This window comes from Balaenoptera physalus (genome assembly GCF_965194825.1).
Source record: "Balaenoptera physalus genome assembly, chromosome: 1".
NCBI classification, from domain to species: domain Eukaryota; kingdom Metazoa; phylum Chordata; class Mammalia; order Artiodactyla; family Balaenopteridae; genus Balaenoptera; species Balaenoptera physalus.
In genome coordinates this window covers 10,701,224-10,845,402 of record NC_138882.1, presented here as the reverse complement: position 1 = coordinate 10,845,402, position 144,179 = coordinate 10,701,224, and the positions used below count along the sequence as shown (strand labels likewise).

The 144,179-nt window shown below is 36.3% G+C and overlaps 1 protein-coding gene and 1 pseudogene across 2 annotated transcripts; both read left to right on the top strand.

Annotated features, from left to right (window-relative positions):
• Positions 1–27,633: 27,633 nt before the first annotated feature.
• On the top strand, positions 27,634–32,991 carry LOC309647265 (BCL2/adenovirus E1B 19 kDa protein-interacting protein 3 pseudogene; annotated as a pseudogene). Its single transcript has one exon. The product of its transcript is annotated as a BCL2/adenovirus E1B 19 kDa protein-interacting protein 3 pseudogene (transcript).
• A 2,925-nt stretch (positions 32,992–35,916) lies between these two features.
• Positions 35,917–82,178, top strand: RGS18 (regulator of G protein signaling 18). Its single transcript, XM_082428019.1, has 5 exons — positions 35,917–44,560; positions 45,053–45,154; positions 46,198–46,259; positions 67,458–67,624; positions 69,604–82,178. The coding sequence occupies exons 1-5, from the start codon at positions 44,442–44,444 to the stop codon at positions 69,859–69,861; spliced, it is 708 nt and encodes a 235-aa protein (XP_082284145.1). The 5' UTR covers positions 35,917–44,441; the 3' UTR covers positions 69,862–82,178.
• Positions 82,179–144,179: the final 62,001 nt, after the last annotated feature.

Genomic DNA, 144,179 nt, shown 5'->3' with positions numbered 1-144,179 from the left:
TCATATCACACCACCTGATAAACAATAAACTGAAATTCAGACACTGAATCAAACTATGGAGGTTAATATCTATGCCTGTAAAATATATATGGCACTACTTTACTCCTCATGAGTGAAATGCTGCTAGTTGAGTCTTTACTTCTGGATTTAACTAGGATTTTGTAGAGAAAGCATTCCACAACAGGCCTGAAATGTCCTGGTGCTTGATTTTTTACATCCTCATCCATGGGTTCATCCTCACTTCATTTACTTCAACAGAAAGCTGACATTTGTCTAATATTATTTCTAGGTTATCCCTCCCAGGCTTTTGACCTTTATCCTCCAATCAGAAATGTCCTTTTCATAGGTCATCCTGCATAATACAGAAAACCTCTGTTCAGTAAAACACTCCATTCCTCATAGTTTCTTCATATGGGCAGTGAAACTTGAAAGTTTCCTATTCTGTCAACTTATCAACTTACTTCATCATCTGTCTTCTTTAATTTAATGAAAAAGTATTATACAATAAAAGAGTTGTATATATATTAAAGAAAAATTTTTTCTGATGCTTGTTAAAATAGTAAGGAAGATTTTATTCACAACTATTGCAATGGGTGTCAGTACTATTAAAATAGAGGAGAGAGATGGGGCTCAATTCCAAATACAAGGATAAGTGGGGATTTATAGCCAGTGAACAGGATAAAGAGGATAATGAAAATGGAAAACAATTAAGACAAGATGTCAAGTGTAGGCGAATTCTTGCTAAACCAACTTAACAGGATTCCTGCTGAAGGCCAGCCAGAGTGATCAAGGGTGGGAGATGAAAAATCTGATCAGGTATCAAGGGTGATCAGATATCAAAAGTGAAGGTGATTCTCACTAAACTGACATAGGATTTTTGCTAAAACTGGGGTAGGCAGGCTGAAGAGAAGGCCCAAAGACAAGGCCTAGTTGAAAAGAGGGCTCAGAGGAGGCTGACTAAAGTTTGGTCAAGGAGAGAGTCTTTGTCAGTAACCTATAGTCAGTCTTCCTTTTTATAGGAAATATAAGTTATCTCACATTAAGCTTTTTTTTTTTGCCCCTAGTCCATAGGCTAATCAAAGGGATTTGTTAGTTAAATAATCAATGCTTTCTCTGGAAACTACTCTTCAACTGTTGCAAAATAAAGTTAGGAACAGTAAATGTATGATATCTTATCCAGGATTCTGGTGAAAACTTCCCAACTCAATCTCTGCATATCATCTTGTAGTGTTTGTTTCCCACTTTAAAAAATACATTATTCTTTGCCAAAATGTGTGTAAAAGTTTTTATGACTCAAAATACTATGCTTACTCCCTCCATGTTCTTGAATTTTAATTTTTCTCCCATTTAAACGTTCTTTTTTTAACTCTTTCCAGATTCTCTGACACATACATATATATCTGAACTACTCAGATGTGTCTGAAATTCACTGCTGAACCATTTTTATCTTCAACTAATACTGTATACACAGTGTTAGATCTTTGTGAGGAGAGGCTTTTGGCACTAGGCACTGTAAAGAATTATGTTGACATCCCATCTTTATCTATCTCACTATTTTAAGTTCTTTCCTCATTCCCCTTTCTAAACCTGTGAATAGTACTTTAAGCACAATATATTGCCTTTTTCCCAGCACTTTATTTTTGGAAATGCCTACTTTTGCATAATTTTAAGAAAAACAATTTTGACTTACATGACCAACAATACATTCTTCCTTCAAAAATCAGAAAAATTATTCTAAACTTCCTTCATATTTTTACTTATTTCCCCAAAGTTCAACAAATCGTCTGCCATTTTCTGGCTCTTTGTGATATACCACTGTGCTTAGTGCATCTTGACCTCTGACATTCTTGTCAACCTGCGTAGCGGTACTTTTGTAAAAATTTCCTAAATCAATGTTGAATAATGTCAGAGGCTGCAGTCTGGATGGCCTCCCTCTCATCCTGTAAATGCCACCGTTAACACGCTTTGTATCACTGTGCTGGTCATTTCATCTTCTCATACATCACTAAAATCAGCAGGGAAATTTCTTTCCCAAAAGCCCTAAAAGTCTTTATTCGTAAACAAGACCATCAGATGAAGATGCATTTTTACTCATTTAAGAGCTTGAGTTAAGCTTCAGTTCTTCTCTACTAATAAATGTGTTTCTTTATTCCTTGTTGCCTGACATTCACCTGCATAATTCCCCCTTCAGCTATTATGACATGAAACTCCTTCACAAACAACATGAAAAGGTTGTCTTCTCTTTCATTTCCATTACTATAGTGACTATGTACTGGACCATCATCCCAATGAAAACAACAAAAAATATTAAATAAAATTTTAAATTCTTCGTATCATATGTGAGACCTAGAAGACATAAATGGTTACTGGGGCCAAAAACTATATGAAGACAGGAACACATTAAGCAAAGTGCTAATGTCACCTTTTCACCTTAAGGAAATTCAGTATGTAGGAATCTACCTGCTTGCTAAGTAACTTCTACAGAGTATGTGCTTAGTTGCTCTTGGTCAGGGCTGTCTATTTTGTTGTAATCCTGACACTGTCTGAGGATAATCATAAGCTTTTCCACTGTCCCTGCTGCTGAAACCTCACATCTGCAGCTTTCTTGTCCCAGCACCAGGTTTTTCCATTCCATTAATTGCCTTGGTATTTATGAAGAATTCCCAGCTGGCTTCTCCATATCATCTAACAGAGGTACAGGAATCTGTGAAGTTGGGCCCAGTCACCTTTCTCAACAACTGCTACTCTACTAATCCCATGTCATTTGAACTTGGTACCATGCCAAACATGAGAATTTTCTGAGAAGCTTGCAGGAAGAAAGAAGGAACAGAGGGAGGGAGGGAGGAAGGAAAGAAGGAAGGAAAAGGGGAAAAAATTGCTCACAATTTTTATATTTCCTCAAATCTATCTGGATCCTTCCAGCCACCCTGTACCTCAGGTTTAGATTTCAAGATGGGAATGAGAGGACTGTGTCTCAAAATTTCTCTTTCTGGTTCTCTCTCTTCTGATGTTGCCCACCTTGTTCTTATCTTCATGCTCTCTCTTAAGCATCCCTCAGTACAACCCTGAATTTCTTTCTGTCATGAGCTTCTGTGAAACGTTCCTTGTTCTCTGATTGGATGTAGCCAACCCTACAAGTCATCATTCCACTCATTTATCAAAAATATATTAAGCATCTACCATCAGCCAGGACTATTTTAGACCCTAAGGACTGAAGGACTGAGTGATAAATGAGATAGACAAAATCCTTGCTCTGATATAGCTTACTTGCTAGAGGGTGAAGACAGATAATATACAATTTTAATATAATATAAATTAAGAAAATATCACAGATTACTAAGTGCTCTGCACATATTTAAACCAGGGTGAAAACATATAGAGTAATGGAGTGTTAAATACATATACAGTAATTATACTGAGGAATCAGGGAAGATTTCTTATAATGGTGACATTAACCTGTGATTTTAATCATAAGGAGTTAATCATGTAAAGATAATGAAGAGGAACAATCCAGGCAGAAAACAAGACCAAGATGGCTGAAGTGCAATCAGTAAAGAGGAAAGTTTATTGAAATTTTGCAGCAGTCAGAACATATAAGACTGCTAAGGAAAAGTGCCTGACCTCATTCTAAGTGCAATGGGAAATTGGTGGGACTGACATCTTAAAATACCCATCTGGCTAGTGCCTAGAGGAGTGATTCTTTAACATTTTAGTCTCAGTATTCTTTTAAATTGCTGAAAGTTTTAAGGACCACAAAGAGCTTTTGTTTATGTAGGGTGTATCCATTGATATTTATGGTATTAGAAATTAAAGCTAAGAAATATGATAATGTTTTTAATTAATTCACTTAAAAACAATAAACTCATTACATGTCAACAAAAATAACAGATTTTTGTTGAAAGTAACTATTTTTCAAAACATAAAAAGAATGAGAATATTGGCATTGCTTTATATTCTTGCAAATCACTTTAATGTCTGTCTGAATAAAAGAGAGCTATATTCTTATATCTGGTTCTGCATTAAATCTACTGCAATATGCTCTTGGGTTGAAATATCTGAAACAATTTGGCCTCCCACAGATATACAGTTGGAAGAAGGAGGAGAATGTTAATAATCTTTTCGATAACTGTGGATACTCTTCTATGATACTACACCAAAACTTTACAAGTGATAGTTTCTTAAAAATTAGTTGCAATGTGTAATTTGAAACTATTGGTGAGTTTTTTACACTTTGTTACTGTAAAATCTCTTGCTGAATCTCACATTTAGGAGGAAGTACTTTACCCCTATGTGATTTGGTAAAACAAACATTATTCATTAGAAAAATATTAGTTGCATGAGTTATGCATCTCTTCCTCATGTTAACAAATTTCATTAAACAATTTTTTTAAATCACATTTCTTATTATCACCAGTGACCTCACCAGTCAAGTGTTTAAGTTTTGGAAACTTGTCAATCTCACAGTAGCAAATCCAGTTTTCCAAACTTCTGATTTTTCTCTCAGTAGCTCAAATTTTATCGTTGGCAATAAACACTGTCAGTTGTTCTCCTTGACGTGACAATGTTGCTTCATTCATTTTAGACAATGTCCGAATACCTTCCTATGTCTGAATAACTTCAGTTTTTCTGTCTGTAAATCTTTCAAGTAAAAAATGGTGTTCCATGAATAAGAAGCTGCTAATTCACCCCACAACACAAACAACTGAACAGTGTTTTGCCTTACACAAACATCATACCTTTGTATGCAGCAGAAGTGCTTCGTGTGTACTTCCCATTTGGTCACACAAAATACTGGAAAGACATATGCTTATTAGTTGGAGGTCAATAAATTTAATATTGTTTTCAGTTTATCAAGGACATTCATAAATTAAACTTACTTCTTTTCAACTGTGAGTGTGTGGGGGTGACAAATATAATGACTAGTAGTGGTTTTGTGTCACTGCTTCATTTGTACTAAGGCACCAGCTGTTTACCCAGCATAACTTTTGCATCATCTGTGCAAATGTTCACACAGTCAAAAAGGCAACTAACATATTAGTATTACTATAAAAATACTTTTGACCTTAAGGACTCTCTGAGTCTAACAGTCCCGGGGATCCCCTGAAATCTGTGGACCTGACTTTAAGAACCACTGGTCTAGAGAACAACTGGGGAGGAGGGTGAAAGCGGAAGCAGCTGGCAAGTTTTTTGCAGTTTTGGAAGAAAAAAATATGGAGTTTACATTCAACATGCAAGTAATGAAACTATAAAGTAAACAAATTCAGGATATGTTTTGGTGACAGAATCAACAGAACTTACTGTTGGATGTGTTATGAGAATGAAGGAAAGAGAAGAATCAATGACAACTCCAAGATCTTGCCCTCAGCAAACAGAGAATCTCCATTATTAAGATGAAGAAGATGGGCAGGAGCAGATTTGGAGAGAGAAGATGAAAAGCTTAACTACGGGAGTTCCACAGACCCCCTTTCCATATCCTGGAAAACTTGTCTTTTCTTCTCTAGATCTAAAAAGTCTAGTGTCTAATTTAAAACCAGAAACTGAACAAAATTTTTGTTCTAGGCATTTTCTCCTACCTCCTTCATCTTTCCTGTTTACTTAGTTTGTCATGGGGAAATAACCAGGTAAATAAAACACCTCCTAACTTCATGATCCCCCCAAAAAAACCTTAATGAAGAAGGGTAACATTAGAGAACAGTCCTCATATCACCCTCACTTCTGGTATCAATTGCAAGTTTGGGGTTTCCCAAGACCACCCTCACTTCCGAAACCAATTGCGAATTCAGTAGGTCCCAAGACCATGTTTACTTTGACACCAATTACAAGTTTGGGGGTCCTTAAGACCCCTTACCCCCTCTGATAACCCATTAGACTCACAGAACTCACTGAAAGCTGTTATGTGTATACTCATAGTTACAGTTTACTACAGTGAAGACATACAGATTAAAATCAACCAAGGGAAGAAACACATGGGACAGAGTCCAGGAAAGTCCAAGCATGGAGTTTCCAGTTGTCCTCTCCCAGTGGAGTCACAGACAGCACTAACTTTTCCAGCAGTGATGTGTGATGATACACACTGCCAACCAGGGAAGTTCACCCAAGCCATGGTGTTCAGAGTCTATACTAGGGTTTGGTCATATAGAATTGTCAACTGCTCACATAGCTGACCTCACTTCCTAGGCAACTCTGGAGTTTGAGCTGACAACAGATAACACCAAGTTCCCACCATAAATCACATCTTTGTACTATGTGGCAAGACTCAAGATCCCCCGGTAAACACTTTTATCAGATAAGACATCCCCAGGGCTTTGACATAATCTTCCCCAATCCAAGGGCAAAGGCCAGACCTCTCATTGAACAAGGGTAAATTCTTTACTGCACTGACCAAGGATTTTGTTCTAGGTAGTTTCTTCTATCTCTTTCATCTTTCCGTTTGGCTTAGCCTTAATGCTTAAATGGCCAAATAACTAAAATACTCCTCACCTCTCTAACCCAACCCCCCACACCAAAAAAAAAAAAAAAAACTTAATGAGAAAGGAAAACACAGTGGGTGGGTATTTCAAAAAATTTTTTTAGATCTATGTAAAGATTTTGCTATAGTACTTGACTAACATATTTTGAGAATTTTCTATGTGGTAGGTACTGCAATTTTAAGTTTCATGATCTTATAAGTAGTATTCACGTCCTAATTTTATAGGTGAGGAAACTGAGGCTCAAAGATGTTAAACAATTTGACAAGTCATACTCAGAGAGTATGTGGCACAGCCAAGGTACAAATCCAAGTGTGACTCTGGACAGTCTTCCCCTGACTGCTAAGCTGTACACCTCAATAAAAGGGAGGTATGTATCTGTCTTACAAGTATTACTATCATAATCATTTTCAGTCCCTTCTACACACCTGAATTTATTGGGAATGAAATTCATTCATCTAGGTAAAATTTACTTTTTAAAGATTTTTATTTTATCTAATTCTGGGCACTGGACTTTCTTAGCAGTGTCTTCCATATTTTATGGCAAAGTCTTCTACAATTTGCATGGCTATGAGAGCTTCCTTCTCACAAAAATACAAGGTTATACACCATTACTCCTCCTTTAAGTACAAAACCTAAGGTACTCTTAATTTTTATTCTCCTTGCTTAGTATACTCTACCCACTGCACACTATACTCAATACTATATATATCCTCCATAATATACCTTTGGCTATTTCCTGCATCACCAACAGTTTCTCTTTCTATGTGTAAAGCATCTTTTAGGTGGTTTTCCCCATTTTCCCTTGTCACAGTTTATATCACCGTATTTCCTTATCCAAATATATCTTTCACTGAAAGACTTTTACTGAAAGCATAAAAATAATCACAGGAGTCTTTGAAGCAATTCTTTCACCTTTCCCCTACTCCACAGTTATTTTCAATGATAATCAACTTTCAGAGACAAAACACCATGAAATACTTTTAATAGTCATGTTCTCCTTCTCCTTTTTATATAATCTCCAAAACAAATCCATCCTTTCAGTAGATCTTAAGTACTAACAGATCTCCTTATTTCCAGCGATTTCAAACACAATACGTTGTCACTGGCTCTACACTAAAGGAAATAAAAAGTGGAAAGAACCATCTGGCAGCATGAGTACTCACAATAAATCTCCCCTCAAAAGGGCTCCAAAATTATCTGTCTAGGCACCTTCCCTACCTCCTGTTCAACTGCATTCTCTTCCTTGCCCTTTCCCTGTTTTATTTTTTCCTTTATCATTTCCATTCTGTTATGGCCACCCACATTCTTTTAACCCTCTCTATTATCTCTCCACTTAGAGGTTCCCAAATGTATCTGAGAAGACACATTCTTGGTGTTTTTATCTGCAGCTGTAGGTATGGTTAGAGTTCAGAATGTGAGTCTCCCCATTTTGGCGGATTTGCTTCTGTTGCTGTCTGTCACTTTACATTTATTTCTTCAACCTGGTTCTGCATCACTTATAAAAGCAGCCATTATTATTCTTTACTGTAAATCCACTTCTTTGAACTAATGTAACATCTAGTTTAACTGGTTCTTCTTCCTTTTTTCTTTAAGGAAATTCTATTACATACCTAGGTAAAAATTTTAATTTTTAACTCAGTAAGTTATTATCCCATTTACAAAGGTTTAAAGAAGAAAAAGAGGTTAACTTCTCAAGGTCACTAAGCCAGAAAATGACAGACAGTTCTTGCAAATAAAGTCCCTTATTTAGGGAACCACATTATTTGTAAGTTGCAATATAATAAATGTTATATTATATTAACTTAATATTATATCAATATTAGTATAAAACTTATTATATTAATTATAACAAAGCCAATACATTGCATTAATATATAGTACATCATATTAATATAGTATATACTAACACACTATATTAATATATCATAATAAATGTTATATGTAGTTTTAAAATATACAACACTTATTTAAAAATCAAATCACCAAAATATGATTTTTGTAAGGATTTAACTGAGGAAAATGCTATTTTTTGCAAAATGCTTTATTTCAACTCAATTATCATGATCTTTCCTTTATATATTCTAAAATTTATTTTTGCCCTGGAACTTCTTGATGAGACAAACATAGGTTTTTTCTGGTGACAAATAAAAAGATGCTATGTTGGTTCTCCATCACAATTATATCATCATAAAAGTGTTGGCACAATTAAGGTTTTTAGTAGAAGTAAACTTACAATGAATATTCATGTGATTTTTGATAAATTACTGAAACATTTCCTATGAGTAGTAGACTTAATTCACAGGTAAATTCCTTCAAAACATGTAATTTTAACTTTCAGCAGTTCAACTTACATTGCAGGTAAAATGGAATATTTAAGCTAATCTTTCTTAACATTATAAATAGAATCACTTACATCAACAAGCAGTTTCTATGTTAATTCCAGCACTACCAACTTCCCCTTCATTTAAATGTAATATTTAAAAGGTATTTCACTGTAGAACTTTTAACAGGATGATAATAATTTCTTGTGAAAACAAATTTAAAATTAAATATCAAAATTCCATTCTGAATTTTGAAGGATTCTAACTAAGGGCCAGATCCCCTGATATCTTTCCCTATAAGATGTATTTGAACAAGTAATTGGGGCTTCCTTTTTGTGTCATTCAGGATAGGTAAGGTTAGGTTGTGGTAATAAGTTAACTCCCAAATCTCAGTGATTGAAGCCTAAAATGATACATTTTTTAGCTTCCATTACATGTTTATCAAGGGGCACAATATGGGACTCAGCTCATCACAGTCCCTCTAGGTCCCATACCAACAGAGCCACCCTCATCACAACTGGTCCTAGTATCTGGAAATACTGCCTGACCACTGCCCACCTGTCCTCCCCCACCACCATGTGAATTCAATATTTTTTTCACGATTTTCTGTTTTATTTTCTTTGTTGTTTCTCATTCCCAATCTCTCTCCCTATCTCTAAATTCATAGTCCATCATCTCCAATTTAGAATTTGTTGGTTTATTTGTGATCTCTCCTTTTAGAAGTTTCCAATTGCTATTGAGAATAGAAGTACACCATAATTATGTCTAAATCTGGGAGGATACAGAGAGTTCTGAAGTTGTTGCACCATCAATTAAACGCTCAGTCCTAGCTCACTGGCCCATAGCTCACTGGCCATAACTAGTCATCTGACTGCATCCAACAACAGTGACTTAGTAAATATAATACTATTATAAGCCTGGAATGAATGCAGAGAGTCAGAAATATTTAGTGAATGTAATTAATATTAGACAGTCTACTCTGTGATCACCTACTTTCACTTCCAAGTCCACAGACATCTTCCCCACTCCCAAAAGGAAATAACTCCAAAGTCCCATAAAGTCAAGACCCAAACTTCAAAGTCCATGATCTCTAAGTGATGAGCAGTAGGCACTACAGCAGGTCTAGATAGGACCCTTTCTTGATGCATAGATATATCAGAAAATTGTGTGCTCAACCTCCAAAAACTCTGCAGTGGTTGAACAAAAACAGGACAATCAAAATAAGCATTCCCATTCACAAATGGGAAGAAAGGAAAGTACACAGATGTCATTGGTCCACAGCAATTCTGAAATCCCATGGGCATTTCAGCTACAAGAAGACCCCATACTGGCTGTGGTAAATGTATCTCAATTAGGCCCTGATTCCATGCTCAGAGGTCTTTGACCTCTTTGATCCTTAGCTCTGCCTCCAAAGATATGTTCTCTCTTCTGTTATCCTGTTATCCTATAACCTTAACTCATCAAGAGGTTTTAACAATGGCCAAACCCCTGACTGCATTCTTGCTGCATGGCTGAATTTTAATCAACCTTTGTTCAAGAAATTTCCCCAAATTATCTCCTACTGGTCAGGACTGAGAAGAAATTGCTTTTTCCAATTGTACAATTTCTCACATTTTTGGAGTCTCTCTAGGCTCTTTCATTTCTGCTTATAAGCTGGCCAATTATTTCTGGATCCATCTCTTCATCTATTCATCTTTTCATTTTCCAAACTCAGCCAACAGTAACCAACACACATTACTAACATTCTATTTCCCAAACACTTTCCTTAAGGTTACAAGGTCAGAAGATAAATTAACCGCATTGCAAATGATGACATTTGACAGTTTTATCATGCGTTTCTCCACTACCTAACAAGGATGACTCTCCTTCTAGTCTCTAATAATAGTTTACTCCTAAGAAAACTTCTTGAAGCAATGTAAAATACATTGTTTGGTTATTATTGCATTTAGCTTCTGGTGCCAAATTTGTATCAGTGAGGATAGGCTAGTTTAGGCTATGGAAGAAAAAGGAAGGGAAGGGAGGGGAAGGGAAGGGAACTCCTAAATCTCAATACTTTTTTTTAAAAAAAGAGTTTTAGTTTTTGCTCTCCTTATACATACATGGTAATTTGGCAACAGACCTCTGCACATAATCTTCATGCAGGGAACTAATTTGCCAGGGAAACCTCTTAAATATTGATGCTTATGTATCATTCCTTATGTATTGGTTTTCTATTCCTTTGTAAAAAAAACTACCACAAACTCAGTGGTGTAAAGCATCACTTAAAACAATGCATGTTTATTATTGCATAGTTATTGTGGGTCAGGGCCTCGGTACAATTTAGCTTGGTCTTTTGCTTGGGGTATCACAAGATGGCAATCTTGGTGTTAGCTGGCCTACATTGCTTACAGAACTCACGGTACTCTTCCAAAATCACATGGTTGTCTGCAGAATTCAGCTCTTTGTGGATGTATGACAGAGGTCTCCTTTTGCCTGGTGACTGCTAGCCAGGGTCTGATCTCAGGTCTTAAGCACCACTCATAGTCCTTTGCCACATGCCCCTCTTAGAGACAGCTTGGCAGCTCACTTCAGTAGGTCAGCAGGAGAATTCCTCTTTTAAGGAATCAAATGATTATCAAACCCATGCAGAATAATTTGAGTAATTCAAAACTAACTGATTAGGGACCTTAATTACATCTGCAAAATCCTTTCAACTTTGACATATAATGTAACCTAATGACAGGAATGATATCTTGTTCACAGATTTTGTCCACTTCAAGGGAGAGTGGGTTATATATGGAAGGTACACTAGGGAGAAATTTTGAGGGCCATCTGAGATTTCTGTCACATATTATAAGAAGAAAAAACAAATTCTCAATAGAGAATTTTTGAGGGTCTTACCCTGCCACTCAATACCCAGCCCATAGCTGACTTCTGATAAGCCACTGACTAGAACTAGCCTCATGGCTCTGCTGAACCACAGAAGGCAATGAACTGCAATCCTGCCATATTTCTGAGAATATTAAGTCATCCAATTGTTGGCCTCCACATAGCCTACAGCTAGAAAAATGTGTAGAAATCACTATCCACTACCTTGAAGGAAACAAATATTTGAGATATCTATAACACAGCTTCAAAACCAGTGATGGGAGAAGGCAACATTTTAGGTTTTTTATTGATCTTACATATTAGTTTGGGTGTAAAGCACGGAACTGGAATATGGAAGGAAAGGAAACTCAACCTCTCTGCGGTTGAAGAACATCCCTTTGGTCATACAGGGGGTTAGTAACAGAGTTAGCATTTAACCTAGTTTGTCTATGCTCTGTCCACTGCACCAAGCTATCTTCTGTGTATGTGGACTGTGTAGAAACACTGTAATATGAATTGCCAGAGTACTGGAAGTTTGAAGTAAAGATTTTTTTATGCTTCACAGCCTAAATGTCCATCAACAGAGGAATGGATAAAGATGTGGTACATATACACAGTGGAATATTACTCAGCCATAAAAAGGAATGAAACTGTGTCATTTGCAGAGACATGGATGGACCTAGAGACTGTCATACAAAGTAAAGTAAGTCAGAAAGAGAAAACCAAATATCGTACATTAACGCATATATGTGGAATCTAGAAAAATGGTATAGATGGTCTTATTTGCAAAGCAGAAATAGAAACACAGTCATAGAGAACAAACATATGGATACCAAGGGGGAAAGGGGGTGGTGCTTGACACAGCAGTGTAAAGCAACTATACTCCAATAAAAAATTTTTTTAAAAAAGAAAGAAAGAAAGAAAAAGAAAGGGAACCCTTGTACACTTTTAGTATGGAATGTAAACTGGTACAACCACTATAGAAAACAGTATGCAGGTTCCTGAAAAATTTTTAAATAGAACTATCATATAATCCAGCACTCCCACTTCTAGATATTTGGGTTTCCAAAGGAAATAAAACCATTATCTTGAAAAAACAAACAAACAACAAAAAAAAAGATTTTTTATGCTTGATAAGTAATAATTATCAGTTATTTTTTCATGGATTCATTTTTTTATCAAACAGGTATTGTGCCATTTACCACATTTCAGTCATTAGCTCTGAAGCTGAAAGAAAACTATATTAAGACACAAACCAGTACTTTTTTTTCCTTAGGCCTAAAGATAAATGTGTAGAAGACTCTTCTGAAGTTTCATACTTAATAGTAAAGACAATGAGACAAGGACTTATCATAACCTCCCAAACACTGTGCTCTCCATCCTTCTTAGTACAAGAACTCCGTTGTTCTGTACTGCAGCAACACGACTATGTTCTGCCTGTGAGATGTAAGTGGAAGCCTTGGGATCTCTAGTTTAACAGTCATATATAATTCTGATACATCTCTCTACCAATGCCCTTGTCACCATTCTTACAGAATACAGTATCCATGAAGATGATGTGCCCAATATCCTGGTTTCTCAATTTCTTAGCCTTATCAACCCCAAAGATCTCTGTTTTCTACTTGACCCCACCCTGTCATCCACATCTCTATCTTGATTCATAGCATGAGTTTATTTCTTAAGCTTTTTTTCACTTAGTGTTAAAATGTCACATTACTTCCTCCCTGTACCTTACTCTCAGCTAATGACCTGCCATGCTCACTAGGCCTTTACACTTGCTGTCCCCTCTGCCTAGGTGCTTTTCTCTAGACATGTGCATGGCTGGTTTCTTCTGGGCTTAAGTATCACTTTTTACGAAATACATTCCCTGCCTATCTGAGATCAAGTGCCCCATCTCCCTGATTAAATTCCTTAACAGTTTTCATTACCTAAAATTATTTACATGTTTACTTCCCATTTCTCTTCTTCTTTAACATAAGGAGGGGTTTTTGGTCTGTCATTTTTTCCACTGATATATACCAAGGACAGAGGATGGTGCCTTATAAGTAGAAATTGAATACTTATCAAACAAATACATTATTGTATGGTTTTATAATGTATCTATAGAAAAGAGCCCTGCTGGAAAGTTGTTAAATGAATTAATGAATGAATTAGTAGTGAAATGATTTGGACCAATGAGGTGAGGAAGTGGGAGGCACTCCTTTTTGATATACTATAGCAAAATTTTGTAAATATTTAAGGACGAAACTTTTACTAATGTTAAAAAAAAATTTTAAGCATTACATGTAAGGTATTTATTAAAGAAGAATGTCTTTATCAACATGAGTTTTTTACTTATTACATAACAATTTCTGTTTGTAGTTTTATCAAATTTGAGAGTGTATTTTGCATGGTATACTTTGCTGCATATACAAAATTCATTTTGCACAGACCTGAGAAATACCTCAAAGTGACAGAAAATTGATAGGCAATCATCTGCCATATAAAAATAACAGTGAGTTTGGCTTTTTCATCAAATAATGAGGGTATGTTGGGGTGGAATACCATGAAATATAGACCACATAGCATACATACAAATCACGATAGGGCTTACTGAGGGCTTTGCAAAGAGATCATCCAGAGCAGCTGACTTGGAGCCACAAAGAGAGACTTTGTGACTGATGGTTAGGATAGATGAACTGGACAAGTTCAGAAGCTGTGGACAAAATAGGAAACAGTGGTTTTGAGCAGAAACTCCAAATCTGAAGGCATGGGGCAAATTCTCCTCATAGCAGGCAGCAATGTCAATTGAACTCATCTACACTGACAATCTACATAGAAGTCCACAAATAAGAAGCAGCAGGGATGTATGTAATGACAGCTACTGATGGGCTAGAGCATGAAAGAATAGGTAACACTAAATAAAAAATGATTGTGTATTTAGATTTTCATAAAAATACTAATATTATGTGCAGCAATATGACCCCTTAGGTAAAAAGACCCCCTTCACGAAGTCAGCATACACCAGATTGGAACCTGCCCACAGGGCCAGTGACAAAGAACAGGAGTCCGGGCAGGACTGAGTCACAGTTGAGCCAAGAGCCACGAGGGAGAAATGGCATTATATCCAAAAAGAAAATGAAGTTAAAAAACAATACGACCGCTTTCTTACAAACTAAATGATGGTTGAAAAGGCCATGCTAGAGCGGGATGATAAGATATAATGGCACCCTGATCAGAAAGGCTGAGAAAAAAAGACTTGGAAAAGGATCACGGTCCCTACTCTCCAGCAAAAGAGGTGAGGTGTATGAATTCTACTACAATTACATAACAGACTGTAATACAAATTTTTTAAATGATATAAAACTATATTTATTGGCCTAAAAAGATGTCTCTGGTACATTGTTAATAGAAAACATTTACAGAAACATATATCGTATACTCTCCTGTTTTAAATGCGAGAGAAAAAAAATGGAGCATATTCCATTATTAAAACTTGGTAACTAGAAGTGGAAAAAATATGTGTAATTTATTCACTTTTCATGTCTGAATTTTCTATTTTGCTTTAGATTAAATTTATTAATTATGTAATAGAAGTAATCACATACCAAGAACCACTAGTTTGGAATAAATTATTCAAATGATCTAGTCATATGATTTTTGCATATGAAAAATATACACTGAGACACACCAGATAAGACGGGCAATTCAAGATAAAGAGTAATAACCCTCATTGCAGGCATCAGGTATACTCTGATAGAAAAGAATATCCATGTGGCCAGCCTGAGCTATAAGAAAGTGAGATACTCATTTTGTAGAGAATCCTAGAAAGATTCGTTAGTATAACGACAAAAAAGAAGACATTTTCCTAAAGGCATTCAGCACCTAGTCATTTCTTTCAAGTATTAAAGCTCAAAATAAGTTTGACAGATCATAATGTTTGTTTTAGTTCTTCATACTACCAATTCTGAGAGAGTTTACTTACTGTGAGGTATGTTTCATAGATGTCCTCAAAATCCAAAACAAAGATATTAAAATCCTGTTTTTATCTACTTAATCTTTACCTGTAGGCAGAAATAGTATATCCACCTTTTTTTTTTTTTTTCAATATGACTATCTATAGGGTACCTGGAATCTAGACTATTACCAGGAAAGAGCATGGTGACAATTAGATGAAATTTCACAGCCGGAACTGGTTCCCTGGGTGTGTGACTTGTGTAGTCACACAGGGTCCAGTGCTGAGAAGGTCCTCACACTTGGTTTAATAGTCTGATGTTGCCGCCTTGAAATTCTTAATAATTTTTTAACACAAAGCACTTAATTTTATTTTGCACTGGGCTCCACTAATTTCATAGCTGATCCTGCTTATAGTATGTTATAACTTGGAATCTTTATTGTTCTGGGATGAGTTGGAAAAAGTCACACCACCAACCCCAAAAGACTAATTCATTTGATGTCAAATATACACATGTTACAAATAGAGCAAAATGCCTATTTGGGTACTGACTAAAGTGAGTATTAGTTTGAAAGAGACTGGGAAGTTTAGTTTGAAAAAGGAAAGTTCGGTTGTCTAGGAAAGTAAATGTTATTGCTTAAGATCTGTATACAGCCAAGTATCAAAGCTGTGCACACATTTATGATTAACTATGTTTTGAATTAGCTTTGTTTTGATTAACTTTGTTTAATTAATTCCTGCTATAAAAAAAACTCTTTTACGTAAGATTTAAATAACAAATCAGGAAATCAAGTAGAATTTCTTGAATTGGATGGGTTACTTGAGCATGACTTTTTCTATGTCAGGATTTGTGACCATCAGAAGATGGCAATTAGAAGCAGCCCTTGGATCTTGTGGGTAAAAAGCAACTGAACAATTTTACACTTATTCATCACATATAAGATTTGCCCAAGTATCAATCTTGCTTTCTTCAGCATTTTTCACAAAATCTTTGTAAAGGCAGGACACAACCTGAGAACGGTAGTCTTTAAGGAGTGCTGCCTCTTTTTTTTTTTTTTTTAATGTGAGCAGAAGGTGAAAGGGAAGAGATTTTTGTTTTCCTAAAACAGCACAGCTTGATGAATATGATACCTTCTCACAAATCCATAAAGAACTAAAAGTTTATGCAATTTTAAAATACCTCAGGAAATGTTCATGAATATCTTTTAATTCCAAGTCATTTAACTTGCATTTAAACATGCTAGTCTAGCAAAATCATACTGGTAATTTCATTGGTACAAATAAAACAGATCTGAATGGAGTGGGATTTGGGGAAAAGGAAGAAAATTAAAATCATTGCCTTTAGGAAAATAACACTTTTATAACATAAGAAAATTTTAATAACTTTAAGTTTATCTACCAAAAAATTTCTTTCTAAGAGTTTGAATTCAAGCAATTAGTTAAGCTGGAGAGAGTGGTGTGGGAATTCTCACTCCTTTAGTGAGGAGCCCACATAGGGTGCGTTACATAACCTCTCTCAGCCCACACTGCTCATCTGCAAACTGGAGCTGACTGTAGTGCTTTTCTTTCAAATTTATTCGAAGATTAAATGTGAAAATATATGCAAAATGACTGGCATATCATTGATGCACAACAGATGCAACATCTCCTTGATCTCTATTTTTTTTAATAAAATAATATACACATATGCCACATGTATAAATGTTTGCCTATCAGTTTTTTTATCTGTCTTTTCAACTGATGTAAAAGAGAACCCAGGGTATGTCTCTCCCTCTCTCAACTTTCCACTTTCTTCAGGATACCCTAAGTCTCTTAACTCCTCTCACCTTCCCCCAGGATCTGACTTGTTCTGTTTCTCAGCCTCAGGCCTAGGTCAGTTAGGTTCCATCAGGTACTGGAAGGGTACAAAGAGCTTTAAAAATTCCAGGTGGGAGAGGAAGGAACAAAGATGATCTCTTCCCTGTGCAACCTTGAAATTTAACAACTACAAGGTAAACACATCTCAACACATCCAAGATGGTCTATCATTTAGTGTTAACTTTGGTATGTGAATATGCTAACAAGAGTCCCTGTTTTCCTTTTCCAACCATCCCAGGTGCTCCCTTCTGCTCTCCCAGATGGATTGGGCCATGGCTAGAAGGTAACATGGTGGCACCCTGCTCTGAGAAAAAGATAATCCTGGGTGTCAGGAATTATAGAAAAAAAGTATATGGATAAAGGTGTATATATAGAGTATATTTCATATAATCAATTAGAAGATAGGTGAGATACATCTTGAACATTTAATGGATAAAAGGACTTTTCTGAACGGTTTGGATGGTTTTACTGCAGGAAGATGAACAGAACAAAGCAAGCTCTATAAATATTGATCGGAGTGAAAGTAGACACAGAATACACACAAGTGAAATCTTCATAGGCTCCCAACTTCCCACTAAAAGTACAAATTACTTCTACTAGAATATCAAACTAAAACCAACAAGGCCTCTTGCAAAAATAATTAAGAAAGCCTGAACGAGTCAGAGAAAACCGAGTGGAATAGAATCATTGGTTGTGCAGTAGTTTTCCTCTTTGAATCTAAGTGTAAACACTAAGGAATATATTATAGAAAAATTCTGCTCCATATCAAGTTTTAACTTGTTCAACAATGACAAAGTATAGACAAGCAGTTGTATTGTTTAAAAAAACAATACTTGAACAATTACTCGAACAATTTAAGGTAGGTAAGATGCTTTTGTTTGTCATCAGGGTAGCACTGTTCAGATGATAAATTACATGGCTCGGAAACACTACAGCTTAGTGAGATTCCTTTTTTTTAAATGTCACATAACACACTGCCATTGCAATCTGTACTTGTATCTGTGTGCTGTTTGTGTAACAAAGGCCTTTACATTATTTTATATGTGTAAAGAAACTATACTTGAACTTTGCCTATGTGGTTAATTGCCCTGAGATTCCTGAAAAAGGAATCTTTATAAGGAAGCTCCTTTTCCTTCCTGTAAAAACTACATCCGAGACCACGCTAAGCTACCTGGGTCCTGACATTTTGGCAGTTCTCCATTCTACACCTTAGCAACATGGAGTGTCTCTGCGTTGGCAGACTCAGATAGCAGCTTCTTCCTCCACATTATGGGAATTTAGAAAATGTATGTCTTTCCTGCACAAAGTCTAATATTAAGTTGGCTCTCAAGAATTAATCAGTGAAAATAATATCTACTTGGAATTTTTTAAAACTATGAGAAGTAGCCAAAAAGTGAAGTATCTTCCAAAGTAATAATAGTGTGTATCTCTCTGTAGATATACAACTTAACAAGTACTCCAAAAGCATACGTGTACACACATCACACATGCACATTTAAGTGTACTAACATTTTTTCTAGGAAGTCAACAGCAGCTATTTTAGATATTAAACATAATATAATCAAATAGATAACCATTCTGATATAGCTAAACATATTTTAGCAAACATGTTCAGCCTCAGTCTAATTGATTTATGTATGAATTCCCCATGGAAATTATCTCCACCCTACAAAATTATTCAATGTGGTTAATGTGCATGTTAAAAAATGCTGATGGGAAATACAGAGAAAGTGATCTCTGTCAAAGGATATGCATTTAAGATCACAAAGCATTATCAGAACTTTCATGAAATAGTCACAATATAATGTTGTTAAAGGGATTGTCAACAGAAGTTCAGAATACTGAATTAAAGTAACTTGGTCATATTCTACAAATTATTCCTTTGTTTAAAAATCATTTTCAAAGCAATTATTCATTAATTCTACGAAATTGTTAGCATAACTCAATATTAAATTCTGTAACTGATGCTATACTATCTAGAAATAAGGAATTTATATTCTCTCACTCATTTCTCTGGAGTGTGCCCACTGAGTGGAGACAAACAGTAATACACCTAGAATGAATATTATGGAACTGTCTGATCCTAATACTTAAACCTAAAATAGCATATGGTTATGATCCAGTAATCCCACTTCTGGGTATATAGCCAAAGAAAACAAAATCAGTATCTTGAAGAAATAGCTGTGCTCCTATGTTCACTGCAGCGTTACTCACAATAGCAAAGATATGGAAACAACAGCAGTGTCTGTCAATGGATGAATGGAGAAAGAAGACACAGCGTATATATACAATGGAATATTATTCAACCACGAGAAAGAAGGAAATCCTGCTGTTTGCAACAACATGGATGGACCCTGAAGGCTATGCTAAGTGAGATAAGTTACACAGAGAAAGACAAATACTGTATGATATCACTTATATGTGGAATCTAAAAAAAGCTAAACTCATAGAAACAGAGTAGAATGGTTAGCAAGGGCTAGGGGGTTGGGGAAATGGAGAGATGTTGGTCAAATGGTACAAACATTCAGTTATAAGATGAATAAGTTGTGGGTATCTAACGTACAACAGGGTGATTATAGTTAACAATACTCTATTATATACTTGAAAGTTGCCAAGACAGTAGATCTTAAATGTTCTTACCACAGAAAAGAAATGGTAATTTTATGAGGTGATGGAAATATTAGTTAATGCAACAGTGGTATTCATTTCACGGTATATAAGTGTGTTACATCAATACATTGTACATCTTACACTTACACAATGTTGTATGTCAATTTTATTTCAATAAAGCTGGAAAAACATAAATAAAATCGCATATGATCATAATAAAATTTAAAAGGTAAATTGCTTGCATTCATCAGTTATTATGTATAACATTCCTTAATATGGTGATGCATCTTTACATTTTATCCAGTATGTGACATCATTATAGAGACTGATAAAATTCTGTAAATATGTAAAAATACATACATTTTACTCTATACTTGTACTATAAAAAATACTGTGATTTACTTAGTCTTTCACCAATTTAAAACATGTTCAAAAGTAAGTTTAGTTTGAATTAAATTATACTACAGAATCTAATTGATTTTTCTTTTGCTAAATCCCAGATCTCCATGTGTGGGCCAAGACCCGTTTTTAAACCATGTTCAACAAACTAGCTAAATTTATGTTATTTTCCAGTTACGGATAAAGTTTACAGTCTAAGACAATGATCCAAAATGCAAACTGAAATATTTCACATTCTATGAAGACCATTTTAAAGGACTTAATAATAAAAGATAAATTACCAGCATTACATGGTCTGTGAGATGCTGAATGATTTTTCCTCTCCCTATTTCTCCAGCCTTATCTCAAGTCTCCAGTCAGCCCCTGCCTCATTCTTCTTACCAGGGGCCACAGAATCAAGTCTTTGGAGGCCTGACAGCTCACCTGAATCTGTGCCCTCAGTCGCTCTCTCTCCTCCCTAACTTCTAAGTCTCCCTCTGAACGCACCTGCAGCTGTAGAAGACAGTTTTTGGTATGTTGATAGCATTGTACTCTAAGCATTGCATCTCTCTCCTTCACTGTATGAGAGCTAATTCTAGCCCCACAAGAGCTTGCTGACTAAAGGCAGGAGCAACTGAAGATCAGGGGAGTGACTGCTTCAAGGTGAAACCTTCAACCAATGGTATGTGTGCAGGGGTGAAAGTGGGTGAATAAACACCCCAGTCTCTCCATCTTCCCCTGACACAATTCAGAAATATGTTCTACGTGTTTTCTCAGAGGATCACCAGTAGGACTGAGGCCCAGTTGCCCAAAATAGAAACCCACTTATTAACACATATCTCATTTGCATTCCTTTCTTTCTGTTTCTTTTTCAGCACTTTTTCATTTGTGCTTCCTGGAATCATTTCTCAAGTAAAATACTTGTTCCCAAGTCCTTGTTCCCAGGTCTGCTTAACTTAAAAGGAGTGGTAAGCACTGTGCTGATCTGCAGAATCTATGACCAACGTAAAAACATTTGATTCCTTTTGAATAAACCGAAGCAGGGGGAGAGGGACATCCAGAGGCGTAGGCCCCTGTGATTTAAGCTTTCTGATACTGAATTACTAGAAGCTCCCTGCATATTTGTTTTATTTCACCATTCTGTGTCTGCTTTCATGCTATTTTCTAAACGAAATGCCCTTCCCCAGCTTCTTCACTTGCACAATTTATCTTCAAGAAGCAGCTCAGATATTCTGTTTGAAAAAGCCAGAGTCAAGCTTCTGCCATAGCAACCGACATGTATTTCACATATAAACCCGAACACATTACATGGAGATGATCTGTGTAAGACTCATAAGCTCTTTGAGAACAGGGCCCACAACTTACTTCCCTTCGAGACTCCAGCACAGGGCCTGGTATGTACAGGCACTTATAATAATAAATGAGTAAATACTTTTTTTTCAAAAAACACTTAGAAGATGTCAGGAAATGTTTTAAGTGCTTTACCTGTATGAACCCATTTAATCCTCAAGACAACCTCTTGAGGTATGTACTATTATTACCGTCATTTATAAAATGAGCAAACTGAAGCAGAGTGAGGCAAACTGACTGACCTGCAGGTGACACAGCTAGCAATGAGTGAGCCCAGAACAGATTTAGACTATAATCTATGTTCTTTACAGCTACCCATCATTGCTTCTTTTGAATTAAATATCAAACAGTAACATCTAACCAATAGAAAACATGATTTGTTATCATTTTGTTACAGACCTTGATATCTAATCTACGCTAACTCATGTTCTTCTCTATACCTAGTTTTCGAAGGAAGAGCTTAAAAGTCTCTCTCCAACAATATCATTTACAAAAGCAACAGTAAAAAAAAAAATATTTCCATCACAGCATTCCTAAATATCATATGATTTCTAACTTACCAATGTAGATTTCCTTATGTACCAGAAATATACTTTAAAAATTTATTTAACACCCCATGGAAAATAATATGCTCAGCCTAGGTAGTACCAGTTTTTAGAAATTAATACTCTTTTGAGAAAAGAGTCAAAGATTATTTATAAAAAGTGAATGATAAATGATCAATTCTTAATACATTCTTTAGCTATGTAAATAAAACCAAAATACACTGTCTAGGGTCCTACTTACACAGGCTGTTAATGGCAGTAGACTTGGTAAATTTCAGAGAACCAGCCTCAAGTGACTCTGCAAGTCACATTTCACACTGTGTTCATCCTGTTTCCTGTCAACAGTGGCTATAATGGGCACATAAACTAAAATTTATGCCCTTTTGAATCTGTAAATGTTCTGTGTCTTTAGCCTTTAGCAGTGGAAATATGCCAGTAACTTTCTCTTATATAATCCCTCTTCTCCATCAGATTTGAGGAAATTTTAACTAGCATGGAATTATAAATTGCTAATGTCATTTGTGTATTGCTAGGCTCCTGATAATCTTAAATCCATATCAAGAATTATTTTAGAGTAAATTCATATCCCAGTCATTTGAAAAGACTGCAGTAAACATCCAATATATAGCCCATAAAAAACAACTTTAAATGCATCACCTAAGTAAACTTGGGGAACTATTTAAAAATTTAGGAGTCCTTGGCCAAAACTTAACTGAGAGATAATACTTCTAAAAACATTATCTAATAAAATGAATGGGACAAGATGAAGAGATTTATTTTGTTAGCCAAACCATATAATTTAACACTGACCTTTTCATTTTACTAATCTAAATTTTCCACAATCTCATTTAAGCCATTATTTTAGGTACGTGATTTATTCTCCACATTATTCTAATAATTCTCAATAAGCAAACAGGGAATTCTTTTTAATGTAATGATTGTTTAAAATTTTAAACTTCTTTTTTTTCTAATAAATATTCTAGTAAATAGTATTTATGTATCTCATCAAATGTTTTCTTTTTATTTTTCTAAAAGTTATTTTCCAATTATGTTTCCATAAAACACAGTGATCTCTCCAGCACAGACAACTACTCAATGAAACAATGTACTTCAGGTTTTAGGTAGAGAGCTTAATATTACTATAAATGCCTACAAAATATTCTTCACTTGTATGAAACTGGGTTTATCATATACAGGCATCCTATTTCTTAAAGTCTTAAATCAGAAGTAAAATTTGAATATGCATTTGGCTCAAGAGTTCTTAGAATGTGTTCTGAGAGACTGTGGGTTAAATTATCAAGTAGTATTTAACGAGCATATCAATTCTGTAAATTAAATGACTTTAAATTACATGTTTTATACTACACAACTACTAGAGACAGGGATAAAAAATCTATTTATTTGCACATTTCTGTTTCAGAATTTTCAACACGTCTCCTTGTAGACTCTAGGTTCTTTTTTTTTTTTAAGTTGTTTGTTCAAAAGTGAGGTAACTGCATTTTGCAGTGCTCTGAAATATTTGAAAAAAAATTGTGTTCTTGATGGAGATTAAGAAGATAGATTTGAGAGGTTCTATGACTTTTAGGAAATAGTTTGCAATCTGGGTTTACCATAGATTTCTGAAGTGCAGAGTTACTACAAGGGGCCTGTGAACTGATTATCTATGTGTACAAAGCCGTATATATAAAATAAACATGTAGAATATCATACACTTATATGTGCCATTGTCAGAAACATATCTGTGTGTCATAAAGAATAATGTGCATACTTATTTTAAACATTAGTAGAGTCACAGTAGTTTTTGTTATATTTCTCAATCCACAGATGCTGAAAGTATCATAACTAGCTTGTGTCAGATTATATTGATATTATAAAAAAATCTTTGTGTTCAAAATGCTTGGAAAACACTGTTTGGAAGGCTTGCTACTAAAGGGAAAATTATTTGTATTTTCAATTTCAGAGTATTTACTGTTAATTTTAACTGTGACTTAGAAAATAATATGTCATTATATTGAAAGAACCACTTTTTTTTTTTTTTTACCAGTAGTGAGGAGGTGAAGGACATGAATGGATTGTAGAGGCCAAAAAATCCACTTCTTTCCACATTTACATTTTTATTAAAGATCTGAACTCTAAAATTTAGGCATCAGAGAGACCTAGAAGAAAACTATTTGAACAATAAATACACGTGAACTCAAATCACATTTACCTTCAAAATTACGTATTGTCATTGAACCAAACTCTCAACTATCAGGGTGATTTAATTTTCCCCTCATCCTGTTTTCTGGACTTTAATTGTTATGAATGTATATGTGGTAGGCAGAACAATGGCCTTTCAAAGATATCCAGGCCCTGTTCTCCAGAACTTGTGAGTATACTATGTTACATAGCAAAGAGGAATGAAGGTAACAGAAGGAATTAAAATTACTAGGCAACTGATCTCAAAATAGGGAGATTAATATGGATTATCCAGGTGGGACCAATGTAATCACAAGGGTCCTTAAACATGAAAGAGGAAGGCAGAAAAGTCAGTGTTAAAGTGATACCATGGGAGAAAAACTCAACCGGACATTGCAGGCTTTGGAGGGGGACCATGAGCAGCTTCTAGAAGCTGAAAAAAGCAAGAAAATGTATTTATCCCTAGAGCTTCCAGAAAGGAAGCTGTTGACACTAATTTTAACCAGTGAGACATATCCTGGACTTCTGACCTCCAGAACTGTAAGAGAATAAATTTGTGTTGATTTAAGCCACTAAGTTTGTGGTAATTTGGTATAGCAGCAATAGGAAACTGAGTTTGCTAAGGTGTATGCACTTGATGACTATGTAAATTTTCGTGAACTCCGAAAGAATTCAAGTGAAGTAACGATGAATTAGGTTAGCCCTTTCCCAACATAACTGCTGAAGCAAAACGACTTTTGCTGTGGAGCTAAACATGATATAATGGGAAGAGATTCCTGCTTTTCCTCAGGAAAGAACATTTGCGCCAGTAGGAATGAGGCAGAAATCTGGACAGGTGCGTCAGACTGACGGTGGTGAGCAAAGCACTGGGCCAAGAGGGTTCAGTCCAGGCCATTTCAGGACCACCTGGTCTCTGACTTGCTCAATGCAGCGCTGATTATGCAGAGGTGGGCAGAGCAACTAATGAGACCACATGACTCATGAGCAAGTGTGAGTAACCCATAGGAGATTTTGGGACTCTGTGGGAGAAGAAATCCCTGGGGGATGGTGTAACGTTAGAAAGGAAATGAAGAATTTATTCTGGGAAAGGCAGTACAAGCTCTAAGCAAACATAATTTTGCTATTAAAAAGACCCAGTCACAGATATAGAAAACAAACTTATGGTTACCGGGGGATAAGGGGAGGAGGGATAAATTGGGAGATTGGGAATGACATGTACACACCACTATACATAAAATAGTTAACTTATAAGAACCTGCTGTATAGCACAGGGAACTCTACTCAATACTCTGTAATGGCCTATATGGGAAAAGAATCTAAAAAAAGAGTAGATATATGTATATGTATAACTGATTCACTTTGCTGTACACCTGAAAGTAACACAACATTGTACATCAACTATACGCCAATAAAAATTTTAAAAATAATTTAAAAAAAAAAAAAAGGATCCACACACTCAAGCTTAGAAAGGGCTAGTCATGTGATATACATTTGAATTTGTCTCTCTTAATGGATTAATCAAGGAGGACAAAAACACAAAAGAAACCCCTGTTGTGAAAAAAAGAGCCAGCTCAGAGTGAGGTTAGCTGGTCACTCTGAAAGAGAGCCTTTCAAGGTGACAGGGAAACTTTAGTCTCAAGTCTGATACCCATTTTGCCAGGAGCCCAAGTCTGACAGTATAGTCCCAGTCGGTTGGACCCTAGAGGATGGACTTCTACAGTCAAACTTAAAAGAGACTGATAATAAACCAGGAATATAGTTTACGTGCTCAAAACCAGGGCACTTCCTCCCTGTGTCTTCCGTCAAGAGCACCTCATTCTCAGTGTCAAGGCAACCGAGGTGCTTAAGAGCCCAAGTTTGCGAGATGGGCACAGAAAAAGAGCAAAGGCTTTAGAAGGCCTGAAAGAATATTTTATCCGGTCAATGAAAAAGCCTGATGAACCATCCTTGTTCAAAAACCTAACTTTCCAGTGAGCTGAACACTAATGTCACTTGAAATACTATTTCTCTCAGTTTCTTGGACTTGGATAAAGCTGGAAGAAAAATGTCAAATGCTGGTATTTAAATCATGTTTATGAACTTCATGTGAACCATATTTAAACACGTTATGAAAAAGTGACTGAAAATACAAGATACATAATTTATATATTATACGTATTATTTTTAGTTTTATTTCTATCCTAAGGATAAAACCTGGTCACCTAGAATTTAAGGGTCTCCTGCCTTCATTAGGAATCCAATAAGCAGTATCTTAAGTTGGATTTCTGAAGACAGTCTCTCTCACTTTCTCTGTCGCCCCGTAGATACACAGGTATTTTGTTTATTATTAGTTTCGTTCTCAATTTTTCCATCAACACTAGATCCTAGACGTACCTCATTTTAGCATCTATATTCCAGTATTTAACAAAATAAACCAAACCAACCACCTTTTCTGACCGATGCTCAGGGAATATGGGTATGAATGTTGCTGAGTTCAAAGAGCAGAGTACAACTATGACCAAAGAAGGTTTTCACAGAGACTGTTTCTCGGAGGTCATTTCTTTTACACAGTTGCGAGCAATGATGAGATCCTCATCGCAGAAGTAAACGCGGAGGGCTTCCCTGGTGGCACAGTGGTTGAGAATCTGCCTGCCAATGCAGGGCACACGGGTTCGAACCCTGGTCTGGGAAGATCCCACATGACGCGGAGCAACTAGGCCCGTGAGCCACAACTACTAAGCCTGCGCGTCTGGAGCCTGTGCTCCGCAACAGGAGAGGCCGCGATAGTGAGAGGCCCGCGCACCGCGATGAAGAGTGGCCCCCGCTTGCCGCAACTGGAGAAAGCCCTCGCACAGAAACGAAGACCCAACACAGCCAAAAATAAGTAAATAAAAATAAAGGAATTCCTTAAAAAAAAAAAAAAAAAAAAGAAGTAAACGCGGAGTCAGAGGTAATCACTGCTAAACATCAGTTTGGCCAGTCAAGACCACAAAAGAAATGCAAACACATTACCCAAATAGTGGCTGCTATTACCTTTCAAAACAGAGCGGTGTGCGCGGTAAGTCTAGCCTCCAGCCGCTGGGCCCGACGCTGACGCCCCAGCTCCCGCTCCCGCCTCAGAGCGCCTGCTGACCCCACGTCGACCCCGCTGCCGACGTTGACCCCACGTCGACCCCGCCTGCGACCCCACGTCAACCCCGACGCTGACTCGCCTTCCGCAGCACCCTCGCCCAAGCGCAGTATTTGCTCGTAAGCCGCCCGCACTGCGGGAGGAGAGGTTGCATGGCTCTTGGGTGGAATTACACTTTGGCAATAATGGGAACGCCAGCGTTGTTCCAGACTCTGTTTCTGTTTATAATGGCAACGTGGAAGAAATACTGCTGGGTGTGCAGCATGAGTCTGGACGGAGTAGCCCCAAGACTTCTCTCTGTGACTGCCCACCTCGCTCATAGACCTCGCAAGATACCAACGGAGCTTCCAAAGCAGACACACTAATATCGATGAGATAAACAGCTCTCAGTCGGAGGAAGATTACATGGAGACAAAGAAAGACGAAGACAGCATCTTGAAGGAAAACTCAGACTGGATATGGGACTGGTCAAGTCGGCCAGAAAACATCACTCCCCACCCCCACCCCCAGTTCCTCTTCAAACGCCTGTAGCACACGACCGCGCTCAGCTTGAGGAACACGAGTGTTAGGGAGAAAGGGGGCATCTTCTCTGCAGAGTTTCTAAAGTTTTTCTTTTGTCTCGTCTCCCCTCTCATCTGCTAGCCATGGGGTTGGGGATCTATATCTGAAGGTTTCTGAAAATATCCACCAGCACCTTTTGATGAAGAATTGGAATCCGGCTTTTTCATTTAGTGGGAATTTACACTGGGGTTTGCGACGCAGCTTACTACCATCTTGGTCCTTGGGTGGCTGCACCACTTGTGTCATTTCTTCTGTAAATGCCGCATTCCAAATTCAGTAAAATAAAAATAAGACACTTTAAAAAAAAGAGTGGTGTGAATGAATATGGAGCACGTGGAGTTGAGAGGGAATTTCATTATAAAAATACTAAAACACTCCAGGACTCTGTGTGAAATGTTCATGAAATTAAAAACAAAATTATGTGGAAATTTCCAACAGAGGTGCCTACAACTATAATATATGCTTAATCATTACTGGCCTCCCTGATTTAGCCAGTCATGTATAGTAAATCAAAACCATGTGAAGTGGGAGAAATAGCAACTTTTGTAAGCGGGTATTTTCAATGAAATAATAAATATATTAAAATAAAGATTTTAAGCCCCTGGATTTCTTGTCATTCCCTTATAAATTATCATAATACGAAAACATGCTTGTTTTGTTTACCCATGTCTTCACTTGAAAAACCTTGCTGACAACCTATTCATTACCAAAGTAGACCATGCCAGGATGATACAATGTGGTCTCTACCCACCAAGAGCTTTTATTCTGTAGAGGAGAAAGTCACATGCAACTTCTCACACAAGGAGACAATGGGATATTCTAAATGAAGTTTTTCCAGTGTCCTTGTTTTGATGTCCTCACTTGGCTTTGGGCTTCACTAAGTATCCCTGCTCATAGAGTCTGTATTTTAGTTCTTTCAGCTATAATCCACTTTTATTATACCTGAGCTCTGTCGATGTGGTGGTAAGGTGGGGGGGAAGAAGAACATTCTATGATCTTCTGATTAAATCTCAATCATTTGATGTGCCTGTGTCTCGGAGTTATGACCTTCACAAGTGTTAATCCAGCCTTTTTACCTTCAGCCTCCTATGCCTTTCTCTGGCTGCAGCATTCCCAAATCGATTTCTTTGAAGCCCTGATTCTAGATGCCTGTTTTTCCACCCCTTAAGTGAGATAGGAAGGCTGAAGTGAGTTCTCTCCCTTCATCTGGATAAAGTTTAAGAATTGGGAGAAGTCCTTTCTACCGGAAAGTAGACCTCTGATATGGAGAAAGCTCTGAGCATGTTTCTAAATGGTTACTCTTCCCTTCCCCCTGCCAGAGGCAAGAGGGGATCTTTCTTGGACTTTCACCATAGACGCGTGATGGGGTTCCTGGAAGGAAAGCCCATAAAAACGTGGGGTCTCTCTAAGGTTGTGGTTCCCAGCAGTTTTTCACCCTCACACTAGTCTCCATTCAACCTCTAAGAATTCACCAAAATTACCACTTAAGTGTTACTACCAGTTTATGGTTCCAACAACTTCTATTGCTGTATCTCTCTGGGTGCACTTATCTCTCTAGATGTTGGGTTGCTGGATTACCCTGTAACCTAGTTCTCCGATGGGTCCAAGATGTCATTGTCGAGTTTTTTCTTATCGTAAAGATGGGAGTTATGACTTCCAAGCTCTTTACATGTTTGGTCTGAAACTAGAAGCCACAATTCATTTTTGATGTATAATATTGAATACATGCATTACCACTGTGATACAATTTCTAACATTCCTATTTAGGGATGATCTGCAAGAAAAATATCCTAGATCCTTATTTCCACCCATTGAAAATGTAACATAAAGTAACAAAAATATGTAAAACACATCTAGGGTAAAACTTAAATATATATAGAGACTTTAACTTTTAATTTAAAAATTAGACACAATATTAATAATATCCCCTAAATATACGAACAATGCCCCATGCCCCCCAACACAGTACCAGACAAATTAATTTAAACAATAACACAGAAAAAAAGAATAAACAAGAGGAGCCAAGAAAACCATGTAAAAAAGGGAAGAAGACTAAGTCTATAAAATATTTAACATACTGTAAAAATATAATAAAATGAAATGCACAATTTAAAAAAATATGATTGCTGCACTTTTCAATAGGCCAATTAGGACAAAATCCAAAGTTTAGAAATAGACTTAAATCTTAGAGAAATTTAATATACTAGACGATTAGCATCTCAAATCAGTGGGGAAAAGATGGCATTTTTAAAGCAGTTATGTTGGGACAGACGTATAACCATTACAAAAAAGATAAATGTACACTCTCACCTTGCTACTTACAAGATGATAAATTCCAAATGCCCCAAAGATTTAAATATTAAAAATGAAACTATGTCAGTGTTAACAGGAACCATGAGTAAATTTCATTAAAACCTGAGAGAGGATAGAATTCTTCCTAAATATGACTCAAAAACTAACAGTGAAAACTAAAACATTTGATAATTTGACTATATTAAAATAAAACAATTTCATTAAAACATAAACTAGAAAACAATAGGCAAAAGCCAGAAGGCAAACTGTGGTAAAAATAAAATACAGAACATATAGAAAGAGCTAGCATCCCTAACATTTAAAGAGCTCCTAAAAATCAAAATAGAAAGACCAAACCCGAAGTGAAAATGGGCAGAAGTTATGAAAAAGAGAAACAAATGCAACTGGGATTTAAAGATACAAAACTATGTTCAGATTCAGACATAAGACAAGGGAAAATTAAACAAGAATTTAGGGGCATTTATAGAAATACTGATGAAATTTGAATGAAGTCTATAATTTAGTTAATTATATTGTACCTCCAAAGGATACAAAGTTTCAGTTATGCAAGATGTATGAGTTCTGGAGATCTATTGTACAGCATGGTGACCATAGTTAACAATACTATATTATCCACTTTAAATTTGCTAAGAGGCTAGATCTAAAATCTTCTACACACATACACACACACACACACACACACACACACACACACACCACAGTAACTATGTAGAGGGGTGGATAAGTCTTTTATGATTGTGGTGATTATCTCACAACGTATACATATATCAAAACATCAAATTGTACCCCTTAAATATATACTTTTTTTTGTATGTCAAAGATATCTCAGTGAAGTTGTTTAAAATATAATATTATACCAATGTTAATTTCCTTGTATTTGTAATTTTACCATCATTATTTGTTACGTATGATATTAACCTTAGGTATAGCAAGGTGAAGGGTATATATAAACTGACTTTATTATGTTGCAACTTTTCTGTGTCTATAATTATTTCAAAATAAAGAGTTAATTAAAAAATTAAGCTACACACACTAAAACAAAACAAAAATTTTTTAAAAATAATGAATGACCACTTTATATTTATCTCTCAGTAAAAATCCAAAGGCTTGAAAATGCAATTTGTTGCTAAGGTTGTGAGGTAACAGGCACTCACCTTCATTTTTGGTGAGAATATAAAATAGTATAGCCTTAAGAGAGGGACACTTTCAACACAGTGTTTACCATTAAATTCAGCAAAGCCATGTGCAGTATTGTGATTTATAAGAAATATATATTTGGTTATCCCAATGACCATTTCTCATATATTAGTGGGTCTTTGTCCAGGGTTCCAGACTCACAGCTCCCCAAACCCTTGGAATTTCCTAAGTGAGGAGAGATATAAAGGTGTCTTTTTTATGTAAATGAGATGACTTTGGGACATCACTTAAGGATGGAGCTGATTGCCAGAGAAGCCAACCAAGTGATTAGATGATTAGACATTTCAGTCCCACCAGGACAGCCCAGGAGAGGAGAGGAGCTAGAGGTTGAATCAATCGCCAGTGGTCAAGATTTAATCATCCATGTCTGTGTAATGAAGCCTTCATAAAAGCCCAGAAGGAGGGGGTGTCAAGAGAACATGTGGAGATTTGGGGAGAGTGACACACCTGGAGAGGGCATGGAAGCTCTGAGCCCTAACCCCATACCTTGCCTTATGCATCTCTTCCCATCTGCCCCATCCTGAGTTATATCCTTTTATAATAAACTAGTAATCTAGTAAGTGAAATGTTTCTCTGAGTTTTGTGAGCTGCTCTAGCAACTAAATCGAACCGGAGGAGAATGTCATGAAAACCTGTGATTTATAACTAGTGGATCAGAAGTACAGTTGTCTGAAGTCCAAGGAGGGGGTTGTTGGAACCTCCAATCTATAGCCCGTCCATCAGAAGCACCTGGGCATGTGACTGGCATCTGAAGGGAGGGGGGCGGGTCTTGTAGGATTAAGCCCTCGACTTGTGGAATAGTGTCAAATTGAACTGAATAGTAGAACAACCAGCTGGTGTCCCAGGAATTGTTTGTTAGTGTGGGAGACCCTCCCCCCACCACACAGGCTCATGTTGGAACTGGGTTCAGGAACACAAAATACCATGTCTATCCCGAAAATGCACTGGTACAAAAATGAAATGTCATAAGCACAGGGCTATTGACTACAGCCTTATTTAAGTTGGCAAGTGATTGAAACCACCCAAATGATCATTGACTATGAGATACTCACACAATATAATCGAAAAAGAAATGAGGGAAATTATTTTCTGAGATGGAGTGATCTTCTGTACATATTTGTTAAGTTAATGTAGCAAGTTGACGAGTTATGTCTATAGAATATTTTTTTGTATAGAACATTTTGAATTGTAAAGTGGGGCACACAGATAGAATGTTTTATTTTGTATTGTAAGATGGGGGACATTTATATACATACATGTGTATATTTACAAAAGAACACCAGAAAAATAAACCAAAGGGGGGGGGAATATATATATATATATATATATATATATATATATATAAAATATAATATATATATTATATATATTATATATATAATTATATATAATATATACATAATACATATATACATAATACATATGTATATATATTATATATACATATATAATATATATACATATATAATATATATACAAATATATAATATATATAATATATACATATATATAATATATATACATATATATATAATATATATATATATATACATACACTTGTCTGTATAGACGGAAAGGAAAGGGAAGGATGACAGGGACAGAGGCAACATTTCTCTGATATACAACTCGATATATAATTTTGAATCATACTAACTTAGTATCACATACAGGAGAAACAAATTAAGAACCCCATTTTAAAATTTATTTATTTATTTATTTATTTATTTTTGGCTGCGTTGGGTCTTCGTTGCTGTGCACGGGCTTGCTCTAGCTGCGGAGAGCGGGGACTACTCTTTGTTGCGGCGCACGGGCTTCTCATTGCGGTGGCTTCTCTTGTTACGGATCACGGGCTCTAGGCGTGTGGGCTTCATTAATTGTGACATGTGGGCTCAGTAGTTGTGGCACACGGGCCTAGTTGCTGAGGTGTGTGAGATATTCCCAGACCAGGGAACGAACCCGTGTCCCCTGCATTGGCAGGCGGATTTTTATCCACTGCACCACCAAGGAAGCCCCAAGAACCCCATATTTTGAATATAACTCCTTGGTGAAATATATTGTAAGGACAGAAAAAACAGCAAGAAAAAAATGTAGATGTTATTCAGCAGCTTTATTTTAGAGGTAATATTGTTACTGCTATTTAGAAATTATTTTATGTACCTTGTTGGATATAGCAAATAGTATTTTATACTTTTTTCAGTGTAAAAAAAAAGATATAAAATTAAAGAAGTATGAACTTATTTTTATTTATTTTCAAAGTATATATTTTACTCTAAAAGCAACAACAACCCTGTAGCAAAGAGCACTATAGTACCCTCATTTTGGATTCTAAATACCATTTATAAATAAAATGAGTTAAGGCTCCTTGGTGATATGACTGATTCTAGAACTGAGATAGGAAATGTACAGAAGAACATGTACCAGAAAGCCAGGAAGCAATAAAAGAACTAATGGGTTGGCCCTAAATGACACAGGAATCACTTGGAAGTTGATCCCACAGGACAAAGATAAGACAGTTTGGGCAACAAGTAGAAAAATAACTGGAATTGATAACTAACATACTGAATATATAAAAACCCATGAATTTATAATGATACTCAAAAAAAGAGAACAAATAAGTATACACAAAATATCATAGGTGCTAGGGGAACAACTCATTACTATAAAACAACTTAGAGTAATAATAGAGGAAAAATTAAGTATTGGTCAGGTGACTTCAAATGACTTGTATTTTGGAATAACCAAAAAGTCCTGATCAATAAGGAAATGTTATTCTTTACAGAAAAATTCCATGGAAATTGAGTAGAAGGAATTATAGAATTAGAAAATATCATTTTGCACTGCTGCTTAAATGACAGGTTTGGGCAATGATAATGAATATATACTACAGACATTTGGTGAATAATGGATAAGGAACTGAATATTTACATGGTATCAATGTATCCCAAGCTCATCACTGGGGAAAAAACACAATGATACAATGCAGGAGTCATTTTGTTACCACCTGAACCCACTGAACTATCTTAGGATACAGCCAGTAGACACAAATCCATATGTGACCCATTTATTTCAACTGGTAAATAACATGAAAAATTGGGGGGGGGGTGCAGAACATAATATTGTTTTATACTATAAGTGGTTTAAGAGGCATAACTAACAATTGCAACGTGTGGACATATTTTTGGATGCTGATTAGAACAAACTATACGAAGACATTTTTGAGCAACAAAAGAAATTTGAATATGGACTGGGTTTAGTAAAGATATCAAGGTATATTTTAGGTATGATAATGGCATTGTGGTTATCTAGAAATTATTCTTTATAAAGACATGCTGAAATATTTAAAAGGGAAATATTAATGTCAGGGATTTGATTTAAAATGTTTAATCAAATTTCAAAAATAAGGACAAAAAGGATAAAGAAAGTGTGGTAAGACAGTGTTAATTTTAAAACTGAATGTTAAAGGTATGGGGACTTATTATGATATTCTATCTACCTTCAAACTACAGTGAAAATTGTATGATATTTTCCAAAGTTTTTAAAAATTTTTTTTGGGGGGGACAAAATCCATCACAGTAATTTAAAAATTTCTTTTTGTTGATACCTAACAATTTTTTTGCTTCTTATAGTGATATTTGAGAAATTAACTGCATTTTATCTCTTAAAAAGCCTGCAATGAGGAACTAATTTGAATGACAAAAGCTGGAACAACTGAAAAGCAAAATAAATACTATGGTACTAGATTGTAACTCAAAATATAAATATACCCAAGTTCATACTGATAAATTACTGGATAAATAGAAGGAAAGAGATAAATCTTCCTTACAAAAGAATTAAAAATAATTTATATAGATACTTCCTCCTCCTCCTTAATTGTGGGCTGAACTTAGTGAGTTGCTTCCCAAGAATAGCACATGAAAATGTTAGACAAAGAACTTTTCAGTGGAGAAAGCTGGCAAACTCTACCTTAGCCAGCAGATCAAGTCAGCACCACCAATGGTAACTCATGCTGATAGCGCGTTCCCACTGATGTGATGTGATGCACTTCTTTGGTACCTTCTCCCAAATCCATAACCTCAGTCAAGTCATGATAAAAACATCAGACAAACCCAAACTGAGACATATTTTACAAAATACCTGATCAGTTCTCCTCAAAACTGCCAAGGTCATGAAAAACAGGGAAAGACCAAGACACTGTCATGGACAGAGGCAACAAATGAGATACAATTAGGAAATGCCATGTAGAATTCACGACTGGGTCCTGGGACAGAAAAATGGCATTAGTAGAAAGAATAGAAATCCAAATAAAGTCTAGTTTAGTTCATAGTGATGGACTAATGCTGATTTCTTAGTTTTGACAAATGCACCAGGATTATGTAAGATGTTAGCAATGGCGACAACTAGGGAAAGAGTATGTGACAACTCCTGTATTATCTTTGTTACATTTCTATAAATCTATAATCCTTCCAAAATAAAAAACTTATTAAAAATAAATTTCTGATCAAATTTAAAAACTTAATATATTATTTGAGTCCTAGCAAAAATAGCAATTAGGCATTAGAAAAGAGGCCTTTACAGGACTGCAGGTGGGGAAGGACACCATTGAACTGCATAATACTAGAGAAAGTGGGAGAATTGTCCTGGGACTAAAGCCTGGAAGAGAGGCAGGCTAATGGGAGCTTTTATCCACTTACAGATTAACGCCTCTGTGGGAGAGGAAAAGGAACCTTGTAGGAGTCAAGTCATAACTAAAGAGAGGGATGCTATACATAGAACATAAGCAGAGCATTTTCCCAGCTCAAAGCTTTTAGCCAGTCACAGATGAGCTTGGGGAAGGCCTGGTAGTTATAAAAACCAGATTCCAGTTTCAGCTCTGCCAGTAATATGCTGACAGTGAACAAGTCATGTAATTTTTCTCATTCTTGATTCTCTCAACTATGGGTTGAAATTCATCCACAGCTTTGAGTCTATGAATTTATAAAGGCAAATTTTTTAATCCCTTTGGATATTTGAATGAAGCTTTATATTTGACAATGACATAAAAATTAAAATATATTGCAATATGAGAGGGATATAAAGATAGTTTCGGTCAGCATATAAAGCTCTAAATTCTCATTTTGGCAAGTCCTTGGTTATGGCAGGAGGTAATTTATCATACAATTACAATGTATGTAGGTTTGACCATAGAGAGTCATGCCTTTAATTCCTGAAGTATTCATCAGACTTGCTATAATATTACCCGCAAGTATCATTCAGAAGCAGAGGAACTTGTTGGACTGCACCATGAATGTGCAGTCAGCAAGGTCCAGATGATGAGAAAAACTACAGCCCAATTTTTCAATAGATGAATTGTAAGGAAAGAAGACGATTGATGAGGGACTTATTAAAAGAGACTTAAAAGTCATATTAAGTTTAAAAAGGGAAAGGATAAATATAAAAGCATACATATCTGGGTTATAAAACTAAAAATGAAGTGATCATTATGAACTTCAGGATAATAGTTACTCATGGGGAGACAGAGAATTTGTAATTGTGGTGGGACACATGGATGGGGCTTCTAGGTGACAGGCAAAGTACTATTTTTTGACCTGAGTAGTAGTTCCAAGGGTGTTAGCATTTTAATAATTCTTTACAGTATACATTTGTTTTGTGTAGTTTTCACCCTTTATTATAATATGTAATAAAATCTTCATGTGTTGCTGGCAGAATGCTGTGTGCTCCATTTACAAAAATGAATAGGAAACTTTTCCTGTAATCAAAGGCTAGAATCAAGTAGAAAAAAAAAAGGTGACAAAATGAGCAACAGAAGCTTGCAATTCTTATTATGAAATTACATATTAGATAGAGTAAAATCCAATGGATGGGGTGCAGTTTTGCCTAGTTAAGTTATAAGTGTTTTTGAAGGAGAGATAATGCAACGTTTAAGCTTAATATTTAAAGGTTAATCACTGTTTTCAAATTGACAAGAGGATGGAGCCATCCAGAAAGAAGGGGCTGATTATTTTACCAAAACATCTTTTTTAACAGGTAAAATCATGACTCATACAAATGTAAAATAAATATGTATCTAAGATTTTATTTTACTCACTAGTTAATGAAGGAATTAGTAAGATGTTATAGGTGGTTCACAAAAGAATTCAAGACGCACACACATATTGGTCATCAGGAATGCTAAAATGACTTTACAAATAGATACAAAATTCATCAATATCCATAGGGCAGTAATCAAATGCATCTCCACTGGGCTAATCTGTGTTTATGTGAACCAGAAGCATGGGCATTACTATCAGTGTTCAACAATTTATAGAACTGTCAAATACCTCAAAGACAATGAGAAGGGAAGATAACTCCAAAGGGTGAACTAGACAGAAGGGATGGGGTGAGAAAAGAGGCTGAAAAGGTGGACAGGGGCCATATCCTGAAGCTGAGTGAAGCCTTTTATTTCGTATGGCACTAGGGAATAAGCAGAGACAATTCTGAGTGGCCCTGGGGGTTGTTTTCTCTTCTTCTTCTGTAGCTTAGGAATAATTTAGTATAGCAGTTGTGAGTTAGATCAGTGGAAAAGTAGTAAACTCAGGCATTTCCTTAACTAAGACTCTCCCATTGATACACAGATGCTATCTGTCCTCCTTTCCTTATAAATATTTTGTGTGCCTGAGGGGAAGCTTTACCCTTGGCGCCCTTCTGTGAAATGTCCAGTGCAGCTATGCCCATGGCAGGCATGCTTTTACGTGGAATAAGGCAAGTGTGGAAGATTTTGTGTGCTTTGCTGCTTCTCTGCCTGTCAGTTTCCTCAGTAAACCAAATGTAATATTTTCACTGTGGAAATGTTAGGAATGTTAGTATCTTTTCCCCCTTTTGCATTAGAGGTAGTCAATGAATTTGTTTTCCGTTTAATTTTGTTTTACTGTTACAAGGAGCAGTAGTAATATTTTGATTTTCAAATTAACATAATCAGATAGAATTTTGGAAGAACTAGTGTGAGCCAGTATTCACACTGTGCTGCTGTGTTGAAAAATAACCAAATTAGAAACTAACACACCATTGTAAAGCAATTATACTCCAATAAAGATGAAAAAAAAAAGGAAAAAAAGAAAGAAAAATAACCAAATTGCTCTGATTGAAAGCAGTTTGGGAAGAATTATGGAAAGGAGACTCAATGTGTTTTCTGGAATGTAAGTTCTTTTAGCGTTCCCTTACCTCATGCTGGTTATACAGTTTACTCTCAAAATGGCTGGTAAAATAGTACTGATTTTGACTACTTGATTGGTCATAGAACATGGGTGTTTCCTAGATAACATCAAATGCTCAGACTTTCAGGTAGAACTAATTAGGCAATTAGCCCTTTACTTGAAAAGACTTATTTGGCGTTATAGAGTTATATTTTTCATTCAATGCACAGTTGAATGAAAGAGACAGTTCTATCCCCTCTTACTTCAATCTCCTTCATTCCCCTACAATTTATCAGCTGAAGAACTGGGCTGTAGTTCCCCCCAAAGTTGGGATCTCACTGCTGGCACCTTCATGGTGCAGTTAAACATGTTCCTCTGTCCTCTGTCATTCCTGCAGATTGGCAGTTGGGTCCAGAGACTGGATATCAGATTTGATCTCTTTGGAAAACTGTAAGTAGAATATGGTCCGGCTATAGGAAGTACATAATGTCTGCTTGTCTCTTTTTGTGATCTTAGCCACCGTTGAAGTTTAACACCTGTATCTAATCATTTGTTGTTGGTTCAAAAAGCTGAGATTTTAATGATATTATTTCACTTTTGTTTGTCAGAATATATCTATTAAAGCAATAGTTTCTCTCATTCACTCTTTGGTTACCAATGGTAGAGTTAATAAGAAATGTAGGATAACTGCTTAATTGTTCCCTTTATTAACCAGTTTTCATTTTAATGGATTAATTTCTATAATCCTCTGCAGGTAGGCAATTCTTTTTAAATATTGCTATGCACCCATAGATGAAAATAAGTTTGATGTATTCAATCCACTCTCGTTATTAAAAGTACTGAAAGTCTGATCGTCCTGTTGTGGTTAGTGGAAGACTAGTAAGTTGGCCCTTGAATAATTTGAATTGACTCCATTAGTCTTTGATAACTTCCCTTCTAACGGATATGGCAAGATTTGCCAGGCTCAGCTCGTGCATTTCCTGTCTCAGACCTCAGCAATGTCTCCACTAAACCTAGGTCGCTTTTAGTGAGAAGTGACACTTCAAGACCACAATATGAGTCTCATCACTAAAGCATTAGTCATTGTATCTAGGTCTTAATAGTGGAAAGAAGTAGGGAATATTTATAGGTAGGAAAAATATACAGCCTAGCTCCATCCAACATAAAAGACTAGAAACAATAACCAACCCAGTAACAACTTCCCAAATTTATCCTGATACAATCAAACTTCAAGACTAAGGAGATTTAAATTAAACGCTTCCTTATTGCATCTACATGTCCCTTATTCCACCTTAAGAGTCTGCTTCTCAAGGACACAGGAGATGATAAATAAGAATATCCACTAATTATTCATTTTGAAAATTATTCTCAGAATACTAATACTACCACCAATGTAATTATTGAAATTAAAGCTAGGAAAGCTTTCTTGAATCCTGGCTCATTCTAAAAGTATAAGAAAACTAATTTCATGTGAAAATAAACAACAGAAATGTATCAAATTCAAATTCCGTGCAAAGTTATCATAAGAAGAGAAGAGAACAAGGAACATAATCATATAAATGTACACATTCACAAAAGATAAGTCTGAAACTCAGCCTCATTTTAGTAGGTCTTAATTTCTCCTAATGCCAAGGAAAAGATGACAAAGATTCCAACTATCAACTTTCTATACTGAACTTATAAAACAATAATATTAGGCTAGAATATAAATGAGAGTGCAATGGTTGGAAATGGGCTGTTGAAACTAATAATATTTATAAAGTACCTGTTTGTTGAGAAACTTAAGAAAACTAATTGAAAAGCTATGAGTAATTCCATGAGCAATAATAGCAGTAATGGAATTCATTAAGGTAACAGGATATATATGTGTGTGTGTGTGTGTGTGTGTGTGGTAAAAGACGGCCATGATCATGATGGTTTAACCGATATAACACATATAACAAATATATAATACAACTGTTTTCAGACACTGAAAACAGGCAACATAGACATGCGATCCTTAACAGAAGAGAGACAGATGAAGTGAGCCATACAACTTCAACTGCCTTCTTTGAAGACTTCAGTGCAGGGAAGAAATGTAAGGCTCATTTAGAGACTGAGAAGTTTACAGGGGTACTCCTTAAATAGAGCAAAAAGTACTATTTTAAGTTGAGGAAATAGTGATCTGCATTCAGTGAGAGCAAGAGGGCTGAAATTGGCAAGACAAAGTACTAAAAAGAGCTCAAGAAATTTGTACGAGGGTACCTTTGAGTCTGGCTGAACACCAAGCAGCTCTCATGCAGGATAAAACTCCACAAGTATTGACAGAGGATACCTACCGTAAGATATAAGTTAATCTTCAGAGCTCACACAGGGCTAAGGGACATTCAAATACTTAATATCCAGAATAGCAAAGCTTTAATGAACACTCTGAGAATTTATTAGAAATTTAAGAATCTTTGTATCTTAGTAATTAAGGCTATTCTAGGCTCACCATAACAAAGTTTAAATAAAAGTCTTTATGGACAAACCTGATACTCAGATAACTGCCTGACCAAGACCAACTCTATCATCATTAAATGAAGACTAATAAAGTCCTGATATTTAACATCACAAAATTCAAAATGTTTAGCATCAATAAACAATTATTAGACATCTGAAAGAGTAGGAAAACGTGTTATTAGCCGGAGAAAAATTGGTATAAAAGCAGACCCAGAACCACAGTGATGAATTTTCAAAAAAGGACTTCAATACAGGTATTTTATATACGTTCAAGTACTTCAAAGAAAAAGAACATAATAAAGAAAAAATGCAAACTATAAAAAAATGGAATTTCTGGAGCTGAAATTTTAAAAATTACAGAATAAACCTAAAACAGATTAGGCACTGAGGAAGAAAAGATCAGTGAAAATTTCTATCAAGACATAGCAATGAAAAATATCTTAGGAACAGAGAGAAAAGAGGCTGAAAAAATTGGATAGTTCCTAAGTGACCAGGGGGACAATGTCAAGGGGTCAAACATACCTGTAATTGGAGTTTCTGAAAATGGAAGAAAGAGAAAAAAAAAAAAAAAAATAGGAGAATCAACACCTAAAAGTTTCCAAATTTGATGAAAACTATAAAACCACACATCCAAGAAACTAAACAAATCCCAAGTAGAATGAATATCTTTCATATCATAATCAAATTTTTAAAAATCAGAGACAAAAAAAAAATCTGAAAAGTAGCGACAGAAAAAGACACATTAGAGCATAAGAACTATGATACAAATTACCACTGACTTTCTCATCAGGAATAATGGACGCCAGAAGACAAAAATGCAACATCTTAAAAGCGTTGGAAAAAAACCACAAAACAACGCGACTGTCAACCTAGAATTCTATCCTATGAGAATACTCTTCAAGCTAAAGGATAATTGTGCCCCAAAGAATGATTATCAGCTCAAGTCATCATGCAGCATTCACCCTGTTTTTCTTCTCCTGCTTCCACCTGTCTGCACACACACAGAGTAAGCCCACACATCTCCCAATTCTCTTTCAGACCTTTGGACAGCTCTTTAATGTAATTTACTTGTGTCCATGTTTTCACAGTCTCTCTTTCCATAGTTCTATCAGCCTGTGAAGAGCACATCTTACACACAATTTCAGCAAATCTTATGAAAAATAGTAAATTCCTGTCTCATACTCCTCTGAATATAGTAATTCAAATATAGTCTTAGGGACTAGAAGATGTCCTTGCTCATCTGCCCTTGCCCTCATTCACCTTTACAAAACTAAACCTCATATATATATATAGTGAGTGCTAATAAATACTAGAGACTAAAGGACATCGTGGTGGAAACGAAATCTGCATTATCAACATCTGTTTCCAGCTAGACTTGCCAGAAAATGCCCTCCTATACAATATATTTTTTTTTAATTTTATTTATTTATTTATTTATTTATTTATTTATTTATTTATTTATTTATGGCTGTGTTGGGTCTTCGTTTCTGTGTGAGGGCTTTCTCTAGTTGCGGCAAGTGGGGGCCACTCTTCATCGCGGTGCGCGGGCCTCTCACTATCGCGGCCTCTCTTGTTGCGGAGCACAGGCTCCAGACGCGCAGGCTCAGTAATTGTGGCTCACGGGCCTAGTTGCTCCACGGCATGTGGGATCCTCCTAGACCAGGGCTCGAACCTGTGTTCCCTGCATTGGCAGGCAGATTCTCAACCACTGAGCCACCAGGGAAGCCCAGTACAATATTTTTAACACTCAATTTTCAGCCAAGGTGAACTTAAAAATATGTTCAAAGTAAAACTTATAGAATCAGGGGCATATATATAAATATATACTAAATATTCTTTAATTTCATTTCTGCAAATATTTTGAGCTCCTAGCTGGTATCCCTAAGAGGGATCCCTGTGACTCTTTAAGAATAACTATTTTCTTAAAATCAATAATTTAAAAAGATTGAAAATAAAATAAAATTTCTTTTAGATTTCTTAACTTTTTTTTTTTTTAATATATACAATTTTAGAGGAATTAAAGCATTCACTACTGGAGATCAAAGACTTGGAAAGACTAAAGCACATGCTACTGGTGATCAAAGGCTCTGATAATTCCAGATCTTCTTTTCTACTGACCTCTGGGAATTTGTAAGAATAAATCACTTAATATCTATCATCCCTGCCTTTTTTTTTTTTTTTTTAATGTGAGTTATGGTCTAGATCAGCATTTCTTAGATATTTGTGTTTCATGAAAAAAAAGAAAGTGGAAGCTAAACCAACTTTGAGTTGCCGTTTCTTTTTTAATAAGAACATAAAATAAACAAACATATAAACTGCCATCTCTACTTACAATATTTAATTAAAAACATTTTTAACATTAAAAAAGGCAAAAGGGCAAATTCAGAATAAGTACTTCATATTAAAAATAGATACAGTTTAAGGAAAAAATTACATATGATCTTTTTTTCCCATTTTGATCATGGACTGGTAAAAATTTTATAAATGTCTAAAGTCATTCCATGGACCTGTGCTTAAAAATCATTGAATTAAATGCTTCTTACTGTCCCCTTCAACTGTGAAACTCTATGATCTACCTTCTTATTTTGATACAATATGTTAAGCAAACATGATTAACATTACATAGCATTATGTCAGTTAAATGTAATTTACCTAATTCAATGTATTTAAATAAGTAAAAATACTTAATTTTAAGAACAAGGGAAAATATGATTGGTGTAGCACTTTGCCACACACATTTTAACACGTACTACACACGTTAAAGACCTTTTTAAAAAGTTCCTGTGGGAAATGACAGTGTCATTTGGGTCTAGCATCATTCTGGTTGCACAAACTAGAAAGAGAAGTTGCGCTGTGGTAATACTAGTCTTTATCTCAGAGACCACGAGTCATTTTGCAAATTTGTAGTATCATTTCCCTGAACAACTCCGGACTGAATTGTACTTTAGTTCCTCAGTTCTATGTTTTTGCAGAGGCAGAAACACAAGCTCTTGATTTTTTTTTTTTAAAGTGTTGCTGACGGGTTGAGATAACTTTTTACTCCATCATGTATAACCATGGAATAGCATTAACAAGTGAAAGATGTAATAAATTAGACATCTCTACATTTTAGAGAGAGAAGATGGAAACATCATTGGTTTTCTTTTCTCAATTAAATATGTGTGAATCAAAAGAAAAAACTTTTTTCAAGTTAATATATGGTTCGGGAAAAGAAGAAACAAGCAAAGAAGCCAAAATCAGGTAAAAATCATAATTTTTTAAGTCAGCCTTATACTTTTAAAAACATGATTGACATTGAATATTTGTTAGCACTTGTTTTTAAAATATCTGGTTGAAAATATATTGACTGTAATATTACAACTGAAAAAAAAATCTATTTATTAGGAGTAAATAACTGGTAAATCTGTAAGTGTTTTTATTTTTTTTTTTAAAGTGCAACAATTTTAACCACACAGGAGAACTAGTAATAATATTTATTGAAATATAATCTCAAATACTTTAAAGTCACTGAGGGGAAAAAAACCAAGTATATTTCGCATATGCTATCCTAATTCCTCCATAAACAGTATTTAAATGAAATTCTTAAGAAAACCACTGAGTGTGTCTAGAGTGAGGGAGGTGGGTGAGAAGGGGTGTCCAGGTGATTACCAATCCCAAATCGGTTTGACAGTCAGAAGGAGAGATATCAGTTGTCATCCAACTTGTCCTGAAGCTAATGCCTTTTCATTACAGAGCTAAGGAAAAAAGAAATAGGCTAAGTCTTCTTGTGCAGAAACCTGAGTTTCACGAAGATACTCTTTCCAGCAGATCTGGGCAATTGGCCAAAGAAACAAGGTGAATAACTTGTAATTATTTGGGGGGACATTTGCTGATTCTATCATTAAAGATTTAAGAAAGAGGAAATTAGGGATTACCATTTTATTGGATATTACACAGTAATATAAGGAAGGTTAGTGATCTCATTTCAAAAAAACTAGAAATATTCCATAAAATTAAACCATTTTAATAGCTTGAATTAAGTAATCTCATAAAAATTTAAAGATGCTCTTTTAAAATTATATACCTGTCAATTTTAAATGATATATTTTACTCCTTCATCACTTTGTATTTTAAACTGATGAAATACTCATTAATTTAAAAGTTTGCACAATGTCATTGAGAAGTGCTATTCATCTCTTTCTTCAGTAGTTTGGAAAAAATGCCCTAGGTACAGTATCAAGTAAAGCACAAAAAGGGATGTTTTGTAACTTTTAGCCATTTCTTTAGTTCAAACAGAAAATGGAATAAGCTTATACACTAGGATAATATAAATTTTTCCAAATATGAAATACGACCAATAAAAGATCCAAAACAAACATATTCAATTCTCAATTATCAACATTTCTAAAATATTTGTTGTATTAAAAATGCTTCCTATTTCTTACCCCTTTAAAACTTCATTAGTCAAACTTCCTGTATCTGTTTAAAAAAAAAAATTGTTGCATATTTTGGTAAGAGTTTCAAGGAAATTGCAGTTTTAAAAAAGTTTGACTGAAAGACACTGTTAGATTAGGTTCTTCTATTTGCCAAATTAAGAAAGATAATTGACCTGATTTCTTTGTTTTTAACCTAACACATGATTATTTTTCCCTGGAAAATAAAATAATTCATGAGAAAATAATGTTATTTTAACACATTGTTTTATAGGCAAAAACCAAAAGAAAGTTGACCAATGTTTTTGAACTTTCCAATATAAATACAATTTCCACTGTACAATAATCAAAGGAGAAATCCTGTGAAATATGACTGAAAAGAACAGTGTGATAGCACATGTTAGAGCAGATTCACAAGTAGAGTTTCTGCACACTCCATTATAAAACATTTTGTTTCTTGAACAGAATCTCTCCTGAAGAAGCAGTGATATGGGGTGAATCATTTGACAAACTGCTTTCCCATAAAGGTTAGTGCTACTTTTCCCAAATACTTTATTCTTTAATGGAAAAGTATACAAAATATGTATGTAACTATACAAAACAGGTTGTCATAAAAATTTAGTTTGATTGATAATTTACAGCAATATGAGTTTTTGATCTACAAAAATAAATAATAGAATAGTCAACTAATAAGAGTATTTTAAAAATCCTCTTATTTTATTAAGAATTACTTATGGTGGATGAAATATTTCTTGGTACTGGATGAATAGTTTCACATTTTCAGTGTTTTTAGTTTGTGAATGAGACCCTTGGTTTTATTAAATCCCAGATTATCTGTGTTATTTTTACTGTTAAGTGATCAAAAATCTAAAGTAGTTCTTTTCATGGACATTTAGGAAACCTTCATGAAAATATATATTGTTTTAATTTTATAAATGCTTCACTCTTCGCATCAGTCATCAGAATTTTGCAGAGTAGTTGAGAATCAGGTGGGCATTTAAGGTGGAGCTTTGTAGACAAGATGGAAAGTGAGGACAAAAACTGAGTTTGTCCAAGCACGGGTCAGAGGACAGGCTGCCTGGATTGCTAATCCTTAGAGTCAATTTCATAAGGTAACAGCTGAGTAAGCTTTTTTTTCTTGCCTTTATTCAGTCCACGATTTCTTTCAGGGAGCAAAACTGACAGATTGAACTGAGTAGGCAATGAGGCTAAGCAACCACAGGGTTCATTGCTTTCCACATTAAACCAGGCAGAGTCTGCTTAAGAAGCAACACTTTATCACTACCAAATAGCCACACACTTCCTCTAGCCCACAGCTTTTATTTGTATCTCCAAGTTCTTCTATTCCTTACCTCATTTCTTTGAGTTGGCCAAGGCTAACTACTGTTTACAGCATTGCCAGTGGTTTTCTCATCCTAAGGTGTCTACGGGAAGCAGGAGTTCCTATTGCTGGGAGTGCAGTACGTGCAATTCAGCCTCAAGTACTGTGCACTCTTTGATGAAACCAACTTTTCTAATCTGTCTTCATGGCCTGTAATTTTCTCCTAATTGTCCATCTATCTGTAAGGTTTTGGTGACCAGTTCGTTTTCCCCTGGATTTACTGACAGAGAATCCTATTTCTGCAGACTCTCCCTGAAGACTTTCCCTCTTCCAATGAAAACAGATTCTGCCTCTGAACTGTAATATTGACTCAGAGAAAGAAAAGTATAGGTAGAGAAATCAAGGCTTAAATTTAGGCAAGGATGTAGTGAAAATGGAGGGTAGTGGTAAGAAAGGAAGTTCATGCTGAAAAAAATTTAATGTGTTACTCCATCCTCATTTCACCTTAATGCTCTATCACTCCCTATTTTGGAGAAAAATAATGTGAACAGCTTTCTTCAACTTTTCTTCATTCCCAATATCCACCCATTTCTTGACTTTTGTTAAAATTCTTGCATTCTCATTATCTCCTCTGTCACTGTCTTGGTTCAGGTATTTATCTAATTACAACCTGTGTAAAACTTTCCTCCCTAATTCATGCCTCCCAAACTTATTTCTTCTTTTAATCTCCTATTATTTCCACCATTTGGGCACAACTCAGCCCTTGAGCCTCTTCACTAGTCAGAGCAAGGAAAAAAAGAAGTGGAATTCATTTTTTTTTTTCCAGTTTGAATGTTTATTATAAGGAAACATGTCTTTTCATCTGTGGATCTCCAAACCCAGCACATCACCTGGTAAATATTAAGTGCTCGAATAATATAAACAAATTTGTTGCTAGGAAAACTTAGTCCTGGGTCCCTTTCGAGATTTGAGTTCTGGTTCTCTTCTGCCACACAATCACTTTCTTAATCACTTTCATATTCAGCTTCCTCAACTGTAAGTGGAGAGCACAATGTCTTTAGCTCCAATAGAAATAAATTTCTGTCAGGATTAAATGAGATGATGAATAAGAAGCCAATAACTGTTTTCTGTTTTGTTTTTTTTTTCTAACATCTTTATTGGAGTATAATTGCTTTACAATGGTGTGTTAGTTTCTGCTTTGTAACAAAGTGAATCAGCTATACATATACATATATCCTCATATCTCCTCCCTCTTGCTTCTGCCTCCCACCCTCCCTATCCCACCCCTCTAGGTGTTCACAAAGCACCAAGCTCATCTCCCTGTGCTATGTGGCTTCTTCCCACTAGCTATTTTACATTTGGTAGTATGTATAAGTCCATGCCACTCTCTCACTTCGTCCCAGTTTACCCTTCCCCCTCCCCATGTCCTCAAGTCCATGCTCTACATCTGAGTCTTTATTCCTGTCCTGCCCCTAGGTTCTTCAGAACCATTATTATTATTTTTAGATTCCATACATATGTGTTAGCATACAGTACTTATTTTTCTCTTTCTGACTTACTTCACTCTCTATGACAGTCTCTAGGTCCATCCACCTCACTACAAATAACTCAATTTCGTTTCTTTTTATGGCTGAGTAATATTCCATTGTATATATGTGCCACATCTTCTTTATCTATTCATCTGTTGATGGACACTTAGGTTGCAAGAAGTCAATAACTGTTTGACACTACACAAATGTAAATGGTTTCTGCTATCATGAAAAATAATTATCAACAATAAATTTAATAATCTTTTTCTGTTTTGCAACCTGCTCCCAGCTGTATAAACATCACTTACAGGGTTAAATTTCAATGGAAAGAAATATATAAGCTGGACTTCTTTCTTTAACTTAATAAATTGGTATATAATAATTTCATCATACTCTCACGACCCATTAGAGAGAATATAGATTCTCTCTAGGTAATTAGTCCTACAGAAAATCCTCCCCTGGCATTCTATAATCATGTTGCTTTACAAGTAGTCAAAACCAAATAGAAAAAAATCTGCTCCTCTCTGTTCTCTACTGGTGGAAATACTAAAGTTCTGTAAAATCGCAGCAGTTTGAACCTAGACGGGGTAACATGAATAACAAAAATCAGCACTGACCCACTTGGACATTATTATCATCACTCATGATCAAAGTGCTAATTAAATTATATTGGATTCACAAAAAATTATGTTAATGGTATTCTTTTAATCAAGCCCCCAAATTCAGTTATTCTAAATTGCAAATCTTATTGTAATATTAAATTATAAAGCTTAAAATAATCACGTAAGAAAGTCTCATGGTTGCAATGGTCAAATTCCGCTCATTTCTATTGACTTGACTGTAGGCCAAAAAGAAAAAAAAAGGAAAGTTCCTATACTCATACATACACAAACACACACACACTTCAAGACCTTGCTCTATCAGATTTTATAGAATTTCCCTTTAGTTAAATGTGTAAGTTTCTCAAATTCTGTATGCCATATCTATATAAAGGAAATGGAAATTGTATTACATTTATTCAAATGGGAAGTGAAGTGATAAGTCAAACAAAATACATCGGAAATTTGAATATTTATTTGAAAAAAAAATGCCTGATACTAAAACCACTGCAGAATAATTATTAGCATCTTTAGGAAAGGAGCCATAGAGTAGATGATTCTTATGCTAGATTTTAGGGGATTAATCAAAAATTCACTAGCTGGACAAAGAGAGAAAGAGATCATCCAAGCAGAAAGCCAACATAGGCATGGGGCATTAAACAGTGCAATTTATTTAGCGAACTAGAGAGAAAGTAATTCTTTATTGAGAAATATAATTTGAAAAAGGGTGGCTTAGGGTAACAGGTAATAGCTGAAACTTAAGCAGAAAGAACAGTGTTTTTGCTGTGTTCCACAGAAACCAAAGAATCCATGGAATGTTTTGATAATTCCACTATTATATTCATATTTCATTCCTAAAATGTAGCTTAACTCTTTTAAAATTAAAAAAAGCACAGAAGGTAAAATCCAAGGAAATATAACCAAAGTAGGGACTTTAGTTAATAATAATGTATCAGTATTTGTTTATTAATTATAACATATGTAGGGGCTTCCCTGGTGGCGCAGTGGTTAGGAATCTGCCTGCCAATGCAGGGGACACGGGTTCGAGCCCTGGCCCGGGAAGATCCCACATGCCACGGAGCAACTAAGCCCGTGCGCCACAGCTACTGAGCCTGCACTCTAGAGCCCGCGGGCCACAACTACTGGGCCCACATGCCACAACTACTGAAGCCCACACGCCTAGAGCCTGTGCTCCGCAACAAGAGAAGCCACTGCAATGAGAAGCCCATGCACCACAACGAAGAGTAGCCCCCACTCGCTGCAACTAGAGAAAGCCCGCGTGCAGCAATGAAGACCCAATGCAGCCAAAAATAAATAAATAAATAAATAAATTTATATATATAAAAAATATATATAACATATGTACCTTACCAATGTAAGATGTTAATAATAGCAGGGATCTGGAGGTGTGGGGTGTGTGGAAGCTCTGTCCTATCTTCATAACTCTTCTGTAAATCTATTCTAAAAGTAAATGTCTATTTTAAAAAATGAACTCAAATATGTTATACAGTAAATTTAATACACTGCAGTCCATCAATAATTTAACTTCCATTCCTCATTTGTTTCTCTGCAGATATTAGGGTAATTTTTTTCCTGCCTTCCCTGTTTATTGACAAATTTGCCTGAAGCTGCAAAATGAATCATAAAAATCTATGATTTAAAACCATATATATCAATAATTTCTAAATGTTGTTTAAGAAAAACAAAAAGAATAAACCAAAAACCAGTATCAGACTGTCATTCATAATCATCAATTTCAAATTTAGTTATCAGTCTTCTTACCAATTGACTTTATGAAAATAAATGTTACCAATATGAATTTAGCAAATCAATTAATTCCAATAAAATTACACATATATGTATATTACACTCACATATTTGTGTTTGTATGTATATATTTATATGGTTCTGTGTAAGACAGCTTTGGAAGTAAAACAATGCTGCTGATAGTACATGATTTTGAAAACAATTGGCTAAAATAGTTTAAAAAATGCCGGTAGAACTTGCAATGTTTCATGTAGGTTTTAGAAAATCATTACACGAAATTATGTCGATGTGTGGGAAGATTTCAACAGGCAGAGGAAAAGGTTATTCCTGAGTAGAGAAAAAGGCAGGAAAAGGGCTAGAGAAATAAGCGATTTGGGCATAACCTAGGAAAGCAAGCAGGTCCCTTTCACTGAGGTAAAGAGTAGTGAACAATCACATTGGAAAATCAAGTTGGGGACAAACTCAAGAAGAGTTTGTTTGTTAGAAAGCTAACTCTGATGCATAGAAAGGTAGAATTCTATGCATATAATAGGACTACCTACAAGGTTGTTACAAATATCAAAGTTAACCTCAACGTAAGGGCTATTTTGGAAAGAAAATGGAAGAACTTGGTGACTGACTGAATGTGTACGTATGTTGTAAAGTGAGATGGTGAAGAAATAGGAGATGAAGAAAAAGGAGCCAAAGATCTCCAGATTTTGTTCCATATTAATAGGAAGGTAAGAGTGCCTTTTATAGATCAGAAATAGAGGTAGAAAAAAAAAGATTTGGAGAAGATAACAGGTGAGAGTTTGAACTTTTTTAGTTGCTGGTAAAGTTTATCAGAAGTTTCGCAGGATTTTATAGGCACACATCTAGAATATGGAAGCATGATTGATTATAGAAAGATTTTCTAACCGTCTCACATACTTGATAAGTAAAGATTTGAAAGAGAAGGTTATTTCCTATGAAGGGAATCTCTGTCAATAAAAAAAAACTTCCAACTACTACCTGTTTATTTTCCTGTACATCCTTTTTTCCAGTCATTGCAAATAATTCCAATATTTTTAGTCTTTTTATTAACAACTATTCGCTTGGACTTTTTGCACCTTAAATTGTGATCATATATACTAAGCTTAATTTCGAGAATAATTCATAATAAGGTAGGATAAAAGGAATATGTAAGTCATTTCACCCCCTTGACTTAAAAATATGAACTGATACTGTGGGAAGTACATATTACTGACTTTGAGGAAAGGCTGCAAGGAAGTGCATACTTCTCTTTTGGGGAAGGAAATTAGCACTTCTCCTTACACTTTTCACCTTGTGGCTTTTTAAGTTGCCCTTTCCAATTTTCAGTTACCGTTTTCTGCAAGATAAGGGATTCCAGGGTTCTGCAAATTTAACTTTCTGAATCAAGCTGATCCATAACAAACATGCAATTACTTGATCTATCTAAAAAATAGAAGTAAGTAAAATCCAGTCTAGATTATAAATGGGCCACACAAACAAATCATTATTGCATGAGTAACCACCACACTCTGTGGCAGGTCCAAAGTCAAATACCAAAGGAGAAGCAAGGCAACCTAGTACTTAAGATACCACATTGTACTTGGGTTTCCAACTTCTGAGTTCCTTGACTTTTTGTTTCATTTGGTTTCTTGGCATCAGAAAAATACTCCAACAGATGTCAGAGTTTCAATTTAGCAACATGCAATTACAAGCATTTCATATTTGTATGACACATCGAGACAGCTTCTTCCAGTGTGAATTCTAATCCCGGGTTCTATCAAGCACTTTTGGCAGGTGTCTTCACCACTGCTTCCTTCTAAAGGACTGTTTAGTAAGTTACTGCCTGTGTGTGAGAAATGGTTCCATTGTGACCCGACTTCATGCAGCTGCCAAGTGAGTAAGAGAAACAGGAAGTAACTAGTGTGCTGGGATAATCCTGCACGATATTACGTATTATTTTTTTAAAAGTCATTTACTTAAACTTTTAAATAGATGAACTACCTTCTCATTCATCATTAATTTGTTTCTTGAATCAGTATTTATTCTCCCCTATTATATTCATATTATGCCAACAAGATCCATTCACTTTGATTAACTCACCACGAGCACTTTTAAACACACAGCGCTTTTCCTTACGTTAATGCTGTGACTTCATTTTGAATGTCTGTATCAAACTCAAGCCTAAGCACGGTAACGAAGGGCTTTTGCATGATACTCCAAAGCACAACGGCTGGTACAGAGCTGACACTCACTCATGCTTTGTGAATTAGTGAAGGACCATTTAAGTAGCATTCATGTTATTTTCTGGAAGGCTTCTATAGTCATCTTAAGTAAGCTGATTTTTCTCTGCTGCTCCAAACAGAATTAGTCACCCCTGCAATTCTCATTCCTTAGTCCTTGGTCTATACATGCCTGTCTTGCCTATTAATCTCCATATTCCTCAACAGTAAAGACTTTGTTGTTTCATGGCAGTTGAAAGATAAACGTTCTATAATTATAAACAAAATAAACCTGGATTCAAACCCCTGTGCTATCTTTTCCCAGTGGTAAGATTCAGGGCAACTTAACTCTCTGAATCTCAGCTTCTTCCTCTGTATAAATGGGTAGAACAGGACTTAACTCCTTAGGGCTGATGTGAAAATTAAATGGAACTGCCCCAAAAAAGGCATATAGCAGTGTGCCAAGGCCTTAGCAAAGACTCAAAACTTCTATTGTAATTAATATCATTGCATTTTCAGTTTATAATACAGTCTTCAGGTTCATACTAGGTGTTTCACAAATAATTAAAGATAGACGAAGGAAGTTATTTTTAATAAGTAACAATTTCAGTTGTCTGGCCTATGGATGATCCCTTCTAGGTGTCAATACAAAAAGTTTCTTATAATTGAGATTTATTAATAGGAAAAATAATGACCATATCCTCCTAAAATTGTCACAGTAATTTATCAACTTGCTTGAGGAATAATTTGGTATTTAAAAACTGATCAATCCGTGCTTCTATATGACATATAGATAGAATAAAATGAAATCCAAAAAGCATTTCCCTTCACTGGAGTCAAAGTAACTTTATTCATAAGCCCAATAAAACATATTCTTAATTTCCTCTTTCCAATCTAGGTCTGACCTGGAACAGACTGTTCTGTTGTAAGATAGCAGGTATTTTATTTGCTAACTTTGCTTTAATTTCCATTTAAATAGTAACAGAGGAGCAAGTAAGAACAAGACAAATGTCTGTCATTGTGGGAGGGGAAGAGGCAGAACCTACATCATGAACACACAGGACAATACCACCCAATGACAGGCTTTTCAATATCTGAGTGCACATTTCCATACGACCACTTTTGCTTTTTTAATTAGGACTACCTGAAGATGCTCTCACAATCATTTTGCTGTCTTGCTTCCAATTGTTTCCTAATATCTAGTCAAGGAATTCTCCTCAGAAATCTACTTTATAGCAGCTACCGAGCAAATAAGAAATTTCAGAATTCTATTAAAAAATACAAAGAATCTATCAGTTGAAGATAATTATGAGAGATAAATTAAGAGAATATACATATATTTAGGATTCAATCCAGCAAAAAGTGGATGTTAATTGGAGGAAAAAAAGGGCAAACATTTTAGAAATTTTAAAGAGGAAGGAAGTATGGGTGCTAAGCAGCGGTTTTTGATTACACTAAAAATTCATCAAGGGGGAATTCTCAATATATTTTTTTAAAGTTCTGGCCAGAGGCTGGGGCATGACTACGTAACTACTTAAAGTTTGGTTTAAGCCAATTGGTCTACAGATGGTTGTTTTTGTTGAGGTTTTTCTTTCACAGACCTAAACATTGCCCACATTTCAAATTCTACTTCAATTTTGATTTAGGGGTTGAAAGGCATGTTTTGCCTTAGCCTCCTTGTTTCCTTCTGGGATCATTACAGAAGAAGAAGAAGGGGAAAAAAAGACAAAAAGTAAAACCAGAGATTATGCAACAAAACCATCTTTGTAGTCACATAAATGGAAAAGGAAGAAGTTTTCAAGCTGTTGCCAGTCAGTAGCCAAATGATGCTTATTCATCCTATTTTCTAAAGTCATCAGCCTGGGGCTCCAGCTTTACCTGAAGTCGGAAAGGTTGCTGCTGCGATGTAGTTTTCAAAAATTAAAGGAGTGTAATCTTCGACAATAGTAATGACTCAACCTGCTTTTTTATAAGTTCAGGTACTGAGCTACAGAGGGTAAAAGAGTTGTGGAAAGGAAAATCAAACAGACCACACTAAGGAACAGTAATCCCTAAGACAGCTGGTGGGTTAACAAGTCAGGGTAAAACCCACTTGTCTGACTCCGTTGTTCACTTTGATAGCTATTTTGGCTTAAAAATAATAAAAACAGAGATAGATCATTAACTTTACTCTGAGAATATATACATTTTTAGGTATTTGGGGAAAATCTTCTATCAAAATGCTTCAAAGAATCATTATCCATTTATATTTTCCTGCTACATTCTGAGCAAAGCACACTACACAGCATGAGAAATAAATCTTGAAAATCAAACACTAACTGTGCTAGAGAAATAAGAACAAGAGTGGCTCAATATCACCCACATTGATCATTCTTCCTCCTCCTAAGAGACTAGAATTTGTTGACTTACACAGGAAGCACTTAGAACTAAGGCCTCCTTAAGACAGCTGTGTTTGACCAGGAATTATCTTACCAGCATCTAATCACTGTGGACAAGTTCTGGGTTGCATGTCAGTCCTATGATGCCTTCTCAAATTTTTGTTGAGACTGACCTTTGCCTGTCTTCCCAGTTTCTTCGCTAAGGTTTAACCACTAACATCTGGTGCTCAGGATCAATTTATCAAGGAAAAGAAATGGCAGACTCTCCCCTCACCCCAATGAAAACACCAATGGAAGGAGCAGCGGAGTAGAAGAGGCCCACAGGGCTCGTCTATCATGGTAGTGTTTGGAGAGATCCCATACCTAACACTTAGGGAATGTCTGTAGGTTATGCCATTTCTGGCTGTTGTTTTCTTACATTAAGTTCCTGGATCTCTAATATAATCAAACAATTGCTTTCAGCATTAAAAACAAAAATGAAAACACAATGCTTCATGACAAACAGGACAAGTTCTAGATATAGGAGAAATAAATGGTGACATGTAACACATGATTTGAGGATTGTAGTAGTTTCCTGTGGCTGTGTAACAAACTATGATAACTTTAGGGACTTACAACACAAATATATTATCTTACAGTTCTGTAGGTCAGAAGTGTAGCATGGATCTCACTGCAAAAATAATCAAGGTGTCAGCAGGCTGTTGTCCTTTGTGGAAGGTCTTGGGGAGAATCCCTTTCCTACCCATTTGGGTTCTTGGCAGAATTCAGCTCTTTGCAGTTTTGGACCAAGGTCTCCATTCTCTTGCTGGCTCTAAACTAAGGCCACTCTCACCCTCTGGAAGCCACCACATTCTTTGGCTCTTGACCATCTTCTTCCATCTTGAAGGGCAGCAACAGTGCTTCTCACACTGCATCCCCCTGACCCACTTCTCTGTCTTCCTCCTCCACTTTTAAGCACTCATGTGATGAGATTGGGTCCACCTGGATAATCCAGGATAATTTGCCCCTCTCAAGGTCCTTAACCTTAATCACATCAGCAAAGCTTTTGCTCCATGTCAGGTAATGTAGTCACAGGTTCTGAGGATTAGGGCATGGACATCTTTGGAGGACTGTTAACTCGACCTATGACAGAAAGTGCTGCCTTCTTGAGAAAGATATACTTCTACAATTTGTTTGTTTGAAAAGTGAGATCTGGGACAATTGAATTTATATGAATCTCAGTTTTCTCAGCTACGAAAATGAATATAGGACATATTCCAGACACATGTTGTAGTATTAAATGTAGTAATGCATATGAACAGCACTTAGCCCTCAAAACCTCTACACATGTTAAAAATGCAAACCCTCTTAGTTATCACCATAATTCTACCATATTCATTCTTCTTGCTTCATTCTATATGGAACTTATTATATTACAAATAATCACGGACCATGAGGAATAGTTCTAGAGAACAGTGAATAGAAGAAATGAATATAAGTGAAAATAAGTTGAGTAGACAAAAGAAAGCTATCATTTACTTCAAATATTTTGCCTTAATGCTAGAATGTATGCTTCTCCCTCTTTAAATTCCTGACTTTAAGTCTCCAATATTTTGTTCAGAATCTTTACATCCGTGATCATTAGTCTATAATTTTCTTTTCCTTTTCCTTTGTTAATCGTTATTTCTGGGGGTGGTGTTGGTGTTACATTTGTCAGGTTTTGGTATTAGAGTTATCCTAGCCTCTTAAAATGAGAAGGAAATTATTCATCCCTCCACTGTTTTCTGGAAGTTGTATAAGATTAGAATACTTTTTTCTTAAATGTTTGATGAAATTCACCAAATCTGGGCCCAAGATTTTTTTTTGGGGGGGGGGTGGTATTTTTATTATAAAAATCTATTAAGATATAGTTTCAGATTTTTCACTTCAGTGTCAGTTTGGGTAGGCTTTCTTTAAACAATTTTCCCATTTTATTTAATTTATATTTATTGGCATAAAATCATTCATAATATTTACTATCTTTGTAATATCTCTAAGATCTGTAGAAATATCACTGATTTGCTTCCTACTACTATGAAACAGCCTCACTAGGAGTTCTATTTTATTAATGTTTTCGAAGAACCAACTTTTGGCTTTGTAAATTTTCTCTATGGTTTGTTTTCTTTTACACAGACTTCTTTTATAATTTTTTTCCCTTCAACTTACTGTGGCTTTAATTTTCTCCTGTTTTTAAAGCTTCTTAAAGTAGAAACTTAGATTTTATCTTTTACTAGTATAGCATTTCATGTGGTAAATTTCCCCCTAAATACGGTTTAAACTGCATCCTACAAATTTTGATGTGCTGTATTTTTATTATAATTCAATTGTAAATAGTTTCAAATTTCTCTTTTGATTTCTTCTTTGATCAATAAATTATTTATATGTGTTGTTTTATTTCCAAATATTTGGGGTTTTTTAAAGCTATGTTACTAGTTGATTTTTTTTTAAAACCTTTATTGGAGTATAATTGCTTTACAATGGTGTGTTAGCTTCTGCTTTATAACAAAGTGAATCAGCTATGCATATACATATATCCCCATATCTCCTCCCTCTTGCATCTCCCTCCCACCCTCTCTATCCCACCCCTCTAGGTGGTCACAAAGCACCAAGCCCATCTCCCTGTGCTATGCAACTGCTTCCGACTAGCTATTCTACATTTGGTAGTATATATAAGTCCATGCCATTCTCTCACTTTGTGGCAGCTTACCCTTCCCCCTCCCGGTGTCCTCAAGTCCATTCTCTATGTCTGTGTCTTTATTCCTGTCCTGCCCCTAGGTTCTTCAGAACCATTTTTTTCCCCCTTAGATTCCATATATATGTGTTAGCATACGGTATTTATTTTTCTGACTTACTTCACTCTGTATGACAGACTCTAGGTCCATCCACCTCACTACAAATAACTCAATTTTGTTTCTTTATATGGCTGAGTAATATTCCATGGTATATATATGCCACACCTTCTTCACAAATTCATCTGTCGATGGACACAGGTTACTTCCATATCCTGGCTCTTGTAAATAGAGCTGCAATGAACATTGTGGTACATGACTCTTTTTGAATTATGGTTTTCTCAGGGTATATCCCCAGTAGTGGGATTGCTGGGTCGTATGGTAGCTCTATTTGTAGTTTTTTAAGGAACCTCCATACTGTTCTCCATAGTGGCTGTATCAATTTACATTCCCACCAACAATGCAAGAGGGTTCCCTTTTCTCCACACCCTCTTAAGCATTTATTGTCTGGAGATTTTTTGGTGATGGCCATTCTGACTGGTGTGAGGTGATACCTCATTGTAGTTTTGATTTGCATTTCTCTAATGATTAGTGATGTTGAGCATTCTTTCATGTGTTTGTTAGCTACCTGTATATCTTCTTTGGAGAAATGTCTATTTAGGTCTTCTGTCCATTTTTGGATTGGGTTGTTTATTATTTTGATATTCAGCTGCATGAGCTGCTTGTATATTGTGGAGATTAATCCTTTGTCAGTTGCTTCGTTTGCGAATATTTTCTCCCATTCTGAGAGTTGTCTTTTCATCTTGTTTATGGCTTCCTTTGCTGTGAAAAGCTTTTAAGTTTCATTAGGTCCCATTTGTTTACTTTTGTTTTTATTTCTATTGGTCAAAAAGGATCTTGCTGTGATTTATGTCACAGAGTGTTCTGCCTATGTTTTCCTCTAAGAGTTTGATAGTATCTGACCTTACATTTAAGTCTTTAATCCATTTTGAGTTTATCTTTGTGTATGGCGTTTGGAAATGTTCTAATTTCATTCTTTTACATGTAGCTGTCCAGTTTTCCCAGCACCACTTATTGAAGAGGCTGTCTTTTCTCCATTGTATACTCTTGCCTCCTTTATCAAAGATAAGGTGACCATATATGCGTGGGTTTATCTCTGGGCTTTCTATCCTGTTCCATTGATATATATTTCTATTTTTGTGCCACTACCATACTGTCTTGATGACTGTAGCTTTGTAGTATTGTCTGAAGTCTGGGAGTCGGATTCCTCCAGCTCCATTTTTCTTTCTCAAGATTGTTTTGGCTATTCAGGGTCTTTTGTGTTTCTATACAAACTGTGCAATTTTTTGTTCTGGTTCTGTGAAAAATGCCATTGTAGTTTGATAGGGATTGCATTGAATCTGTAGATTGCTTTGGGTAGTATAGATCATATCTTGGGTCACAAATCAAGCCTTGGTAAATTTAAGAAAATTGAAATCATATCAAGTATCTTTTCTGACCACAATGCTATGAGACTAGATATCAATTACAGGAAAAAATCTGTAAAAAAATACAAATACATGGAGGCTAAATAATACACTACTTAATAACCAAGAGATCACTGAAGAAATCAAAGAGGAAATCAAAAAATATCTAGAAACAAATGACAATGAAAACACAATGACCGAAGACCTATGGGATGCAGCAAAAGCAGTTCTAAGAGGGAAGTTTAGAGCAATACAATCTTACCTCAAGAAACAAGAAACATCTCAAATAAACAACCTAACCTTACACCTAAAGCAATAAGAGAAAGAAGAAGAAAAATACCCCAATGTTAGCAGAAGGAAAGAAATCATAAAGATCAGATCAGAAATACATGAAAAAGAAATGAAGGAAACAATAGCAAAGATCAATAAAACTAAAAGCTGGTTCTTTGAGAAGATAAACAAAATTGATAAACCATTAGCCAGACTCATCAAGAAAAAAAGGGAGAAGACTCAAATCAATAGAATTAGAAATGAAAAAGGAGAAGTAACAACTGACACTGCAGAAATACAAAGGATCATGAGAGATTACTACAAGCAACTCTATGCCAATAAAATGGACAACCTGGAAGAAATGGACAAATTCTTAGAAAAGCACAACCTTCCAAGACTGAACCAGGAAGAAACAGAAAATATAAACTGATCAATCACAAACACTGAAATTGAGACTGTGATTAAAAATCTTCCAACAAACAAAAGCCCAGGCCCAGATGGATTCACAGGCGAATTCTATCAAACATTTAGAGAAGAGTTAACACCTATCCTTCTCAAACTCTTCCAAGATATAGCAGAGGGAGGAACACTCCCAAACTCATTCTACAAGGCCACCATCACCCTGATACCAAAACCAGACAAAGATGTCACAAAGAAAGAAAACTACTGGCCAATATCACTGCTGAACATAGATGTAAAAATCCTGAACAAAATACTAGCAAACAGAATCCAACAGCACATTAAAAGGATCTTACACCATGATCAAGAGGGGTTTATCCCAGGAATGCAAGGATTCTTCAATATACGGAAATCAATCAGTGTGCTACGCCATATTAACAAATTGAAGGATAAAAACTATATGATCATCTCAGTAGATGCAGAAAAAGCTTTTGGCAAAATTCAACACCCATTTATGATTAAAACCCTCCAGAAAATAGGCATAGAGGTAACTTACCTCAACATAATAAAGGCCATCTATGACAAACCCACAGCCAACATCGTCCTCAATGGTGAAAAAGTGAAACCATTTCCTCTAAGATCAGGAACAAGACAAGGTTGCCCACTCTCACCACTATTATTCAACATAGTTTTGGAAGGTTTAGCCACAGCAATCAGAGAAGAAAAAGAAATAAAAGGAATCCAAATTGGAAAAGAAGAAATAAAGCTGTCACTGTTGGCAGATGACATGATCCTATACATAGAGAATCCTAAAGACACTACCAGAAAACTAGTAGAGCTAATCAATGAATTTGGTAATGTAGCAGGATACAAAATTAATGCACAGAAATCTCTTGCATTCCTATACACTAATGAAAAATCTGAAAGAGAAATTAAGGAAACACTCCCATTTACCATTGCAACAAAAAGATAAAATACCTAGGAATAAACCTACCTAAGGAGTCAAAAGACCTGTATGCAGAAAACTATAAGATACTGATGAAAGAAATTAAAGATGATACAAACAGATGGAGAGATATACCATGTTCTTGGAGTAGAAGAATCAACGTTGTGAAAATGACTAGTTGATTTTTGATTAAAACCCTTATGGGCAAAGGACATACTCCGTAAGACTTCAATCTTTTGATGTTAATTTAAATTCATTTTACATCCTAGCATGTGGTCCATCTTGGATAATCTTTCTTGTGCACTTGAAAAGATGTATTTGGTAGAATGTCATATAAATGTCAATTAGGTCAATTTAGTTGATAATGTTCAAGTTTTATATATTCTGATTGACATTCTATTTGTTCTATAAATTTATGAGTGAACGGAATTAAAATCTGCAAGTATAATTGTGGATTTCCCCCCCTAGTTTCCTATCCTTTTTTTTTTTAATTTTTAAAAAATTTTTGGCTGTGTTATGTCTTCATTGCTGTGCAAGGGCTTTCTCTAGTTGTGGTGAGCGGGGGCTACTCTTTGTTGCAGTGTGCGGGCTTCTCATTGAGGTGGCTTCTCCTGTTGCCGAGCACAGGCTCTAGGCACGTGGGCTTCAGTACCTGTGGCACGCAGGCTCAGTATTTGTTGCTTGTGGGCTCTAGAGCGCAGGTTCAGTAGTTGTGGTACACAGGTTTAGTTGCTCCGCGGCATGTGGGATCTTCCCAGACCAGGGCTCAAACCCATGTCCCCTGCATTGGCAGGCAGATTCTTAACTACTGTGCCACCAGAGAAGTCTTCTGCTATCCTAAATTAAATAATTTCTATCTTCCTGTCTTCTAGTGTACTCATCTCTTCTTAGGCAGTTGTTAATCTGTTGGCGTGCTGATCCAATTAATTCTTTTTGCTTCAGGTATTTTCCATTTTAGTTCTAGAATTTCCATTTGATTGTTTTCTATAGTTTCAATTTCTGTTCTGAGTTTTTGCATCTATTCACTCCTTATGTCTTTTTTAACCTTTTCATTCTTCAATATATAAATAATAGCTTTATAACATCCTGTGTGCTATTTCCAACATTTCAGATATCTTGTGGTCAGTTTCTATTGACTGCTTTTGTTATTGATAATGGGTCACATTAGACATTTCTTGCATGCCTAATAAATTTTTATTGTATGTGAGCAAGGAGGAAGATATAGGAGTCTAGATTATGCTGTCTTCCTTTAAACAGCGTTAGATTATTTTTCTGGCAGTCAGTTAAATCACGGGTGGATCCTCTTGATTCTTTCTGATCAGTTTGATATTTAAAACCAATCTCTTTCCAATTTATCTCAGTTTGAAGACAAAGACCTTGCCTGTAGTATTTATACCAAAAACATAGCCTTTGTGGGGTATCTCCACTATAGCTGGGCCAGAAATCCAAAGTCTCCCAGACCCATGCAAACTCCCTGATCTCCATTTACGTCTCAGCACCACCACAGCTATACTCTTCTGGGCTTCACAGAGTTTGCCCTGCCCGTGTACAGCCTGACCCTCAGCCAAGGATCTACAGGCAACCTGCATGTAGACTTCCAGGCACCCTCTGCATGTTTCTTTCTTCTTTTTTTTTTCCTCTGTACCCTGACCCACAAATTCCAAACATATTATGATCCCCAAACTCATCTCTGCCTCCTCAACAAGATTTTTTTTGCTAGAACTTTTGTATTTTTAATGAAAATTTGTACTTTTTCTCATGTGTTCTATTATTACTTATTTCTTTCAGTAAGTAAATATTGAGTGCTTTCTTCATGCTGGGGATTTTTGTGGCAAATTAGACAAGGGCCTTCACCTCATGAATCTCACAATATAGCATGAGAAACAAAAATAAGCAAGCAACTGCAGCACAATAGTTTAAATGTTACCCAGTGTAGGAAGTCATATATGAAGGACACCCAACTTATTTTTGAGAGATCAGTGAAATCTTTCCAGATAAAATGATCTAATTTAAACTTCAATGGGTGATACAGATTAGCCTGACGAAATTAGATTGATAAAATTGGAGTAGGAAGAGAAAATGTTTCCAATAGAAGCTAAAGAGATGTGAGAACATGGCACATGAATGGAACTCTAAGTTATTTCACTGTGCTTGGAGCTTAGAGTGTGAGAAAGAGAGTGGAAAGAGATTAAGGGCATTGTTGGAAAATTTTCAACAGTGAAGAAACATAATTAAATTTGTACTCTAGAAAGATATTACTGACTAGAATGTGAATAATAAACTTGGAAAGTGTTGGGGGGTGGTTAGCAGGGGAGGGAAGCAAGGGAAGCCTGGAGTTAGAGTCACCATTTAGAAGGTTGTTATAATAATCTATGTAAAATATGATCCTGGTCTGAATAAGGGTAATTCCAGATTGAATAAAAATAAAAAGACAGATGCATGATACATAAAGGAGATAAAGTTGACAAGATTTGATTATCAATTGAGTTGAGAAGAAAATTGGGGATCCCTAAGGATGTCAGGGTTGCAGGGTAAGTTGTTGAGTGGATGGTGTCACTGCGTGGGAACCATTCTGGGAAGCTTTTGGGTGAAGATATTGAATTCATCTGTGATGTGATTATTTTGGTGGGAAATTCAGTGGAGATGTTTACCAAATGTTGGTTATATGAGCTTGGAGCTCAGGAAAGAGATCTGAGCTGGAGATCATTTCTGAAAATCATCAGCATATTCATTGTGTTGAAGTGTTGAAGTGATTGCCCTGGAATTGGAATTAAAGGGAAGAAGGAAGAAGGATAAACTGAGAGGTATTTAGAAAAGCAGTAGTCAGAGGTATAAGAAGAAACTCAAGAGTGTATGTGCCATAGAAAAGAATTACAGACATATCTCATCTTCGCCTGCTGTCATAGAGAGATGAAGTAATATATGGATTGGAAAAAATATTTTTCCATGGAATATAACAGTAAGTCATTTTGGTAAAAATTATTCAAGTCAAGCGTTGAGTAGAAACCACATTTTAGTGTATGGGGAGGTAAATGAGTGGAGGAGATTAAGAGACCAACTGCAGAAAGCTTACTCAAAAGACTTTGTAAGGAGAAAGATATAGATCAATAGCTGGAGGAATATCTGAGGTGAAGAGAAAAATTTTCTTCTAATGATTTCTTGTAATGAGATTAAAATCTTTTAATTAGATCAAAATTTAACTCAGAGAAACTTTATTGTTTTGCAAGATTGTTTGTAATGCCTTATTTTGCCTGTAGGTGCCAGCAGTATGCATAAAGTACAGAGGGAAGTAAGGGGGAAAGGAGTTTCAGGAAAAATGTTAGAAGACGAGGATACAGGAAGATAGAGAAAGAAAAGGGAGGTAGAAGAGGCGAGAAAAGGAGAAGAATGTAAAGAACAGGATCCCAGCGAACATCACATTTAACCAGGGAACAGAAGACATTAAGCCAGGCTTAAAGTAATCGCATGGTATAAATTAGGAGGTATGGTGTCCTAGAATCCTAGGAAGAAGAATATTTCAAAAAGGAGGGGATCATTATTATCAAATGCTGCCAAGTGAGAAATCCAGACAGGACTCATGAAATTTCCTCGTGTAATTACTCACCTGTGATAGCAGAAAGAGAAATGGGTCATAACTATGAGTAGAGAACAAATCTAAAGAAAGATTGCTAAAAATCGTTTGTATCCAACTCAAATGTGAATTTCTCTGAGAAAATTTATTTATTTATTTATTTATTTATTTATTTATTTATTTATTGGCCGTGCTGTGCAGCATGTGAGATCTTAGTTCCCCAACCAGGGGTCAAACATGTGCCCCCTGCATTGGGAGCACAGAGTCTTAACCACTGGACCGCCAGGGAAGTCCCTGAGAAAATTTAACTGAAAAAACTAGATGGAACATTTTTACCTTTTCTCAATGCTTCTATAATGCTCTCTTCTCTATTTCAAATACCATATGACTGAACAGCTTCACTTCTCTTATCCCACAGAAATGAAATCTTATGTCTACACACACACACACACAAAATCTATACATAAATGTTTATAGCATCCTTATTGATAATAGCCCCCCAAAACCTTCAACGGGAATGGTTAAACAAATCCATACCACGGAATACAACATGGAAATGAAAAGGAACAAATTACTGATACATTGATGAATCTCCAGTGAATCATGGTAGATGAAAAAAGCCACCCCAAACAATATAGACTACATGATTCCACTTATATCATATTCTTGAATTGACCAAATTATAGCAATGGAGAACAGACTATTGGTTCCTAACATTGAAGGAGGGGTTGGGTGTGGGAAAAATGTGAGTATAGCAGTAAAAAGGCAACATGAGATATCCTTATAATCAAGGAAATATTCTGTATCTTAACTATATCAATATCATTATCCTATTTGTGATATTTTTACTACAGTTTTACAAGATGTTATATTGGTGGAAACTGGATAAAGGGTACATGGGCTCTGTCTCTGTTATTTCCTACAACTACATGTGAATCTATAATTTTCTCAAAGAAGTTTAATTTTTAAAAAAATACCGGGGCTTCCCTGGTGGCACAGTGGTTAAGAATCTGCCTGCCAATGCAGGGGACATGGGTTTGAGCCCTGGTCTGGGAAGATCCCACATGCCACGGAGCAACTAAGCATGCGCTACAACTACTGAGCCTGCGCTCTAGAGCCCTCAAGCCATAACTACTGAAGCCTGCGCGCCTATAGCCCGTGCTCTGCAACAAGAGAAGCCACCACAATGAGAAGCCTGAGCACCGCAACAAACAGTAGCCCCCGCTCGCGCGACTAGAGAAAACCCACGAGCGGCAACAAAGACCCAACGCAACCAAAAATAAATGAGAAAAAAAAAACTATTAGCCAAAAACAGTAGAATATCATAAATAGTTGAAAGAACCCTAGTATTAAAGTCAGATTGTCTTAGTGTTGAATCCTGAGTCTGCCACAGTTTTAGCTATGAAACTTTACCTAACTGAGCCTAAAAAAAAATGATAGTCATCAAAATCATCAACATCATCATAACCATCACACCCCCCCCCATCAAAACCCAGATAGAGTACTTGCTATATGCCAGTTTCTGTTTTAAGCGTCCTGCACATTTTGGCACATTTAATTCTCTAAACAGCTCTATCAGGTCGGTTTTATCATTATCTTAATTTTAAATATTGAGAAACTGAGGCACAGAAAGGAAAAGTAATTCACTCAGGACCACATAGTAACTAGCTGAACAAGAACTTGAACCCTGGCAGTCTTCCATAAGACTTGATACCTGCCCCTAACATTCATGGGGCTCAGGAAAAAAGTAAAAATGGAGGCCCCATACTATATTTCTAAATGCTTAAGAGTTATAGATCAGGCTAATAAACTGTTAAAAATAGACATTTTATCCTTCTATTGTGACACTTGGTAGATTACGTTTGAATATAAAATTCTCAGACTCTTCCCAGTTCTACGCTATAAGCGTAGCCCACCTCCCTTCACTTTCCACCCATGGTTTGGTTCCACACTGTGAGAGGCCTCTTTGCACATTTGGGTGGATACTCCAGCATGCACATTCAAGTCCTGTCCACACTCAAGCCTTGGGGTGTGCATTCCACGGAGTCAGGTGCCTTTGGTGGATGTATTTGGGGAAGAGGACCATGCCAATCCTGGAAACACAAAGCCTTTTACAGGGAATTTCAGGGTCCTGAGTCCAAGAAGCATGGTCTAGAAATTGAGAGATGGTCTCCAGCTGGAATTGCTCTTTGGCTCTGTAGAATAACCCTACCACACTCACCCCAGGGAAAGGCACAGCTGAGAGAGACCCAAAGTGAGGTCCAGATTTAAGGTCCCTGTTATGCAGGTCTAAGTATGATACCAGCCTCATTTCAACAGAAATGGTACTTACCTTTCATAGTTGTGAATATTTCAGCTAATTGTTAACATGTTTCCTCATGAGCAAGATGTGTGCTACTGCCCTGAATTAGAGGGAAGACGCTTCTTCCACTAACATTCACGGTTGTACTTTAATATCAAGTAGCATATTTTCTCAGCATCAATATTTTTTAGTTAAAATATATCACTTCTTTTCTTGGTAGATGGACTGGAGACTTTTACCAGATTTCTTAAAACTGAATTCAGTGAGGAAAACATTGAATTTTGGATAGCCTGTGAAGATTTCAAGAAAAGCAAAGACCCTCAACAAATAATTCATAAAGCAAAAGCAATATATGAGAAATTTATACAGAATGATGCTCCACAAGAGGTAAAGATGATTGTAAAAATTTACATCTGTTTGAAAACTTTTTGAGAGAATATGTCTTCATCAAATCGGTACTGCCATACATTCTAACAGAAAGGTCAGAATTTTGTTGAAACAAAAATGGTGGTTATTTACAAGCATGCCTCATGTTATTGCCCTTCACTTTATTGCACTTCACATATATTTTGTTTTTTACAAATTGAAGGTTTGTGACAGCCCTGCCTTGAACAACTCTATGGGTGCCATTTTTCCAACAGCATTGGCTCAATTCCTATCTCTATGTAACATTTAGGTAGTTCTCACAGTATTTCTTACTTTTCCATTATTATTATACTTGCTATGGTGATCTGTGATCAGTGATCTTTGATGTTTCTACTGTGACTCACTGAAGGCTCAGATGATGGTTAGCCTTTTTTCGCAATTAAGTATTTTTTAATTAAGGTATGTATGTTGTTTTTTTAGTCATAATGCTATCACACACTTAATGGATTATCATGTACACATAACTTTTTTATGCACTGGGAAACCAAAAAATTTGTGTGACTCGCTTTATTGTGATATCCACTTTACTGAGGTGGTCTGGATGGGAACCCGCAATAGCTCTGAGGTCTGCCTGTGTATAGGTTTCTATTTACAAACAGAATGCATTATAAGATATTGCTATGGAAGGAAAGGTATAATTGACGTTACTCCTCAGGGTATTTTATTCTAGACTAAGAGTGAATACAATTAATTGCAACATTTAGATTCATTCATTTATCATATTAATCACCTTAGCACAAGTAACCGCTTGTAGAAACTAAAGATTTTTATACATGATGAAGGTAAGAGAAATCAAGAAGTTTGTATTATGTACTATTTTAATGTCAGCTCATCTACCTGTACAAAGTTTCATTTGCCCTGTAATTACTATCCCTACACATTAAGATAGACTAAAAGAAAATTTCATAATAGAAAGATGAGGAAAACCTAATTTGGCAATGGTTCAAGTGAAAAAACAATTGTGATTTTTTTTTTTACTGCAAGCTCAGTATGAGGTAACTGTATGAAACAATTGCTAAAATGGCTATTAAACCAGCAAATATTACTTCACTATCCTTGAATATGAATTAAATAGAGTTTCTGTATTTTTAGTATGTGCTCAATAAATAGTGTCTTTTCACTGAAGTGTAGAACTGATAATCTGTCACTGTTAAGAGTTCTGTTTGACTATAAATTGTTGCTGTCCACGAGGTAGCATTGCTTATGTAGATATTGTCGCACATGAAATGACAGTTATTTTCCTTGTTTCAGTATGTCTCAATCTGTTTTGTGTTTCAATGTATTATCCTGTCTTCCCCTTACACACGAGTAAACAAAGGCAGCTGGCTATGTGGTGTTACCCACCAAGGAAAAGGAAGAAACCTACCTGAAAACTGAAAACTTAGCACCATCAAAGCTGAATATATCATCAATGTTTTGATAAAAAGCATTAAAGGATTTTATATCTTTATATATATATATACACACACACGTATATATGCATATAGGCATTTTCAGCACACGTTTGCTTGTAGGAAAACATCATAATATAATGAAAAGAGCACTGGGATACAGCAAAAGCCTCACACTGAAATCCAAAATATGCCCCAAACACACTGCTTGCCCTCACTCAAAATAATTGAATTTCTACAAAGTTTAGTTTCCACTTTGAAAATGAGTTGAATCTAATGATCTCTAGGACACCTAACATTACATTGTTCCATGATCCTACTCAAGCAGAGAGTGATAAGGACCGGGTGCAAAGGGAGAGAAGAGCCAGGTAAAATGCCAGCCCAGAGTGAATCACTGGATCCCTAGACCCACAACAGGAAAAGCACCAAGCATCCAAGTGCCGTATGCCCCATCCAACGTGGAGTCAGTCCTTTACTTCTGTTTCTCAAAGGTGTTTACTTAAGTAGATTGACGATAATTACACTTTTATTACTGTTATTATTATCCAGGTTAACCTTGATTTTCACACCAAAGAAATTGTCACCAGGAGCATCACCCAACCCACCCTCCACAGTTTTGATGCCGCACAAAGCAGAGTGTATCAGCTCATGGAACAAGACAGTTACACACGTTTTCTGAAATCTGACATCTATTTAGACTTGATAGAAGGAAGACCTCAGAGACCAACAAATCTTAGAAGACGATCACGTTCATTTACCTACAATGAATTCCAGGATGTAAAGTCAGATGTTGCCATTTGGTTATAAAGAAAATTAATTTTGCTCATTTTGCTGGCAAGCTTGTATATCTGCTTCTAAGATATAGCGTGTTTATGTTAACAGATTGGTAAGTCTTTTAAAATAAAGTGCGTCATTTGAAATGATTTTAAAAATGCAAACCAAAATTTTTATTTTAACAATATATACTCTATCTGCCAACATATTCTGTAAAAGCTTCCATCTGACTTCATTTCATTCATAGTCAGAAAAACATTGCTTAATTAAAAGGCAGAAAAGAAGTAATAATGATGTTGTGTAAGATTGTAAAAGTTAAACTTTTGCAAAATTTCAACAGTTTGGCCAAATATCTAGTTTGGACTTTTTTTCTAGATGCAAACTATATGATGCTCAGATAGCCATGTATTTGGACAACATTTTCTATAATGATGAAGCTTTTCTCTGGCTCAGTTATAGAGAGTATAGAACCCTGGCTCAAGAATAGCAATATATCACTTCTAGTTATAAGCCAGCAACAGGAACTTTTGGGAGGACACATTCATCTCTACAGAACTTCCAGGTCATACATAACCGAGGTTGATAATCAAGAATGGGATCCACATTTGTGCTCATTCGTAAGTGAGCATGGACTTACTCAGTTACACGGAACCGCTTCTGCTGGTCAAAGAAACATGACCAGATGCTGCAATAGCTCCAGGTTGGGACTGAGTGGAGCATCTTCTCATCTATGAGAAAAACTTGCCACTAAAATAGTGGGCAGTCAGTCATCTGAATGATGACCAGAGGAGGTTTATCCCCAGAGTCATGAACCTTTATTTTTGGAATGAGAGGAAATAAAGAGGCAAGGAGTCCAAGGCCCTGGAAACCCAGGCACATGCCACATTGGCTCATATTCAGATAGTGTTCCTCCATGGGTCATGTTCTTATTCCAAATCTCACTGAATCATTTAATACTATATTATTCAAATATGATGATGCTAATAAGTATGTATGTCTCTACCTATAGGGAAATAGTTACTTTTAGATGTGTTGCATGATGTGTAAATGTCTGTATTTAAAATGTCATACCCTTGGCTTTGGCAAATGTTATTTTAGTTGAACTGTAAAGTATAAAACTGTAGATCACCTATAGTAATAAATATTTTTTAATTTCTTCATTCATACAGTTAATGTTTATCTCACCGATTATTGATGATCCTTCCTGTCATCAAATTAGACAAAGACATATTTTCTTATTTTAGAATGGTATTGGAGTAGAAAGTATTAATCGAGTTATTTTGTCACTGATCTTAATGCTAAATCAATTCCCAATATTGTTGTGAATATGAAAACAAGGCATTATGCATTTCAAAGATCAACTAAGAAAATTATTTTTCTTTTTTCTTTGGCTGATTTGTATTTTCTTTTTTTGTGGTAGTCTCTTTTCAGAGAGTTTGATAGCTTTATACACAGAGTTAAGACTTTATACAAGCTGTCTGATCTCATCAGAAAAAAATCATGGACTGATTTTAACAGCATTTTTCTAGGACCACAGATAGCTAGTATGTAGCTTTTTCATTTGTAATACTCTTTAGAAGCATCCAATATCTTGTATAAATTATGAAATAGTCCATGAGACCCTTCAAAAACATACCAGGACTTTTTGATGAAGTTAAACCTTGACTTCAAGGAGTTTGTGTCTGTAGGGGGAATAAGTAGTCAAATACAGAAAACAAAATAAACAATTGTAGAAGTGAAAGAAGTCAAGTAAAAACGTGCAGACAGTACTGAACGCTGGCTGAAGGAATTGTAGAAATATACAATGAAAGCCTGAGAGTCTTAACGTCTGGGCTCCTTATCAGATGCCCGATTCTCAGAAATTCATTTAATTTCTAAGCATCCTTCCTCCACACATTCTTTTCAAGATAAGGACTCATGATTTCTAATTTCTAATTTTCCTTATGGTCCTCACATTTATGGATTCTATCGATTTATTGACCTGATATTCTCCAAAGCACCTCTTGGTTGATGCCCAAACAAGAAAAAGAGGCAAATAATTATGGTTAATGAAGGAAATTTTCAGACTAAAAGTTAATATGGGATATTGATCTAAGAATAGGGAACAATTTTATAAAAAAATTAGAAGTACATGAAAGGAAAAAAAAAATCACAGGAAATATAGCTTACATTTTTTTGACCAGTCACATGTATAAATACAGAATGTCTTTAAAGAGAGACTTGGGTTGAATTAAATCATCTGAGGTGTCATAAAGCCCATAGACAAAAGTCAATACCCAGACCGTCATATTTCGTACATAACAGAAGCTCAATAAATGACCTTGGAATTAAATGGAAGCAATAGGAGGCCCTATGAGGAAAGTAGTACATATTTCAGCAAAAGGTAAAGGCTTTCCAATGTGGCATATTTTTATTTAAATCCTGGTTCTGCCACTTATCAAAAGCAATATGTTGGGAAAGTTACTTAAATATTCTGAACTTCACTTTTTCATTTGTAATATTGGAATAAAACATTTACAGTGTTCTTAAGATGATTAAATTTTAAAATATTTGTGAAGTGCCAAGTATAGATTAATTTACTTTAGTGCATGGACAGGATTATGAAAAGTATTCCCTGTATTTAAGTACCACATTCTATTTATTTATTTTTAAAATACTTTTCTGATTTTTTTTGGTGTTGCTATAAATTTATTTATTTTTGGCTGCGTTGGGTCTTTGTTGCTGCGCGTGGGCTTTCTCTAATTGCAGCAAGCGGGGGCTACTCTTCATTGCCGTGCCTGGGTTTCTCGTTGTGGTGGCTTCTCTTGTTGTGGAGCACAGGCTCTAGGCACGCGGTCTTCAGTAGTTGTGGCACATGGGCTCAGTAGTTGTGGCTCACAGGCTCTAGAGTGCAGGCTTAGTAGTTGTGGCGCACGGGCTTAGTTGCTCCATGGCATGTAGGATCTTCCTGGACCAGGGCTCGAACCCATGTCCCCTGCATTGGCAGGCAGATTCTCAACCACTGCACCACCAGGGAAGTCCCTTAAGTACCATATTTTAATTATAATATAAAATTTCTAGTAATGTCTAGGTTACAAATCAGACAAATATCCTTTGAGAAAAATGAGATTTCCAGAATAACATATGCGGGCAGCTATTGCTCTCATGAAATCTTTTATAATTTTGCACTGCAAACAAAAGTAAATAATGACTTTTAGCTAAATGAAAAATACTGGAACATTAAAAGCTTAAATTGTTTTTAAAGACAAAGCTGAAAAAGCTTAACTTTTTGGTTATGTGCAGTGTAGCCCTTCTTTAAGAGAAAAAAAGGGGACAAAGAATACTGAAGATACACAAACCCTGAAATGCTCACAGACTTAACTATATAGCATTAACTAAATTTAAACACATTAAATTTACTTTCACTGTGTCATATTAACTGGCCTTATATTTGATTGCCTTGCTCTTTAATTATCATCTGTCTTAAAATGAAAACAAAACCGAAAACCCTTGATAATTTGACAAATTGGTTCATCTACATCACCTAAAGTCTTTTCAACAATGAAAATAAAAGGTAAGATAACATATCCAAACCCATTTTCTGTAACATGTTGGTTGAATGAACAAATATTTATTGAACACTGTGTATTTGATTGGTACTGTTAGCTGTTGGACATTCAGACATGAATCAAACAGGAGTGAAAGGCAGGGAGAAAGAAAGAAACTTTCTTCCGGGATGTTCTCTGATAAAGTTTGCATTCTACAATATGCAGCTGAAAGCCACGCTTAAACAAGACAATCCTTCAAATTTATCCCAAATCGCAAATCCATCTGTGACTGATGATGCAGGTATCATTTATCTTTTGAAGCTAGGAGTTGAGTAGCTAATTTCATTTAAGAGAAAAACAGTAGACCCACTAATTTGCACAAACTTTGCTTATCTTATAAAACGAAGGCAAAACTAACCAAAAGCATACACACATATATAAACACATTATAATTAAGGTTTTTTTGTTGTTAACTTCATTTCATTGTTTTTGCCTTATAAGTCAACAAATTGTAGAAAGGGCCTCCAAAGAGTAAAAAAAGGTCCTTCAAATGGTTAAAGAAAAAAACCCCACATAATTGTAAGCAACATTAAAAAAAATAATATCACTTGAGAAACAGTAGAGAGAAATTAATAGCAGAAGTGGTAAAATATTGCATTTAATAAAATTAAAAGACAGTATCAACTGTGATTTTAAAGAATATAATCATTCTACAGAAAATCATATTTATGTGGAACTTAGCCTTCTAATTAAGTTTTCTATAGTAGAAATGCAACTTTTAGAATTAATAACCAAGGGAAATTCTTTATCATAGATTTCATAAAAACAACAGCATTATCTTTAGATAGTCTGTTTACAGTCTCATCTATGATACCTTTACCTACTGGGAGGAAATAAGTAATAATTGTGGGGAAGATGATGATTAAAACTGTTAAATTTGGAGCTACTAAAAATATCAAAATTGTGCATAATAGACTCTATTTACTAGAGCAAAGAACTGAATAAAAACATTTGAAAAGATTGCCATCAGTATGTGAAATCTCCAAGTTATTGTCTGAACATTAAACTATTGTGACACGCAGAGAAATTGGAATATTTAAACATGAACTCGAATGAGGGCATATCCGTATTAATGATACCAGTGATACATGTATTTAATAACCCATAGTTTGGAATACCTCATGCCTAATTTATCCTTATTTAATCATACAGAGCCGCTGCAATTCAATAAACATTTGCTACAGCTTCACCTCGGTTCCAGTCACTGTACTGGATGGTAGGAAGGCAAAGATGAATAACACAGTATAAAGTTTATCACTGAGGATATTACACCCCATGGTGTTCCTGTGTAGGCAAACACATAAACCAGTCATTTCAATATAACATGCAAAACATTCACATATATCTCACTTCACCTATCTCTAAAAAATGGCAAGACAGTTTCACAATGATGTAGTAAAATACAAGAGTTACACCTTTGTGTCTTCACAATATGTCTGAGTATATTTTATGGTATAAGGTTAGGTACTGAATTGCTCTTTCCAATGAAATACTTTCAAATGCTTTACTTTACTTTAAAATGCCAATCTCTGGAAACCTGAACTGATCTCATGGAATAGATAAATGGGCATTATTCACATCATAATGTGATTCATTACAGGCTCCCTTTAAGTAGGAGCTCCCAGAAATGTATTTAGGCATTATTCACAGAAAATTATTTCACATAGAGTCTTTGGAAGTAAATTTTTGGTAGAAAACTGAAAAGCAGATAAATGAATATCACCCCCAAACCAGATATATGATACCTCAAACTATGAAGTAAATTCATTGAAAAATCATGGTTCAATCCATAAAATTTTATTTATCTATATTATTCATAAGCATATCCATTATGAAATGTAATATACACATTCTCTAAAAAATCATAGGATCATGAAGGAAACAGTAACTTAGCAACTTGGTCCATTAATTTATTTTGCTAGCCAATTTCAGGTATATTTTCTTCTATTCTGTTTTTTATTTGTTTTTTTCCTCTAGGTGGCTATTTTGCCAAGAATTTGTAAAATAAGATTTCAGGGTGATACAGATAGATAGATACATACATACATATATAGATATATACACCTATGGTTTGATTCTTAAAAGATGATAAATAATAATTATAATTATTCTTCAGTCTACTGCGTTAAGTGTATTTTCTCTGTCACTCAATTTCACTATTTTTCCCTCACTGAAGAAAGTCCTTAGGGAAATGTTTGGGGTGATATAATATGACAATATTTACACTTTGCAAAGGATTTTGATTAGGAAATTAAGCTTATAAACATCAAATAAAAAGTATTAGAGAAAAGTCAATAAAATAGTAATTTGAGGGCTTTAAAAAAGTGTGTGAAAAGAAGAATTTTTAATCGCTGAATATTGCAAATACTGATTGTTTATTCCAGCAACTGTGAGTATCTGCCTAAAAAAAGAAATCATTTAACCTGCATTAAGACAAAGACACGATGAATGTAATAATGGCTCCTAAAAGGCAGTATTTTATTACAAGTAAAACACTGTGGGATGCTCTTGAATAAGAAAAAATTAGCAAGATTTGAAATTTTCTATTTAAAGCATGACATTGTTCTGAAAAGGGGAATCCAGTTCATTACTGGCAACCTGCTTTAGACAGCAGATTTCTTAAATTTTATTTCATCACTGAACACTAGTGCTGAGAGGAGATTTAGAGATCATGTTCCATCAACCTTTCACATTTTAAAAGTCAGAATAATGAAGTCATCTCTAGAATAATTTAGAGCAATAATAAAGAATTTGAGTGAAAAATGACTCAGATATCAACCATTATTGTTTATTTATTCATCTCATCAATAATAATTCCTTAATGCCTCCTAAGTATCAGGATTCTCTTCTGATAAAACACAAACTGTCAAAAAGTCATCTTGTTTGTTTTACTGGAAATTAAACCTTAATCAGAACTCAACATGAAACTAGATTCTTTCCTTCAAATTTATTTTTGCTGATATTATAAATATGTGTCTTAGTGAATATACATATACACAGCCATAATTGTTCAAAGAAATGCAAACTATATTAAAGTTAATTGTTTTTTATTTAATTTTACTTGTAAAATGCTAAAGATATTACAATTTAATTGAATGGTAATTTTCAAAGCAATGAAAATTCAAAGAATTTTATTTTATGGAAGAAATGAAGTAAATTAATTATGTTTATTGGCATAGTATCTGAATTTGTTAGTCATAATTCTTATCAGTATTTAAATTCCAGTCATTTCTTGACTTCCTGATTTTTGGAAGTATTGAGATACTTAATAATATTTTTCATATTAAAATTGCATATTTAATCTAATAACTACTCAATTGTAAAATACAAAGTTTACATACTTCTGTCTTTGGCTTTAATACTTAGGATATGTGTCATATAGTAAATGAGTTGATCTCTTAAATTCACTTTTAAATAGAACTACCTTAATTTTTGGATACTTGGTTGAATAATTTTTATAAGACCTAATTAGAGCTACTGGTTTATTCTTGTGTTTTATTTTAAAATGTCCATTGTTTCTTTTTACTACTTTACATATGCCACACAGGTTTGCTTCCAAGATTCCAATACATCTATAGAATAAATGCTGGAATGACTACTACTGGTTAAAATTAATAGTATACAAAGTAAAAATTTAAATTATAAACTTTGATCACAGAGATTAATTTTTCTCTTCCATGACATAAGACTGTCTTTAGCAAAGATATAAAATGAGTTGTTTGCTCAAGTCTCTTCAAAGGATGCTTCAGACCAGACTTCACATTAACAAGAAAAAAAAAAAAAAAGGCTCAAGATACCAAATGTAAAATCACAATCATACATTTGTAAGTTTTTGATGAATATATCCTTTTAAAACCTCTAATCATGTTACATAAAGTAAAGGAACGTTTAACATCATAGAAAAACAATGAATCACACAGAAGGAAAGTAGGCTTAGACAGCAATGGGAAAGAAGGAGGTTCTGGGAGAACCAGATAATTAATCTCCATGAAAACATTCTCAAATAGGAAAGACTTTTGTGCATGTATTAATATGTTATATGTAACTGAATCATAGACTTTATTAAACAATCATTGAATCTACTTATATTTTTTGTTTTACAAACCCTGAGGTCAACAGCTTGACAATCTTACTACTTTATATGTTATGATTCTTTCTTCTACTTTTTTAAAATTAAAATTTCTAAAAAAAAAAATTGGGTCTCATGGGGTTTTATAGATTGGCTATTTTATCTCCTAGGCTGCATCTTCCTAAACTAAGTAATTGGTTATTGACATTATTCTGAAATCTATAAGCTCTCTTTATAGGTCTGTTTCCTTTAAACCTGGCTTAAAAACAAAACTATTCCTGGGTACGAAAATAAAACACCAATACTTCTATTTTTGATTCCATGCATGACATTACATTCAAAAGCACTTTAAATTGAAATTGAATCAGGATGTTTAGATAAAGGAAGTAAAGTCCATGTAATATGATTTCAGCATTTGAAAATAAGATGCAATGTGAATTTAAAATAAATGGTGCATGGGAAACCCAAAGTTTTTCTCCTTCTTCTTTAGTATACAAGACATTAGTGCCACCAGGCATTATAAGGTTATATTTGTGAATTTTAGGAGGCAACTGAGACTTTGTGAACAGAAAATACACAACTTGCATTTTATTTTCCTCAGAAATCATCAGAGATTAAAAAACTAATCCAAAAGCACTCTTAGATAAAAGTGAAAATAGTTTATTATTTGTAACTACTACATGCAAAAGCACATCTTTCATTTCTAGGTATTTAAGGTATTTTTGTTTCTTAATATGTGAATATATTTTGGAAGTACAAATTGAGGATTTTCAGATATTTACAGAATCAAAATGTCTTTGTCTTTATATGTGTTTCATCGATTTCAAGCAGCCTGAGAAAAATGTCAAATATGCCAATATATGGTATGAAAAGCACCCTCCAATTCTGAGAATATTCAGAGCTAATTGTCGCCAGCACTTTTTTCTTTTCTACTATATTCCAATATTTTAAGAGTTGTTATTTCATTTTCATCCTGAGACAAAATATTTTAATTTTTTGCCAATTGTCTAGATTTTTATTTCATTATATAATAAGATCGATGACTTGGCATGCTAAAAGCGTCTCAAACTTCAACAACATAGAGGAAGAAATACTTTCTGAAAATGATTTTCCTAAGCAGATTCATTTTACAATTTAATTTCCTTCAATGAGGTAAAGGTCAGTATGAGGCTATAAGAAAGTTAATTTGCATGAGGTATGCATAAGGAATATGAAAATAATACAACATGAAATATTCCTAATTCGAGCTTTTAAAACCAACCTCAGGGCTAAAAGAGTAATTATCAGAGAAAATAGCTCAATAATTACAACAAACTTTTTTTGATGATGTCAACTAACACACTCTTATCCTGAGAGACATAGAGAGACAATCCTGTAGAGTAACAAGTTCTCAGAATTAGCAATCCTTTGTATTGCCTCCTTCATATGTTCATTGGCTTTAGAATATGTTTATCAGTGCTAAGTTTGTCAACTCTTAATACAATTCTCTGTGCAGTTCTACTAGTCAAGTAATTCTAAGCCAGTTTTATCTTTACGCTGATTACCTCTTTGCATCTCACCAAACTTACACTAGTATTTTTTTAACCATGGCAACCAACATGTGTTTATTCATTGGCTATGCCCCATGTTTATCTATTTGAACAGGATTCTTACTCAGATTGTACTCTTATTCACAATAGTGTGGCAGACATCTGTTGATCTGTTGTTTATCTAAAAATCAAATTATTTTAATAAAATTGTCATAGAATTATGATCTCTCTCAGGGTCAATCAACTGATCCCTACCCTGTTCCCTTTAAATCAAAATAACTAATAACTCTCTACATTTCTTGATAAGAAAGTCCGCTTTTCTTGAACCCTATTGAGCATGTAAGAGAGTTTTTTGAAATTTTATGATGGATCCTGCAAAATATTAATTCAGAGACATGACCCTGTTTCTCTGCTGAGCTGAGTTATAATGCCTAAAAAAAGCACATTGCACGGCATATCTTGCTCCCAGATTTCTTCCTGGAGCACTTGGGTGTGAAACCTCTTACAATCCCTCTATGTCTCCTGAAGCTTCCTCTCTCCTTTCACAGCCACCCTGACCTGAGAGAGCAATCCCAACATGGAGTCCAGATTCTTGGTAGTTTGTTGTGGAGATTTTACCCAGTGGTAGTTTGCTTCTGTTTTAGTTTGTATGGTCATTTTAAGATTTTGTCTTTTTTTCTTTCCTGGGTTTTCTTAGTCAATATACTGAGAAGTCGGACAGCACTACTGCAAGCACTGCTAAACAGAAGTTACTGTGAATTAGAAGTTCTTTCCTAATTTGATTTTCTACTTCTCTAGGATGGGTATTCTTCCAAAGAGGTTCTAACAGAAAACGGTAACAATGCTAGTTAAGTAAATGTAGGTATTCATGTCCTTTTGGTTTTTCTATACTATTTTCTTCTCTAATAATCCTAAATAATAATCAAATTACTAACTACATTTTTTTTTTGCTGTGCTATGCAGCTTGTGGGGAATCTTAGTTCCCCAACCAGGGATCAAACCTGGGCCCCCTGCAGTGGAAGCACGAAGTTCTAACCACTGGACCGCCAGGGAAGTCCCACTAACTACATTTATTGAGGGTATAATATGTGTTAAGCATAGTATTCTACCCTTGCCACTTACTGGTGTTTTGACTCTGCCAAACAACTGCTTCGTGACTGGTTTCCAACTATATAGGAGGCAATAATAATGTCCCTCCCTTACAGTTTCTGGAGGACTAAATGGGCTAATGTATCAAAAGAATTTAGACAAATGTTTGATACACAATAAGCACTCAATACATGTTAGCTCTTGTTCCATGAAACACGTCGATTTCCAAATAGCTGAACTATAGGTAGAAAAGAGCCGTCCACCCTTTCCTTACTCCCATTCCTAAAAGCAGATAACAATGAAGAAAGAGTAATATTTAAATGACTGTTTTCCTTGATTTTGCCTCCGTGTGTGTGGTGTGTGTATGTGTATGTGTGTGTGTCCTTATTTACTGTGGAAGCCAGAATTCTAAGATGGCCCCCAAGACTCTCGCTCCCTGGTGTACACGTCTTATAAAACCATGAACCCTTGAATGTGGGTGTAACTTGTGCATATCGTCCTCACTCCCTTGGTTGGGTTATATTATACAGCAAACTATGATGGAATTGTCACTCCAGTAGTTACACAACCAGGCCAATACCTTGATTTCAGCCATGAGACCCTGAGCAGAGAACTCAGGTGAACCATACCCAGAATTCAGACCCACTGATAAGTTTGTGGTAGTTTGTTACACAACAATGAAAACACGAATAAATGTCTTTAAACCTCTAAACCCCTTTATGTGCACACCTTTCCTGATATTTATATAGTCATCAGCTGATACTAATCCAGCTATTAAATATTTATTGAACAACTATTATATATCATGAACATATAAGAAGTGTCGGGGATACATAAACTGATAAATTAGACATGATCGACTACTTATTTTTAAAATGTTATGCCCCAAATTGACCAAATACATCAGATGATTTCACACCAGTGCAAAGTTCAATGGGACATTGATCTGACTGTACACTTTGCTGCAGACAAAGGAAGCAATAGATTTTTGGGGGCTATTTATTCAATGTTACGTCATTTATTCCCAAAGAGAAAATTCTTTTTTGCAATGACATTTTTAGAGAGGAGATCTGTTTCATTTTTCACGGAGTTACTGTGAAACACTACAAAGATTTTTAAAAAAGCATTTTAAGCCTCTTGAAGGAAGCATACTTTGCAAATGCTAAAGAAGATTACTATTAATAAAAGGCAGTTTAATGATCTTATCTATAGAATCACCCTTATCCAAATATATTGCCATAGTGTCCTATTTATTTAAGAACAGACTTAATTTTTAGTTACTTCATCAAATCAAGTATCTTCCGCCATGTTTTAAAATCCGTTAGGCAATGATTAGTGCTAGAAATGAATATTAAAGGGCATTTTTATAAGCATCTTTTAAACCTTAATTTCAACAGGCATCAGACTCACAGTTGATTATGGTTTCATAATTTCAAGTAGTATAGTAAATTAAAATACAATCTTATATGTGACCCTCATTTTAATATTTACATTTAGAATTCCCAAGACAGATGTCAGTGTAAAGTGCTGTCTAACCTAATCACTTTACTATTGTTTTACCAACAATTCCTGTAAGCCTCCAGACAAGAAAACTGATATATTGAAATTCCAATTGCCAATTGCCTGCTGCCATGCTTAATGACTCCAGGATGCAAAACCCTTAGGTCAGGTTGCAATTAGAGACAGAACAAAACCATCACAAATAAAGAACAGACACACACCTTTTCAAGGTGGAACCCGACTCTGATTTGATTTGAAAAAGAATACTGGGAAAACACTTGCTTTTCACATCACACATATACACACCCATCTGTCTTTAGCTTGAAGCAGAAAAGTAAAATGTCAATTAGAAGCTACTATTGGTGCTATGGAATGAACCTAAACCAGAAAGCAGTGGACATTTCTAGAAACATCTACTGTAATTGTCATTTGGAGATTAACATATAGTAAAAACTGTTTTATAAGCAGCTTCATGATACTATCTGAACTTCTGAACAACTACTTAATGTACACTAAAATTATTAACTTTTAAAATAATTCTATGATCTCTGAAAACAAATATAAAAAACAAACAAACATGAATTTAGTAAGCAAATTTCTTTCATGTAAAGGCCTATGTTTTTTCTGACCTTTTTGAACATTTTCTTTCTTTACCCTGTGACCAAAATTTTGTCTCATCCAGTATGAGACACACGTTCTAGGAGGATGAGTAAAGGGGTTAAGAGATGGTGGAAGAGTAAATGAATTCTTGTAAGGTTAGTTCTGCAAAATCCAGGAGCCTGTAAAAAAGAATCATATGTGGGAAAAAAAATGTTTATGAAACTCTGCTTATAGTAATTCTAGTAGTAATATCCTAGCCACCATCACTCTAGCTGTTTACCTGTCTCTCTTTCCATGAAATCTGAGTTCCTGAAGGATATGAACACAGTTTGGCAAAATGGAAAAACATAACTAGTGTTGGGAGTTCCTCACAACCATGTTTTGTCCTAGCCTTTCACCTTCTATCTGTGCAATCTTATTTGTCAAAAATGAGCAGTGGCTAAGTCAGCTTCCTTTTTCTGTCTTAATAAGCAGGCGAGGGCTGGTCTGGAGGCTGAATAGGACATCTGTAGGCTAGGCTCCTTTTATCTTTTTGCTTGATTTTCTTCTCGCATGCCTTTGTCCCCATGGCTGCAACGTGCTGCCGCCACCATAGGCCTGATGTCTACTTGCCCAACCGAAAGAAGAGGAGGACGAAGGGAAGAGTGCAAAGGGCTCCCTCCCAATGAAGTACCACCTCCTTTCTGGAAGGACACCCTCCCCAAGGACTAATCATATCAGCTGTGTTCCCTGGCCACAGGTAGTGTGGGGATACTGCAATTTCAGTTTTATAATTTTAAAAAGAATGACATTTAAATGATATAATATACATGAAAAGCCTGTCATACGGCCTGACTCACACTGACACTAAGTGAATATCAATTGCATGAATGAATACATAGAATATATTTATTTAGAAATTTAAAAAATATTTACTGAAGTATCAAGTTTTTTTTTTTAATTTATTTATTTTGGCTGCATTGGGTCTTCGTTGCTGTGCGCGGGCTTTCTCTAGATGTGGAGAGCAGGGGCTACTCTTCATTGCGGTGCATGGGCTTCTCATTGCGGTGGCTTCTCTTGTTGCGGAGCACGGGCTCTAGGCGCGTGGGCTTCAGTAGTTGTGGCACGCGGGCTCAGTAGTTGTGGCTCGCGGGCTCTAGAGCACAGGCTCAGTAGTTGTGGCACACGGGCTTAGTTGCTCCACGGCATGTGGGATCTTCCCGGACCAGGGCTTGAACTGGTGTTCCCTGCATTGGCAGGCAGATTCTTAACCACTGCGCCACCAGGGAAGCCCTGAAGTATCAAGTTTTTTTCACACAGTGAAGGTGGGGATGTCAGGATAGGGTGTGTTGGTTTGTATTTCAGTACTTCATTTATAAGCTGAGTGTTTAGACCTAAAAAGAGCTTTTCCCAGTTGTGCAGTTCATTGAGTAGCCTGTTTAACACAAAATATGCATACTTCTATTTAACCTAAAACATACTTGAACTATGTCAGCAGAATGACGTATATGTTGTACTGAGTGACTGGTCACTCAGTTAAAATGAACCACATCCAGATTGGGGGTGGCTGGTGTCTCAGGATGTCTATATTGAGATGCGTGTACATTTGTTTATGAGAACATCTCATTTTTATAATATCTTTATATATGGTATATACTTATGTGTTTATATGTAAATATTTAACTGTTTAAGTAGAAGTATCTATTTTTTTTTAATTCAAAATGTGGATTCCATCCATCTCAGTTTATTCTTTTATTGTCTTTTGAGAATCATGAGTCAGGATAAATTAATACATTTACCTAGACCAGATGAATTCTAACAGATCAGTTAAGGATAGCTAGACCAGACTAGACAAGGAGAACTCTTGACAGAATAATAATGCAAACTCTTATTTCTATACAAATTAATTCACTTAATGAAGATAGTCTGAAATTTTTTGGTAACAATTATGACTGCTCTAATTACCTATCCAGCTTACTGTTCCTACCCCAGAGTTTAGATGTATCAGGTGAGTTACCAAGTCTGCATTAAATTATTCTTTTTTTTTTTTAATTCTTAAAAAAAATTTTTTTTAAGTTTATTTATTTATTTTTCTGCTTTGCTGCGTGTGGGCTTTCCCTAGTTGCACCGAGTGGGAGCTACTCTTCATTGTGGTGCGCAGGCCACTCCTTGCAGTGGTTTCTCTTGTTGCGGAGCATGGGCTCCAGGTGTGCAGACTTCAGTAGTTGTGGCACACGGGCTCAGTAGTTGTGGCTTGTGGGCTCTAGAGTGCAGGCTCAGTAGTTGTGGTGCACGGGCTTAGCTGCTCCACGGCATGTGGGATCTTCCCAGACCAGGGCTCAAACCTGCATCCCCTGAATTGGCAGGTGGATTCTCAACTACTGTGCCACCAGGGAAGTCCCAAATCATTCTTGTAGTAGATCCAATGCTGACTTTGGTATATCATTTCTCTCAGCTGGTTTTTCTGCTTTGCACTTTAGTTCTTTAGTGACAAGTATGGCTTTGAGCTTGTAAGTATTATGGCACTTGAATTACCTTTCTGGAGTACACAAGAGTGCAGAGTGGCTATGAGCATAGAAACTGGAGCACAGTGAAGCTGACTTAAAACCTCTGCTCCAAAACATACTGTCCTGTGGACTTGCCCAAGTTGCGAACTGCTGTTTACTCATAAATCTTCTCATTTGTAAAATGAAAATAATTATTCCTACTTCATTTATTTTTTAGATTTTAAAAATTCAAGTATAGTTGATTTATAATACATTAGTTTCAGATATACAACATAGTGATTTAGTATTTTTATACATTATACTCCATTTAAAGTTATTATAAAATATTGGCTATACTCCCTGTGCTGTACAATATGTCCTTGTATCTTATTTACTTTATACATAGTAGATGTACCTCTTAATCCCTTACCCCTATATTGCTCCTCCTCCCGTCCCTCTCTCTACCGATAACCACTAGTTTGTTCTCTATATCTGTCAGTCTGTTTCTGTTTTGTTAAATATATTCTTGGTGTCATTTTTTAGATTCCACATATAGGTGATAACATAGAGTATTTGTCGTTCTCTGTATGACTTATTTCACTAAGCATAAAACCATCCCATCCCATCCATGTTGTTGCAAACAGCAAAATTTTATTCTTTTTTATGGCTAATATTGCATTGTGTGTATGTGTCTCTGTGTGTGTGTATACACACACACACACACACATACCACATCTTTTTTATCCATTCATCTGTTGATGGGACACTTAGGTTGCTTCCATACCTTGGCAATTGTAAATAATGCTGTTATGAACATTGGGGTGCATGTTATCTTTTTGAATTACTGTTTTTGTTTTCTTCTAATATACACCCAGGAATGGAGTTGCTGGGTCATATGGTAGTTCTAATTTTTGGTTTTTTGAGGAATATTCTTAATTGAATTAATTGCTTGGGAAACTAAATGAAATAAGACATTTATCCAATTAATACAATATTTGCTTAAAATCCACTATGTTCAAGGTTCATAGTACTTATTTAGAACAGGGAGCCTCTTTTATTTTATTGCCAAGAAAATTTTTTGTCTGGCATACTCAACACCTCTTGACTTTTGTCTTTCTGTGTACGGGCAGAATTCTTTTCCAGCCATATCTCAACACTACTCTTTGCTAAATACTCCCTGACTCTCAACTGAAAATTGTGCAGTCCTCTTCGAGCCTCCCAATCTCTTTTCTTTTGTAGAAATATTAGACATTTCTCAAGGTAAATACAGTGATCTCTCCCCTTCTCACATTTCAAGTCTTGAATGTTGGAAATGCTCTAAATTCTAAAAACACATAGATCACATTCTGATGCAATTATCCTCTGCACAAATTTATGATTATTTATATTACATTCTGTTATCCTCCCTACATAAAAGTCTCATTGAAGATTCTAACTATGGTTTATTTACCTTTGTATCCAACATAGGGTCTTATACATAGTAGAAATTGAAAAAAGTTTCAATGAATAAATGAATGTCTGAGCTGAAAAGCAGAAATTGACTTTTTCAAGTCAATTTTACACTAAAAATTATTTTAAACATCCACGCCTGTTTTAACTACTTTAAGGGGATAGTGGTTGAAATGGGATTAGGAGTCAGATCCAAACAAAGAGGTGCCAGTGTTTATGACACTGGCACCTCTTCAAGGGACTTATATGTCTGGGAGACAAAAAGGACAAAAGATGGTCGGGTCAAAAAGGCTCCGTGTGGAAGACACAGTGGCAATTTATTTTAACAACCACACACACACACATACAGACACACACACACACACTGTATTTAAGTTTGAGATTTTTATAAGAATAAATTTTATACTTTATATTCACACTTTGGCAGCAGGGGAAGAGCAAGATGGCGCAGCACACAGTGGCTGCCCTGATTCAGCTTCACTACAAACACACCGATACTGTTCTGTCACTGTCCCCATACAGAGGGCAACCCACTTGCAGTTTAGAAAGCTAATGGAAATCTACTTCTTGTTGCACTGAGAATTGTAGCACTTTCTTATATGAATAAGAAAGATAAGTTAAGAGGAAGATTTTTCCTAGAATTTCAATTTTCAGAAATTCATCTATTCTGTCTCTGTAGTTTCCAGAGTTCTACTTGTGCAAACATTGACTCATCCCACCATGGAATTTTTATACGGTTGCCAAAGGTATCGGGAAGTGCATTAAATCACTTAAGTCCTGCCGAAGGGAAAAATAATAACCACGAAGAGAGTTAATTCTGAAAAGTAATTTCTTAGCAAATAATCTAATTACCTTTTACAATAGCAAAGGAAGGAACGTACTGTTTTCTTTCATTTCAAATATGCTAATAGGTACAAACTGCTGAAAAATAAAGATTTAATACTCGTTCACTTGAAGAAGATTTATTTTTAATCTAAGAGGAAGTGAGTTTAGCCATAAAATATGATAAGAATAACTAAACAAAGAATGCATAAAACATAGGCCCTGTGCACTTAGGAGGTTATTGTCATAACAAAATTCACGAAACATGCTCAAGGTATTGGGTAGCATATATTACAAAGGTTGGACCGTATCTGCCTTCAGGATTTGAGGTGGCAATCTTCGTTTTGTTTCTGTCTTCTTTCATCTATGGACTATTTTATATCATTCTCTATTCTTACTGTTTACTATGTGCATTGAGAGCAATTATATTCTATTTCTACCATAAAAGTTTCAATATTTCCAAACCAAGGTAAAAGTGGAAAACCATTATAAATTAAAACTACCAAGAGGATAATAGGATGCATAACAGAGGAGAGTCAAGGAGAACTGATGAAGACAGGCTACTACCTTCAGTTTTTAGAAAATCATCATGGATATAAGGCTTTGTGACAACAACAAAAAATAAAGGTGCAAGTTATTATTGGGCAGATGCAGATCATCGTTTTAAGTCTCCTGCCTTGCTTATTCTAGGTTCACAGTATCTGCCCTTGGAATCTCTCTTTATTATGGTAATCACAACTAATCCCTTGACATAGTAACGTGAAAATCCTCTATAAGATGCTTGTACAAAGTGATATTTTAAAATCTATCTTGAACAGCCTCTGGATATTACAGTACACCATCAACAGCATCATTGCTTGAATACTGGAGGTATAAGAAATTTCCTTTCAAGTCTGTTTCAAAAGCAAGGTGGCATTGAGACACATCTTGTATAATAGGCAGAATATATGGGAGAGATGGAAAGGGGAATTTCAGACATGTAAGGAAAAGACAGCCAAAATCTAGATGTATGAAAGTGCTTCTTCTCTTCTGAAAATGGTTAGCTAGTACTTTGGATGATAATGGCACATGAAGCAGGAGATGGAGATGTGAATTTGTGAGGCAAGCTTTGAAGACAATGTGGCTGGAAAGGGACTTAGGGACAGATTGTAAATGGATTCAATGGTTTCATCTATGAAGCCAATGTGCTGTGGAAACACCAGAACAACATTCACCTGGTAAAGGAATGAATCACCAATGACATTTCATGCACAGAGATCCGGCGAGCCCTCAGCAGGGACCAGAGCATTCGTTACTTGGTACCAGATCTTGTCCAAGAATATACTGAAAAGCATACTTTGTATAGCTCTGAGAGTGAAGAGAGGAATGTTGGGGTTATCCTGCCTCTTTTGCAGAAAAATACTGTAGATGCTAATGCATAAGAAATTCTACAGCATGATATTTTGGACTTCCCTTTAGGGAATTTTAAACAATCTGGGTGTTAGTAACTGGGGGAAGGAATTGTGATCCTCTTTAATAAACTAAAGCTTAAAAGTTTGGTTAAAAAAAGTTTTTTTGAAAAGTAGATTTTAGAGTCAGATTTTCATATCGTCAATCATTTAACAAATATTTGGGGCTTCTATTAGGTATTAGGTATTGTTCAAGATGCTCAGATTAATGGCAAAAAAAGTCATAGCACTTCAAAGAGGCTAGAGTGTGACTGGCATGACAGATGACCAGACTATTAATTATAATAAGTTTTGATAAATATATGGTGCCATGCCAATCAGCAATATAAAGACACCTAATGTTTGAGGGTGTCAGGGACAAATTCCTGAGGAAGTAACATTAAAGTAAGAATTAAAGGATGAATCACTGCCCTCTGGAAAAGAGAGAAGGAGGCTAGCATAAAAGGAGACGTATTCCAGGAAAACATAAAAAGAAACTATTGCAAAGATAAAAATAATCAGTACTGACGAGGATATGGAGAAACTGGAACACTTCTACACTACTGGTGGAAATGTAAAATGGTGCAGCGGCTTTGGAAAAGCGCCTGGCAGTTTTTTAAAAGGTGAAATAGAGTTACCATATGACTCAGCAGTTCCACTGAAAACTATACATTCAAGAGAACTGAAAATATATGTCCACACAAAAACATATGCACAAATGTTCATAGGAGCACTACTTCTAATAGTGAAAAAGTAGAAACAATCCAGAAGTCCATCAACTGATAAATAGATACATAAAAGTGCTGTAATATCCATACAATGGATTATTATTTGGCAACAAAAAGAAATGAAGTACTTATTCATACTACAACACAGATGAGTATTGAAACTATTATGTTAGGTAAAAGAACAAAGACACAAATCATAAGTGTAAGATTCCATTATGACATGTCCACAGGAGGCAAATCTAAGTTGACAGAAAGTAGATTAGTGGTTGCCTAGGGTTGCAGGAGGGTAGGGTGGAGAGGAGAGGACCAGACTGAGGTAGGGAATGGCTGCTAAGGGCTATGGGGTTTCTTTTAAGAGTGATGAAAATATTCTTAAATTGATTATGTTGATGATTGCACAATTCGGTGAATACACTAAAAGCCATTGAATTGTACAATTTAAATGGGTGAATTGTATGATATGTGAATTATATCTCAATAAAGTACTGAAACTATTGCAAAGCCTAGGGTGCAGGAAAAAGCATTAGTCCTCCAAGAAACAGAAAAACCCTGTAGAGTTAAAACTAGGCTATATGGAGAAGAATCTAAGTGATTATACTAGAGATGTAAACAAGGGTAAGATATTTCTAGACTTAGAAAACATGTTAAGAACTTTGGGTTTTATTTTAACACTCAAAGAAAACAACTAAGTTTTATGACCTAGGAGAATGATACGATCATCTTTTTTTTTTCTAGAGAGGTCATTAAGGCCGGCATTAAAGAAAATAAACTAGAGAAAAATAAGACAGGAGGCAAAGAGATCATCAAAATGCTGTAGCAGTAATCCAGGAAAAATGATGGTGTATTGGCAGTGGAGACAGAAAGAAATGGATGCGTTGGAGAATAATTTAGAATCAGATACAATGAAACTTGGTGATTCCTTAGAAGGCACAGTGAGGAACACAAAACAGATACAGACTGTGCTTTGGGAATTAGTGTGGCTAGTTGGATAGATATTAATATAATAACTTGAGAAGGTTAAGGTTTTGTGAGGCTAGGTAAAAGGAAGCTACAACATTGCACATACTAACTTTCAAACATGCATTAAATAGGCAAGTGTAGAGGTGGAGTGAGAAATGTATGCTCTGTATGGATCCAGAGCATATTGATTCAAAGTGCATTAAACTTATAAAATACTTATAAAAAATCATGTCTTTACAATTTCACTTTTCACAAGAACAAATGTATTAAAGTTTTCTTTTACAGTTCTCAATAGCATCTTGTATTATTCTTTACAGGTAAATCATAGAATCAGTAAAACTTTTTCTTCTGGATTGAAAGCATATTGTAAATGAAAAAAATTTTTTTTTCATATAAAAAAAGATAAAATTTAATCCATATCCCTTATTGCATACATAAACAAGAATTAATTCCAGAACGACTAAAAACCTAAATGTAAAAAAAAAAACTATAAAACTTTTAGAAGAAAACATAGGAGAATACCTTTATGGTAAAGAAGAGTATCTTGAACAAAACATGAAAAGCACAAACTTTGAAAGAAAATATGAATAGATTTTAGTACTCTAAATTTAAATATTTGATATGATGTTCATAAACAAAATAAAATACAAGACAGATTAGAAGAAAATATTTGCAAATGATATAACAGTGGATTACGTATCCAAACCATATTAAAAGAAAACTCCTAAAAACAAGTGAAAAAAGTTTTTAAAGCAAAAATTATGAATTGTAAATGAAAATTTTAAACTTATTTTTGTTGGGTATACAATATGCTGTAAATCACATCACAAGTTAACATCAACATGTACAAATAAGGCAGAAGTAAATATTCAACATTTGATACCCATATGCATTTTAAATACAATTTGTTTTTCTATAAATCTAACATGTCTGTCAAGCTTTTTAGTCACCTAAAATAATATGAAAACCTTGTTTATTTACACTTACTCAAGTAAAATATTGAGTGTAAAATTTTAGTGAGGCATAATGATAAAATCCTGTCTCATTAAGATCTTGGCCAATTTTATAAATAACAAAATAATAGTGGAAAATTTTTCCACGTTTAGATTTAAATCAGTAAGTTGTACTTGATCTCAGAGCCAGTGCATTTGATATTGAAGTATTGATTCTACTCTCCTGATAGTTATGGATAATCACTATGTAATATGGTGTTTTAGAAAAGAAAGAGTCTTTGAATAAAAATAAAATTTTAAGAATGAGATTTTTTTATTAGATGATTGACATTCAAATAAAACTATACAAAAGATTATATTTTTAAAACACGATTAATTATATTAGATGATAGTGATTTGCTAAAATTAAGACAATATAAATTTAAGTGCCAAAAGATGCAAACTATTATATATCGAATGGGTAAACAACAAGGTCCCATTGTATAGCATAGGGAACTATATTCAATATCCTGTGATAAACCATAATGGAAAAGAATATGAAAAAGAATGTATATATATATATATATATATATATATATATATATATATATATATATATATATGTATGTATAACTGAATCACTTGGCTGTACAGGAGAAATTAACACAACATTGTAAATCAACTATACTTCAATAAAATAAATTTTTAAAAAATAACTGTCTTTTAATGTTTTCTAAAGCTTTTTTCTTTTAAAATTGTCATAAGCTTATTTACATTTATTTAATCTTATATTTAATTCTGTGGAGATGTTGCTTGCTTATCTGTTGGATTTTAATGTTGAAAAAGAGAAATTTGAGGTCAATCTTTTTTTTTTTTTAAAGATTTATTTTTTATTGATTGATTGATTGATTTCTATGTTGGGTCTTCGTTTCTGTGCGAGGGCTTTCTCTAGTTGCGGCAAGCGGGGGGCCACTCTTCATCGCGGTGCACGGGCCTCTCACTATCGCGGCCTCTCCTGTTGCGGAGCACAGGCTCCAGACGCGCAGGCTCAGTAGTTCTGGCTCACAGGCCTAGTTGCTCCGCGGCATGTGGGATCTTCCCAGACCAGGGCTCAAACCCATGTCCCCTGCATTAGCAGGCAGATTCTCAACCACTGTGCCACCAGGGAAGCCCTGAGGTCAATCTTATTTTGATTTTTTTTTGCTTTTTCTTTTTACTTCTAGAGTTTTTTTGTTTGTTTGTTTATTCTTGGGAAGAAAAATAGGTCCATTATGCAATAATGGTGGACTAGGTAATTCAGAAAACCTCTGAGAACATTTAGAAAAGATGTAAATAGTATAGAAATCATCTGCCTGAAGTCATGGTAAAGGCTACAAGGCAGTAAAATACTATGTGACTAAGATCCATGAAAAAAAGAAATCCTAGAGAGAGAAATTTGACATTTTGGGGTCTCTTCCTGTTTGAACTTCAAGCCTGGCTTTGCTCAAATACTAAGTAGCATTTGTCATACCTTTAAGGAGCTGTAGGGACAGAAATGGAATGTAGGACACTAATGGAGGAGATGCTTGATAAACCAATCTCACAGTTTGCACTCTGAAGGCATATACCCAGTAGTAAGGGGTAAGGGTGAGCTAGAAATAAAGTGAACCCTAGATACTAGATGCCTCAATCCCAGAAACTGAATTAAGAACATCTGAAATTACCAGCTCTTTGGCCTCAGATTAGAGGAAAAATAAACACTCCCTAGGGGCAGAAAACAGTATCTTAACTCTCAAATTATCTTGAAAATTTTCAACTTTCCATAACTCAATTAAAAATAACTAGAACACCTGAAAAGTTATGATAATAATAGGATCAATAGATAGCAGAAAAAAAGTCAATAGAAATAAACCAACAAATGACACAGAAAATTAAGATACTGGACACAAACTTTACTAATTATATTCAACATGCTCCAAAAGATAAAAAACTGTATTGGCAGAAAATTGAAAATTACAGATATCAAATGGAAATTCTAGGACTCAAAAAAAATGGAAAAAAGTGAACATTCATGGGTAGATTTAACAGCAGATTAAACAGACAGGAAGACAAAATTATTAACCTGAAAGTTGAATCAGAAGAAAATACCCAGGTTGAAAGTTGAAGAGACAAAAATAATGGAAATTTAAAAAAAAAAGTTGAGAGTAAAGAATACAGTAACATGTTCTAATGATTATTTTAATTGAAGTACCAAAATGGGAGAGAGAAAACAGGAGATACAAAATATTTGAAGCAATAACAACTGAGAACTTTCCAAAGCTAAGGAAAAGTTGATAGTTCTGTACATCTCAAGCCAGAATCATTTAAAAAGTCAGTCTAATTGTATCATAGTAGAACAGTTGAAAATCAAAGACAAAGAAAAAAAAGTCTAAAAAAAATTGAAGTTGAAAAATATTCCCACATTTCCTTCAGTAAAGCATCAGACTGGCAGCTAACTACTGAACAGAAATAAGGGAAACCAGAAGTTTAAGAGGAGCAATATTCTCAAAGTTTTAACGTTAAATAACTGTATATACAAAGCTATCCTCAGGAAAAAGATCCATCAAGAATAAAAATGAGATACAAACATATTTGGGCAAACAAAAACTGAGACAAACCAACAGTAGCAAATCAAATGTAATACAAAAACTAATAAATATTCTTCAGAGAGATGAAAAATGATCTCAAATATACCTTTCACAAAAAGTAACTCAAAATGGATCACAGAATTAAACATAAAATGTAAAAATATTAAAGCTTAAAAGATAACACACGGAAAAACTAGACGATTTTAAGATTGGCTATGACTTTCAGATAGAACCCCGAAGGCATAATCCATGAAAGAAATAATTAAGTTGGACTTCATTAAAATTTAGAATTTCTGCTCTGCAAGGCACTATCAAAAGAATGAGAAGAAAAGGCACTGACTGAGAGGAAATGTTTGCAAAAGACATGTCTGATAAAAGATTGTTACCCAAACCATGCAAATAACTCACAAAGTTCAACAATAAAAAATGAACAACCCAATGAAAAAATGAGCAAAAGTTCTCAACAGACAACTCACCAAATACAGATGACAAATAAGCATATGGAAAGATGTTCAACATCATATGTCATCAAGGAATTGCAAAATACAACAATGAGATACTACTACACACCTATTACAAAGGCTAAAATCCAAAACACTGATGACACCAAATGTCAGCGAGGATGTGGAGCAAGAGGGACCATCAGTAACTTTTGGTGGGAGTGAAAAATGGTGCTGCCACTTTGGAAGACAGTTTGCCATTATCTTACAAAACTAAACATTCTCTTACCTACTATTCAGCAATCATACTCCTTGGTATTTACCCAAAGGAACTGAAAACTTATGTTCACACAAAAACCTGTATACAGATGTTTATAGGAGAGTAGGTAAGGATAAATAAACTATGGTAAATCCAGACATGGAATTGTATTTAGTACTAAAAAGAAATGAGCTATCAAACTACAAAAAGATGTGGAGGAATCTTAAATATATATGGCCAAGTGGAAGAAGCCAATCTGAAAAGGCTACATACAGTATGATTCCAACTATATGACATTCTGGAAAAGGCAAAACTATGGAGACAGTAAAGAGATCAGTGGTTACCAGGGATTTGGGGGAAGGTAAGAATAAATAGGCAGAGCACAGGAAATTTTTAGGACAGTTAAACTATTCTGTGTGACTCTACAGAGTTAGATACACGTCCTCACGTGTTTGTCAAAACCCACAGAATGTACAACATCAAGAGTGAACCCAGATGTAAACTGTTGACTTCAGGTGATAACAATGTGTCAATGTCAGTTCATCCACTGTAACAAATGTACCAGTGTGGGAGATTAATGTGGAAGGCTATGCATGTGTGGGAGGGGGCAGTGCATGGGAAAGCTCTGTACTTACTGCTCAATTTTGCTGTGAACCTAAAACTGCTCTAAAAACCAAAACTCTTGTTTTTAAAAATATTTTAAAGAAAGATCACAGAAAGTCAGTTATCAATCAGTTCTGAGACACAGAAACTACATAATAATTTGAATAGAGAACATTAAATATAAGTAATAACTAACGGCAATGGGGATTGGGGAAACGAGAAGTTGGCTAAGAAGAAGTAAAGAGAATTTTTAAAAAGACAGAGCAGATATAAGGAGCAGCCACTATAGAGTAGCAAGTAAGAGACCCTCCTCCCCATACTGAGATCAAAGCCTCTCTAGAGAGGGTGAGGCTTTGGCTCACAGGTAGTCAAGTTTTTGTGGTTTAGTGCTAGTGGAACTGGCTAGAAATCTACCGTCAGGAATGTTGGGGGAAGCTGTTCAGAGGGAGGTGTCACAGCTAAGCCATCAGAGAGGGGGGCAGTCATTAGCAGAGAGGTGTTCACCAGCAACACTCTACTGTGACGTCACTCAATGGGGTGCTGTGGGAGATGGGTAGGGGAGAAGCTGCGCTCGCTGCAGGAGCCAAGCACTAGAATATCTGCACGAGGCAAATGCTGGTGATAAGGGCACCTTGGAACCAGGAAGAGAACACTATCTGTTCCTCACTGTCTGCTCTGCGCCCTCTGCTGACAAAGTTTAGCATCACGTCAGCCTGCAAAGCCACATTTACAAAGTCCACCTCCATGGCCACAGAACAGGCAATGATGAGTGGATTTGGAGCTGAGAGGCAAGGAATTGATAACTGGCACCAGCAGGGCTGTTTGTAGGAATGAGAAGCAAGAACATGGTAAATAAGTGAGTAAATATAAATCAATACTGACTATCCAGACTATAATAATCATTAATTTTGAGCTAAAAAAAAAAACATTTTGAAAACAGAATGAAGATAACATGACTATAGTAGCATAGGTGCTACTGGATATGAAATATGATTCAAGTAGTCTACTCACTATTAAAATGGTAAAGAAATATGTAATAACTATGGTAATGGAAGGGGAAAACAAAATTGTTAAAAATACATAGTTTAAACAAAAAGCTGAAAAGAAAAAAAGAAAATATAAAGAAAAGGCAATACAAATAGAAAAAAATAGTAACATGGTAAATTTAAACCCAAATATATCAATAATTATATTAAATGTAAACAAATGAGAACAAATTAAGTATTGCAATTAAGAATGCTAGATTGGAATTTTTAAAGAACCAAATATATGCTGCTTTGGAGAGATATACCTTAAATATAAAGCAGAGAAATGTAAAGTGTAAAAGGATGAGAAAAAAAAACTGACAAAAACTAACCAAAAGAAAGATGCAGTAACTATATTACTATTTCATAAAACAGACTTCAAAGAAAACACAGAATACAGAGAGATATTTTATAGTGGTGGGTGAGAGTTTTAATTCACCAGTGTATTATAAAAATCCTAACTTCTTATGCTGTTAATAACTCAGCCTCAGAAAGTATAAAGAAATAGAGACTGAATAAAAGAGCTACAGAAAAAACACAATCACAGTGAAATATTGTAGTATACCTCCCAAATAAGGATTAATTATTATTTATAAGAGTATTCAGGAGTGTTCTTGATACAACTTCAATTTACAAAAATAAATTTTTCTATTTACTAGAATCAATCATTAGGAACATAAAAATTTCAAAGGTGCAATTTAATAATACATCAATATATCAAATATCTAGCTATAAATCAATTGAAAAAAGTTCAGGACTTACACACCAAAGACTACAAAACACTGCAGTGAGAAATTGAAAAATCCTAAATTAATAGAGACACATCATGTTTATGGATTATAAGATTTACTATCTTGAAAATATAATTTTTCCCCAAATTAGTCCAAAGGTTAAAAAAACACACAACTGAAGTCCCAGAAAAATATTTTTATGATAATTAACAAGGAGCTCCTAACCTTTGTATGGAAATATGAAAAGCCAAGAGTCAAGACACTCTGAAAGAAAACAAGTTAGGTGGAAAATATCTACCAGATATTAAAGAGCTATAATAAATAAAATATCATGGTATTAACACAGAGACAAGTAGTCTAAAGTTACAGACTAAAAAGACCATAAAAGTCCTTTTTATTGAATATCAATTTTTAAAAAAAGTTCAACATTCAACTATAAACAAAAATCAATTCCAGGTTCATTGTATATCTAAACGTGACAGGTAAAACAATAATGCTCCTAGACATAATATAGGAAGGAGAATATCCTCATGGCCTTGGGATAAGGAAATATACTTTAAGCATGACAGAAGCAGGATTAATCAAAACAAAAATTGATATATTGGTGGAAATTAAAATTAAAATTCTGGGGGCTTCCCTGGTGGCGCAGTGGTTGAGAATCTGCTTGCCAATGCAGGGGACGCGGGTTTGAGCCCTGGTCTGGGAAGATCCCACATGCCACGGAGCAACTGGGCCCGTGAGCCACAATTACTGAGCCTGCGCGTCTGGAGCCTGTGCTCCGCAACGAGAGAGGCCGCGATGGTGAGAGGCCCACGCACCGCGATGAGGAGTGGTCCCCACTTGCCGCAACTGGAGAAAGCCCTCGCACAGAAATGAAGACTCAACACAGTCATAAATAAATAAATAAATAAATAAAAGAATGTGAATTTCTAAAAAAAAAAAAAAAAATTAAAATTCTGTTCACCCTAAGAACCTATATGAGAGTGAAAAGGCAAGCCAAAGTGTAGGGAAAACACTTTTGATACATAAAGGCTAATGTGCTAACATCCAGAATATACTTTTTTTAAAAAAAAGAAAAGAAGAACTCTGTAGGTCTATATAACTAAAAACCCAATACCAAGAAAAAAAAAAGGCAAGCATCATGAACATACAAACATGGTAGATGGTACCCAAATGATCAGTAAACATATAAGAAAAGTTCAAAGTCATTTATCATCAGCAAAATGCAAATTAAAAATGCAATGCCATATACATGTGTGCATCCCTTGAAATAAGGCTAAAAATAAAGACTCAACAAACTGTGTAGGTAAAGAGCAATGGAAAATTTCACACAGTGCTGGTAAAAGTACACCTTGTATTTGTAGTCTGCTATCAAACACAGAAATAGAGGTGCCAGATGAACAGAGAAGCACCATTTCAGAAAGAAATTTCCATGGATAAATCAATCTGGCTTATCAAATGTTGGTTAGTGCAGCATTCATTTCAGCCAGGCCACACCACTGGTGAATGGGGGCAAGCCTCCAGTGGTGGACCTCCAGTTAGGGTGTTTTATTTCAGATTGGCAGAGAATATAATGACCACCATTGGGGGTCACTGTGGTCATTGTGTTTCCTACTACTATGCCAAAGGGCTCTGATATAGGAATAGTTGCTTCTGGTTTCTATCTCATAGATACTTCTATTCTTTGTTTTCAGTGGATTTGGATATCTTCTTTCTTTTTAAAAAATTATTATTATTGCTATTTTAGGTACTGTTTCTTTTTTGTTTGTTTGTTTTCTTTCTCTTTCATCCAGGATAAAGGTGCTTGAAGAACAAGTTTGGAAGCAAATATATCATGTCTTCTGATACCTTCACCCTATTTGGATAACTTAGTTCAAATATCATCACTAACTCGAATATCTCTGTCATTGGCATTGTCTATAATTTGCGGCTACAGCAATTATGAAAGAAGGAATAATTTATACGTTTAGCTTTGATAAATAAGCCATGAGTTCCTAAGTTCAAATTAATCAAAAAGATAGCCACGTTTGCCACTTAACTGCCATTTGTCATTTATAGCTTTTAAAATGTTATTTATAGTTTTTAAAATATATTTTCTTTCTTCCATACTTTTTCAAGCTTTACTTTTCAATATCTCTCAAGATGCCTTTGGTTTATTCCAAAAAATTTGAGACTGATAGGTCAATTTAGTGGAGAAATACAACCAAAAGTATGTCTCCCAATCATAACCCTTAGGTTTGCTCCAGTAGGTTTTCTTTTCTTCACCCTTCCTTCTTTCTGTTTCTTTTTCTTTCATTTTAAATGTCCTTTTGTGCATTATATACTATTTGGAAAAAGTCATCAGATTGTCTTAACTTGTTAACAACTTAAAACATAAATTACCTAAGTACATTTCAAACAGATGCATTTTATTATGTTATGTCCCAGAAACCCAGGAAAATATTAAGTGGACAGATAAGATTTCTGGTTTCTAATTTCCTCCAGTAGTGAAGTCTACAAATTCTTCAAATATTACACATATTATCTTTTCCCAAATGTTAAGAAACTAGTTAGATTTTTTTTTATTTTTAAAAAAGCTCTAGGGCTTCCCTGGTGGCGCAGTGGTTGAGAATCTGCCTGCCAATGCAGGGGACACGGGTTCGAGCCCTGGTCTGGGAAGATCCCACAGGCCGCGGAGCAACTGGGCCCGTGAGCCACAACTACTGAGCCTGCGTGTCTGGAGCCTGTGCTCCGCAACAAGAGAGGCCGCGACAGTGAGAGGCCCGCGTGCCACGATGAAGAGTGACCCCCGCTTGCCGCAACTAGAGAAAGCCCTCGCACAGAAACGAAGACCCAACACAGCCAAACATAAAATTAATTAATTAATTAATTTAAAAAAAAACTCTAACCCCATTAAAATAATGGGGTTATCACACTCATCACTCATTTAGATAAGTATAATTAGCTAGTTACATTTCATTCTAGATTATTTCTCTTTGGCTCAAGAAATTGATCGAGTGGTACCTAATAGCATATGTTTCTTCTCACAGGTTAAAATAATTACTCCTTTGGGAACATTTTGTTAACTTCATTTATAGAGCTCTAAATTCCATCCAAGCAAAACAAAAAAAATGTGATAAATGAAAAACTCGATTGGAAAAATAAGTAGGTAGATGTCTTTATATCTAGTGGAAACAGACTCTAAAAGTGCCATTCCATAACTGTAACGACCTCCCCATTTGGTAGGATATGTGTGGAACAAAACTCAGTTGTCAGATGAAGGTGAAAAGAACATGATGTATAGAAATAGTGGAGTCTTTGCCTGGTCCTCAAGGGACTGAAGCAAAGAGGAGAAAAATGTTCACAATGTCAAACACTGCAAATACAATGAGCAGCATTTAACACCTACAACAGAGTCAGGGTGTGTTTGGAGAATGTGAACAGCAGTGCTAGGGCATAAAATACATGTTATAAGAAAGGCTAAACTGCTTATAGGAGCTTCTCAATTGGTTCTGAAAATCCCCCAGACCATCTGGGTTAAATAAAAATTTATTTTCCCTCATTCAGATATCTTTACACATTTTTCTTTTCATTATGGTATATTTGTGTTTAATCTAATCTAGTTATATAAATCATCTCTTGTGGTGTAATTTTTTTTTTTTTCTGAAGAAAAATTTCCCAGATATAGCTATTAACTTCTCCCTAGTGGAAGGTTATATGTCAGTTCTCTGGTTGATTTTACTCTCCTTTCTCAATTTCAAAAACAGTGATCATATTTACAGATGTGAGGGGGAATTCACTGGAAGCAGACTGTCATTCCTAAAGATGATGTAGGGGAAAGAGATACTAAAGCCAAAAACATGGTGACATTTACTCCAACTGTTCTGATATTTTGTTTTGCACCAGTAAAGTGGAAAATCAAAATTTACATATTATTCTCTTACTTTGGTCAATAAAAATAATTTCATTTATTTATCTACTAGTTGTCGTTACTAAAAAAGTATCAGAAATATAAAAAAGTACAATAAATTGTGAGATTATTTTTGTAAGAGTAATTGTGTGATTAAGTAAAGCAGATAACGTTAATGATAAAAAAAAATGTAGATTCCCTTCATTCAAGGGGCAGAAGAGTATCCACTGTTCTATTCTAGGAAATAACTTTTAAACAAATTTCTTGAGAGCAAGACCTCTAAGTTTTGGGGTGTACTGGACAAACTGCATGATGTTAGACGCCATATCTTAAACTTATCGTCCTGAAAATAGAATTTAACAATTCAAGCAGAATAATGAGGAGGTTAACTTTTTCAAATTTCACCTCTTTTTCTTCCCTCTTTAGTTCTCAGCAATTCCCCTCCCCCCCCTTTTTTTTTCGAGATTATGTGACTCACATCATTTTAGTCTTGGTTGCTCCAGAGACATAGAAGGTGAATGAGAAAGCAATGAAGATCCAATAACTTGGCAAAATATTTATAAATATGACTTCTGGTTTCCAGTCTGACATATAAAGAGCCTGCAAGTCATCACTTCCACTCATAACAATAAAACAACTGAGCAAACTGAAATCAACAACTATTCTTAGATCCATCAGAATTGAGGTGACAGGGCAAACTGCTGCCCTGAAAACTAGACAGACAGATGTATACAGACAATCACAACTCACCAGGAGCAGAAGCCCAGAAGCAGAAGCCCACAGCTGAAGCCAATACCAATAAGAACATTTTAAACCATAATTGACTGATGGCTGGAGGCTCAGTGTAGACTAGCTTGAAAGTTAAAAACTCCAAAGAGGACCAGTCTTAGAGGAGCTTCCACATTTTGCCTTACAAGGTTCTTATTGTGAAGATCACAGAATAATTCCCTAGCACTTCCAGCAGGGAGTGGGGAAATGTAACCACTTTGAAATATGCCCAGAGCTTTCTGTTCTCCTTCACAAGGCCTGTTGTGAAAGGAAGCTATTTTACCAGAGTCTAACCCACTGACCTGGGTGTAGAAAAACACCCAATTCCAGCCCCCTCTAGACTTCCACATGGAGGAAGAGAAATACCCAATTTAAGGTCACTGTAAGACACAAACCTAATCATAGGGTTATAGAATGCTTTTCCTCCTCACTCGCCTTACCATCACTACAATAGAATTCCTGTAAAACAGTAGAAGATTCCAGTTAAAAAACTGCAAGCCTCAGATCTGACTTAAGAAGTCTCTAGGGACACCCAAAGACAACAGGAGAGACACAAACAAAGATACAAGAGACAATTTTACCACTGACACTAAGGCTACAGCAAACCATATAAACAGCCAAACTCCTAGTCAGAGGAAAATGAAAACTTCACACTAAAGGTCTATCTCCCTCAGTTCCTTTTACCTGTTACATCATGCCTGGTTTCAACAAAAAGTTACAAGTCATGCTAAAAGGCAAAAAAAAACAAAAAAACAAAAAAACAATCTGATGTTACTAAATGAATAAATTTATAAATTTCTAGATTGATAAATCTGAATGTTCATACATGGCAGAGAATTTAGAATTATTAGACTAGAAATTTAAAATAACTATGATTGCTATGCCAAGGGCTCTAACGGGAAGAGCAGACAACATGCAAAAACAGAAAGGTAATGGAAACAGAACAATGGGCGCTCCATGGGAAGAATCAAAAGAAAATGTTAGAAATCAAAAATATTCTAACAGAAATGAAAAACGTGCTTGATGAGCTCACCAGTAGATTGGACATAGCCAAGGAAAGAATCAATGAACTTGAAGATATGTCAGTAGAAACTTCCAAAATCGAAATGTAAAGAGAAAAAAGAATAAAAAAGATGGAACAGAATGTCCAAAAACTGTATTGTTAATATCAGAAGAAGAAAATAAAAAGGAATAGAAGAAATAGTTGAAGAAATAATGACTGAGAATTTTTCAAAATTAATGACAGCCACTAAACCACAGATCCAGGAGGCTCAGAGAACACCAAGCATAATAAATACTAAAAAACCTACACCTATGTATATCATATTCAAACTCCTAAAAATCAAAGACTAAGAAAAAACCTTGAAGAAGAAGAGCTGTGCCTCTGAGTCTTCTCAGATATTAACTGTCTTGGACAAGGCCCTGGAAAGAATGACAATTTATAAAATATTTGACATGTGAAATATGAAGCAGGTAACAAGGTATTATATGATCAGGTACCCAACAAGAAAAAGTGCATTAGGAGAACACAGACTCTGAGAAATGGAGTATATAGCCATGGTCTAATAAATTAGGTGAGACATGATATTTCTTCTGGCTGATGCATAGGAACTAGTTAAGGGTTGTTCAGAAAGGTGGATATTCTAGGAGAGAGGGCTGCCTGATGAATTTCAGTCAACAAGTATGTATTTTGTTTCTGTTGTTTGCAAGGTACTCGGGAAAGAGCAGTGGATCATAAAAATGCATCAGACATAGGCCTGTTTTTAGTAACTTAGAATCTATTGGGAAAAAAATGGTAGCCTTCATATAGAAAGAGCACATTATAATTAGAGTCAGAGATCTGGGAATCTCTTAAACTCTCTGAAATTAATCAGTTGTGTGGCTTGGGGACATTATTTATTCTACTAATGAACAATTTATTCCCTTGAAAGATAAAAATAATCACACATTTCTTGTGTGTATTTTGTGAGGACTAAATAAAATATATGTGAAATTACCAGGCATATATTCACATGTGTGCTTGTTGAATTTTTTGACTGTGGCATTAAATAATGCAAGAGTTTAAGAGTAAAACAAGGCAGCCATAGAGTTAATCTCCGAGGGGTATTTCCAAAAGCTGTGACTTCAGGTAAAGGTCATGTTACCAGATGATGCCCTTCATTTGGGAAGACTTTCTTTTAAAAATGGCACTTTAATTGGATATTATAGGATATATAGGGCTTAAATAAACAGAGAGAAGGGAAAAAGACATTGCCAGTGGGAGGAAAGTTTGCCTGACTGAGAGCCATAACAAAAACGTAGGAAGATTAACTTATCTAGAATAGACGTATCATTATGAACTCTAGTGAGAGATAAGACTCATTGCTTTAGAGTCAGCTCTACCCATCACCAGAGCCTCCCATCAAGCCTCTTAGATAGCCTCAACCACCAGAGGGCAGACAACAGAAGCAAGAAAAACTACAATCCTGCAGCCTGTGGACCAAAAACCACAGTTACAGAAAGATAGAGAAGATGAAAAGGCAGAGGGCTATGTACCAGATGAAGGAACAAGAAAAAACCCCAGAAAAACAACTAAATGAAATGGAGATAGGCAACCTTCCAGAGAAAGAATTCAGAATAATGATAGTGAAGATGATCCAGGACCTCGGAATAAGAATGGAGGCAAGGATTGAGAAGATGCAAGAAATGATTAACAAAGACCTAGAAGAATTAAAGAACAAACAAACAGAGATGACCAATACAATAACTGAAATGAAAACTACACTAGAAGGAATCAATAGCAGAATAACTGAGGCAGAAGAACGGATAAGTGACCTGGAAGACAGAATGGTGGAATTCACTGCTGCGGAACAGACTAAAGAAAAAAGAATGAAAAGAAATGAAGACAGCCTAAGAGACCTCTGGGACAACATTAAACACAACAACATTCGCATTATAGGGGTCCCAGAAGGAGAAGAGAGAGAGAAAGGACCAGAGAAAATATTTGAAGAGATTATAGTCGAAAACTTCCCTAACATGGGAAAGGAAATAGCCACCCAAGTCCAGGAAGCGCAGAGAGTCCCATACAGAATAAACCCAAGGAGAAACACGCCGAGACACATAGTAATCAAAGTGGCAAAAATTAAAGACAAAGAAAAATTATTGAAAGCAGCAAGGGAAAAACGACAAATAACATACAAGGTAACTCCCATAAGGTTAACAGCTGATTTCTCAGCAGAAACTCTGCAAGCCAGAAGGGAGTGGCATGATATACTTAAAGTGATGAAAGGGAAGAACCTACAACCAAGATTACTCTACCCGGCAAGGATCTCATTTAGATTTGATGGAGAAATCAAAAGCTTTACAGACAAGCAAAAGCTAAGAGAATTCAGCACCACCAAACCAGCTCTACAACAAATGCTAAAGGAACTTCTCTAAGTGGGAAACACAAGAGAAGAAAAGGACCTACAAAAACAAACCCAAAACAATTAAGAAAATGGTCATAGGAACATACATATCGATAATTACCTTAAACGTGAATGGATTAAACACCCCAACCAAAAGACATAGACTGGCTGAATGGATACAAAAACAAGACCCATATATATGCTGTCTACAAGAGACCCACTTTAGACCTAGGGACACATACAGACTGAAAGTGAGGGGATGGAAAAAGATATTCCATGCAAATGGAAATCAAAAGAAAGCTGGAGTAGCTATACTCATATCAGATAAAATAGACTTTAAAATAAAGAATGTTACAAGAGACAAGGAAGGACACTACATAATGATCCAGGGATCAATCCAAGAAGAAGATATAACAATTATAAATATATATGCACCCAACATAGGAGCACCTCAATACATAAGGCAACTGCTAACAGCTATAAAAGAGGAAATCGACAGTAACACAATAATAGTGGGGGACTTTAACACTTCACTTACACCAATGGACAGATCATCCAAAATGAAAATAAATAAGGAAACAGAAGCTTTAAATGACACAAAAGACCAGATAGATTTAATTGATATATATAGGACATTCCATCCAAAAACAGCAGATTACACGTTCTTCTCAAGTGCGCACGGAACATTCTCCAGGATAGATCACATCTTGGGTCACAAATCAAGCCTCAGTAAATTTAAGAAAATCGAAATCATACCAAGCATCTTTTCTGACCACAACGCTATGAGATTAGAAATGAATTACAGGGAAAAAAACGTAAAAAAGACAAACACATGGAGGCTAAACAATACGTTACTAAATAACCAAGAGATCACTGAAGAAATCAAAGAGGAAATAAAAAAATACCTAGAGACAAATGACAATGAAAACACGACGACCCAAAACCTATGGGATGCAGCAAAAGCGGTTCTAAGAGGGAAGTTTATAGCTATACAAGCCTACCTAAAGAAACAAGAAAAATCTCAAGTAAACAATCTAACCTTACACCTAAAGAAACTAGAGAAAGAAGAACAAACAAAACCCAAAGTTAGCAGAAGGAAAGAAATCATAAAGATCAGAGCAGAAATAAATGAAATAGAAACAAAGAAAACAATAGCAAAGATCAATAAAACTAAAAGTTGGTTCTTTGAGAAGATAAACAAAATTGATAAGCCATTAGCCAGACTCATCAAGAAAAAGAGGGAGAGGACTCAAATCAATAAAATCAGAAATGAAAAAGGAGAAGTTACAACAGACACTGCAGAAATACAAAACATCCTAAGAGACTACTATAAGCAACTTTATGCCAATAAAATGGACAACCTGGAAGAAATGGACAAATTCTTAGAAAGGTATAACCTTCCAAGACTGAACCAGGAAGAAACAGAAAATATGAACAGACCAATCACAAGTAATGAAATTGAAACTGTGATGAAAAATCTTCCAACAAACAAAAGTCCAGGACCAGATGGCTTCACAGGTGAATTCTATCAAACATTTAGAGAAGAGCTAACACCCATCCTTCTCAAACTCTTCCAAAAAATTGCAGAGGAAGGAACACTCCCAAACTCATTCTATGAGGCCACCATCACCCTGATACCAAAACCAGACAAAGACACTACAAAAAAAGAATATCCTTGTATTGTTCCTAACTTTAATGTAAATGCTCCCAGTGTTTCTCCATTAAGCATGATGTTCTCTTTTTGGTTAAGGCATATTGTTGTATCATGTTAAGAAAGTATGTATTTATTCCTATTTTATCGAGAGTTTTACCAAGAGTAAAATGGTCAATTTTATTGTTTCCTTTTTAACATCTGTGAACATAGCATATGGTTTTCTTTTTTATCTACTAATAATACATTAATAGATGACTTAATATGGAACGATTCTTCCATTATTAGAATAAATCTCAGTTGGTGTATTATTCTTTAAATGTACTACTGTTTGATAATATTTTTACTTGGGATTTTTGCATCATTATTTATAAATGAAATTCTTCTGTACTTTTTTTTATGCTTTACTTCGTCAGTTTAGTATTTGTGTCATGCTTATCAGAGATCCCTTTTATTTTCATTTCTTGTAATAATTCAATTAAAATTCACTTTATAGTAAAAATAAAAAAGATTCCTTTTAAGAAAATAATTCTCAGGCTTCCCTGGTGATGCAGTGGTTGAGAATCTGCCTGCCAATGCAGGGGACACGGGTTCGAGCCCTGGTCTGGGAAGATCCCACATGCCACGGAGCAGCTTGGCCCGTGAGCCACAATTACTGAGCTTGCGCGTCTGGAGCCTGTGCTCCGCAACAAGAGAGGCCGCGATAGTGAGAAGCCCGCGCACGGCGATGAAGAGTGGCCCCCGCTTGCCACAACCAGAGAAAGCCCTCGCACAGAAACGAAGACCAAACACAGCTATAAATAAATAAATAAATAAATAAATAAATAAATAAATAAAAATTTAAAAAACAGAATAGAAGGGAACACTTCCTAGCTCATTGGATAAGACCAATATTTAAAAAAAAAAAAGAAAATAATTCTCATTACTGAATGTTGATTTAATTTTTATTATGTTACTTAAAGATGTATAAACATGAAAAAAAAAAAAAAAAGACTCATTGCTTTAAAAAGTTTATGGGACTCTAAGGCAGAGAAGCACTGATTGTAATGACCTATTAATTAAAAACTCACAATGAAATCAAAGATGCACTGATAATAGAAAATAATAATGTGCCCATGTTACAGTTTTATATTGAAAGGAAGAAGCAACAGGATGTTAAAACAGGTTTCCAACATGGGAGTTATTTGAGGAATGTAATTTTTGCTGTTGTGCAGAGGCTATATTCAGTTCAGGAGAAGTCACAATAGAGCATCTAGCTGGGAGATCATTGCAAATGGCAACATGGCGGTAAATACTCATGATGGTAATGCTCTTGCACACCTATTCTCTCCTCAAAGCAACTCCGGAAACTGTATTTCTAGGGAGTGACATTTTAAGAGACAGGAAGAAGCTTTCAAAAGTGTAGTTTTCTCTACCTATAATAAACACTTCAGTGATGAGTGCAAGGCTGTGAGCTTAAAAAGGTGGACAAACTTTTATTTTTTTCATGTTAGGAGGAAATTTTTAAAAATCAGAAAATATGTTAGGTTTTATATTTTAATTGGCTTATTTCTTTTACTTTTTTATACAGAATATTGATCAATATCTGTGATTTTTCCATTTTCCTACTTTTCTCAGTTAACCCTTTTTAAAAGGTAAGAAATATTCCAGGGACTTTAGGGTTCCCATTTTTTTCTTTTTGATTCAAGTTGAGCCCTTGAAAGCCTACTTCACACATGAAAAGCACATAAAAAAATAGGTAGATAGATTTCTCTGCTTGTAAACTTTCAACTTAAAAGCTTCCAGATGGATTATAAATTAAAAATGGATTAAAAATGGATTATAGGTCAGATTTGGCCCATGGGCCATAGTTTGCCAAACCCTGATCCAGAGAATGTGGTTTCCTCATCAGGAAAGATGTTCATATTCGCTTGAGAAAGAAATCAAATCATATTCACTGACTTTCCCAGGGCTATTTTAACTCCCATACTCTCTATTAGAAAAATTAACAATCTTGACTCTTTGTAGAATAGCTCACTGGTCTACCATGTTGATGACTTTATGCTAAGTGAACCTAGTGAACAGAAGTATCAAGAACATAATGGATCCCCTGGTAAGACACACATATGCCAGAGGGTAAGAGAGAAACTATACAATAATCAGCGTCCTGCCCCATCAGTAACATTTTTAGCGGTCCAATGATCTTAGGGAGGAAGGGGACATCCACTACATGGTAAAAGACAAGTTACTACATTCTTACCACTATGAAAGAGGTATACGGTGGTCCTTTTTGAGTTTTGGAGGCAATAACTTTCTAGAAGTATCTTTGTAATACATCTTTAAACCATTTGTCAGGTGACTCCAGAGCTTGGTGTCTGAGGGGAAGCCAAAAATGGGCATTTCCACACACAGCTCCACTCAGGGGTGGCCCTAATGACATGGTGAAGAGAAATCATCCCAGTGGTAAGAACTTTAAGCAATACACTTGATTACCTCCTTTTAGGGAGGAATAAGTGGTTGAGATAAAGATGCGAACAGGTTGTTGGGCAATGGCAAATGGCTTGGTTAGTTGGTTAGAAACTAGAAGGAACAATATTGGAAGATTGAATAAAGGAGTTATGGTGAAGAGGAATGTGGGTGGGTCTACATGAATGGACCTGAAATATGAAGATTTTTATGTGTCACGTCAAGGTTCACAAGAGAACATCTACTACAGAGAAGATACTGAACAACCAGGTGGATAAGATGACTTGTCCAGTAGATGTCAGTCTTTGCCTTTGACCTCTGTCTTTAACCAGATGGCCTCTGTATTTGACTATTCACTGCTTGCACAATTAACCAATGAGCAGAGTGTCTATGTTAGCAAGGATGAAGGCTATGCGTGAGCACGAAGGCAAGGACTCAGTTTTACCAAGGCCTTTATAGTTACAGATATTGCTGAATATCTGAACTTACAACAGCAGAGAACCACTTTCAAGCATGTTGTACACATCAAACTTCATCTTTCATGAACGGAGCAATGATTCATCCTTACTGCAACTGAAACGTATTCTGGAATGATGGGGGTTTTTTCCCCTTGCCAAAGCACTACTATCCTAGTCCTGACAGATTTACTGGTGTGGTATACTAAATAGTATTGCCTTAGGCCAAGAAAGTCATTTTATAGCAAAGGAGTTGTAATAATGAACTTGCACCTATTAGATTCACTAGTCTTATCATATAGTATATCACCCAGAAGTTCATGCCATGAATTTTAGAATGAATACTCAAAGGTTCATCTAAGGTAACAACTAGGAGGAGACACTCTGCTGAGTTGGAGCAATCTCCTTCAGAATGTAGTATAAACAGTGAGTCAACGACAGTTAGATGGTGCTATGTGCCCAGTACCTAGAACACATAGAACCAAGAACCATGGGGCAGAAGTAGGAATGGCTCTTATCACCACTCTCAGTGATCTATTTGGGGAATTTTTGTTTCCTTCCCACGCAACTTTAGGCTCTAAAAGTAAGTCATCCTAGTGCCCTGCATTGGTGAAGCAGGGGGATGCTTCTTCAACCAGAAGATGTAGAAAGAGTTTCATTAAACCCAAAACTACAACTGATACCAAATCATCTTGGGCACTTCACACCAATGGACAAGAATACAAAGAAAGGAATTACTATCATAAGTATCTAGAGTGGATGATTCACATTGAGAACAAGGAGAAATATGTCTTGGAACTTGAATACTATGCTGTGGCATCTCTTGATGTTCTCATGCCCAGTAATAATACCAGGGAAACAATTATAGACACCGTAGCCTGACAAAGGCAAGGTAACCAGAAATTCATACCCCTCAGGGATAAAGGTGTAGGTCACACCACCAGGCAAACAACCTCTATCAGGAGAAATGTGTCTTATCTCATGTCCCCTTGATGTACCTGAGTGCACCTGAAATTGTGGTTTCTGACAGGGATGTGTGAGGGATGGAGATGTTCCCAGAGCAATCTTCTGCCCAGTGTGGGAGTCTGTACATCAGTGTCCTAGGCTCCCATTGCCTGGTAAGATAATTCAGAGGCAAGTTTCTCAGAAATTCCCCCAATGGGATTGAGTCCCAGTTGACTATAGTGATAAACCATTAATAAATGCACATTTATTTGACTTTTCTCTTGCCCCTATTTCTGTTTTACCTCTTTTTCTTTCATACTTCCTATGATCACTCCTAAATAAATTATCTGCATTCAAACATTTGTTTCTAGGTCTGCTTTGGGGAAAACCCAATATAAGTCATATAGTATCTCAAAATATGTAATATACAAATTAAATATATGTAATAAAGTGAATATATAAATATATATATTCAACAAGGCCAGTTACATCACTTTATATGGATACTGAGTATACCACTTCTTCTCAGAGGCAGGTCTTGCCCAGCAGTCATGTGGGTTAAAGGAATATGAGAGTCATCCTCTGATCCTAGCAATAGGAAACATACTAAAAACCTTTGCAACCCATAATGAATATACACATTATATAATTAGATCAGCAAATCAAGCAGAGAATTTAAGGTCTAAATGGAAGACAATTAAAATGGTCTCCATTATTCATGCTGAGAGACTGATCCTGGACAGCACATGCACTGCAAGAATTGTTATAAAATAAAAGAGAAAAGAGCCTGCACAGTTGGACCAATATCACATTCCCTGGCATGTTCTTGGAAGGGCTTTTAAGACAGAAGAATTAAACCTACAGAATTAAACACTGGAAAATTGGTTCCTTCTGCTAAAGCAAGAAGAGCATTTAAAACCTATTAGAGAAGGTTTATTAGGCACCAGGAATAATCTAGATGCCTTTAAATATGCATATGAACTGAAATAATGTGTTAAAGGCTAAGAGTTTCCATACTTTGTAGAAATACAAAACATCATTTAAAATTTCCATTTTCTATCCATATATACATCAAGGGTCACGGTCAAAGCCTAAAACTTCTTCAGTTATAAAACTCTCAACATTTAAAATTATAAATAATTCTCAATAAATCAAATGCTAAAAAATGCACTCTGTATTAAAATAGAGATGAAATAAATGATTACCAAAGTGAAGAGTTTAGAAAAATCAAAGGATTTAAATTTGTGATATTTTCAAGTCGTTTTAGTCCAATTTAATTTAGAATTTACTGAACTGTTTTGTTTTTTACATCACTTTGCTTTTCTCATTCCAGAGTTTTTCTCTCTTTCAATTCCATTTGTTATAACCATGATATTAACTAAATAATCTACTCTATGACACTGTAAAGTTAATTTAAGTTTCTTTTAAAATTATTGTGGTCATTTGGCCTTAAGAACTTTCATTTGGTGGCAGATATTGAGTGGCTGAAGGGGGGAATGAAAAGGGGTTTAAATGCATAACTTTATTTGGGTGCAAAAACCACAGTAAAAAAGACAAAGGGAGGAAAATGAAAGAAATATTAAGAACTGTACTTTTTCTGAGCTACTCTTCAATTTAATATATATTTTATAAGAATTTAGAAAATCAGACTAAATTATTAATAGTAAAAATACAAATTTATAAACAATCATTATACTTGTAATCTCCCAATAATTTAAAGTACAGTGCATATTTTTTTATTAAAACTCAACAGTTTGAACTAAGTAAATGAATTTTATTTTAAAAAAGTTACCATTCTTGTTACTTATAGAATAAGAAATTAAAAGAATTAAAAATCTGGATTTGATTTTAGGCTACTGTCCAGAGTTAAATTTTTAGTCGATATCCATCTCCATAAATATATCACATAATTCATATTATTTTATGTTTCATATCGGAGAGGGATTAGACAACCTCAGAAGTATAGAATTGTTGCTGACTATTGAATTTTATAAAGATCTGAACCTTTTTATTACTGATAAAAAGCAAAGTGTCTATAGATGAAACGATTCTTACAAGAACTATGATGTTGTAAGTGGAGTGCCCCAGAGAGGGTCTGGCCCACTCCTTGTTTTGCAAACAAAGAAATCTGCATTTAGAGACATTTAATAACAATCCTAACTGATAGAAAATGGAATATTAGATAAAACATCTCCTGAATTCTTTTTACTATACTGTCTTAAGTGTAAAAAAGGATCATGTTTTTTGTATCAGATAGTAATCATTTCTGACCCCAAACAGATAGGAAGCAACACTGATGGAAAGAAAAATATCATTTTTAAGGTTATGGGAGATAAGCTCCGAGCTTTCAGTAAAAGTGGTTCAAAGTTCCAGATTCACATTTGATAAACAACCATAAAGTATTGTTTTCTTCAATGTGATTTTTCAATGATTCTAAGACCAATCTGTGAAAAAAATGAAAGATGATGAAAATGAATCATGAAGATACAAAGCAGCATTACCCATTTTATATAACCTTGTTCCTTAAGAATGGAGGGGTCAAAAAATGTGAACAATAGATTATGAAAGAAAAAGAGTCATATCTATATTAGGTGTTGTTAATCACCCATATTTGTGTGATTCTTTTTGGCTTCAAATTTTCAACTACTTTATCTTTACTTGTTTCACTTTTTGCTTCTCACAAAAGGTGGTATTTAACTGAGAAACATAACCTGGTTCTATATATAACATGACCTAGAAAAAGTAGGGCAGTTGATGTCAAGGCGACACAAAAACTGCTGTTATCAGCAAACCGTAACTTTCTCAAAGGAATAAAGGCAATTTTCTTTAAGAGTCTCACTCTGAACCTACACTTAGATAATTTTTTAAAGAGACAATTGGTTTACCAAACTCCCATCTTTCTTTTCTCTTGGTTCCAGTAAAGATGGCTCCAAAGTAAGGGTTATTTAAACAGCCCCTTCTCATAGGGCAGATGTGGACCTTCTCTTCCTTGCAAGCCCTTCCTAATTTCAGGGCCCATCAGATGTTGCTTTTTTCATGCTGCCTCTATTGCAGTTGACAGAGAAGACAACTCCCATACTCTAGTCTTCTAACAATTCGGATATCTCCCTAACTCGAATTAGTAGGTGAGCACAAATTGAAAATAACATTTACTTGCCACCTAGCAGGAGGAAGAAAAGCAGTTTTTTGTTTTGTTATTTTTTAAACCACAACCAAAAACAAATTAGGAAAGGCATTACTTTTGTTGGGGAGGAAGAAATTTTCCTCTACCCTTTTAGGTTCTTCTGGTTGCTCTAAGAATTTAATTGATAAGAGACAGATTAACAGGAGAAAATCAAACAAAAGCTTAGTAACATGTACACATGGGAGAAACCCAGGAAAAGTGAGTAATTCACCAGAATGGCTGAAACCCTCACCTTAAATACCATCTTCAGCTGAAGACAAATGAGGATGTTGTGGGTAGTGGTTTGGGACCTCAAAGGGGAGGAAGGCAATGCACATGGAGGTGGAAAAGTAAGTGTTTGGTAAATAAATGTTTGCTGAGCCTTGGAGAGATGGGACACAGAGAGGACCCTGATCTCTAAGGGCTTCCCCCTCCACACCTAGCCACTATTCATTACAGAGATCTCTGGTGACAGCTCTCTTCCTGTAATAAGCCCTCTATGTAAATCCTTTCAGGCTGCTAGCAGGAAGGTCAAAGTTTCTTCCTGAGTCTTTGAGCCTTGATTGTTTTCAGCTCGAAATAATCCACACACCAAAGAGACATTTTAGGGCGGCAAATTTTGTTCCCCTAAGCTTTTGTTTTCCTTTTCATATTTTCAGAAAAAAAGGACATAGCAGGTGACAGAGTAAAACCAAGGAATCGTTGAACAATAAGGAGCAAGGAATCAAAAAAGTGGTCATATATATTTATGTATTTGTATATATGCACATCTATATGTTTGTATTTGTATATATGTGTGTGTATACATATATAATATTAAAGAGGGAAGAAACTTTAGAGAGAGATATATGATGACATTTTCCCCATTTTATCATTGTAACTAAGGCCAAGCCACCTTGAATTTAATCTAATTTATGCCTATAGTATAAATATAAAAAATTTCAAGCTGTTCTGAGGCAAACATGGAAGCATATAAAATGCTAGTCTGAAATCTGATATTTCAGATTTCAGTGACTTAGGAGTTGAGATTGCAAAGCTACAGCAGTGGTCTTAGACTTTGCAGAGCAAATAAAAAAATAGATGCATAAAGCAATTGCAACCAAAGATATAAAATGATCTTTCTTAAAGGCTTATGAAATGGCCTATTTAAGAAGAAAAAAGTTATTAACAATGTCAAATAAATTGGTCTCTTGATTTTTAGGAATTTGTGTTGTTTCCTATGAATCTTTCTCAAAACCGTAATACACATTTCACCAAATTGTCATGTCATCAATACTTGATGATTTAAAGTATTGATAAACAGTTAGAAAAATTAAGAATATTCATGGCTTAAATATATAATAGAGGGATACTGAGCTAAGAATAAAAATCGGTAATTAGCTTTATAAGGCTCACAAGTCTATGTACTTTTCATTCACGTCTACAAATTTTAACGCGATCATGGGACCTACACAGCCACGCAAAAACATCAGAGGACTTAAACATCTTCGCTTTTAAAAGATTTAGTGTAGGGCTTCCCTGGTGGTGCAGTGGTTGAGAATCTGCCTGCCAATGCAGGGGACACGGGTTCGAGCCCTGGTCTGGGAGGATCCCACATGCCGCGGAGCAACTAGGCCCGTGAGCCACAACTACTGAGCCTGCGCGTCTGGAGCTTGTGCTCCGCAACAGGAAAGGCCACGAAGGTGAGAGGCCCGCGCACCGCGATGAAGAGAGGCCCCCGCTTGCCGCAGCTGGAGAAAGCCCTTGCACAGAAACAAAGACCCAACACAGCCAAAAAAAAAAAAAAAAAACCAACAACAAAAAAAAACTATTAAAAAAGATTTAGTGTAACATTTGAGCTAAAAGTTGATCATTTTTTATAAAGCAGCATCTGCATGCTACTTTCAAAATGCTTTAAATTTGGATATCTTTACAGAAGTTGCACATAGTGAAACACAGTATTCCCGATAAATTCTTGTAGAGAGTGCGGTCCCTGGAGTCAGCTGGGGCTGCGGTTGGAAGGCAGTCCCTAACTTCTGTCATTCATGAGCTCTCCAGTAACGTTGGCCCCGAGCTAAAAACTCCCACAGGGAAGTAACGGTAAGAGAGGAAGGGAAGGGAGTAGTGGGAAGGTCCATTGACTGCCCTTCAATTTTCTGAAATTGCCCACTCAGAATGCTTATTTCGACGTTACAAGCCTCACCTTCTCAAGTGTGAAGCCTGAGTGTGTTGAGCTGACATAAGGTACAGGGAGATGTCCCTTAGCGCTGCACGTTCAGGAAAAAGGAGGGACCATCTACCTTGAACAGAGAGAGCAGCCGCACCTAGGTGTGTACCTTTATCATGAGGAGGGAGGAGGAGACGCTGGCCACGGGAGCATCTTAAAAGCAGGCTGGCTGACTGTTTCATCTGTGTGAGCATCTGGCCCTTCCACATGTCAGAAGCCTGGCTAAAAGAACTACATTAAAAACCGCCCCATTTACTTCTTACAAACATCTTTTTAAAAATAATGTTTGTTTGTTTATGTGAATCATCTGGAAAATCAAACGATATATCTTAATGTTCTTAAAACAAGAAGACCTCCTTTAAGTTTCATGTAATGTTTTTGAAAAATAGAAGGATTAAAATCCTCCATGTGTGAAAGCATTTAGCTAAGGGATATTATTCTCTTTTACAGAACATAGTGTTCTAGGCAAATAGTAGCTTTTTCTTAGCAATTCAGACTATTGTGAATTTAAAGGCTTGTGTCAAAAAATAAAAGGCATTTGAAGCTAAAATGATCCAGTGTCCTCTCATCCAAAGCACAGGTAGACTGTAAATAACATGCATTGTTACCTTGGTTGTGGAGCAAAATTAGTCTGGAAAAACCTAAGTGTGTAAAATATGCTTTAAAATTTTTCTCTCATATAATTGCCATGCTTCCTTTGTTATCAATATAGAAAATCTATGCAGTTTCTCTTGGTTATTTAGTATGCTATAACGTGTCTTATTCCCATTTCCTTTGGTTTCAAGTGTAAAGCATGTACTTTGGGCTAGCACAGAGAGACAATATACTAGAATATTATTCAGATCCCAGCTGAAGTGACTCAGGCCGTTGAGTTTTAAATAAAATGGTTTTGATTACTGTATCCTGTAATTCTGTGGGCAATTCAACACCCTCACAAGAATGTGCAATTTCCAGGACTGACACTTGCTCCACATCCTTGTACCTAGTATTTCATTCTCAACTTAAGGTTCCTCTCCCTCTCTCCCTCCTCTCTGTGCCCACGGAGATGTGTAGCTCCACCTCTTTAATTTATTCAAAACAAACAAAAACAAGCCTTTACACAAGGCATTTTGCAGTATGACAGACTGTAGGGAAGTCTGGGGCTGTAATGGGGATGAACACACAGCAGCACCAGCAGTTATAAATATTAGATGCCACCTTCTCTCTCTCTTTGTAGAAGTCATTTACTGACACCCAGGAGGATCAGCTTCTCTGCCTCAAGACGTTCTCACCTTTGTACTTCCCTTCCTTCATTAAGCAGAATAACTGAGCTCCGTACTTTCCACTCAGCTCTGAGCTTTCCTTTGTATGAACGTGCCCTGATAAGGCACATCCATCAAGAGCTTTCTTCCACCTCCATTTCTTAAAGGGAAAGGAGCAACAGAACAATTTATTTTCTCTCTCTTGGTGGCACTCACTATGGTCATTGGTGCTGTCACTGAAATATTTCTGACTTTCCTCCTTTCCAGATACATGGTGGGGTTGTACTTCTAGGCCTCAGTGGTTTCATGTGATTCATGAAACAATGTAACATGTTCTGAAAAATGAGTCACGATTGGTGAATGTCACTTCTGAACAGGATCATTTAATTTCCACTGTGAGACCCTCTCTCTTCCCCCTGCCAGGTACCAGCAATGCTTGCGAGGCAGGTGCCTCAGTGCACCTGAGTGACTGCGAGAAGGAAACACATCTGCTGACCCACAGTAGGGGTGTTGTGTAAGATATGAACCAGGAGACCTTCAAGATGGCAGAGGAGTAAGATATGGAGATCGCCTTCCTCCCCACAAATACATCAGAAATACATCTACATGTGGAACATCTCCTACAAAACAACTACTGAACACTGGCAGAAGACCTCAGACCTCCCAGAAGGCAAGAAACTCCTCATGTACCTGGGTAGGGCAAAAGAAAAAAGAAAATACAGAGTCAAAAGAATAAGGACAGGACCTACACTTCTGGGAGGGAGCTGTGAAGGAGGAAAAGTTTCCATACACTAGAAGCCCCATCGCAGGCAGAGACGGGGGGTGGGCAGTGGGGGGAGCTTCGGAGCCATGGAGGAGAGCGCAGCCACAGGGGTGCGGAGGGCAAAGTGGAGAGATTCCCGCACAGAGGATCGGTGCCGACCAGCACTCACCAGCCCGAGAGGCTTGTCTGCTCACCTGCCGGGGCGGGCGGGGGCTGGGAGCTGAGGCTCGGGCTTCGGTCGGATCCCAGGGAGAGGACTGGGGTTGGCGGTGTGAACACAGCCTGAAGGGGGCTAGTGCGCCACAGCTAGCTGGGAGGGAGTCCGGCAAAAGTCTGGAGCTGCCAAAGAGGCAAGAGACGTTTTCGCGCCTCTTTGTTTCCTGGTGCGCCAGGAGAGGGGATTCAGAGCGCCGCTTAAAGGAGGCTCCAGAGACGGGCGCAAGCCGCGGCTATCAGCACGGACCCCAGAGACGGGCATGAGACGCTAAGGCTGCTGCTGCCGCCACCAAGAAGCCTGTGTGCGAGCACAGATCACTATCCACACCTCCCCTCCTGGGAGCCTGTGCAGCCCGCCACTGCCAGCGTCCCATGATCCAGGGACAACTTCCCCGGGAGAACGCACGGCATGCCTCGGGCTGGTGCAACGTCATGTCGGCCTCTGCCGCCGCAGGCTCGCCCCGCCTCCTCCGTACCGCTCCCTCCCCCCGCCTGAGTGAGCCAGAGCCCCCGAAGCACCTGCTCCTTTAACCCCATCCTGTCTGAGCGAAGAACAGACGCCCTCAGGCTACCTACATGCAGAGGAGGGTCCAAATCCAAAGCTGAACCCCCGGAGCTGTGCGAACAAAGAAGAGAAAGGGAAATCTCTCCCAGCAGCCTCAGGAGCAGCGGATTAAATCTCCACAATCAACTTGATGTGCCCTGCATCTGTGGAATACCTGAACAGACAACGAATCATCCCAAAATTGAGGTGGTGGACTTTGGGAGCAACTGTAGACTTGGGGTTTGCTTTCTGCATCTAATTTGTTTCTGGTCTTATGTTTATCTTAGTTTAGTATTTAGAGTTTATTATTATTGGTAGATTTGTTTATTGATTTGGTTGTTCTCTTCCTCTTTTTTTTTTAGTATAATTTTCAGCGCTTGTTATCACTGGTGGATTTGTTTTTTGGTTTGGTTGCTCTCTTCTTTTTTTTTATTTTTAATAATTAAAATTTTTTTTTATTTTAATAACTTTTTTTTAATTTTACTTTTTTTTCTTTCTTTCTTTCTTTTTTTCTCGCTTTTCTTCTGAGCCGAGTGACTGACAGGGTCTTTGAACTCCAGCTGGGTGTCAGGCCTGTGCCTCTGAGGTGGGAGAGCCGAGTTCAGGACATTGGTCCACCAGAGACTTCCCAGCTCCATGTAATATCAAATGGTGAAAGCTCTCCCAGAGATCTCCATCTCAACATTAAGACCCAGCTCCACTCAAAAACGAGCAAGCTACAGTGCTGCACACCCTATGCCAAACAACTGGCAAGACAGGAACACAGCCCCATCCATTAGCAGAGAGGCTGCCTAAAATCATACTAAGGTCACAGACACCCCAAAACACACCACTGGACGTGGTCCTGCCCACCACAAAGACGAGATCCAGCCTCATCCACCAGAACACAGGCACCAGTCCCCTCCACCAGGAAGCCTACACAACCCACTGAACCAACCTTACCCACTGGGGGCAGACACCAAAAACAACAGGAACTACGAACCTGCAGCCTGCAAAAAGGAGACCCCAAACACAGTAAGTTAAGCAAAATGAGAAGACAGAGAAACACACAGCAGATGCAGGAGCAAGGTAAAAACCCACCAGAACAAACAAATGAAGAGGAAATAGGCAGTTTACCTGAAAAAGAATTCAGAGTAAGGATAGTAAAGATGATCCAACATCTTGGAAAAAGAATGGAGAAAATACAAGAAACGTTTAACAAGGACCTAGAAGAACTAAAGAGCAAACAAACTGATGAACAACACAATAAATGAAATTTAAAATTCTCTGGAAGGAATCAATAAGAGAGTAACTGAAGCAGAAGAACAGATAAATAACCTGGAAGATAAAATAGTGGAAATAACTACCACAGAGCAGAATAAAGAAAAAAGAATGAAAAGAATTGAGGACAGTCTCAGAGCCACTGGGACAATATTAAACGCACCAACATTCGAATGATAGGGGTCCCAGAAGAAGAAGAGAAAAAGAAAGGGACTGAGAAAATATTTGAAGAGATTATAGTTGAAAACTTCCCTAATATGGGAAAGGAAATAGTCAGTGAAGTCCAGGAAGTGCAGAGAGTCCAATAAAGGATAAATCCAAGGAGAAACATGCCAAGACACATATTAATCAAACTATCAAAAATTAAAGACAAAGAAAAAATATTAAAAGCAGCAAGGGAAAAAAACAAATAACATACAAGGGAATCCCCATAAGGTTAACAGCTGATCTTTCAGCAGAAACTCTGCAAGCCAGAAGGGAGTGGCAGGATATATTTAAAGTGATGAGAGGGAAACACCTATAGCCAAGATTACTCTACCCAGCAAGGATCTCATTCAGATTCGACAGAGAAATTAAAACCTTTACAGACAAGCGAAAGCTAAGAGAATTAAGCACCACCAAACCAGCTTTCCAACAAATGCGAAAGGAACTTCTCTAGGCAGGAGACACAAGAGAAGGAAAAGACCTACAATAACAAACCCAAAACAATTAGGAAAATGGTCATAGGAACATACATATCAATAACTACCTTAAATGTAAATGGATTAAATGCTCCAACCAAAAGATATAGACTGGCTGAATGGATACAAAAACAAGACCCTTATATATGCTGTCTACGAGAGACCCACTTCAGACCTAGGGACACACACAGACTGAAAGTGAGGGGATGGAAAAAAATATTCTATGCAAATGGAAATCAAAAGAAAGCTGGAGTAGCAATTCTCATATCAGACAAAATAGACTTTAGAATAAAGTCTATTATAAGAGACAAAGAAGGACACTACATATGATCAAGGGATCAATCTTACAAGAGACAGAGAAGGACACTACATATGATCAAGGGATCAATCTAAGAAGAAGATATAACAATTGTAAATATTTATGCACCCAACATAGGAGCACCTCAATATATAAGGCAAATGCTAACAGCCATAAAAGGGGAAATCAACAGTAACACAGTCATAGTAGGGTACTTTAACACCCCACTTTCACCAATGGACAGATCACCCAAAATAAATAAGGAAAAAATAAATAAGGAAACACAAGCTTTAAATGATACATTAAACAAGATGGACTTAATGGATATTTATAGGACATTCCATCCAAAAACAACAGAATACACTCTCTTCTCAAGTGTTCATGGAACATTCTCCAGGATAGATCATACCTTGGGTCACAAATCAAGCCTTGGTAAATTTAAGAAAATTGAAATTGTATCAAGTATCTTTTCCTACCACAATGCTATGAGACTAGATATCAATTACAAGAAAAAAATCTGGAAAAAATAGAAATACATGGAGGCTAAACAATACATTACTAAATAACCAAGAGATCACTGAGGAAATCAAAAAATGCCTAGAAACAAATGACAATGAAAACACGCTGACCCAAAACCTATGGGATGCGGCAAAAGCAGTTCTAAGAAGGAAGTTTATAGCAATACAATCCTACTTCAAGAAACAAGAAACATCTCAAATAAAAAACCTAACCTTACACCTAAAGCAATTAGAGAAAGAAGAACAAAAAAACCCCAAGGTTAGCAGAAGGAAAGAAATCATAAACATCAGATCAGAAATAAATGAAAAAGAAATGAAGGAAACAATAGCACACATCAATAAAACTAAAAGCTGGTTCTTTGAGAAGATAAACCATTAGTCAGACTCATTAAGAAAAAAAGAGAGAAGACTCAAATCAATAGAATGAGAAATGAAAAAGGAGAAGTAACAACTGACACTGCAGAAATACAAAGGATCATGAGAGATTACTACAAGCAACTATATACCAATAAAATGGACAACCTGAATGATATGGATAAATTCTTAGAAAAGCACAACCTTCCAAGACTGAACCAGGAAGAAGTAGAGAATATAAACAGACCAATCACAAACACTGAAATTGAAACTGTGATTAAAAATCTTCCAACAAACATAAGCCCAGGCCTAGATGGATTCACAGGCAAACTGTATCAAACACTTAGAGAAGAGCTAACACCTATCCTTCTCAAACTCTTCCAAAATATAGCAGAGGGAGGAACACTCCCCAACTCATTCTACAAGGCCACAATCACCCTGACATCAAAACCAAAGATATCACAAAGAAAGAAATCTATAGGCCAATATCACTGATGAACATAGATGCAAAAATCCTCAACAAAATACTAGCAAACAGAATCCAACAGCACATTAAAAGGATCATACACCATGATCAAGTGGGGTTTATCCCAGGAATGCAAGGATTCTTCAATGTACGTAAAACAATCAGTGTGATAAAATATATTAACAAACTGAAGGAGAAAAACCATATGATCATCTCAATAGATGCAGAAAAAAAGCTTTTGACAAAATTCAACACCCATTTATGATAAAAACTCTCCAGAAAGTAAGCATAGAGGGAACTTACCTCAACATAATAAAGGCCATATATGATAAACCCACAGCCAACATTGTTCTCAATGGTGAAAAACGGAAACCATTTCCTCTAAGATCAGGAACAAGACAAGGTTGTCCACTCTCACCACTGTTATTCAACATAGTTTTGGAAGTTTTAGCCATAGCAATCAGAGATGAAAAAGAAATAAAAGGAATCCAAATTGGAAAAGAAGAAGTTAAACTGTCACTCTTTGCAGAGGACATGATATTATACATAGAGAATCCTAAAGATGTTACCAGAAAACTACTAGAGCTAATCAATGAATTTGGTAAGTAGCAGGATACAAAATTAATGCACAGAAGTCTCTTGCATTTCTATACACTAGTGATGAAAAATCTGAAAGTGAAATTAAGAAAACACTCCCGTTTACCATTGCAACAAAAAGAATAAAATAGGAATAAACCTACCTAAGGAGGCAAAAGACCTGTATGCAGAAAATTATAAGACACTGATGAAAGAAATTAAAGATGATACAAATAGATGGAGAGATATACCATGTTCTTGGATTGGAAGAATCAACATTGTGAAAATGACTATACTACCCAAAGCAATCTACAGATTCAGTGCAATCCCTATCAAACTACCAATGGCATTTTTCACAGAACTAGAAAAAAAATTTCACAATTTGTATGGAAACACAAAAGACCCCGAATAGCCAAAGTAATCTTGAGAAAGAAAAACGGAGCTGGATGAATCAGGCTCCCTGACTTCAGACTATACTACAAAGCTATAGTAATCAACACAGTATGGTACTGGCACAAAAATAGAAACATAGATCAATGGAACACGATAGAAAGGCCAGAGATAAACCAACACACATATGGTCACCTTACCTTTGACAAAGAAGGCAAGAATATACAGTGGAGAAAATACAGCCTCTCCAATAAGTGGTGCTGGGAAAACTGGACAGCTACATGTAAAAGAATGAAATTAGAACACTCCCTAACACCCTACACAAAAATAAACTCAAAATGGATTGAAGACTTAAATGTAAGGCCAGATACTATCAAACTCTTAGAGGAAAACATAGGCAGAACACTGTATGCCATAAATCACAGTAAGATCCTTTTTGACCCACCTCCTAGAGAAATGGAAATAAAAACAAAAACAAACAAATGGGACATAATGAAACTTAAAAGCTTTTGCACAGCAAATGAAAACATAAACAAGATGAAAAGACAACCCTCAGACTGGGAGAAAATATTTGCAAATGAAGCAACTGACAAAGGGTTAATCTCCAAAATTTACAAGCAGCTCACGAAGCTCACTATCAAAAAAACAAACAACCCAATCCAAAAATGGGCAGAAGACCTAAATAGACATTTCTCCAAAGAAGATATACAGATTGCCAACAAACATATGGAAAGATGCTCAACATCACTAATCATTAGAGAAATGCAAATCAAAACTACAATGAGGTATCACTTCACACTGGTCAGAATGGCCATCATCAAAATATCTACAAACAATAAATGCTGGAGAGGGTGTGGAGAAAAGGGAACTCTCTTGCACTGTTGGTGGGAATGTAAATTGATACAGCCACTATGGAGAACAGTATGGAGGTTCCTTAAAAAGCTAAAAATAGAGCTATCATATGACCCAGCAATCCCACTACTGGGCATATGCCCTGAGAAAACCATAATTCAAAAAGAGTCATGTACCACAATGTTCACTGCAGCACTACTTACAATAGCCAGGACATGGAAGCCACCTAAGTGTCCATCGACAGATGAATGGATAAAGAAGATGTGGCACATATATACAATGGAATATTACTCAGCCATAAAAAGAAACGAAATTGAGTTATTTGTAGTGAGGTGGATGGACCTAGAGTCTGTCATACAGAGTGAAGTAAGTCAGAAAAAGAACAACAAATACCATATGCGAACACATATATATGGAATCTAAAACTAAAAAATGGTTCTGAAGAACCTAGGGGCAGGACAGGAATAAAGACGCAGACGTAGATAATGGACTTGAGGACACGGGGTGGGGGAATGGTAAGCTGGGACGAAGTGAGAGAGTGGCATCGTCATATATACACTACCAAATGTAAAATAGATAGCTAGTGGGAAGCAGCTGTGTAGCACAGGGAGATCAGCTCTGTGCTTTGTGACCACCTAGAGGGGTGGGATAGGGAGGGTGGGAGGGAGACGCAAGAGGGAAGAGATATGGGGATATATGTATATGTATAGCTGACTCACTGTGTTATACAGCAGAAACTAACACAAAAATGTAAAGCAATTATACTCCAATAAAGATGTTAAAAAAAAAAAAAGAATTAGCCTAAACGTCACTTCTTTTATCAGTTAACTTGCATTGCATTCAAATCACAGAAAGCACTACTTAACTGGCTTAAATAATGACAGAATGTATTAGCTCATGCAGCTGGAAATCCATCAGAAGGAGATATTGCTAAATGAGCCTAACCCAATGGTTCCAGCTCAATCATTTTCTCCTTATTTCTCTTGGCTGTAAACATCTCTGTGTATTGCTTTAATCCTAGGTCTTCATAGATACAAAATGGCTATCACTTTCCCTGATTCTGTTAAAGGAAGAGACCAGCATTCAGTATCTGAAGTGAAAGCTTATTATTCAAGAAAGCAATGGAGAACTGCCTTTTTAGGCAGACTCTCCTTGAGGAATGTGATCTTATATGAGATTTTAGGAAGCACAGAATCCAGAGGTTGTTGGGCTTTTAGAGGTGGGACCACTTGGGCATTAGTGGAGTGTGGCTGTTCCTGACTTTCTGATGGGCAGGGGCAGGTTGCCACTCATTTGGACAGCTTTCAGAACTATGGCCAGTGAGGAGTATTGTCTTTGATTAATTTAATGGATTAAAATTTATTTTGGTGGATACATGTTACAATGGTTACAGAACAATCAGTCTTTCTGAAGATTGTGGGAACCAAAAATTTTCATTTTATACCTATAAACCAATGCCCAAAGAGAATAGAGGCACTTCTGGAAACTCTCATGAGATCATAGAATCATCTTTCCTAGAGGTCCCTACCTAGCCTATCTTTACATCTCTTTGGCAAAGTCAGATTGCATGCTTATTCTTGAATAAATCTCTGTAGACTTGGTAATACTGTATGCTAATTAGCTAAGAACTGTCTGATTCAGAAAAACTCAACAAGGGAAAGGGAGTGGTATCACTTAAGTGTCTTAGATAAATCTTGTCCCTCCCCTGCAACTGGGGTGAATCCCACCAACTACAGTATGGAGATAGTGATCCACAGCTATCTCTAGCTATTGAGGGATGATGGTATTGTTCACCACATTCCTCTGGAAGCATTCCTTGAAGCATCTTTTGTCATTTTTACAGGACATTTATACTGTCCTGGCTGCTCCTCTCAACTTTTCTTGCAAATGGCTACCGACCTTTCTGACCAATAGGAGAAAGTAACAGGTAACATTCCCAAAATGTGTTGGAATATGTACTCTGAGAGAGAGTGAAGCAAAGCTCAGTTCCTCAAGAGTATTCATCATCAGGGTTGTCTACGGTTAGTCCTGAAGCACTAAATGCTAATTTTTTATACTTACAAAAGTAATGCATGAACATTAATATGATCTAATTTGAGGGAGAAATAAGTAGGGATTCTCATGGATGTCACACTTGCGGTAAGCCTTTTTGGATGAGGAAGTCTTAGCCAAGTGGCTATGGGTGGTCTAACTCTTTCATGTAACCTTGTAGGTGGAGAATGACAGTCTTACATGTGACACTTCAGAGAAAAGCTAAAATTGTGAGACTTCTTTCAGGTGAATGCTCAGATTCATTCCTTTTGCCACTATCTTTATTCATGAAATCCCTTGTATAATGGTCTGGATGGGCACAGATGTCTCTAGAACACTAAAGGAAAAAGAAGGAAGCAAGAAAGAGGAAATGAGTGCCATAAATAGAGACTGAAATGTGACCCAAACTGGTTTCATGTTCTCCACATTTTTCCAGTGGCAACAAGTGATGGTTGCTGCAATTTGCCGCCTACACGCGTCTTCAGAAATGGAGGACTTACTACTCCCCAGCCATGGGAACACTGCCGAAGATGACCTTCAACTGTCAGCTATCTTTGTGTATCCTAAGTAAGAAAACTGAGTTGCCTAAGGTCACACCTCTTTCCAAAGGCAGCCTGCAGTCAGTAACTGGTCAGGTGGAGGGGCAAAGTCCAGCCCCCTTGTCCAGGGTGGGATGATTCTGAAGGCCCATCTCAGCTGCAGAGCTCCTCGTGTGGCCAATGTAGTCCTCTGTTGATCTGCACTGCAGTTCAACTTCCCTTTCTGCTCAATCTGACTTCTTTCCTCTTCCTTCCACAGATGTTCATCATAAACATTCCCTAATTAAAATACCATATGCTAATCTTCACCTCATAATCTGATTCCCAGGGAACCCAACATACAACAGCTGTTACCAGGACCAGGAGTAGTCCATAAAAACAAACATTGAGATGGGAACTGGGAGATGGATTGCTTTCTATCTATTAGGCAATGAGGATCAAGCCCAGAACTTCATTGTCAGAGTAACTGAGCTCCAAAGAAGGTAAAACTCCCAAACAAAGCAGGTCTGCCACACCAAGGTCAGAACCCTGGTTGGGAAAGAATAGGACCTTGAAACTTGGATAGGAATCTCTGATTTAGCCTCCTATCCCCAATGTTTTATCAATAATTCCCAGACTCTTCTGAGCCATTTGAACACAAAGAATGAGTCCACTCCTCCAAGTTAAGAGCTAGAATTCCCATTTCTCATGAACATTCTGCAGAAAAGAAGTGCTTCCCTCATGAACAACTTCTTCGACTCATAGCTATTAGGCCAATAACTGGTCATAAGGCCCAAAGAGAAACATGTTCATGAAAGAGAATAAATGGATTATACAATGAAGGAACTTCAAAGGACCTAGAAAATGTGTATTGGCAGAATCTGAGAGAGTCGTACATTCTGAGGTCATGGACTGAGAGGAATGGGTAAAATACAAATTTGGATAAAAGGATGTTTATCAGTACAGGAGCACTTTCCTGGATATAAGAGTTAACACCTCGGCAAGGAACCTGGGAAATGGTGAAAAAAATTGCTAGGATGGCTACTAGAAACGGAATAAGTGATGGCTCAGCTTAAGCGAAGTAGAAAGACCAGAATTTCCATAACAGATTGTGGAAGAAGTTTAAGACTCAGAGAAGTGAGCATGTACACTATATAAGCAGATACACTATATAAGAATCAAAACCCACCAGAAGAAAATGTTCCACAGAGAAACCAATAGGGAACCACTTACCAAAGCAATTAGGAAGGTGCTGGTGACAGGTGCACCAGTATCACTAACACATTCCCTGGAGGTTCTCTGCAGGCCAGGGCAGATGGCAAGAGATACTGTTATGGGACTGGGCTCACTTAAAGAGTGGGAATGATAAGATGCCAAAGTTATAAGTACCAGTTGGCTGCACCTACGTGTCAGAAGCCACCTTGGTGCAATTAATGTGATGAGCAGAAAAGTCAGTGTGGCAGCCAAGGAGCCTTTGCCCTCAGAGAGTTGCAGCCCTAAGGAGCAAAATAGATGGAAAACCAACAAGGATACTGCTCAAAGTGAACACTCAATACAAACTGATGAATCATTAGGAGGCTGAGAGCAGTTTCCCCAATAGTCAAGAACTTTCACCCATTTTCTAAGCCTGAGACAGTTTTTGAACCCAAAATTTATTTATTGAATGAAAGGTCAAGTTCTCAGGAGAAAGACCCCTGCCCTACCACAGCAAGTGCACATCACAAGATGATGATTACTACAATCCTTCCCTAAATGGACTTAAGACCATTTACTTGGGTTATACATTGAGATAGAGAGAGACACAAACATTAGGACTGTTTGCTGTGGCCTCTGAGTTGATTTTGATACCCAGGGACCAGAAGTGTCATCATGATGGCCCAAATTTGAATGTGAGCATATGGAGACCAGGATATGGAGTCCTGACTCGGTTTTGGCTCATAAAGGATCCTCTGGATTTTACCTGGGGCCATTCCCCTAGTCTCTAAGGACTAGGGAACACATAATTGAAGTTTATACACCCAGTAGTTGACACACCACCACAATATGTCATGGACTTGAGGGTCTCAGAGTAGGAAAACCAAGTGGAAGCCCGTGACACCACCCCATACCCAGCCAAGATAATACATCAAAAATAAAATTACATCCTGTGGGGAGTGGTAAAAATACTGCTACCCTTAGACCTGAAAGATGCAGGGGTGATGGTCCCCATCATATCTTCCTTTATTTCACTAGTCTGGCCTCTACCAAATCAGATAGATCCAGAGGAAAGCAGTACACTTACTTGCAAATTCAACTACATAATGACCTTAATTTAAGCCTATGTGCCAGATACAGTATCTTTGCTAGAACAAAGTGTCATGTGCTGAAACCCTAACCCCCAATATGACTGTGTTTGGAGACAGGGCCTATAAGGAGGTGATTCAGGTGAAATCATAAGGGTAGGGCCTTAATCTGATAAGATTAGTGTCCTTCTAAGAAGAGACAACAGAAGGCTAATTCTCTCTTTCTCTCTGTGTGTGCAAACAAAGGAGTGATTATGTGATCACACAGCAAGGCCTCATAGTGAAAACTACCTTGCTGGTACCTTGATCTTGGACTGCCAGCCTCCGTAACTGTGAGGCAATACATTTCTGTTGTTTAAACAACCCAGCCTGTGGCGTTATGTTATGACAGCCCAAGTGTCATATACCCACAGACCAGGTAATACGAAAAGCTCTAAGACATGTATAAAACCCATAACAAGGAAGAGCTCTGCAGCAGATCCAGACTATGGTACAAGTCAATCTGTGGCTTGTACCTATCAGTCCCTATTGTTTCAGAGGTATCAGTGTTGGGGAAAATGCTGGGTAGGGTTTGTGCAAAACCAATCACAGAAGCATAATGCAGATCCCTAGTGTCCAGGAGCAATTCTCCAACTAAAATGGGGAACCACATACCTTTTGAAAATCAGTTCCTATATACAGATAGAGTGTCTGAACATGGAATCTCTAGTAATCATGAAGCCAGAAGAGCCAATCATGAGGTGAGTTCTACGAGACTCACCAAGTCAAAAATTTGGGAAGGCCCAGCAATAACCCACCATAACACAATGGAACTATTACATCTGGGATTCAGCATGAACAAAACCAAGGGCACAAGCAAACTGCAAGGGCAGTTATCCCAGCCTCTGTCTCACCTCCCATTTGTGCACTGCCCCTGACTCAGCTTGTATCTATGGCCACACTGAGGGAATCCCTCATAACCAGAGAGGAAAGTGCTGGAGTTTGGTTACCTATGGGTCAGCTTGGTATGTGGGTGAAAGCCAAAAATAGATTTGCTGCTGGCCTACAAGCCAGCTCAGAGTTGGCTATAAAAGACAATGGTAAGGAGATATTTGTGTGAAGAGAAGTATAAACAGATAAAAGTATGCACAGATTTTTAGGCAGTGATAAAAGGCTTGCCTTTGGTCAAGGGCTACAGTAAGAATGAGGGAAGATTAGGGACAAGGAGTTCTGAGGGAGAGGCATGTGAATGGACAGAGGGGGAAACACACTGTAAAGAGCTTACATTGCATGTTGATGCCCACCAGAGAGCACGCCCAGGGAAAAGGCACTCAACAACCCAGGCGGACAAAATTCCTTGGGCGGTTGATGTCAGCCGGCCTCTTGTGTTAGCCACCCGGTCGCTGGCATAACGTGTGCATGAACAAAGTAGCCATGGTGACAGAGATGGGAGCTGCTAGACGTGAGCTCAACAGCATGGGTGCCCACTTACCGAGGCTGATCTAGCTTCTGCTGCTCTAGATGTACACACTGATGACAACCGGGCCCCCCAGTATGCACCATCTTTTGAGAAGACTAATTGGCCATTTGGTGGCAAATTGACTACACTGGACCTCTTTCAATGAAGGGCCAGCTATTTATTTTAACAGAAATAAATACATAGTCCAGGTATGGGTTTATCTTTCCTGCCACAGCTTCACCCAAAACCACTATTTGAGGGCTTAGAGAGTGCTTGATTCATTGACAGTTTCCCTCATAATATTGCATCAGACCCAAAAGGGCTTGCCTTATAGCAAAGGAGGTGTGAGAGTGGGTCTATGAGCATGGGATCCACTGCTCATGTCACAAACCATAGCATCCAGAAGCTATCAGCCTGATAAAGCACTGGAACAGCCCATTAAAGGTAGAGCTGAAGCACCAGCTCAGAGGTAATACCTTACAAGGATGACACACCAGCCACCAGGGCACACTATACACTTTAAACAAAAGGTCTTTATATGCTGCTATGTCCCCAGTAGGAGGACCACATGTGCCAGGGACCCAGGAAGTGGAAATAGGAGTGGCCCAATTTCTCATCAATCCCCGTGAGCCATTTGGGGAATCTGTGTTCTCTGTACCTATAGCCCTGCAGGCTTTAGCTGCACCCTCCTCACCTTCCCGGGAAACCCCACACTCCACCCACTCAGACTCTGTCCCTGCCCTCAGCGTCCTCATGGTGTTCAAAAGAGGAGACTAATTCCTGCTGGAGGGACCCAGGGGAAGGGACCAGCTCCCCCATCACAGGCTGTGGGCATCTGGTCGAGTCAGATAGGGAGAAGCATGCCCTGAGGCTGTTCTTCAGGGGAGAGACTTGAGGAACAGGTAGAGACAATCTCCTGGGACAAACCTGCAGCTGCCGGGAGGAACTACTGGTCCCGAGGACACGCAGTGTCACATTTGGGTTGCTGTGGCCTTGGACCTTGGCAGACGTCTGATGGGGGCCACAGGGTTCTACACCAGAAGCCCGCATTGGGGCGGGCTAACCCTAACCCTAACCCTAACCCGGGACGCTGGCACATGGGAAGGCTCTGGATTTGTGGCCCACGCAGGTGCAGCTCACCCCCACCTCTTCTAGCTTAGGGAGGTCCCTCCCCTGCACAGCCTTTCAGTCAGAGCACGTCCCCCTGTACCTGGCTGGGCTCCCAGTGGACAGGTATCTCTGCACTGTGACCCGGAGTTGGGAGGAAGCCTGGGGGATGAGGCATCCACAAGGACTGGGGTTTGCTTGATAGGCGGTGTGAGCCAGACTTCTTATGGAGGAGTCTTGGAAGAGAGGCCGCCAGCACCAGGCACCCAGGTGTTTCTCGTCCCAGGACGCCTCTCCCTGCTCAGTACAGTTGGCGAGATCCTGAAGGATTGGGCTTCCTCAGGGAAGAGTGGGTCTCAGGCCGGATTCCACATTCTCTGAGCCACCCCAGATGCTCAGCACATCCCAGCCCATACTCTCCCTGCCCCTCCACGAGGACCCTGTGAGTTGAGAGTCATGTTTCGTAAAAGGGTAAACCCTTTCTCCAGTGGACACAATAAGCCTTCCATTGAACTATATCCAATGGCTGCCATTTGGACCCTTTGGGCTCTTTATGCCAAGGGTCCAGCAGGAAAGCGGGGGAGTCATTCTCTTGGCAGCTATAATTTATCCTGGTCATCAGGAGGTGGTAGAGCTATGGATACACAAAGGGAGCAGGGAGGAATACTTTACACCCAAGTGACGCTCTTGGATGATGATGATGGTAGACGGACAAGAAGAGAAATCCCCAACTGAGAAGAAAGTAGAGAGCAGGGTGTCAGACCCCTCCAGGAGAAGAGTCTGTGTCATGACAAACCAGTAAACCACTGTGGCCAGCAGGGGTCTTTGCTAAAGGTGAGGGGGGTGTGTTTAGAATGGATAGGGGAGAAGGGATCATTACAGTGATGGGGGCTGCAATGTGTCCTATCTACCTTCCGTTGCTAATTTTCCCCAGGAAGAGACACCCACTAGAATCTTGAAAGAGCTGCTCCCAGCAGAGAATCTATAAGGAGAATTGTGATGGAGAATATGATCTTCAGAACGATGGAAATATTCCCGTATTTGCTGGGAGTCCTGCCGAAAAACAGCTCTCCATGTCCAGCCTCCTCGGGGATTGCCTCAGATAAAAATACCTGCCTCTCTAAGGCCACACATCCATCCAGAGGCACTCTACCTCTAATGACTATCAACATGAGAAGAAAAGGCCTGGATCCCTCACCCTAACTTGAGATAATTTTGAATCCCAGTTCCATGGTCCCTGTGGGGGTCAGTGGAGGTCTTTATTAGGATGACTTCACAGCTGAACCTCTGCTTTCTTTTCTCCCTTACACAGCGTGGATCCCAAAAGCACTCCTTAGCAAACATCCTGCATGCTAATCTCCATCTCAAAATTTGTTTCCCAGGGAATCCAACCAATAACCAGGTACACAGTCGATTAAAATGGTTTTTCAAGCTACAATTGCTATTGTCATCAAAGGTTTATGCCATACCCAATTTTATCTCTGGAAAGTCAAAGAAAGATTTAAGTTTTGCATGGAATTGCATTTCAGTGACACGAGGAACCACTATTTAAGTGCTTAGTATCTGTGAAATTAAGTTTTAAAATAGTCTGAGAATTTTAAACTTCAAACAACATTACAATTAATATTGCACAGAATGCTTTTTTCTTTCTTTTTAGTCACCATGGGAGCAAATACGTTAATAAATATATTTTGATTTGCAAAAAGGTTGCATTACTAATAATTTGAATGACTGCAACTAAGATCCTATAAAGGACCCTTTTCCTTGAAAGTTAGACAAAGAAAGAACAAATATTAATCCAACATTGCTTTTCTTTCATGAAGTCTTCCTCACTTTTCTCAGCATCTGGCAGTAAAAATGCAAAACTCCTAGATTTACTTGTATCACTATTGAAAGTATTTTGAGAAGTCTTTGGAAATACTGTGTCTTTTTAGAGACTCAGACTCAAGGTAAACATTTAAAGCACAATCAGTCAATCAATGTCTGAATTAAATAACGTTTCTTAAATGTAACTGATAATACATTCAATATACTAACCGCGAAATAGGAAAGCTTCTGCAGGCACTGATTTTGTTAGTGAAGTTAACTTTTAAACTTACCTCTCAAAGGTATCTGCATGCCAAATTCAGAAATTCTGTTTGCATATTCCACTGAAGATTAACTAGCCTGTCACAGATCTGAAAAGCAGAAGAGAGAACAGATCATTAATATCATTAGCATAATATACTGTTTATGAAAACCCCAAAGAAGGGAAATATTTAAAAAACTGGAAAGCTCAGCACAGAAATTAGAAAGAAGTGTTTGTGTTTGAATAGAAGAAAATTTGTTATAGTTTGCTAGTCAAAACAGCAAAGGGAAACAACCAAGATAATTCAGAGAGCCAGTAGACGTTATTTGGGGAGAACCAGAATACTAAAAGAAATGAGTCTTGATAGTCACATTACTGCTGTTCTTCCTAAATGGTACTGTATCCTCATATAGTTTATACACTGTTGGAGAAGGCTTTGAAACATTAACTTGTGCCGTAGTAAAATTATATTATGTAAAGTGCTTTAAATGCTAAAGCTTAGCATGATTAAGCAATACTGAAACAATCGTGATGCTGTAGAAAATGAGTGAACTTATCCTCAATAAAAGGAACCAAGAGCTTCAATTATCTGCCCACAGACTGTAATTTGAGTTTGTGTATGCAGGCTTATAAAAAGGATTTAAAAAGTAAATAAGTCCCATAAATTTGTTTAGGAATTTTCAGCAGTATTCATGACCACTTAACTTCCATTTAAGTTTCCCAGGACTTATAGTAAGTCATGTACAATCTCAGTCATCCTCTCAAAAAAAAGACCTATACTTCACATCTTTATTTATGCTCTGCTTTACAGATTTCAGACTCTTAAGGAGAAAAGAACTAAATTCACCATTTGGTTGTTCAAATCATTAATTCTTCATATCACCCAAGTAATGTGTTCCTGAATCCTTTTCACATCTCCAAATCTTATCTGATCGTCAAAACCCAGTTCTATCCCTCTTGCAAGAAGTGTTCTAACGTGTCCTTAACAAAAATTTCTTTTTGAAATTTTTATTACATTGGTATCTGTACCATACATATTAGCTTTTAATGGTAACCTAGTTATCATCATCTGACTCTCCCATTTGTGTCTTATCTGTCTCCTTGTAACCCATGTAAGTAATTTTAAGACAAATGTCATGCCTTCTATTTTTGTACCCTTTTTTGCGTACTGGGCACAGAGTAAGAGACCAAAAATATGTGTTGATATATTGGACAATGATTCTTCTTTCATTTACATAAAGTTTAAGACATCTTGAAACTAAATAACAAGCTCAGAATCTTTACACTTAAGCACTAATTTCTGATCTCTTTTCAATGACCCTCATTATTCTCAGGAATTCCAAGGTTCAACTCAGAGATTATTATTTTTTAAATTAATTTATTTATTTTTGGCTGCGTTGGGTCTTCGTTGCTGCATGCGGGCTTTCTCTAGTTGGGGTTACTCAACTGGGGCAAGGTGGGGCTACTGTTCATTGCGGTGAGTGGGCTTCTCATTGCGGTGGCTTCTCTTGTTGCGGAGCACAGGCTCTAGGTGCGTGGGCTTCCGTAGTTGTGGCACGTGGGCTCAGTAGCTTGGGCGCATGGGCTTAGTTGCTCCGCGGCATGTGGGATCTTCCCCGACCAGGGCTCGAACCCGTGTCCCCTGCATTGGCAGGCGGATTCTTAACCACTGCGCCACCAGGGAAGTCTCTCAGATTATTTTTTTTAAATATTGCAAAATTGCTTGTGGGCATACCTAACAACATTAAGAAAGGAGAGGTGTCATCCATGCTTTGTGTCAAAAAGTTATATGCTTCGTAAAGTTTAACTGCATTTAAGTTACCTTGTAAAGATGCATTGTATCATTTTTGATGATTATATAATCTCTTGAGAAAACTCACATCATGTTATTTGTATCAACAAATACTAATAATTCTCCTGTCTCCCTGTTCTCAGGTTTACCTAACTGTGCTCAACTAGAGCAGCTTGAGAAGAAAGTTTGCTCAGGGGCCTGCTGAAATGTGCGGACTCCACCTATGTTACCTGCTTCTCAGCGGATCACGTTCGGTTCAGTGGGGTGCTCTGCACAGTGGCAGATTTGTTAAGAGGGAACTATATTTCTCATAACTTACAAAAGTAAATGGTACAATATTTTGGAGATGGAAGGAAGGCAGATGCCATGACTGTCTGAAGGTTATCATGGTTAGATTCATGACACGACATGACAAACAGCCGCAGGGCTGCTCCCCACGTTCCAGCTGGTCCTCACTCCCTCTGCTCTGTGTACAGCGCTGACTGTGGACTGCCAGCCCTGCTGAACAAGAGCAGCACGGCCCCATCACTAAATGCCGGGTAGTGTAACAACAGTCACCACACCTTCCCATAGACTGTCCCAAATCGGCAACACCAACGTTGGGCTTCTCAGATTGACTAGTCAACGGCAACTCTGATCATCCAGTTCTCACGTTCAGAACTCCACTATCTGAATTCTTTCCACAACTATGGAAGTTTTAATGTCTCTACTATATCCCTGCAACAGATTATATTTTCTAAAGATGACCACAATGATCACTCCCACTCTACATGATCTCACAAGGTGACTCTTGATTCAGACATGCCTCACATCAAGTGCTGGGATTTATTCTTCACCCTCATGTCTGGAATCTGGGAAGACACTTGAGACAACTGCAAGCAATAGAATGTGGGGGTGATGGTGCTGTATTATTTCAGAGGCAGATCATCATACTGAGAGGTACTTCCTTTTTTTTTTAATTGGAATATAGTTGCTTTACAATTTATACTAGTTTCTGCTATACAGCAAAGTGAATCAGCCATACGTATACATACATCCCCTCTTTTCTGGATTTCCCTCCCATCTAGGTTACCACAGAGCACCGAGTAGAGTTCCCTGTGCTATACAGTAGGTTCTCACTAGTTATCTATTTTATACATAGTAGTGTACATGTGTCAATCACAATCTCCCAATTCATCCTACCTCCTCTTTCCCCCCCTTGGTGTCCATACATTTGTCTGAGCAGTACTTTCACCTTGCTTTCTCAGGAAGCTCACTCTTGGAACACACCCATGAGCCCAGGAGCCTCACAGAGGCCCATCTAACCAATCAGCTGTTAAAGAACTTATGATGTCTCTTCAACATGCTATCATCTTTTTCAAACTCTAAAATATTTCTTTATGCAACTAGAGATTATAATAGTCAGTGAAATAAGTCAGGAAGAGAAAGACAAATACCATATGATGTCACTTATACGTGGAATCTAAAATATGACACAAATGAACCTATCCACGAAACAGAAACAGAATCACAGCCATAGAGAACAGACTGATGGTTGCCAAGGGGGAGGGGGTTGGAGGAGGGATGGAGTGGGAGGTTGGGCTTAGCAGATGTAAACTTTTATATGTAGAATGGATAAACAACAAAGTCTTACTGTATGGCACAGAGAACTATATTCAATATCCTATGATAAACCATAATGGAAAACAATATAAAAAAGAATGCATATATATATATGCATGTATATATATATACATATATATATGTGTATATATATATATGTATAACTGAATCATATATGCATGTATATATATATATATGTGTATATATATATATATATGTATAACTGAATCATTTTGCTGGACAGCAGTGATTAATACAACATTGTAAAAGAACTATATTTCAATAAAAATATTTCTTTATAATCAAGTGAATTTTATCATCACAAAGCATTTATCAAGTACATCTAACTTAAAATTACCTTATAAATATTTCACTGTCAGCACAATTCCTACACCACTAGAACAAAGAATTCTGCTTTGCATTCCTCAAAGAGCATTCATTCATTTCATATATGCAGCAGCTTCAACCCACAGATGATCATTCTGAGTAGTTGTGAAAAAAATAAAAAATGCAAAGTTCTCAGGTTTATGTGATAAATCCTTGACATATCTTTTGTCCTCAGGATTCATAACACAATCTAGTGGATTATTTAATGGGAAAAAATACGTATAGAAATAAAAATAAACTTTAAAATAATAATCTTAATATTATAATTGCAATATGTAGAAACTCTTCATTTGAAAGAGTAAATCATCCTTATAAATATTTGCTAGACTAGAAGGCATTAAATAGATTCTTGTGTATTTTTTTAAGCAGTGCTTTTCAATCTCATATTCTTTGAATCTTTTTTTTTCACAGTTACTATGCAATGATTCATTAATTCCTATAACCACCATAGAACCTGTTTTGGCATTTTGTGTTTCAGAATTCTTAATGCATTAGTAAAGAATTTTCTGCCCTGAGATGTATTTGATCTTGGGTTGATCTAACAAAAGTCAAATTTCACGATGAGGCAGATACTTTATAGTCAAATGTATTAGTGGTAGTCGGGTTTCTTCAGAGAAACTGAATCAATAGCATATTGGGGGAGAGAGAGAGAGGGAGAGAAAATATTAATTTTAAGAAACTGGCTCATGTGATTGTGGGGCTGGCATGTCCGAAACCCACAGGGAAGGCCAGCAGACTGGAAATTCCTGCAGCAGTCTGTGTTGTAGTCTCAAGTCCAAAGGCAACATGGAGGCAGAATTCCTTCCCCTTCAGGGGACCTCAGTCTTTTCTCTTAAAGCTTTCCATAGATGGTGTGAAGCCCTCCCACTTTATGGAAGGTAATCTGCTTTACTCAAAGTCTATGATTTAGATGTCAATCACATTTAACAAATGTCGTCACAGCAACACTTAGGCTGGTGTTTGATCAAACAACTGTGCACCATAGCCTAGCCGAGTTGACATAAAATTAACCTTCACACCAGGTAAAACTGAGTCTCTAAATTTCTATTTTATCTTATTTTAGAATGAATTTAGCTATGTAAAAATAAGAGAAGCACATTACACAAGTACAGAAAAGTCAAAATTAATACAGAAAAATATAAGAAAATGTACATTACTTGAATGGGTTCAATTAAATTTGCAATTGTAATACAAACTATGAATTTTTAAACTTATGTTTACCATATAAAATTGAAGTAAAGCTAAGGGATTGTTTTATAGCAAAATATTTTTTATCTAACATTATTCAAAAATATTCTTTAAACTTCCTTTGTGGAAAAAAATATGAACTGCATGAAAAATTTGAAATCATATTTTTTTATCTGCAATTCAATTTTAGCCAGAATTGAGTAACTCCTTGCTATTAAAGAAACTCCCATAGGGCTGCATCACATATTAGTTCCTTCTCCTGGAGAACTCTTGACTAGGTATCTACTTGCCTGACTCTTTTTCAATCTCCAGTTTTTTTTAATTTTATTTACTTTTTATTGTAGTATAGTTGATTTATAATGTAATGCCAATCTCTGCTGTACAGCAAAGTGACTCAGTTATACACATATAGACATTCTTCTTTTTAATCTTCTTTTCCATTATGGTTTATCACAGGATATTGAATATACTTCCCTGTGCTATACAGTAAGACCTTGTTGTTTATCCATTCTATATGTAATAGTTTACATCTGCTAATCCCAAACTCCCAGTCCTTCCCTCTCCCTTGGCAACCACAAGTCCATTTTCTATGTCTGTGAGTCTGTTTCTGTTTTGTAGATAGGTTCGTTTGTGTCATATTTTAGATTCCACGTGTAAGTGATATCATATGGTATTTGTGTTTCTCTTTCTGACTTCCGTTAGTATGAGAATCTCTAGTTGCATCCATGTTGCTGCAAATGGCATTATTTCATTCTTTTTTATGGCTGAGTAGTATTCCATTATATATATGTATCATATCTTCTTTATCCATTCATCTATCGATGGACATTTAGGTTGTTTCCATGTTTTGGCTACTGTAAATAGTGCTGCTATGAAAATAAGGGTGCATGTATCTTTCTTCAATCTCCAGTTTTAATTACAATTCTCACAGAGGTTTTATGAGATCAATAATTATAATGTATCCCCTAATACTATTTATAATTTTAAAAAATTACTGCTTTATATATTCCTGACATACTCTTTCAATACATTTAAATCTATCTGAAATAATCATATTTACCTGTTTAATTTTATATTGTTGCCTCAGACCCCTGGAAAGTAATGAGACACCTAATAATACAAATTTAACAAATAAGTAAATGAATGATCAAATGAATGAATAAATAATGCTATGTTATATGCAAATAATGTTCCATGGACTGCACGTTGATGTTGTCTTCAAAAGGTGTGTTAATTAGGCTTACCCTACCTTATAATATATAATTGTTTGAACATGATAAAAGTTTGTTTTTTGTTCACATTAATTACTAAACAAATGGGCCCGATCAGTTCTCATCCAAGTGTTGATTCAGGTATTAGAATCTCTCTACCGTATGGTTCTGCTAGTCTCAACACATGACTTCCGAAATTATCAAGCTTGTCTGTATCAAGCCAGTGGAAGAGGAAGGAAGAAGTAGCAGAAGCTGGACCTTTACCTTTACGTTGATCCAGAGTCAACTTTAAGAACGAGTCATAGGTTAAGACTTAGACACAAGGGAGGAGGATGCAGCCCCTTTCCTGCCACAGCTTTGTACCGTGGAATACCCATGATTATCTTAAGTTCTGAAAATCTCTCTGCTATTATATTGTTTGAGTCGTGACTTTTTTTTTTTTTTAGTTATATCTTTTTATATTTTCTCTGTCAGGTTTACAAATGAAGTTGGTATGTAGCATCCTAACCTTACTGTATCATCGTGTTTGGGGAGCACCCTCAGAGGCATTTATAGACAACATCTGGCAAGACCTCAAAAGCATGATTTACTGTGTGAACCTCATGACTTTCTTTATACGATTTTTATTCATTTTATTTCTCATTTGTTCTGGTTTCTTCAAATGATGGAATAAAGTTCCATGCAGAACACATAAAGGAGACATAGAAATATATTAAAACATATATAAAATATGCAATGACATTTTTAAAGATAAACAGATTTGAAAGGTACATTAATTTTAAAAATTCATTTTTAAATATAAATGACTAAGAAAAGAGTTAGTTCTTGAGCATTTTTAATTTCTCTTTCTTTTTGATTCTGTGTGATTCTCACTGGTGAGTCTTGGTCTTCAGGCACCAAGACACTCTGGTGTGGGGAGTTTCCTGTTGGCCCAGTGGTTAGGATTCTGGGCTTTCACTGCTGTGGCCCAGGTTTGATTACTGGTCGGGGAACTGAGATTCTGCAAGCTGTGTGGTGTGGCCAAAAAAAAGACACTCTGGTGTGACATAACTATATCCTTATTCTAGCCCCTTATTTCTTATTTCTAGTTAGGAAATTGTCCAATGCTCATTTTTAATTGTATGATTACATTTGCAGGATTAAAGAGGCAACTTAAATGTCCACCAACAGATGAATGGATAAAGAAGATGTGGTACATATATACAATGGAATTATTACTCAGCCACTAAAAAGAATGAAATAATGCCATTTGCAGCTACATGGATGGACCTGGAGATGATCATACTAAGTGAAGTAAGTCAGACAGAGAAAGACAAATATCATATGATATCACTTATCTGTGGAATCTAAAAAAAATGATACAAATGATCCTATTTACAAAACAGAAATAGACTCAGAGACTTAGAGAAGGAATTTATGGTTACCAGGCGGGAAGGATAGGGAGCAGGGATAGATTGGGAGTTTGTGATTGACATGTACACACTAGTATATTTTAAATGGATAACCAACAAGGACCTACTGTATAACACAGGGAACTCTGCTCAATATTCTGTAATAACCTAAATGGGAAAAGAATTTGAAAAAGAATAGATACTTGTATATGTATAACTCAACCACTTTGCTGTACACCTGAAAATAACACTACATTGTTAATCAACTATACTCCAATATAAAATAAAAATTAAAAAAAAGATGTTTTACTGCCTTCAAACATCATCTAAAAATGTTTTTAGTTGCTTATAAGTTTTCAATATGGCATGTTGGGTCAATAAACAAGTAACTTAACTTTTGCTTTTCTCAATTTTCTCACCTCTAAAGGGGAATAAAATTAGCATTCTACCTCACAGGCTTCATTTAATGATAAACTCGTAGTCTATGTAGAGCAATTAGCAGAGTGGTTAGTACTTTGTACAGTATACCATTTTACCATTTAAAATGACACACAATGTTTGATGGGCCTTTTTAATTGTGAAAATATTAGAGTCCACTTTTGTGGGTGGTGTTCTAATCCATTTACTAAGTAAATGGATTACTTTGATTTCATAACCATCTATAGAAGAGGAAGCTGTAGCAACTTAACTTTCATATTATTTTTTCCTGCACCCTAACTTAATGAACAATACTAACAGTGATTAGGAACGTTACTTAGTTTCACTTAAAGTAGAAAGATGACCAAAATGACATCATTCCACAATGGTATGGAAGCTGCTAGGCCTTTGTGTTTCTTATGATTATAAAGAGGTTAAAGGGCAATTTTTTTCTCCTTCAAATCTATATTCTACCTTTCTCTAGAAAGCTCTGTTTTCTTGAAATTTAGATTCAAATAATTCTTTACAAGTCTACCCAGAGCTGGCCAAAATGCAAAGTTTGAAGGCACAGTACTAAGACTGCTCTCATTTCTGACAGGTTTGGGGGTTTCCCAAAACCATGCTCATGTTCAATAATCCACTAGAAGGATTTACAGAACTCACTCAAAGGCATTATATGCACGGCCATGGTTTATTACAGGGAAAGGATACAAATAGGAATCAGCCACAGGGAGAGATGCACAGTGCAGAATCTGAGAGCATTCCAAATCTGAAGCTTCTGTTGTCCTCAGGCAGCATTACCCTCCCAGACTCGTGGCAATGTGCCACGAGTACTGCAAACCAACAATGTTCACCTGAGTCTTGATATCCAGAGTTTTTATTGGAGATTGATCATGTAGACATGATTGATTAATGGACTGATTGCCCGCATAACTGAACTCAGTCTCTGGGTCCACTGATACTGCATGACCCAAAGCTCCCATCCAAAATCACATGTTGGTCTTTCTGGTGTGGCCAGCCCCTACTCTGTGTTTACTGGATGTGGTCAGTCCTCACCCAAACAAAGGCATGTGGCTCATGTATGATATAGGTCACCTCTTAGAAGCCAAAGGGCAAAGTGCAGACCTCTCTTTGGACAAGGCCAAATTCTCTACTACAGAGTGTCATCAGTAAGAGATGGCTGATTGCCTGTGTATGTGTCAACTTCTTCCCCTAAAAAAACTCTGTGTTTTACGTTTAAAATTCCCAAGAGAGAAGACTGATTGCTTGGTTTGTCACTATCATGTAGGTTGTGTGGAAATTTCACCTAAACCCCTTCACCAAAAACTTCTAATTTACAATAAACAACAACTCTATGATTTTATTAAAATAATTATGCATATAGATAGACTATGCATTCATTTATTTGCCTAAAGTTAATAAAAGAATATATTGATACATAAAGCAGGCAAAAGAGGAAACAGTCATTTAGAGTTTGGCCATCAATTTTACTCCATTATCTATACCTTAACTTTTTGGTTCAAATCATGGTTTGTCCATACTTAATGATTTTCAGTGAATGGGAAAATACAGCTTTCATCAGTAATCCACTTTCATGTCTAACTTCTCTTTGAACCAGAAAGAGTTTTCTTATGCTTGATCCAAATTACTCTTGCTCAAATTCAAAAGAATTTTCTGTATTCTGTTTTTAGCAGTCAGATCAAGCACTATATTGGAGAATGAAGGTAACACAAAGCATTACTACTAACCATTTCTCAAATATGTCAAAGATACTTTAAATTCTAATTATTTCCCCCCAGATTTTAGCCATTCCTCTCACCATGGGGTCATAGCAAATCTAATAAGAGATACAGAATGCAGGAAACTCTCAAAACTATTAAAAAAATATGCTCCTTAGAAAAACTACATAAAAATAAGTTACTTGGACTGTATTTTTTAAGTTGCTCATTGCATATAACAGAAAAAATGTCTCCATACCTCACAACAGGGCATGAAACCAACCATAGGGTTATATCTTTTGCATCCTTAGTTTTCTAGATTTTAGAAATGTTATGATTATGTTGCTAAGCAATGTGCAAATCAATGGCTCCTTGGGATTGTGTATCCTTTGGAAGAAGCTATATTTAACAGTTTGTTTATAATGTATTTTCCTATATGCAAAATATCTGTAGCACGGCTAGAACACCTGCCTTTAGGGTCATCTAACTAAACTCACTGGAAACATATCTTAGGGATGTTTATTTTCTAACTACATTATGTGACATATAATGTCAGCATGTTTGTGTGTACATATATATGTAATCATACTATTTTTATTTATACATTTATACTAGAGGTAAAATTTCTGAATTGTCTAGTTGTCAAATTCCAAGTGATGTACAGGAAGAATGGCTGATACTTGTTACCTAACATAGGAATTCTACTTAACCATTGCTGTAATAGCCATAGAACCTTTCCAGCAACTCTTTGCTGAAGCCTTTCTTCTGCACAGTCAGGGCAACTTATCAGTCATGGCAGTCTAATCTAGGTGGATAAACCTCTCAACATGTCCTAAAATTTCAGAGGTGCTCAAGAATCAAAATAACTCTTGTTAAATCCCAGAACTGAACCTTGTAGAAATTCATAATTGACGATCACTAGTATATTTTATTTGCTTATTCTTTTATGAATTCATGAATTCAAAAAAAGATCAGTGAATGCTAAGTACATGTTAGACAGAGTAATCTAAAGACAGATCCCATGTAACATGCTTCTTCAAGACACTTATATTAGACTTGTGTGGATTTATAAGCTAATAAGGGCAAAAGGCACCATGATTGCTTTGATAAAAATAAGATTGAGGTATTAGAATATGAAGGGAATTCTAAAATTTAAGAGGTGGCAAATGAGAGAAGGGCACAGAAGGATAAAAAGCTACTGAACATAGACAGAGAGGTATAAAGTGCTTTGCGTAAACACAAAAATTACAGTGTGGCTGGAGCATAATTTAAGAAAGAAAAAAGCAAGTAGAGGAAAGACCTTGAATGCCATGC

What these genes read in the sequence shown, in the direction of transcription:
- RGS18 (XM_082428019.1), top strand. Translation starts at nt 44,442, where the DNA reads ATGGAAACATCATTGGTTTTCTTTTCTCAATTAAATATGTGTGAATCA. An exon ending in CAATTGGCCAAAGAAACAAG is followed by an intron (nt 45,155 to 46,197) that starts GTGAATAACTTG and finishes TTTCTTGAACAG; the next exon opens with AATCTCTCCTGAAGAAGCAG. An exon ending in CAAACTGCTTTCCCATAAAG is followed by an intron (nt 46,260 to 67,457) that starts GTTAGTGCTACT and finishes TTTTCTTGGTAG; the next exon opens with ATGGACTGGAGACTTTTACC.